This window comes from Thunnus thynnus, chromosome 8 (assembly GCF_963924715.1).
Source record: "Thunnus thynnus chromosome 8, fThuThy2.1, whole genome shotgun sequence".
In the NCBI taxonomy this organism is placed as follows: Eukaryota; Metazoa; Chordata; class Actinopteri; order Scombriformes; family Scombridae; genus Thunnus; species Thunnus thynnus.
In genome coordinates this window covers 18,936,888-19,046,098 of record NC_089524.1, presented here as the reverse complement: position 1 = coordinate 19,046,098, position 109,211 = coordinate 18,936,888, and the positions used below count along the sequence as shown (strand labels likewise).

The window sequence follows — 109,211 nt, the reverse complement described above, 5'->3', positions numbered from 1 at the left end:
TGTGAAACACTTGTACATAACAAGTTCATAAATATGTCTGTGTGTGTGTGTGTGTGTTCCCTCCCCCATGTCTTGCGTAGGCCTCTTTTCCCGGCACAGCACCATGCATGGCATCCCCATTGGCACCGTCTTCAGCCCACCCTGGAAAAGTCAAGACAGGCTGTCTGTCTGCCTCAGTCTGTCATCAGAATCACCTCTCGATCTTTCCGCTCTGCCAGTGTGTGTTTCAATATCAAATCACGAAGATGGTCAGAACGGGAGGAACATGAAGCAATAATGTTTACCCCAACAAGTGAATAAATCATTCTCTGAGTCTTGCAAATGTCATATTTCTTTAAACAAAAACATGTTTTGCTATTATGAACAAAAAAAAAATCACTTTCATTTCAGAAATGTTCCTAAATCAACCTTCTTAAAAAGTAGACACACTATTTCATGGTGTCATTTAATTCAAGACACAGTGGAAACAAGAAACCTACTTGGTAGAATGTTTGTGTCTAGATATACAGTAATATTGATTTAGATGAAAACATTAATATACAAGCATTTTAATTCTTTAAACAAGGCCACATCATACAAACTGTGTGTGACATTTGGTATATACTGTAACACAGTAAGTGCAACTCAGTGCACGCAGTGAAACCACTCTGCTTTGTGTTCTGGTGGATGTTTGGTTTTAGTCACTGAAAATGAGGTTATGATTGCAGTCGGTCACCCTGCCTCTTTGATTTATCCTGGCTGAGTCTGCTGGAAAGTCTGAATGCTTCAGACTAACTTAAACAAACAAATAATCCCATAGGGAAAATATGAGAAACACAGACAAACATCAGCACCTTGGCTTGAGTAATGAGCACCCATTGCTGCTTTAAAAGATGGCTGGTTTTGTGCTGAGACGGCATCATCTACATGATCTATAGTTAATGCTGTCATGCCATGTCTGTTTTCATCCCATGAAGCGTTTCTCTCATAAGTACTGATTAATTTTCAGCAATTTTCAGAGAGAGCTGTATTTTTTTGCAGCCAGGTTTATTGGCCTTGAGATTTCTGCTTTCACCCAAACACAATGGAGGTGAAAGGAATTGTGGCGCTCAAAGCCTTAAATTACATCTCTTTTCAGAAATCGTGTTCCGTTTTAGTCTGGAAATTCACAGAAAATGCTGCACACAGTTTTCATAGGGACCATCTCTTTTATCCTTATTCAAGATCCTGCAACTGCCCACGATGCAATTTTTTTTTTTGTTCATGTTTCAAATAAATCTGGTGTTGCACACACTGACAGCTGTTGTCCTGGTTGGAAAAATGGTGGAACCACTCAGAGTTTTGTGTGTGGGATTAAGTACGTGGTGACAGAAAAGTTGCCAGGAAAATGTTGACAAGTGCGTGACAGACCGCCACAGTTATACAGGTTGTTTTAAGTTTACTTGCTGAAATAACCAGTGAATAAATTAGTTTTTGGCCACTTTAGGGCAGTGCAACAAGCTGTAAACACAACACTGAAATGTAATCAACTTATAAAGTTCTTATGGTGAAAGTGTTAGCAACAGTTTCTCATTTTTCACAACATGAGCATTTTTGCTAATGCAGTTTTAGCAGTTTTGTTTCTGGTAGTTTGAAGAATATAAGTACAATATTCAGTCTTCTTTTAGCTCTGCTTTTGGTCTCAGAGCTTTTTCATTGAAAACAGCTGACTGACACTGCTGGAAATGACTCTAATGAGAGCAGGATGAACCAAACCCAACTAAAACCAAAACAATGAGCTGAAAGAAGCTAAAATGCTTCATAGAGTTGAGGGAAACTGCAGAGTTGGGTGATAATTACCTGTGAGTTTGTCACTATGAACAACCCCCTGTCACATTGCATATAGTTATTTATCCATAAGTTAGTACAAAAATATTGATTAGTGCAGCTTTAAGAATCACACACCATATTCCACTCACCTCCATTGTATTGTGGTGGTGGCATAAATCTCAGAGATGGGTATAACAAAACATGGACAATTAAAACCTAAACCATCTCCATTACAAGTAACCAAGAAAATACGTTGTTTTTTTAAAAAAAAATAATTTGGTTTGTCCTCAAGTGCACCACTCACACGCAGGTCATTTGTTGAGGAGAAACTGAATGATGCCTTCTTTGCTATTAGCTCAAAAATGGAGAAAAACAAGCCTGGAAAAAGACATTGAAGTCTAATTTTGTGCAGTGAAATGATAGATCGCAGTCGCACTGATAAAGTCGCTGTGAGTTATGAGACGGACAGACGGCTCCAAGAACATTGCAGGGGCTGCAGTTCTAGTCCTCCAAACTGCTTTTGTAAGATATTATCTAACCTCAAAGAGAACACAAAAGTTTAATTAATGAATGTTATGTCTGAACATGTAATACTCTTTGAAATACAGTCTCATCTTTGCTGCTGCCCTCTAATCATTTTAGATTTACAGCAGGGAACAGTCGGAGCCACCAGCGGCCATGTTTCTACCTCAGAGGGACATCATTAGGGTATCCCTGCTGAGTATTTTTTTACTGGCTGTTCACATATTCTTCTGTGCATTAATGACATTTAATTACACTTTTATCCAAGCTGACTTTTTGTGCAATGAGCAGATGAAGGTTTAAGCATAGTTTTTAAGGATGCTTCAGCAGGACAGAAAGCTGTTTTGGACACACTGTTTTGGGGATAAAATCGTGACTTTCTACTTACAGGACGCTTTCTCCACTGGGCCTCCTGTCACTCTCCAATGTCAGACTTAAAGGCCAAGTCCCAAACTGCTGCATCGTGCCTGCTGATGAAACACAGTCACCCGCCTTGGCTTTGTTGACAGAGTGATTTACTGGCTTGAACATATTGACGTGGATGTGAAGAATGGATGCGACTTTTGACATCTAGCATTTATTTTTCCATGTATTTTTAAGTGCTGCTAAATGTTTTTTTAACCCTGTTGTGAGGTAAATGACATCTGACGGATTACACAGCAAAATCTGCAACTGAGGTAATTTCAACACAAGTGTACAGAAAATTATTTGGGTAATTTGTGTTGTCTCCAGATTAACACTTTAAGGTTTAAATATAGTTACATACAATTAACTCACAAATTACATCTAATACAATAAACAGTGAATGTAGACTAAACCATGCTAGAAGAAAGAGAATACATATCATTTATATTATTATTATTATTTAAGATAATACATATTATAGGAAGAAATGCAGTACATGAATAATTTCACAATATGAAGTGATACTTGTTGCAGCATACAGACATTAAAATTCTATATTTCATGTTTATTAGTTTTCTGACATGACTGTTTCACATTAACAAAAACTCATAAAAAGGTTATAAGAGTAAATTTACAGGTGGTCATTTTTCTGATCGCAAAATGAAACCAAGAAATACAAAGTAAAAATGGTCAACATGAGCCAATATCATGTCTTTCTCACAGAAAATGACTTATCACCGTTGCAATGGAGGAAGCTAAATTTCTTTTGCCTCCGTATTTTTTAAGGAAACCTTGGTTAATAAATAGAAAAAAAGTTGGGAAGTTATTATTTTATATGATTGAGTGAGAGTTAATAGACTCTTTTTTATGCTGGCTGATTAAAAGATATACTGACAATATTGTGCTGTAAAAAAAGTTCTTGTACCTAGTTTTACTTAACAGTGAAATCAGAAAATTCAAAGTTTTACATTTGATTTACAATAAGATTGTTGTACTGGTAGATTCAGCTCTAAGCAGTCGGCTAGCAATAGAAGCTCACAGTGTGGCCAACCTCAAGTGAGTTACAGCAGATAATGAGGTCACATCACATCAAGCATGAGAAAGATGAACATCTGCATCAACAGAGTTCAATCAAACATATTTTCCTGAAGTTAAATTGACTCTACATAGAGTGAGATTTGCATAAAGGACTGTGGCTTACAATTCAAATTCACTTCGCAATGAAAATGTGAAGTTGAATACACTCTAATCCAAGGAACCTGATATTTGTTTGAGAACTAACATGCTCCAGTTGCAGACTCAAATTTCTATCATGATTCATTGTGATAATATACTTCTTGCTATCTTATCATGGCCATAAACTAAGTGCTTAAATGTGCTTTCTGCCTTTTGTTGTTTGATTGATTCTACATATCTCCTGCAGCGGCACAGTAGACCATTAGTTGCGTAATAGCGGGTAAACATTTGAGACAATCACAAGGCAAACAGAGAAACACAATCGATGCCTCTCAGCCTTCAGAAATGTGATCCCGCACCTGGACTCCTTCAAAGAAGTCCTGCACCTCTGTGAAAAAGCAAAAAAAAAAAGAGCGACAGTGTCCCTTTAAGGGATAACTCACAGAGGAAGAAGAAAAGCTGCAAAGAAGGAAGGAGAGGAGGTGTGTATGTGTACGTGTACATGTCAAACTGATAGACACTTGGGAGAGAGACAGACAGAGGAAAGAGAGATAAGGAGGAAGAGAGACAAAGACGGAGAGACACAACATTGCATTAGGCACTAAGAGCCATTCCTCACTCGGTAAAGGCTAATGCAATTGCCACAATAAGAGTGTCTCAGCGGAGGCTGTAAAAAAAAACTAGAGAGGGGAATGAAAGAGGAGAGGCAGGGAAGGAGGGAGGGTGGGAGGGAGGGATAGAGAGAGAGAGGAGGGAGGGAAGAAGGAGAACTGGCAGCTCTGCCTCCAGACTCTCATATGGACAGTGGATCTCTTGGGACAACTGGTTGAAAGTCTCTCTCTGTCTCTACTGTTACTCCTGGCTGTGTGTGAGTGGCTGAGTGGGTCAGTGCTCTGCTGTGTCTCCAGTGTGATTTATCAGGTTTGCAGGGAGGAGAGACAGGGGAGAGAGGGAGAGAGGGGGAGACAACTCCGGTAGCAGGCAGGCAGCAGTCACCAGCCAGCTGGCTGGGTGTGTTAACTCCACATCTGACCTCTATGGGAACAGAGCAGCCTCTCCTCTCCTCTGCTCTCCTCCTGGCAGGCTGTGGGAACAAGGGGACAGATTTTTATTCCCCCCCCCCCCTCCACTGGCTCTGCTCTTGTTGGGCTGTCGAGCTCTGGGCACCGGCCCTGGACAGAGCAGGACATGACAGGACAGGACAGCTTTGGCAGCGAGACCTCAGTGGGAGAACTCAGCTCTGAGGATCGCACTCTTGGATCTGAAATGGCACAGTTGGCACGGTCAGCGAGTCAGGCTGACAGTCAGACAGCCGTGCAGTTGTCTAGTCAGTCAGGCAGTCATTAGCCAGTCAGATGGTTAGTTAGTCAGCCAGTAAATTGGTCAGTGGGGTCCTTCCCATAGGGTCAACTCTTCCACTTTGTGCATATCCTCATCTGAACTCTGAGGTGACTCAGACTCACCGAGTAGCAAAAGCGGACCTGTGGGCATGGTGAGTGGCAAACACCCCTCTCTAACTCTCACATGCTTTTTCACACACATTTTTTTTTTCCTTTGACTCTTTTTCTCCTGATGGGTGTAGCATTCCATTTCCAAAGTTTATTAGTTTTGCTCTGATGTGCCTCTCCTTATGTGTTCATCTTTTTTTTCTCCCCTTTTGGCAGCTGACTTGTAACAAACACGACATAAGACAACAGATTTGATCAAAGCATCAGTGTGATGTTATGGAGTTTATGCAGTTGTCATAGTCATGCTTTGATCTGTTCATGATGGCACTTGGGAAGACAGTGCATCTGTTTGTATGACAAACAAGTAGTTGATTTTACAGCCACCATTGGCTTATCAAAAATATTTCACATGGGTGGTTTAATCCTGTTGTTTATGAGGGCCGGATGAAAAATTAGATCTTCATTCACACTCTAGAATTTAACATAGTGTATTTTGTAATGCCAAATCAATAAAGGCCTTATAAAAGTCGGATAAACCTATATTTGATTTTGACCTCTGTGAAGAGAAAAACAGATATGTCACACGCACACACACATACGCACACCTGCATGGTTCCCAGTCTCTCTTTGGCTGCAGCAACAGGAAACTTTTTCTTAGCAAGCTCATGACTGTGGGTGGGTTTTTTTTTTAGAACACCATAATCTCACCAGTGTTTGGAAAAGGAGCTTGATTTGATAAACTAACCCTAAAGTCAAGTGCAAAGAACATTTTTGGACAAATAGTTCAAATATTTGAGCGTGGTCCAAGGCTTTATCTGGGTCTGCTAAATCAGTGAGTTGTTCCCATGTGTACGAGCCATGTTACTCAAGGGCATGGCTAACGATTTTAGAGAGGTTTTATACTTCTGAATGTACAGTGTTTATATCAAATGTTGCAAATGATAAAAAATAAAAGCAGCACAAGGACGATTCTATACACCAACTTGAACATGCTTTAAATGGTATTTTTAATGTTAACATTGAATCAAATAGCTTTGTTGTGTGAAAGAGTTTAGCCAAACAGACCAAGAATTAACATCTAACTGTGCAGCTATGCAGCTTTTAGCCACTTTTAGCCCTTTTTAGCTCACTGTTTTGGGTTACAAATCATTTAGTATATGGTTATGTCTAACAGCTCTCACTAACCCTCCAATATACAACCTCAGGCAGCTTTGTACAGCAAGCAAGCTCAGACAAGATGATGCCAAATGCCAAACACGAAATGGCAGAGAGCCAAAACAAATAAGTGGTGAAAAAAGAACATCAAGTAAAATAACTTCCCAGATATTTTTTTTTCAGGGGGTTAGTAAATCAAACCAGAGATAACCACCAAGTGAGAGTTGGACTTACAATAAGACTCAAGGTACTCATGTTTTTCTGTGTCTGCTGGATTTGTTAAGAGGGAAAATTTTGCTATCACCCATTACAGCTAGGTACAACAACTTGATATGCATGGATGTATTATAGGCGCCTGTTCAATCAAATGAAAATTGCTCGCTTGGCACATAAGCCAAAAAAGTCCTCTAGCTTCCAGGTTTGCTTCTGCATTGTGCGGCCCACTGAATATGTGCAGTAATGTTTCTCTCACTCGGTCCATTGACTTTACATTGGGAGGATGTCACAAATTTTAAAATTGCTTTTCTAGGCTCGAGGAAAGTTTTACAAATATAAAACCTTCATACATTAAAAATTCATAACACAAAGAGTCATAATTAAACTTATTTGCAGTTTGAGGTGTCAACAGTTTTACAGACGTTTCTTTTATATAAGGGGGAAATGCTTTTTTGGGCCGCAGAGGACTTTTTTTTTATTGCAATACTGCTAGTAGTCACTGGGAAAAACTGGCAGGAAGGCTGAATGTCGTCACCATATCCAGCTCTCTTAAAGGACCAGTGCGTAGAATTTAGTGGCATCTAGCAGAAATGGAATATAATATTCATGAGTATGTTTTATTTAGCGTATAATCCCATAAAAATAAAGAATCGTTGTGATTTTGTTACCTTAGAATGAGGCCTTTATATCTACATAAGACATGGATCCATGGATGCCACCATGTTGCACCACCATGTTTCTACAGTAGCCCAGAACAGACAAACCAAATATTGGCTCCGGAGAGGGCTTTTCGCATTTTTTGCGAGTTTTGCAGCCACCGTAGGTCCCCCTACACACTTCAAAGGGGAGGGGGAGAGGAGGGGTATTCATTTGGATACAATGTGCAACCTCATTGCCAGATGCCAGTAAACCTTACACTCAGGTCCTTAAATACATATGTTAGCAACGTATTTTTGTTAGTTTGTTCTGGCATGTTTCTGCCCCCTACTGGTCAAAAACCACTGAATGCAGCTATAAATCTAAAGTCAACTTCAGAATAGGCCAAACACTGTGAACGCACTAACTGTGGCAGATGCTGACAAGGGCGTTGTCTCAAGAACAGTGAACAGATGTTTGTTATTTGGGTTCGGCTGCTGATGTCGCTGTCATCAATAGAGTTTATGTGCATCTGTGAGTGTGAGTGCACAGGTCTCTGTATGAGTGCATGCCTGTGAGTGTGTGTGTTCCCCTGCGAGTGCACCTGTGTGACTCTACAGTAGGTTGTTGTGTGTGTCGGTGGCAGCCACATGGCCTTCCCCTCTCTCATGGTTTGCCTGCACTTTGTGTGTTCGCTGGTTCCCCTCAGATCAACTGCAGAGGGTTTAAGTGTACAGGACAGCATGGTTTCCCTCAGCTCTTTCAGGCCAGCCATGCGTCTACCACAGAGAATTTCTGTCTGAGCCGAGGCACAGCACACATCCAAGGCTATCTTAGCCAGGAACCAAATGAAGGAGCCTTTGATAGGCCCCGACTGATGCATATTTACTTTTTACAACCAACCAAGTAGTAAACAGCTTGCCTTGTTGGCGCTGGAGCGAGACTTTAAATACAGGCCTGTTCACACACATACAAACACACCAACACACCACACACACGCACATGCATGCAGACATAGACAGACTTTCCAAAAATTCTGAAAAAATATACCGCCATTTTTTCTTCTGCCAGTTAACACCTCAGAAATATCCAAGACAAGTGACACTGCCAGCTCTATCTGTTTGCCAGTCACTGATTTCATAATCAGGTTTGTCGAGCTATGCCTGGCCCTTTTTTTTTTTTGTTTTTTTTTGTTTTGTTTTGTTTTTTTTCTCAGAGCTGCAGACACAGCAGCAGTAGCCTCCAATTGAAGCCATGTGTGGTGGAAAAACAGGCCTCAGTTTGTGGAGAGATTGCATGCTTGGAGTGGGAGGGAGCCTGCCGGTTACAGAGGTCACAATCCGAACACGCCAACTCTCTTGGCCTTCTCACACGCCATGCTGACGGATGTATCTCAATAGTCAGTCAGGAATCCCTCCCAAACCTCCTTCTGTCCCTCCTTAAATTAACCTCCTTACCTTAATCTGAATTAACTGGAAAAGTTTATCTACAGATTCTGCTGCAGATTTCACCTGCTGTATTTAGATTTTTACTTTACAATTTTTATGTGACTTTCGGAATAATAGAAGAACTCCTCACAGGCTTTTGTTCTTATAGGTGGTGTCTAAAATTGCAGGAACACTATGTACTGGGTGTGCCACAAATAAAGAAGTGGTTGGTTTAGTTGAGTCTGGTATGGGACTTTATTGCAGTTAGCTCTAGCAGCACTGATACATCCCAGTGTCCTCAGATGAACCTGGCAGTCTAATGTTGTTGTGTCTGAGTTTATTTCCTTCACGACAACGTCATGTGAGCACACCCTCACACGTTTCTTTTATCTCTTTTTATCTCTTTCCTGTTTTTACCATCTTTTGTGCGTCACTTTCTCAGCTTTATTCACCCTGTGCTACCTCCCTTTTTCTCAGCTCTTCTCAGGTTCTCTCTGAGAGTCAGAATGTTATCAGCGTAGCCACTGCTATTAGCTAATAGCTGAGATAGCTTCTACTATCAGATTCAGAGATAGCCTATGCCAGGCTTTAATGCAGTTGTGCCATTTCCCCTCATACATTATAATCGATCATGTTCCTGTCAGAGCAGCGGGCCATATCATTTTTTCATGTCTCCATTGTTCCTATAAGAGATGAGTCAGTGCCTCTGAAAGATGACCGGACATTCAAATAATTTAGCGTCAAGTACTTTTTCATATAAAATTCCTGAACCAACCAAATCAGTTTAGTCTCAAATGTCTTGTTCTGGTACATTTCTAAGAAAAGGCTGGTAATGATTGATTTTGCATGAAATTAAATCCCACCAAATTGCATTACCTCTATGCAAAGTGGATTATTGTTAATGGCATATGTGAAAAAGCTGCTGCTTGATGCCTGCTCCCTTCATCAGTCACATGTGAGGGCTGCGTTATCGAGACCGAGTGATCTAATGAGCTAAATAATGAAGCCCAATAAGCACTGGAAATGACTTTTTAATGTGCATGGGGTCCTTAGTTACCTACAGAGGTGTGATTGGTTCAGATCAGGGTCTCATGTAAATTCCAAAGAGGGATATATAATATATATGGGCTACTTCTTCTACTATCATTGAGTGTAATGGTGGGGATGTGCTTGAAACGAATACGTCAGTACAATATGTCGTCCAACCACACACTCAAAGGCAGTAAAAATGTGGAAAACAGCACACACTGAAGTTACACTCGTTTGTACACAGAAATAAGGGTGGACACAGCTGTGTGACAAATAAAAAAAAGAAAGCTTTAGAGGAGGCTCAGACCTTGCCAACTTTCTCACTTCCAAACACTGAATGAAGTTGGCAAAAATGTCAGATTGTAGGTTTCGGAAAGTTACAAAAATTGTCGGCCACAGCCCCTTTTGTTTCCAATATCGGCAAGGTGCCTCCGGAGGATCTGACAAGTAGTTTGTTTGAAGCATACTGATTGCTTGAAGGCGAATTCGTGTGGTCCGACCACATGTGATAGCAAAAGTGTTTATAGTTGTTCCAGACAGTGGAGTAAAATGCTGGCTGTTGTAGAGAAGGGTTAAAGGAAATAATCGTTTAAATATGGGGATACTACACACACTTTTAGAAGGGTTAAATGCGATAATCGTTTAAATATGGGGATTCTACACACACTTTCTGAAGGGTTAAATGCAATAATCGTTTAAATATGGGGATACTACACACACTTTTAGATAGTCTCCTATGTAGGATGTTTATAGTTTTGTACATGACGTGACAGAAATAGTTGAGTAAAGAGTGACACGCCAGGCACACCTGGCCAATTTCTGCGTGAAGTGGGCGTGAAAGTCAGATTGTCAATTTTGGAAAGTTACAGAGATTATTGGACGCAGACGTTGTTTGATCACCCAACAAACATTCCGATTGAAGCATAGTGGCGCCCTTAGAGCCTGCTTTGCCGAGTGTTCAAACTGTTCCCTCAAAAGGTTGTGAATCAAAAAGAGCTTCACATTTCAGAGGAGCTTTGCACACTTTACAGACCGGAACAGCATGATAGCATGGCATCCATAAACCAACGCTTTCCTAATGCAATTAGGCTGGATATTGCTCTCCCTTTTCTCACACGCACACATTCTCACATACTAACATTTCTTTCCATCTCTTGTTTCTCCTTCTCCCTCTCAACACTTTGTCTGTGTTTTGTGAGAGCAGGGTGACAAATCACAGTGCCACAGACGTGTGAGATGCAGGGTGACGTCAACGCTACACGGCCGGGTTCAGATGTGAATCTTTATGCCTGCGGTCACCAGCACATATATCACAACATCGCTTGTGTAAACACTGCCAACTGCCAAGAGTAGAGTTACAGGAGAAACTGCTTTTCAACAAATGGTGTGTGGTAATTGTCACCTCTGGAAGAAAATGCAGGGAGAGGCATTGCAACTATATATAGTATACTGTGCAAGTGAATTTTGTGGCTGCCTCTTTGCATTTTTAGGGTGCTAAAAGTAATTTAGATCCAATATTATATCCACACTGACTCTTCTCCAGCCTTTTGCCCGACAAGCAGTTCCTCCAGGCTGCGTGAATGAGGTCATTTTGTTGAGCTCAGAGTGCAAACCTTGCGTTTTCTAAATGTGGTGACTTGTTCACACATTCGGCCTTATGTACAATCACAAGTTCCATCAGGCTGTAAATTACGTCCATTTGGACTCACACAAGCTGGACACCTGACTATATGCTTTCCCCAAACCACAAGCAAATGATAACAACACTGGAGTTTAGTTGCTATGGATATATGGAAATCATGTCAACTGAACACTTAACTTCCAGTAATGCAAAATATTAGTCTTGTCCTGAGGCTGTAGATGTGATTTGAAAAAAAAAAAAAAAAATTACATTATTCTTCTTCATTCTGCAGTGGATTATTTATCTAAAGTAAAGCTAAAAAGATAAGTCGATTAGTCGGTCAACAGAAAATTAACAGGCAGCTATTTTGATAATTAAGGAATTGTTTCAGTTATTTTTGCAGCAAATAGGCCGAACATTTGCTGGTTGCAGCATCTCAAATGGGTTTTTTTTTCTGCTTTTCTTTGTTCAGACATGTTAGTAAACTGAACATCTTTGGGTTTTGGACTGTTAGTCACATATAATAAGACCTTTGAATATGTTACATTGGGCTTTGGGAAATTATGATAGACATATTTTACTATTCTCTGACATTTTATAGGCAAAATGTTTAATTTAACAAATCGAATCTACTGTACATTTCAAGTTTTACACCAACTTTGTTTTTGTATATATGTTTTTCTTGGATAAGCAATAATGATTTAGTTTGAAGGTCATTTTATTCTCATCATTACCACATTCATCCTCTATATGCCACCCTGTAATTTAGCCTGCTTGCCAAAAACATGTCACATATTCACACCATTCATGTAACCTGACAATAATGTCACTGATCAATTTCCCATACTAAGCCTTCACACCCAGCAAACAAACACTGACTCACAGACATGGCACCGGGCATGACCACTCCCTTCGATTCACTCATACTCTCACCCTTTTCCTCTTTCTTTCATACACAACACACATCATGTCATGCATGCAAATGAACAATATGCACACACCAACGTGAACACACACACAAACAGTAACACAGGCAATCCCTCATTCCACTTTCTACAACTGTTCAGTGAAGCACATCTGTATGTTCCACATCTCACAACCTAGACAAACATATTTATTCATGATTCCTGCACAGGGAGGGGCAGACTGTTAACACTGGTTGACAGGACAGACATATTTCTCTGTCAGGAAAGGGTTCTGCATGCCTTCGTTAGGTTGTACAGCGTGTACTGTGGCTGAGCAGACGCAAACACTGAGGAGGACGCCCAGTTCCTTCTAGATGCCATCGTGATCCTGTCAGCAGAAACTCAAGTGTTTTTATGTACCTGCAAGTGCAGACAAGTGTAGAGATGTGACTTTAAAAGACCATCTCCGTGAATTTGTGTAATTATCAAGATTTCAAAATGCACTGATGATAGTACTTTCAGATGGTATTTGTACCTGCAGCTTTGATTATAAATGGATCTCTGAAGTCTGTCATTCACACAAGTCTGTTAGTTAATCCTTTTCATATTTACTTTAAAAAGAAAACAACATTTAAATACATGGTTAGCATATGAAATTAACAATATACTCTCATATCTATCTGTTAGTTTTAAGTCTACAGCTAGCAGCTGGTTAGCATAGCTTAGCACAAAGACTGGAAAGAGGGGGAAACAGCTAGCCTGGCTCTGTCTGAAGTCCACCTACCAGCACCTCTACAGCTAACTTCAATTTGTACAAAAACTGACGTGTAAAAACAGCAATTCGCTGTTTTACAGGGAGTTATGTGCCAGACTATTTCCTGGCTCTAACTCTGCCCCAGAGAGTCAATAAACGTATTTCCCAAAATGTCAAACTAAGTCCACAAATTAAAGAAAACAATTACAAGTAGCTTGAGAACATCTTATCATAGTGTTTTGAAATCTTCAAATGGAAAGACAGATTCAAATGTTTATATAAGTTATTCCTTTCAAAAAAAAAAATGGAGATTTATCACTCGTGACTGAGGCGACTCCAGATGGCTCTCCTATCATTTTGACTCTCAAATTAAGGGAGACGCTGACGTATGTATGAAAAGCGATCAAGGAGAGACTGTTGAGACTCAGCCCTAACCTCCTCCTCACCGCTCAACAATCCTGTCATTATTCCTTCCCTACCAGGGTGGGCCTGGAATTTTCCTGCAAAACAGCATAAAAAACAACAACAAAAGATAATAATACACAGTGACGTTCTAATTTTGCAAGAAGGAAGTTGTATAAAGAGCTTGAGTTTGTTTTTCTATGTCTCCCCTCATGGACCCACCCAACAGCGTCAAGCCATCTACAATGGGAAAACAAATCAAACGGCCCTCTCTGACCTGAAAACCCCCCAGTTTAATAGGAGGCAGAAACAAAACAGAATCATGTACGTTAGTCATATTTTGCTCATTATTTGCTAAAACAAGACACAGATCTCTTTATGGTGCCTGTTCTCCTCGGCTGCCATTTTATAGTGAGAGTATTGATGTCCAGCAGCACCAGACAGTTTGCACTGCCCTCGCCATTTCAAACAAACTGTGTTTTCTTTTTGCTCCTGAGTTGCTTTAAACAAACTGACCAGGTAGCTGGCTCTGCATGTTCCAACTAGACTCCACATCTGCTGCATCTTGCTGATCCGTGCAACAGAAAAGTCTGCAGAGTCATTCCTCATGTCCCACAAATTTAATTTTTTTTGTTTTGTTGCAAAGGTCAGTTGTATCATCTTTCATCTCAGGGTTATATTATCAGATCAGTAATGTAACCCACATCCCCTCTCTCTCTCTCATTCTTTCTTTCTTTCTTTCTTTCAGGTCACAGGTGCTCCGCAGCTGCTGTGGACGAAGGCATCTGGAGCCCAGGAGGATGTTGGAGAAGATGCAAAGGGCAGAGAAGGGCAGATCTTCTGTCCCAGCTGTGGTGGGGAGGGTTCCTGGCACCGTGATTTGATGCACAAAGAGAAACAAAAATCACATTGCCAGGGATTTCCACTCCTTCACAGCTCAGCAGGTGACCCGTCGGTATTGGTATATTTCCAGTGTGGGATGGTTTTGCATTTGTTTTTATTGGCAGTTTTGTCCTTTGCAGTTGACATCTGATGCTGGATGTTGCCATAGAGTCAAAGGACTAAATATTGGAGGGTTTAGATGGATGTTGTGATCAGCTCTCTCAACAGACTTCAACAGGTTAACTTGCGGAATCCGTTTCTCACACAGAAAGCTGCTTAAGAACATGTGTCTCCTTTAAAAGTGTCTAAACGTATCGAAGGCCGCAGTTAAAAGTGCAGCTGTCTGAAATTTAAACTGTCCTCACTGTTCTCCCCTTTCAAATCAACCAGGAAGTTAATGTAAATGCATATGAGAGCTGCACAGCTTTACACGATAGAACACACTTTTGGAGGGATATCACATTTCAGCTTTTGGATTTTAGATTTATAAACAAGGAGACTATTTTGATGTTTAATATGAAGGCAAGGATCCTCCATTGGCAGCACACTAAACGAATGAGCCCCATTGAAGGCGAAGCAAACTTCAATATCATAAGAATTGCAGGCTTTGAAACCGCCAACTTTACCACTGAGCAGTCACGTAAAGGTCTGCGTGCGTCTCTGTTCCCTCAAAAGCCAGCCACCCACTTGCTAAAGGCACAGAGCTTAGCTAATTGGTGAGCACTGATCCCTGCTATGTGTTGTTCACAGTGGCTAAGTTCAGTGCCTGAGGTGAAATAGTTGATTCGTCGGAGGGGATTTGTTCCGGTGAATGGAAAGAACTTGATGATCTTGGATATGAAGAAAGGAGGAGGGAGGAGGAGAGGAGTGACGGGAGATTAGGTGGAGAGGGAGGGAGACTGGGAGGTGTGAACAGAGAAAGATCACGGTCCTATGTAGGAGCTACGTGGGGTTAAATGTGTTGCTGTGGACCAATGGCAGGTCCTGATTGTGAATTACAGTCCAGACATGTACTGTTTTGTTTTATTGTATTTGCCTGAAGCAACAACTGCCTCATCTCACCTTATACTGTACATCTGGCAAGAATCATCATGCATACCAAATATATTTGAAAGCGTTTCCGTGAGACAGTTTGACCTAGGTTTAATGTGGACTTAAAAATGCCACGGGTTCGTTTGCGATCTTAGGAATGTGGTGCTAAATGTCGGACCTGTCTGGGCATGCCCAGTTCATGTCCAACTGAGTTAGTTCAGGACTGCTGTGCCCGTATTTTGGTGCCACACAGCAGCCTGGACTTATGTGCTGGGGAAGAAACCTGCACACACCTAACTGACAGTTTGCTAAGTCCCTCCCCCAAACAGCGATTGTCCAATCATAGCTTAGCAACTGTAACTAGGCACAGCAGGCCTGTCAAGCTTTATGCATTGGGCTTTAGAAAGAGAAATACTCAAAATTTAAACAGATTGGAAGATTGAGTACTTTTTAGCCTTTACAAAACCCAAATACAAGAGCAAAAGTGGAAGGAATGCATTAAACAGTGCTTTTGTGTGCTCTAATCATCATGTAGTATGTCTCACTAACTAGTTTACTATCTAAACAGGTGTGTTATTAACTAACCATATGAGTTTGTGGGGTTACAGTTTATATTAAAACACCCCGTTCACAACTAGCTGTGTTGTATTTTCCTCCTGTGTGGAAGCTAGTCCTGGATATTATCAGTTTGGGCAATATTAGCAGCTCTGACATGCTCTTTATTGGATTTGGCGAACACGCTAACATTAGCGTAGACAGCGTTACATTTCCTCATCCTAAGTCTTTTGTCATGTAATGTTTAAACTGAAAACATAAGTATTTAAGCTAAACAGCTAAAAAGGAGCAAAATAATTGTCTGATTTTACATTTGTCCTAATCATATTTATAAATAGGCCTCTAGACTGCAATACAAGAACAATACTGTGTAGGATGTGTTGTTATGGTTGCTTATCGACGGGGAATTCTACATGGATCATAAAGGGCCTTACCCCGTGTCTAGACAGCAAGTGTGCTAGACACGTTTTTCATGCGCATGTCACACGCAACAGATACGCTCTCATGTTAATTTATGCAGCTGTCTGCATTGGCTCCGTGCAGGCTCGCATCTCAGTGTTCATTTACGCTTCAAGCCTGTTTTCCTCCGTTTTATGCGCATCCCTACAGTCATGTGTATTGGGCTCTGAGTGCTTCCACCACACGGGTGACCTACGCTCAACACTGCCCTTGAACACCTCCAGTATATACACAGACGGAGCACTCGCTGCTGCTGCTGCTGCTCCGCTGATGTGCTGCTCACGCTACGTTAGCTGTCTAGACATGGGGTTAAAGCAATGTAGTTTTAGCTTCAGTCTTTTAGCATGATGTATGTATATCTACATGTACTGTATATCAAAGACCTTTCTGTAAATGCAAGTTTCTCATTTTAAAACAACTCAGCTGGGAACATTAAAAAGTCAGCTGGAGACCAACTCAACCAACTCATGGAGTTAATGCTAGCTTAAAGGACTGGTTCACAATTTTTCAAGTCTGTCTTGAAACAAATGGTGCCCAAATGAGCATTGAAATAGGTTTTGCCATAATCATTCCTCCTGTTCATAGTGACCATTAGAAGATCCCTTCATAATTTACTTACAATGTAAGTTACGGGGGCAAAAATCCACAAGCCTCCTTCTGTGCAAAAATATATTTAAAGTTTATCTGAAGCTAATATGAAGCTTCAGCCGTCCAAATCTGTCAAATCAAGTAGATATCTTTCAATGTTACAGTCTTTTTAGTGACAAAGTCCCTCTTTTTGTTACTATACTTCCACCACAGCTCAACAGGGAAACACTGTCCGAGGAAACACAAAGAGGGAATTGTATGCTAAAAAGACTGTAAATGTGGCAGATATCCACTTGATATGACTAACTCAGACTGCTGAAGTCATGTAAGCTTCAGATAAACTTTTAAATGCATTTTCTGCAAAAAAATTACTGTGTGGACACACTGTTGGTTTTGGCCCTCATCACTTACATTGAAAGCACATTTGAAGGGAATCTTTTAATAGCCAATATGAACAGGAGGAAAAATTACAATGAGGAAAACTTCTTTCAGTGTTCATATGGGCACTTGACTGTTGTTTTAAGACAGACTTGAAAAATTGTGAAATTATCCTTTAATTAGCCAGCTAGCTATAGCTGATAACATTTTCCAGGCGACTTGTCATTCAGCTGGCAAAATTAATAGTCGCCGGCTAGAGAGGACAAACCTACTTTTGTCTTCCACAGAGATTTTTTGCTTTTTTGCTGTCACTGTTCTTACACCACATGCTGTATGTTACATTAGTATTTTTGTTCAGTATTAGCATGTGGACTGCACCCTGCATTGTCAAACAGAGTGCTGTGCGGGCTGTGCACTCCCGTGCCTACTGAACTGGTATCAGTGTTTTACCTGGAAACTGGCTCAGTTCAGCAGGAACAGGAGTGGAGCCCACTGACGAGCAGAATCTATGTCCTGTGTGTTGCCTCACCAACTTCCAATGATTGTGCAGCAAATCGGCCCAGCCCTGATTAGGCATTTTGGTCGATGTGCTCTGGTGTTCACACCGCACCCACTACCGCACCACAGGGCGGTGCGGGGCGTTAGCTTCAAGTCATTGGCCCTGCTGAAAATCAAACCAGAGGATTCCAACCTGTCAGACGACGGCACTGAACCCTGAAGTGTATGCAAGGCGGTGCAGCTCGACTTAGATGACAGTCCCTTTCTTTATGAATGTTTCATAAGCAGATTTACTATTCTTTGCTTGGTAGGTAGGCCCAGCCATTGTGTAAATACTGTTACATACTGATGTAGTCGATCCTGTTGCTCTGCTTTGCTTTCATGCATATTTCAGTGTTCCTCCCTTGACAAGGCTGCAAACACGTCTCTCACTCTTCGCCTGTGTCTCTCTAGACTGTCTCTCTTTTTTCTGTCTTTCTGAGCTGTCAAAGGCCAGACTGAGACTGGAGTTCATTGTGAGGTAATTCCAGTAAAATGTCTGCTATGTCTGTGTAATTGATGTCACCCAACAGTCCCCATTATCAGTGATTGGGAATGTGTGCAATGCAACTTCCTCCCCACTCTCGAGATAACTCAGAGCCACCAAAGGAAAGTGCTTCATCTTGAAGATTTCATACCAACAGGAAAGTGGAAGCTCATTAAGCGTGATGAATATGCTCTTATCCAGCAACTCCACCGATCGTGGTTGGCACCATAAAATTACATTTCTGTTACTTTGAATTTCATCAGATAAATGTTCTATTCAAACATTGAGATTACCCAAAGAAAGGTTAGAAAGTTGTTTTTCATCATGTCAGCGATATATTGACTTCAGGGCATTGTTCCAGCCAGGTGGTACCACTGACAGGTTAGCTATGATTTGTGTAAGCATTTAATCTAACTGAATGTGGAAGACAACGGTGCATGAAGTGCATTACTCTAAATGTCAGTAAGTTTCAAACTCCTTTCAACCATTTGAACCATGATTTAATTTTATGTTGGTGCAACCACTGCTTTATCACAATACTAATCCAGCCACGACTAAATGTAATAAAGTTGAAATGTCTTTAAAAAAGAATTCCATCATTGTTTTTTATTCAGGAAACATAAGATAAAATCATTCATCCCAGAGGGAAACTTGTTACAACAGGAAAGAAGAAAGGCGGGAGGCAAAGACAAATAGGGATGCAGTAACAAAAGATTGAAATAAAGATACATTACAATAAATGTGAGAGCAATTATGAAAAGTTGGGTTTAATTGCAGATAATTGCCACATTGTTGTGTTTTGAAGTTGCCATGTGTTTACTAGTCAGGGTCAAAGCTAACATCGAGGACACTGAGGTCATGCCTTTGATAGTTTTTCTGGAAAATGTGGGGGTTTAAGAACATAGGGGGTGTTTACAGTTGTCATTGGTTTATATTTTACAGCAGTATATTATTCCTGTATTTTCTAGACTCAATTTATTCAGTTTCGACCACTCTCAGGCCAATAAATAAAATAATAAAAGATTCATTGTTTCTCCAGCAGCATTTTATAGTGTGGAGACCATGTGAAAACCATATAATCCTAAATGTGGAGATTTTTCAGGTAATCTGAATGATTAAATGTTCCTTTATGTGTTGTTCCTTTAGGCTACATAAACCATTTTAATGTCCATTGGATTGTCTCAAAATACAAAGTTCTGGTGATACATGGTTTCACCAGACAGAGAATGTTGGAAAATTAAAATCATAATGTAACAGTGAACTGAATATATAAAAAGATTTCAAATGTACAAATCAATAAAAAATTGACACTGTTTATTATGGAATCTGGTTATTTTATTCTAGATCATCAGACGAGGGACCTGGACTCACGACTTCATTGTTTCTAAAATCCTTCCCGTGATGTCAGTGTTATAACAGAAGATTTCCATCTAACTGCAAAGGGTCAAAAGTTCAACTTTCTATTTGACTTACTCTGGTTACACCCAGTTGCAGACTGCCAGTTTCATACATCAAAATAAAGAACATGACAATACAGTTTTCACGAGAACAGACACACAGCCATGCAGCCAGACACCGGGTACCCAGACCAAAGCCGCCAGCTCTCATTTCAGTCTCCATAGCGATGTCAGTGTCTCTTTCATCTTCAGGCCTTAAAGGCTGACCAGATTTCACGATGTGGCTGCTTTATTGAGCTTGATCTGCTTTTGTTGCCCCCTCCACCGCTCAATCAGCATCCGTGCGGTTCTGGCCCGTGGCTGTGAGCTTGGCTGCGTAATTTGGTTTAGAGCTGAGCGGGAACATCTGTTCTACAAAGCTTCAACTCCTTCCGTTCCTCAGGCCTCGTGGAAAAAAAAAACGAAGCCAGCGGTGGGGCAACTGCTGCAGCTCAAGACCTTTCAAACCTGCGAGTCCCAACCTTGAGTCCAGATCCTCTCAAGAATAATCTCAGCGATGAGAGAAGAAGAGTGACAGCTCTTTGAAAGGCGAGGTTCAAATGTGTGAAGTCATGTAGGATTTACTGTTGGACTGACAATGATTAAGAATAGGCTTTATTGATTTCATATGTACAGTAGGAGGTCTAAACTTGAGAGACGAAGCGTTTTATGAAGCCAGTCTGCTCACATGGAGCAGATTTATTAAATAAAATCAGAGTATGCACAGTCATCACATTAATATTTGCAGTGATCTGTCAGTGTCCTGGACTGCATTATCATTTAAAAAAGCAGATACTGTCATGGAAAAGATACACTCTTATTAGTATATACTAATTAGTATTATTTATTCAGAAATGTGGGACCACAGTCACCAAGATTATGCACACATTTTGTGTCTTAAACTGGGATTTATAAAATACTGTATGGGGATGGTTTGCATTTATTTTCAATAAACTGTGATGTATGAACACTGTCAAACACTGACATAATTTAAAAGAATAGTTTGACATTTTGGAAAACATGCTTCTTCACTTTCTTGCCAAGAGTTACATGAAAAGATCGATACTGCTTTCATATCTGTGCATTAAATATGAGGCTGGAGCCAGGAGACGGTGTTGATAAGCAGATTTTGTTACCTTTCGACAGAGGCAGGCAAGCTGTTTCCAGTCTTTATGCTAAAATGAGCTAAGCTAACTGTCTCCTGGCTCCAGCTCTATATTTACCCTACAGACATGATGCTGCTCTGCAACTGACGCAAGCGCAGATAAATCGTGGGGTTCCCCCCCCCCCCTACATGAGGCCTAGGAAGAACTTCACATAACAACAGAGACCCTCTCTAAGAAAACCTGCGTCCTCACTTTGGAAACTTTTAGAAATCGAAGCCGAATCATCACCCTTGGAACATCTTTCACAACACAATTAGTTAAGTGGTCATGGTGCTCAGCCAAAGCACAGCAAGAATGAGAGAGGGGATTAAGAAAAGAGAGAAAACATGCTCACATAGCTACATTCCCAAGGATGAGAGCAAAGTCACTGCAGATGGCCGACATCCAGCCCTTAGAGAAAACTTGCGTTGTCTTTGGTAATTGTCTTCTACACTTAAAATGAAAGAGGAATGAAAAAAAAAACACTTTTGTGTGCTTGTGGCAATTTTTAATCTTGTTGGAACATGTCTTTTTTTATTATTATGATTTTAAAAAACAGTTAACAACAGAATTTGTGTTGACAGTATGTCTGCCTCCATCATTTTATATCTCATAACCCCTGGCCTGTTTTCCTTTGTATCCGCTGCACTGCTATCTGGAGGAATAATCTTTATTTATTCATTCATTTGATAAGGAGGCAGCAGCTGGAACCAGAGATGGTGCAGATTTTAAGAGCCCTGCCTCCTCCACATGTGCCCATACTGGCGCTGGAGTAAATCTCTCCAGAACATTTTCTCCTGTGTACCTCTAAGCAATTCCCCTCTGTTAAGATTCAAAGAAAAAAAAAAAAAAAAAAAAAGCAGAATGAAGACGACGTGGCAGCACATTCCCCTTTAATTAAGGAACAAGTGAACAAAATGTGTCTTGCCCTGCTCTCTCGTCCTTCCTTTTCTATTCTCCTCCTACTGTGTGTCTTCAGTTTAGAAACCCACTGTGTGTATGGAGAATAACAGACATGTTTGGTATGTGTTTATGCACAACTACAGAGACGTGCTTGACTTTAAACTGTGAATTCGAAGCACATAAATCCTAAATTGGGTTCAATGGCGCCACAGAAGGAATACGTTGTTCTCCAGCTCCTTCACATCCTGAGCCAGGTGCAGTCGACAAAAACAGACATGTGGGGAAGAAAAGGGTCTCATATGTAAATGTTTGATTTTTTCATGTAGACGCGCACAGAGTACGCCCTTCCTGTTCTTTTGTTCTCCTTGTTGGTAAGAGCATGATGTCAGCTGCCTAAAGGAAAATGGCAAACGCTTTGATTGATTGGGTATAATTGTAAACACAACATTGGATATTTGCACAGCCATTATTGATGTCTGAATGTGGGATGGGACGCAGTAAGGTAGCCAAATAAATGGGCTGTTTTCTTGAGGAGTTTTTCTCCCAAGAGCAAGTCTGCTGGATTAACTGAGGAGAGAGTTTCCTGATGCTGCCAGTTCTTCAAATCGTCCTCAGTGTGACTGAGAAAGACCAGATAACGACTGACTGACCCACAAGACACCTGGTTGTTAGGGTCTGCAATATATCATGTATGTGGGAACACATACATCTGTGAACATGTAAGGATGCATGAGCACATGCACGCATAAATATACAGGATGACATATGCGAATGTACACAGATGCCTGCACCTTGCACATATGTTCACTTACACACACACATACAAAGCTCTAGTGTTTTCCTCCGCCTTGTGTAAAATGTCAGTGAACAGGTGCTGTGTGCCAAATTATGACAAATGAATCATCATGAAATATATCAGATGTCTAATATCTAAATGTATTCTATTTTTATTACATTATACCCATTAAATGAAGTCATTCTGCGTAAAAACCTCAGTGTTCCAGTTGCAGAGATCCATAAATATTTATTTTGAATGGACTGCAATATAGCAGATCATGCAGATGTTTTCATGTAACAATAAAGTCAGACCATCTCCACATAGATGATCTTCAATATATACAAGATTTTTTTCTTCTCCTCTCCACGAACTACAGCTACAGGAGAAAAAAAATTCTGTTCCCGTGTGACCTGCATGTTTGTGTGACAACATGTCAGCACGCCAGGAATGATAATCTTTCCCTTGCTGAACATATCATTCATCTGAGTCACTACTTCCCTGTAATTTCAGGTGTTAACTGTATTGTCGGAGGGATTTTTCTTCACCCTAGCCAATTTATTTTTTTGGTATTTGTCAGTGTAGAGTTTTGTGTCATTCAACAACTCTTGCTGTTTAAGTGTAGTGTCATCACAGTTACTTTAGGGTGCTTATATACACTATGCTTACCTGCCTGTTTGAAGCTTTACTTTGGCTACTGCTCAGTAGAGAGTGACCTCCTGAACACTGCTCTTCCACTTCTGTAGACAGTAGTGAAGTCATGTCTGTTGCAACAGACATAGACACAATGCTGGAAACATTTGCATCCAAACAAATATCATACAGTTCGTTTTTTTTCAATCAAAAGTGTAACCGAGTTCAAGACTGATCGAGGATCATAGCCAATAGGCCTTAACTTTGTTTTGAGGTGGTTTTAAGTCCTGCTTTACTGTAAATTTGGAATACTGAGACAAAAAAGCTCAATTCTGTTGAACAGATATTACTTTTTTTTCAGGGTTGAGCTTATATCTGCGCTCTGTGGCACAATGTAGTAATAACGTTTGATGTATTTTTTCTTCTACATGAAACTGGGTCACATTGAAACTTCCATGAAAGCATGTTGACTGCCGTCCTTCTTGAAAGAATGAGCTACAAACCTTTTTAAAACCATCCTTCAAGTCTACGTGAGGTGTGCCTCATCTGCCAGAGATGCCATGTGGCGTCTTTTGTAAAGCATCATAACTGATATTGGAATGACGAACAAAAATAAAAAGAATGAAACCCAGGTTGTGAATAATTAATTTTCCTTCAACAGATGAAACGCTGACAAAACTGAATATTGTTTTTAAACGGGCTTAGAACAAAAACATAACTTATCCATGCTGATTCATTCAGAGCATTTTTAACATCTTTGACTTTTTTTTTTCCTTGGCAAGGCGACGTTGCATTTTGCAGCACATGTGCCACCAAGTTGTCGCAGTGCTGATGGCAACGTATCACACTTTCTCTCTCCGGTGTAGGTGTAGTGTCTCTGAGCCTCACCCGCTGCCTTCCCCTCTCCTTAGACAGTACATCATTAGCTGTCTGCTGAACACCTGGAGGCAAAGCCAGCAAGGTAATTATTGAGGGCATAGCCACGTCTGCACGCAACCATCATTAACCCATCTACCTCATTTAGAGCAGAGAAAAGGCCTAGTTGTTGTAAGGGGAGAAGGAGAAAGAGAGAGCAACGTAAATAGAGGAGAATTCCTTTATTGTCATTGCAGAGTACTTTTTTGCACAGTCACACGTAATAGAAAATCAAAAATAGAAAAGAGTTCAAACTAGCTAAATATATGAATAAAATATATACATTTGCTGTAATCTATAAAACAATAAGATAAACAACAATATGATAAAAAAGAACGATTGTTAGCAGCTGAGATATTGCACTTTTGCTGAATTGCAGTGGCCCTATATATAAATATGTCAGTTAGGGCTATATACATACAAAGGTGCAGCTGGCATGTAGACATCTGTGCAGTTTACTATAAATGTAACTGTATTGTAGTACTGATAGTCACACAGGTCCCAGACAGTCAGTGTCAGTGTTTGGCAGTGTTCAGTTCTCGTATGGCTCTGGGGTAGAAGCTGTTCTTAAGTCTATTTGTCCATAATTTGATGGACCTGAAGCGTCTACCAGTGAGCAGCAGGTCAAACACATGATGTCCAGGGTGGGATGGGTCTACTGAGGCAAGGAGATCTGAAAAAGTCCTCCATGGAGGGCAGTGAGCAGCTCATGATCTTCTGAGCGGTACTGATGACCCTCTGAAGGACTCTCCTGGCCGCCGCTCTCCTGCTCTGCCTACCACGCAGAGATACAGTATGTAAACACACTCTCGATGGAGCAGCAGTGGAAGAACACCAGCAGCTTCTCTTGCAGGTTTGGTTTCCTGAGGATTCTCAGGAAGTGGAGTCACTGCTTCTTGACTACTGCAGTGGTGTTGGTAGTCCAGGAGAGATATTTAGCAATGTGCGTACCAAGGAACCTGAAAACAGAGACCCAGACAGCGGAGTGGTGATCAGCTCATGACGTGTCAAATATGATACGACAAATGTCTCTGAGCCCAGAGCTAATAAAGCCTGGAATTTGCTGTTGCTTTTTCATCAGGCACCAGGCCTGGAGCCATGCCAGAACCAAGGATGAGGGAAGCTTATCCCCTACTCTTAACTGTAAAGATGCAGGAATTCATGCGAGGGGAAGAGAGAACTCACACTCACACACTCAAACACACAACCAGCATTGACTTGTTTGCTTCCTCAGCCACAAAAAAACAGGAAAAGATTTCGAGGGGAGCCGGCTGCAGAAATCCTTACTTCTGAGAAACCTCATAAATGACTGCAGAGAATGGATTTAGAGTATGTACGGTATGTTTATGGGCATGTTTGTGTACATAGGGCCTGTAGGTTATGCATATACATTTGCATTATGACATTAGAGTACATATTTACAGTACCAGTCAAAAGTTTGACACTTTCTCATTCAAGTAATGGGAGGGTGTGTCCAAACTTTTTACTGGTACTGTATATGTGCTCAGTTCCAAGTTGCTTCCCTGTTAAATGCACATAATGATTAATAAATGTGTGTGTGTGTGTGTGTGTGTGTGTGTGTGTGTGTGTGTGTGTGTGTGTGTGTGTGTGTCTGCATATTTCAATGTGTGATCTGCTGTTATGGCACAGCACAATCACCTCAACTGCTGTGTGGGCGGCAGTGTCAGGTAAAAGGATAAAAGCAGAATTCATACTTTCTCAGCTCAACGCCTCATTTCCTTCTTCCAGTCATCACCAACGAGCCTGTGCAGCTCACACACGTCATTAGAAAGAATGCTTTTCTTCTAGTGGCACCAGCAGGCCGACGTTTTCACTCTTTCGGTGAAATAACTCAACGTAAAAACTGAAAGAAAAAAAACAACAACCTGTAATCTAGTGCTATCATCAGGTACAAATATCTGTTTGCCCAATACACTGGTTTATGACCAAATACCTGCCAATCTAATGACATTCACATCAGTTTTACTTATTCTTTGTGTTTAGTGCTTGTTAGCAAATGTTAGCATTCTAACACGCTAAACTAAGATGGTAAAAATTATACCAGAAAAACATCAAAGTACACCGCTGCCAGTTCAACCTCACAGAGCTGCGAGCATGGCTGTGGACTCGTAGTCTTGATAATAACTGATGAACAAATAGATTTTTTAGTCCTTGCATGCATATATAGTATATTAAAGATCTTACTTCTGGATTAGATTCTTTTTCTCTTTCTTCTATTGCTCATGTGTAATTTTTTTCCCATTGTTCTTCCTGAAAAACCAAAACACAATATCAGGGTTTCCACATTTAATTTAACAAAGATAAGAGACTATTGTTTTGTCAGAATAAATCACATGAGAGCATGTTTGTCACTAAGACTTGTGGGATTTATTGTTTAACAAGATACTGACTGTTCTCTTTGTTAAAATGACAAAGTGCTGCAATAACAGTCTACCAGCTAGTGCATTAGTAAGTAAGTACTCATTAGACTATGGACAGAAAATCCCAGTATCATGACTGAGCTTTTTAAGATACACATCCTGGGGAGGCCAGTGGAACAGAGGCTAACTGGAAGAGAGGATGAGGCTTCAGCATTCAAGTCTACAGGGACACTTTGAGGCATTTAGAGCAATATTCTGCTAATTCTGGCTGAGAAAAGGGATTAAAGATATTCTTGCCACATTGCCATCTTCCTTAATCTCTTTTATTGTCAGCATGGGTTTGTGAACATGACTCATTCAGGCACACGTACATGTACACACACACAAACACACACACACATTAGTAGAATGATCTATGCACTGTCATTTGTAATAATCTATCTTCTTTCAGTTAGTCATTTTCAGAATGACTCACAATTGTTTTATTGTTTTAAACAGGTTTAAGTTTGGCCTGTCATGGATTAAGGACCTGAAAACCATTTTTTCCTCAATCAGCTTCTTACTCTAAGCAATGGTGTGCAACATGAAGACACATGTTTCTTCTAAAGTCTGAAAATGTTTTATTATTTTACATGACAGTTTTCTGTATTTCTTTTATTTTCTCTGTAATGTGGGCTGGAGTTAGTTGGAAAATGATGATGTCATGTACTTGTGAGGACCAATCAGGATTCTGCAACATTTGAATCCTATCTGATGACAATTGTGTGGTTGTTTGCTTGTGCTGCCCCTTTCACATCTGATTAAAACTGCACCACCCGATGAAGCAAATTAGCTGAGTTTGTGACTGCTAAACTCTTTAATTATTGCTTGTCTTATAATGAAACTTAATTTTATATTAAAAAATACTTATGTAACCAAGTTTTCAGAGCTTTCTCATCCAAATAAATGTAAAAGCTGTGCCACTACCCCTGTGTGAGAATAGATACTTAATTAACACATTACACTGAAAGTGGGAACTTTCAAATCTGGCTATAATCTATTGCAGTATCAACTGTTTCATGAAATAGAACAGTGAAACTACCAGACAAGCACAGTTTTCATACTCTGACACTGGAAACTAAAATCATTGGTTTTACTTTGTGAAAATACCCTCTAGAGTCAAGACAAAACAAGTTGATCCAGTATGCAGTATGCTGAAGTACAGTACAGTAGCCTGTATAACTTACGGGTGCATACTATCTGCTAAACCTTATCTATCTGCCCTGCCAGACAGTCATAATGAATTTATCAATTAGGCCTGGCTGTGTGTGCCCTTGGGGCTGCAGTCCCAGCCCTCACCTCCTCTGCACTGAACTTCAATCAGTCATCCTGTCAGAAAAGCAGAGAGGCGAGAGCAGCCTGAAGAAGGCATTTTGAGGAGTGTTTTAGGTCCAACAAAGAAGACGAACCTTCAAAAGTACAGTAAAAACTATATTTTGTACCATATGCACTTACATGAGTGTTTAACAAAGCCTCCTCTAAACTAATGAATGACTGGGGACCTTGTTTTTGGCAGAGATATTTAACACGGTGGGATATTTAAAATCAGATCAGATTAATTTATGAGGCTATTCAGCATTTGTGCAGAGATGACTGTAATGTTTATTTTCAGGCAGGGATAAAAACTAAAGCATTTTGAGTCATCTGATCCTTCTGCAGGAGTCAGTCAAGGCTTCGATGATGTGTCTCCCTCCAGAGGAAAGCAGGGGAAGTATACTTTACTTAATGAATACAACATACACTGATATGTAAAGCAAAATAAACTTTATTTATATTTCCATCAGTTGTCACACAGTACAACATCAACCTTAATACAAAATGTCACAACATAATGCAATACTCATATATATATATATCTTCAATTCTCTGCAGGTTATAGGCTACATTTCTGTGGCAATTGTTACATGTAATATAAACATACAATAAAAATATTTTTTGACTACATTTGGCTGTTTAATAGTTATAAGTACAGTGCAACAACAGAGCAATCCAGTGCATAAAAGGCATATAGAGGAGGAATGTCAAAAAAAAAAAATCTTGCAATTTGTGACAAAATGGAAAACTTAAAGATAAATTCATATCTTTGGGGTTTTCGGACAGTGTCTAATCATCAGTGCAAGTGTCTGATGGCAAGCCGTTGAACATTCAAAACAAAACTCAGAGGAAACGGTTAGATGTGTATCACTGCACACAGGTCCTGTTTACTTGGGTGGGGTGCAGGTTGTGGTCTAACCACTTGAAACTGACAGGCAGGTGGTGGTGGAGCTCAGCCTAGATTTTCTATTTGCTTTGTGCGTTTTGCCTGGGGTTGATGGCGGGGAGGCCACACTCAGATTCCTGACTTTGTTAAAACTGTTTCTTAGACTGTCGCGCCTGCTCTCGGAGGTGCTGTTGGTATCCTTCGATGTGAATATGTCTGGGTTACAGAGGCCGGCCTTCACGCAGCAGCAACACAGGAGCTCAGCGAAAGCCTTCCTCATATCACTGCTGCCCAGGGCGTAGATGATGGGGTTCAGGCCAGAGTTTAAGACAGCCAGGGTGATGAAAAAATCTGCGCTGAACAGCAGTCCACACTGGCGGGAGACGCAGAAAAAATCCACCAGTAGCAGCAGGAATAATGGCCCCCAGCAAAGCATAAAGACCCCAACAATGGTGATCACAGTTTTAAGCAGAGCCAAAGAGCGTTTACGACTGCGCTTGGGGGCCAGCTGTGCACTCTGGTGTACATGGCAGTAGATGGCACCATAGAGCACGGCGATAGCCAAGAGGATGAGGAAGAAGATGATAAGAGAGAAAAAGATGTAGGTTTTGGAGTAAAGAGGGAGGAGGGTGGAGCACCCATCCAAGCTGCACACACAGTTCCAGCCCAGCAATGGGAGGAAGCCAATCACCAGCGCAAAAACCCAGCAGAGTACCACCAAGCCATAGATCCTATAGTAGGACTTACTGGATGACTTCTGGTTCAGTGGCTTCATCATAGTGGTGTAACGCTCTACAGCAATTAGCAATAAACTGAATATGGATGCTGCCAGAGCTACAAACAGCAGGCCCTCTCTGAACAGCCAAAGTGCGGGGCTGAGGCGGAACGTCTGGTTGCCAGACATACAGATGTTGACCAGGTAGGCAGTGCCGGTTAGGAGGTCACTGAGTGTGATGTTGGCGATGCAGACGTAAACCCAGCGCCGGCTGTGGCAGATGCGGGAGATGACGGCCACCAACATCAGGAAATTCTCCAGGATGATGAAAACACTGAAGAAGAGGAAGACCGCCATGGTGACACTGATGTGGTTCTGGGTGTTTGAGATGGTCCTGTTCTGCAGGCGGCCAGTGTGGTTGTAATGGCGCAAGATCACATTGCTGATTCCAGTGGCTGTAGCGGTGGCATTTGAAATGGTGGCGTTGCTGGGGTAACTGGGTAAGTGGTACAATTGGGGGCAGGAGGAGGAGGAAGTGAAGGAGGAGAAGACATTCATAGCAACGGCTGGTCAAGATCAAGATCAAGGCTGTGGGTGGGAACAGGCTGAACCAAGCTGGTATGAGCTACGAGGGAATTAGTGTGAAACTCCTGCAATCAAACAGGCTATCACTACACTCTAACCACAGAAGCTCTGCCTGTGGACAATACACACCTGAAAAAAATAGAAAAATAAGAACAATTTCAAAATCAAACGATATAAATCAAACCAATAAAAGCAAACTCCACTCGCTCTCATAACTATAGCGTGTGCTTCCTTACTACGGTGCTTTAATCAGTTTAAAAGGCTTCATTTAAATGCCTCCCTTGTGTGTCACAACACCTAACCTTTCTGTGGTTTACACAGGATGAGAGAGCAGCTGCAGAGGGCATTTAAATCATGACATGAAGGAAATACACATATTGTTTCATAAAATGATGTTGGAAAATACTGTCCTAAAATTCCCAAACAGCAGTAGAAACTGAAATACTGTTCTATAATAGCAAATAGCACAAACATATAATCAGATTAGTATTTTTCTTTTTCCTCTGAAAATGTTTTCAGTGAGATTGAGAATCAAAATTAATTAATCCAAATTAATCTAAAACACTTTCAAAGTTTATATTGTTTTATATGAAATACAGTGGTAGCAAAAGCATTAATTATATATCAATTTGCCATATGAGAAGTCATATGGCATGCAGACATGAGACAAGAGTCATATTGCATAATCTGTATAATCTGTGAACCCGTTTTAAAAATCAAATAAATTATAATTTTATTCTAATTTTATCCTATAATAAGTGGATGAAATCCATCGCATTTAATTGTCAGAGCCGTAAAGTGAAGTGAATTCTGTGTAGTGGAGGGTACTTACTCTGCCTGCTGGCGGTGATGCTGAGTATGTGAGAAGATCTAGTCGCTGACTACTGATTTTTGCTGCACGTACTTGATGGGGAAGTAAGCCAAGGAAGGTTAGGTGGCACCACACCCAAAACACACACACATATATACGCACAAACACACACACTATGCAACAGATATTGACATCACTTCCATCTACTTGCAAACAGACAAAACAACTGTGAATTCTAAAATTTCACAGTCTAAGGGGTCAACAATTGTTGTAAAACAACCTACTGCTTATTTCAGGAGCTCAATTTTCATTTAATTGACAAACAATTTTCCATCACTTTTGTGGTGCATCAAGATCATGTTTTCCTGAGACATCACAAATTTTACTACTACTGCACATCATATGGTATTGCTCAAGCTACCCTATGACAACTTATGCGGGAAGGGTTCTTTCAAAACATGTGTCATACTAGGTCAGTTGTATATGTTTTCAAACTTAAAATGACTCAGTGTTTTCAAGGATATGTGGCAAGAACTCACTTGCACTTATAAGACCATGGAGCCAAGCCAATGGATTACTACAAAAGCCTCAAATTAGAATATATTTTTTCTCAATATTTCTCAGAAAGTAAAGACAAAAACAGGAACAGATGGAAAAGTGCCCCTCCCTGCAGATAGAGTTTCACACATCTCATCACACATCTGTGGTTGTTGATTTGGCTATAGGCCCCAGTCACATTATATTCACTCCACGCTCTTATTGACGCCATGCATGACACACTTAAGATAAGAGAGCCTTGCATCATGCACCAGCAGACCCTGACCATGTGCAATATGACAGGCAGTGGCACTGAGGTCTAGACCACTTTGAAGTTAACCATAACACATAACATACTGAGTACTAGCAAACAAGGCCCAAGCATCTTGCAAGCACCCAAAAATCATGAAACCACTTTACAAATATGAGTAAAGCCAGAACTGGTAGCTGGACACATTTGTACTTCAGTGTGGAGTTTTCAAGAAGCTATGATTATATATTTCAAGCTTTCAGCAAAGTGGGCTCTAATTGGATCATTGCACTATAATTATCATTTATCAAACGTTTTAACTGCACGCTGATGCGGTCTGAAATAAGGTCAAACAAAACCCTAAAAAAATCCCCAAAGGTTTCTCTAGAATATATTGTTTTTCATGCTAATAAAACATGCTGAAAAAAATGTGCAAGTGGGTATTACATGTCGTCTTCCATCTACAGTATGTTCATCATCACAATATTGTTTCTGTTTTCAACAGTTTGTACAGTGTCTCCATTCAAGAACAAGACAAGGTTGTGCATGTAAAGACAGAAAAAATGCAAAGGTGACAGAACTACTAGACGTTTGACCTACATTTTGTGTTAATGTAATGAGGCATGACAACAATAAGCCTCCCACATGAAACCAAAGTAGCTAATTTCTAACACCACTTCTCCTTTTCAGTGTTGAGATCTTGAGATATTAAAAAAAAAGCAGACATGCATTAATATAGCACAGGTTAAAAATGTTGATATAGGATAGATGTTATTCTATCTATGTAATCAAATGCTGAGGTGAGACTGTTGTGAAATCAGAAAAAAGGAAAGAAAAATACAAAACAAGTTGCTGCAACCTGAGGTGTTAAACAACACCCACAACTGTTGGAACGCCCTGACTGAAAATATAACTTCAAACATCACTAAAACCACAACGTGCGTATTTTAAACCATGGCTGGGTTTTTCTTTCACCAGTAAACTGAGCCAGCCCTGTAAACTGTTACTGTTAGTGACTTTAAACAAGGTTGCACTTGTGCCCTCAAGCCAGTCCATTGATATTATTGTTTGTCCTGTGATATCCAACAAAAGACTCTCATCACTATCTGTTACATCGGTTTATCCTGTTCAGTGCTGCAGGGGGCTGCAGTGGCAGTCACATGCACTGGGTCACTGGATTTAGTTTCCAATTAAACTGTCCTGCATTTCTGTATATGTGTAACAGGAAACACATGTCAACATGCACCACCGCACAGAGATGCCTTATTCTTTGCCCTCATGAGGAAATCAAAGAGGTTTTTGTGAAATCTCGAGGCATTTCTGTAGCTATAGTGCAAGTGCAAGGCTCATATTTGATATTCAGTTTAATAAAATGTTATTTTATGTTTACTGCTCCTTTTTCAGTATGTTACCATTAATGTGAGATCAAATCAGATGAAAGAATCAACATGATCGTGAACCTTTACAGAGTAAAGAACTACAGTAGACACCATCCTGCTACTCTATATACATGCATATATGCATGTATACATCTATATACATGGAAATGTGTTCTTGCCAGCTTCCTTTGTTGTTTTAATGATTTCTGACTTCCTCTGAATTATACAGCAAAGATGTCAGCATTTCAGACTTGAAAAAATGTGCATAAAGGACTCAGAAAACCTGCAAAAGAGACCTCATGGCTTGCTAAAGGTGCAGTGTGTAGAATTTAGTGGCATCTAGCGGATGCCAGACTTGGCAGAAATGGAATATACTATTAATAAGTATGTTTTCATTAATGTATAATCACCTGAAACTAAGAATCGTGTTTTCATTACCTTAGAATGAGCCCTTTATATCTACATAGGAAGCAGGTCCTCTTCCACAGAGCCCACCATGTTGCACCGCCATACTTCTACAGTAGCCCAGAACGGACAAACCAAACACTGGCTCTATAGAGGACCTTTCACGTTTTTCGCAAGTTTTGCGGATAGGGCCAAAGGTTGGAAGGGCAGAAAATAGCGTCATCTACTGTGGCACAGGTCAAAAAATATTCCTAAACCCTAATATCAAGCGTGCATTGCAGAAATTAAATCTCCAGGCACTTTGGTATTGGATACAGTATTCAGCTTTGGTGGAAGCAACTTAGGTACAAGCGCCTAGAGAAACTGTCTTTAAATTGAGTGAATGTAAGTGTGAGTCACTTGGGGGCATCTTTTAAACATGTAGACCTATGTGAAGTTTCACTGGTCCACCATTAAAATACAAAACTACACTTAATCACAAACAGGTCAAAAAAACTGCTGTACTGTTCTCTGTCAGTTTGAAACTTTGCTTTTTTTTTTTTTTTTTTAAATCACACACCCAAACAATGACATGACACTAGGGTGTCAGCCTTTTAACGAGAGACTGAAAACACCTGCCTTCACGTCACGTCGTATTAGGGTGCGGTCACACATTCAACGCTCTTAAAAGATTCAGCCTATGCATTGCAGCAGCTGGTAGCTGAGTATAATTCAGCCCTTTAAAGCTGCATTCATTTTTTTTCCATTTAAGGGCAGAACTTCACAACAAGCTGACAAACACACAGGAAGACACAGAGTAATGGTGTTCAGCTCAATATAACAGCAAGCAATCACCGACCTACACATGCAGCAGCAGTGCACTGCTACAACTTTCACATTGCCATACATGGCCATTTAATTCACTGTTGATATACAAAATATTGATAAGTGGAACTTTAAACATTGTGGGTAACTACCTCCCTTCCTGTTGTGGCCTTCTGACATCAACTCCCACTGTATGTTGTGGGCTCACAGTTATAAGTATTGATATTGTGTAATACAAGGATTATATCATTTAAATGTGCTGAGTAAAAAAAATAATCAGATGGAAGTTAAGGATAATTTATAAGAGAAATGGTTTAATTGTGGTACTATTGACCCATGAAGCCTGAACAAAAGAAACAAACAAAAACAAAAAATGTGGTTGCTCAAGTCTAGACTTACAGTGTTTGGAGTTGCCTAATTTACTTGGAGTGGAGCAGTCAACATCTGGTGGCCACAAAGCAGCATTACAGTAATTTTCCTGGAAATAAAGAAAACATGCAGCTTCACTGTGAGACCACTGGAAGGTGCTGTGGTGAAAAGCTCACTGAAATGATGAAATGTTTTGTTTTTTTTCTTTGGTGAGCTGTAATCATGTTGGCATACATAACATGATGCAATGTACATTTGAATAAACCTCAGTTAACAATTCTTTGTAAATTGAATTGTAGATCATAAATTTCACCTCTGTGTATTTTAGACTGCTGGTTTGCACACTAGACTTGATGAAATCTCTGTATCTTCATGTAGGGTGAATTAGTGCAATGTGAGACACTAAGCTCAAATGCATCTACCTATTTTTCAACCAAAAGCTAATGATTAGGACAGCTATCAAATTAAACCTGGAGTAATCAAAATCACATGACTCCACACATGTGATGCCATAGATTGGGGGCGATGCAACAGGAAGTACTTGCTGTGAAGTCCAGTCAAAGGTCAGACAAAGGATTATGAGTATTTAATGTTAATGATATAAAACTGTTGTAAATGAGGCAATGTTGCTGATTGTTATCAGATTGTGTTTATGATATATTCATGCCTCAAAATATGCCATAAAATGGTTAAAACATGTTTTAATTTTTTATTTCAGTCAGCATGGTACAATAAATGTGTAATACCAATAGTTATTTGGGGGTCTTGTCATGGAATTGCTACTAAAACACTGGACGCAAACAGAAATAAAAGCACAGACACAGGGTGATCTGAAGATTAATGGAATTATTATTGATCAATAAGGAGACAGAACTCACACAAAGGGGATTATTCCCCTGTCGCGCTATACAAAGCCAAACTGACCTTCTTATAGTCTTCAGAGACAAAAAAATGATCACCGATTGGTCAAATCATACAAACTTATGGATTACAGCCAATGGTAAACAGCCACAAGGTGTACATTTACATACCCACGTATACTAGATAAGAGCCACATCTCCCAAGGATACAGGAAGGCAAGAGCCCTAAACTATATGTGGCCTTTGACCCTTGAACCTGTGCTGTTTACTCCAAGACCCAAGATGTTACCTTATCTGAGCCTGAGCCAGAATGGAAAGAGAGGAGTGGTCCTCCTAAAACACATTCCTTCTCTCAAGGACAAGCACACATTAACAGAGCAAATGATCATCCTTGCACAACTCTGCACATTAAAATAAGACAATCCTTTGGTCTTTCATTACCTTTACAGTCTTAATCTTGTAATGCTTAATTTTAACTTATAGGCAGGTTGAAAATTATATTATTACTAATATTAATACATAATACATTACTATACTACCTGTAACAGCAAAAACATTGTAATTACTGACCAAATGTGGGCATGCACTTACTGACCAGAGGAGTTTTTATTGTATGAATTAAGGTGATTTAGACCTTTCAGCCTCCCAGTGAGTGTCCCGGATTTCAGCCTGAACTGTTCCACATTAGGGAATTCACATAATCTGGGACAATTTGTTACAAGGGTCAATTTAATATCTGTCATGTCTTCTCTGAGTGTGATATTTGTATTCTCTTTTCTGATACTATTAGAAAACACCATGGGGATTTCAGAATGGTATTGGGTGCAGATATAATGTATTGGCTTCAAAATCAAAATATATTGCTGAAGTGCCAAATGCGGAAATTGTCCCACATTAATGTAATTCACCCTAAAATTAATTTATTCCATTACCACAATTCACAATTACTTTGAATATTGAGGGAGGTCTTTACTCTTACAAAAACAAACCTATACAAGGAAACAAACTTTACAAAAGTTCAGACTGCTGTCAAATCACAAGTCCTTTTTACTAAGAGTAAAAATTAAATAGGCCAACAGCTAGCCCAAACGGTTAAAGCTACTTAGAAGATTGTATTAGCAACACATTAAGTTAGCCACTGACAACTAATTAGGTCAGTTTGCAGTAAACTGAATATAAGAATATAAGGTTTTTTCCCCTGGAAATTCGTCTGAAAAAAGTGAAGTTGTCTTATACTCGGGGTCTAGACTTTTAAATATCAATATACATTCACAACAACAGATGGTCCTAAAAATCTGTAAAACCAGCGCTCCCCTCCTGATTGAAGCGAGCCGACTAGCCTGCACATAAATTCGGTAAATAACACGAATGATCATAGTCTCTACTGCATTTTGCTGTCATTTATGGTTGCACTGAGACTCCTCCCCTTTGATTCATGGTGGGCGGAGCTGAGTGCTCCACACACACGGAGCTCAGCGTGGCAAAGGAGAGACAGTGAACCAGGTGAAGTACTCCAGTTGACAACTACACCCGTTACGTTACTGTAAGTGCAATAAAAGATTTTCAAGTAAAAGGCAAATAACAGTAATTTAATCCAAGTTGTAAATCGTTTTCCAAAAATGAGACTTGAAAAGGGGGGTCGTCTTACATTCAGGCCAATACAGTATTTTATATATATATATATACACACACATTTAATCATTACTGAATACTTGATGTTGAAATTTAAATACCACAGAATTTATTTCACTGAAATATTTGACCATCTTTTTGAATCTTCACTTTGTGAAATTCTCAATAGTCACTTTCAAGTTTATTTCCCGTACATATTTATTTTAGGGTCCTCATATTCAGATAGAGAATTCATGTGCCATCCGTCTCTGATGTTCAGATCTGAATTTTAGCATCTGAATTTCACCAAGTGTATTTGATCTAATCGAGCAACTTCAATAAAGCTTTTGAATATTAGGGAGGTGAATTTTGAATCTGAATTTCAGAACCCTAAAATATACACTGGAAATAAAGTTTTTCAAATTGAACAACTTGAAAGTAACTATTGAGAATTTCACAAAGTGAAATTCAGACCACATAAATTCAGAAAGGTGGTTTTCAAAGTGCAATAAATTCAGTGGTATTTAACAACATTAAAGTATTAAGTAGTGACACAATTTCAAAATGTAGTATTCAATTGCTGAATTAATTCAAATTATTACTGCAATTATTTGCTTCCATAGTTGTATATTAGCAGCACTTCAAAAGCCTGTGGTGGTATCTGTGGCTGGTATATCAGCTTTTGTACATCTGAGTACAGATTCAAAGCAGAAGACTGTGAAGCTGTCAAAGTTCCCTCACTGTGTGTGACACTGAAGTTACAGACTTTTAGTTGTTAAAATAAGCCCGAAATCATTCTTCTAACTTTAATATATCATATATTTATCATATATTAACGTTTCAATAAAAGAGAACTGTAAATCCATTGTCAAAGTATTTTTCCAGCATAACTAATGTTGAATCTTGCTATGTGACACTCCACTTCAATTACATTATTATTATTTGCTTTATTTTATTTCAATAAAAGTATGACATCAAAAAGCATCAATCTGCAACTGAAATAATAAAAAGGATGAGTGTCAAAAACTGTTAAATTTAACAACTGAACTGCAAAAAACACTGACAGAAGACATCGAGGGTTAATGAGATTACTGTTCTCATTTCTCTTAAGGATGATATTTTACTTGGTAGCTCACCTCTGTCTCTGTCCTCTCCTCCTTGCTGCGTCCTGTGACTACATGCTGATCCTCCTAAATTAATTACAGCAGCAGATGCATAACAGTGAGATAAAGAAAGCGGACTTTCCCGTACAATTATGTTCATCCTAGGACAGAGAAACGTGTGTACACTGGATATGGATATGTGACTCACATGATTAAAATAAACACAACTATCTTTACCACAGGCAATGTATCACTTAGGCACACATAGCCTAGATAAAGACACACGAAGTGAAAGTTCCGTTAGTTCATGTTGAGATTTCACATCTGTTTTCACTCACTTGTGCATCTACAGGCATCATCGGGTATGCACATGTTATATTGGACAGTTATTCATCATCTATTTCAGTTTTGTAATTAGGATGAATGAGGCTCAGAGTAACTGCAGACATTCTTTGCCAATGCTATGTGATAATGAAATCATCCTAAACAATTCTGAAAGTTTGTTGAACTCACTTGACTTTTAGGTTGTTTCATAAAGAAATGCCTTTACATCTGGCCCCCTTCCTTCCCTGAGTCGCCAGGGAAGGAAGGGGGCCAGATGTAGTTGCTGAGTTGTTCTGACTGTTAGACAAGCAGTGACAGAGGATCAAATCATTTATATACTGAAAAACAAGAACCATACACACAGGGCACAAAATTAGCACCAGCCAACTGCTAGTTAAATATGCAAGTGGCTGGTTGATTTGCTTCACTCACCAGCCAGAAATAAACCCAAAAAACAACGGTAATCTATTGAGTCGCTGGTAACATTTGAACATTCACTAGTCATTTGGCCAAACTAACATCATCACGTCTGCCTCTTAAAGATATAAAGAGATTGGCCATTTAACTTACTTAATAATACATACATCAAACACTGATAGGAGAAGCAATATTAGTGGGTTAAGAGACAAAGACCTCGGTCGTTGGCTGCAGGCCAAGTTCTACAAAGTTTTTTGTGTCGCCCCCGACAAATTAAAATAATTAACTTCAACACACCACGTGACATGCTGCCAACAATATTGTCGTGCCAGTGCTCACCTTGAACCCGCATCTTCTCAGTTTGCTGTCTTTCTGCCTCTTTGCCCCTGCTCTGCTCTGTTTTTACCGGAAGGTGTGCGCACACCTACACACACGCACGTACGTGCTAAACGTGACATTGTCTTCTTCTTTTGTTTCCTTTGTGGTACGCCACTGGATGCTTGTACAGTTCATGCTGCCTCCAGTTCAAGACCCGGTGTGGGGACCTCCCTCGTAAGGTAGTTTATTCATGAACACTTATTGTAACACTTTAATTTTCTAAAATTAAAAGCTTAAAAAAAAAAAAACAAACCCAAAACAAAACAGGATTTTTAAACCTCTGTCCACTTTTATTCAAAAACAGATACAAATATAAATAATTTTGCCGCCTCAACAAATACAGATGCAAATACAAATACTGGGCCCTCTGCACATCCCTACTGTGTATATCACCTGCGCTGGTAGACTATATAGTCTTTGATAACACAAACTGTAAAATCCAGTGGTTTAGTCTGCCTCCCTGTAGTACCACCGCTGTAATCCTACAGGGGTCGCTGCTCTTCAACAAATGCCTCCGAGCAACAGTGCGCCTTCATTGTATAGAATCTGGCTTCTGCCTTTTTCCTCAACTTTTTTTTTTTCCACCGCTCAGACTGCTGCTGTTATTTTGGTAAAAAGAAAGGAAGTAGCCACAGGCTAGGCTGGTTAGCCGGTCTGAAACCGCTCAGACTGGCTGGGGAACAATGGACTTTTGAGCCTCTTTCATCCAAAAGATGTAACTGAATACATATATAGATCCGATATGAACGCATAATGCTCTCTGTATGTGTGGGGGATTATAATTTTTATCAACAAAACATCATTTACTCACTGAACAGATGTCAAGCAGAAAACACTTTTTTGTCGGAGTTCAACCTGTTCTATCCTATAATCTCCTCACAGTGCTTTTTAATACTCAAGCAGTCCACAGAATGTACTTAAGTACTGAACTATAAATCCCAATACATTTCTTACATGCATGTGCCTTACTGTAAAATGCTACTTAAAGAATTCTTAATTAGTAATGTTGTTGTTGAAGCATTTGGACTAACATTTGGAGATCAGTTTTTACCTTCAGATTACATTGTTTGGATACAATGACAGGTGTACATGAGCATTGCTCTTGACTTTTATCCCTTGATAAAAGAAAGTGATGTTCGAAGTCTTTGGCATGTACATATGCACTTTAAAATAATAATAATAATAATAATATGTTACTTGTGAAAAAAGGCAGGTTTCCTGTTTATATGGTATTTCAGAAATGGGTGTAATGCTCGTATCACTATATCTCCTGTATCTTTCATGACGGAAAAGATAATATAATGGACATGATTTTGGTTCTTGTATTTTATCTATGGATATTTTTAAAACCTTAATTGCTTTTGCTTTTTTCCTTAATGCACTTTATACTCCTTACCTAGAATTATGATAAATACTATATTACACTATGTACTATATTCACCAAAATTATCTTACTGCTAACATGTCAAGTGTCATGTTTAACCTATAAGACTCAAATTTTAATGCTTTTGATTATTGATATTATAAGATTATCATCTGTCATGTAAAAACATCACTTTTTCATCACATCATCATTTGCATACAGTCTCAGACATAAAAACTGTGTACTCTGGTTATAGTAATTAGTAATAAAAGCAAAGCACACTGTGGATTGTCTCTCCTGAATGGTTGCTATCAGTGCTGGGCAGCAGTAGAGGAACCAGCGACAACAACTTGTACAAAAGTAGTTTAGCTGACTTCTCTAGCATTCAGCACCATAGCTGAAACCATCAGAGCAGCGAGTACAAACAAGGGAGAAACAGGGCTGGTATTGCTCCATCTCCCTCTGCTCTGCCTTTGCCCTCCTTTACCATCAACCTTCTCTATTTCAGTGACAGTTAAGTTTGCAGTTAGTTGATATTAAGACAAGACTAGGTTTGTAAAAGTTAGTCTTCCATGCTGTTATTCCCAATTTTTCAGTGTAAAATAATACAAGTTCTAAAAAAAATCCAATATTTCGACTGACAACATGAGGCACAATCGGGGCTCCTGAATTGATGATATGAATCATTGATGTTTAGGGGGGCAGCCCTTGTAATGACCCTGGGATGAGCAGACCATCTAGCTTGTAGGATGAGAGTGTCAGACTGATCTGATACATCATTGCAGTTTCATACCGAAGTGGAGACAGATCACAGATTAAATTTAAGTGTGTCATTCCCAAGTTTTATGTTTTATCTGTTTTCTGATTCATCATATAGTTAAAAATCTGTTAATTGTCGACCTGATCAACAAAAGAACCATAAATAACTTTCTTCATTTATTAGAAAGATTTTTTTTCATGATGTTATTTCTTCCATTAAGCTGTTTCTTGCTGACAGACAGACTCTTCCTGACTTTAATTTTATCCATAATAACAGTTAAACACATCTATATTTTACATAATTTCTCGTCATTTCCATTCAGTCACATGTGAGGCTGAAAATTCCTGAGCGTCGGGTTTGATATGAGTTACATCATTTCCATTTGCCCTGAAACATTTAGCCAAATACATATTTTCCAGTGTTCAGAAGACACCCTGATCATATTCTGGGTTATTGAATGATGAATTCACTATCAGGATTATCAAAAATACAGATGGAAATAATCAATAAATAATATAAACGGATTCCGCGAGTAAAATGCGTAAAACAGACTTGGGACGGCTGTCAAAATGACGCATCAGGAACAACTTCCGGTTCAGGCGAGGAGCGAGGAGACATAGATTAAGAGACTTGAGATGTACCCCTGATCCCAACCTTCACACTCTGCCAGATCATAGACTCAGTTACCTTGTCAGTCATGTTCCAGCTCCTTGAATATCTTTACCTGTTGAAGCTTTTTGTTAATTCTTGTTTCTATCTGCCTGCAGCATCCCTGGCCTGACTCCTGACTCTGATCTACCTGGGTCCTGCTCTGGATCTCCTCCGTTCCCCAAGCACTGCGGACTCTTCCTACCCTGCTTCATTCTGCCAGTTCCCCTGCTCTGCTCTGCCCTGCTCAGCCCCCTGCACTTTCCCCCACCTCAGATTCGGCTGCCAGCCTCTGCCTCCCCCTTGCCACTAAGACACTGCTGCTCCTTTTTTACCTCAACATCAGGTTGTAATAAAACCAATAATCTGATTCCAATTCCTCACCTCTGTTTCTATGTTTTGCACCCTAGGGCTCTCTGCACTAGCCTGTAATATAGAGAGAGAGATATGATGCTATCCAGAATTGTTGAAATGTATTTATTGGGATCATGTACAGTGTTCAACATAGTGTTAACATTTGAGTTAGCTAGTTAGTTAGTTAGTTTAAAGCTAATTTACAGCTGCAGTCCCTTACAATTAAAACATAAAACAAACAGTACAAAGCAAGAAACGCACAGGACACAATATACAAAATACAAAGCTACACTTGTCAAATTAAAAGCAAGATTGTTTCAGAAGACTGTGAGATGAAATTTAGATTCAATTGTTACAGAGCTGAGTAGTTTTTAGCAGATTTTTAAATTTGGTTTCAAACATACTGATAGAACTGCAGTTCCTCATATCATCAGGTGAGGCATTGAGGAGACGCAGAAAAAATCCACAATGGTGATCACATTGTTGGGGCCAGTTCCATGGAGTCCTTACGACTGCGAATGGGGGCCAGCTGTGCACTCTTGTGTACGTGGCAGTAGATGGCACCGTAGATCACGCTGATAGCCAGGAGGATGAGGAAGAAAATGATAAGAGAAAAAAAGATGTAGATTTTGCAGTAGAGGGGGAGGAGGGTGGAGCACCCGTCCAACACACACAGTTCTAGCCCAGCGATGGAAGGAAGCCAATCACCAGTGCAAAAACCCAGCAGAGTACCGCCAAGCCATAGATCCTATAGTTGGTCTTACTGGATGATTTCTGGTTCAGTGGCTTCATCATAGTAGTGTAACGCTCTACAGCAATTAGCAATAGACTGAATATGGATGCTGCCAGAGCTACAAACAGCAGGCCCTCTCTGAACAGCCAAAGTGTGGGGCTGAGGCGGAACGTCTGGCTGCCAGACATACAGATGTTGACCAGGTAGGCAGTGCCGGTTAGGAGGTCACTGGGTGTCATGTTGGCAATGCAGACGTAAACCCAGCGCCGGCTGTGGCAGATGTGGGAGATGACGGCCACCAACATCAGGAAATTCTGAAATTCAGGCTCAACCATGCTGGTATGAGCTGTGAGAGAATTAGTGTGAAACTCCTGCGATCAAACACTGTTGTCACACTCTAACCACTGGAGCTCTGCCTGTGGACAATACACACCTGAAAAAATTAGGGAAAATAAAAACAATTTGAAAATCAAACGATATAAATCAAACCACCAAAAGCAAACTCCACTCGCTCTCATTACTATAGTGTGTGCTTCCTTACTACGGTGTTTTAATCAGTTTAAAAGGCTTCATTTAAATGCCTCCCTCGTGTGTCACAACACCCAACCTTTCTGTGGTTAACACAGGATGAGTGAGCAGCTGCAGAGGGCATTTAAATCATGACATGAAGGAAATACACATATTGTTTCATAAAATGATGTTGGAAAATACTGTCTTAAATTCCCAAACAGCAGTAGAAACTGAAATACTGTTCTATAATAGCAAATAGCACAAACATATAATCAGATTAGTATTTTTCTTTTTCCTCTGAAAATGTTTTCAGTGAGATTGAGAATCAAAATTAATTAATCCAAATTAATCTAAAACACTTTCAAAGTTTATATTGTTTTATATGAAATACAGTGTGAGCAAAAGCATTAATTATATATCAATTTTCCATATGAGAAGTCATATGGCATGCAGACATGAGACAAGAGTCATATGGCATAATCTGTATAATCTGAAAATCTGTATTAAAAATCAAATAAATTATAATTTTATTCTAATTTTATCCTATAATAAGTGGATGAAATCCATCGCATTTAATTATCAGAACCGATTTAAGCAGCACATACTTGATGGGGAAGTAAGCCAAGGAAGGTTAGGTAGTTGCAATAATAAGCCTCCCTCATGACACCAAAGTAGCTAATTTCTAACACCACTTCTCCTTTTCAGTGTTGAGATCTTGAGATCTTAAAAAAAAAAAGCAGACATGCATTAATATAGCACAGGTTAAAAATGTTGATATAGGATAGATGTTATTCTATCTACGTAATCAAATGCTGAGGTGAGACTGTTTTGAAATCAGAAAAAAGGAAATAAAAATAAAAATAAGTTGCTGCAACCTGAGGTGTTAAACAACACCCACAACTGTTGTAACGCCCTGACTGAAAATATAACTTCAAACATCACTAAAACCACAATGTGCGTATTCTAAACCATGGCTGGGTTTTTCTTTCACCAGTAAGCTGAGCCAGCCCTGTAAACTGTTACTGTTAGTGACTTTAAACAAGGTTGCACTTGTGCCCTCAAGCCAGTCCATTGATATTATTGTTTGTCCTGTGATATCCAACAAAAGACTCTCATCACTATCTGTTACATCGGTTTATCCTGTTCAGTGCTGCAGGGGGCTGCAGTGGCAGTCACATGTACTGGGTCACTGGATTTAGTTTCCAATTAAACTGTCCTGCATTTCTGTATATGTGTAACAGGAAACACATGTCAACATGCACCACCGCACAGAGATGCCTTATTCTTTGCCTTCATGAGGAAATCAAACAGGTTTTTGTGAAATCTCGATATCTGGACAGAGGCATTTCTGTAGCTATAGTGCAAGTGCAAGGCTCATATTTGATATTCAGTTTAATAAAATGTTGTTTTATGTTTGCTGCTCCTTTTCCAGTATGTTACCATTAATGTGAGATCAAATCAGATGAAAGAATCAATATGATCATGAACCTTTACAGAGCAAAGAACTACAGTAGACACCATCCTGCTACTCTATATACATGCATACAGACAGGTGACATTAAAGGAAAAACTGGTAAAGGCCTGAATGCTTTACCCCTACAGTGAGGAGACCTGGTGACTCTGATATGCTGTGCTATGTACGTATCTATATATATGGAAACATGTTCTTGCCAGCTTCCTTTGTTGTTTTAATGATTTCAGGCTCCTCTGAATTATACAGCAAAGATGTCAGCATTTCAGACTTATGGAAAATGTGCATAAAAGACTCAGAAAACCTGCAAAAGAGACCTCACAGCTTGCTAAACATTTCCAAGAGTCGGTCTATGAGGGTAGACTTTAAAGGTGCAGTGTGTAGAATTTAGTGGCATCTATGGCAGAAATGGAATATACTATTCATAAGTATGTTTTCATTAGTGTATAATCACCTGAAACTAAGAGTCATGTTTTTGTTACCTTAGAATGAGCCCTTTATATCCACATAGGGAGCGGATCCTCTTCCACAGAGCCCACCATGTTGCACTGTCAGGTTTCTACAGTAGCTCAGAACGGACAAACTAAACACTGGCTCTAGAGAAGGGCTTTCACGTTTTTTGTGAATTTTAGATAGGGACAAGGGTTGGAAGGGCAGAAAATAGCACCATCTACTGTGCCATAGGTCAAAAAATATTCCTAAACCCTAATCTTAGTGGGCATTATTGAAATTACATTTCCAGGCACTTTGGTATTGGACACAGTGTTCAGCTTTGGTGGACGCAATTTAGGTACAAGCACTCAGAGAAACTCAACCTCTCTTTTATGACAAAGGGAACACAGCCTGGCCTCCATGAGTAGCCTGTTCTGCCTGTGATGGCCTGTGTCTATGTCCAGGCTGGGTCCACTCAGTCTGTAGCTGTATTGTTAGCCTTTTCCTTGGTTTTCAATCGGTCATGATGGTCATAGGGCTGGCCGATATGGACAAAATCAAATATAACAATATTTTTGACCAAATACCTCGATATCAATATTACGACAATATTGTAGGGATGATGATTGGTGCTTTCACAAAATATTTACACAATGAGATTTTTGATAAATAATCATCTGTAATGTGGATATAATGACTAAGTGGGTAAAAACAAATAATAGAACAGCTAGAACAGTCTGGTAAGGGGAATCACATCAACAAGGGGAATCACATCAACCTGCTACATGATGCACATTTCCTAATTTGGACATCACTCCCAGAGTTGTGGGTGTTTACCAGAGGGACTCTCCATAAGCTGTTGTTCTCCTTCTCTTTTCAACAAAGTTAGGTTGTAAAAAACAGGCAATAAATGAAAAGTGCAAAGCAGTAATTGCCCTCGAAGTTCTTCCCTACATGTTACATGGTGTGCTGTCTCTGTGTTATGGATGTATAAATAGGTAGAGGTCTGCCTGCAATGAGGCGATGAGTAAAGTTTTATCTCAGCAGTCAGCGCAGTTGTCTATGATCTTGGAGACTCCAGTTCAAGATCCGGTGTGGGGACCTCCTTTGTAAGGTAGTTTATTCATGAACACTTATTGTAACACTTTAATTTTCTAAAATTAAAAGCGTAAAAAAAAAACAACAACAAAAAAGAACAGGATTTTTAAGCCTCTGTCCACTTTTATTCAAATATAGATACAAATATAAAAAAAATTGCTGCCTCAACAAATACAGATACAAATACAAATACTTGGATCTCTGCAGATCCCAACTGCGTATATCACCTGCGCTGGTAGACTATATAGTCTTTAACCTCTTACGGAGGATAACAAAAGCTTTAAAATCCAGTGGTTTAGTCTGCCTCCCTGTAGTACCACCTCCTGTAATCCTACAGGAGTCGCTGCTCTTCAACAAATGCCTCCGAGCAACAGTGCGTCTTCATTGTATAGAATCTGGCTTCTGCCTTTTTCCTCAACTTTTTTTTTCCACCGCTCAGACTGCTGCTGTTATTTCGGCAAAGAGAAAGGAAGTAGCGACAGGCTAGCTGGTTAGCCGGTCTGAAACCGCTCAGGCTGGCTGGGGAAGAATGGACTTTTGAGCCTCTTCTTTTTTTATCCCGGAGGCTGCTCTTCTTTGTTAAGTCAACACGTATAAGTAAGCTACAGTTTTTTTCGTCGGTTGGTTTTTATTTTCTTTCAGCAACGGTTTCAAACCTTCAAAAAATGACTCAACTCTGAGCTTTTTGTCTGTTGAAGGGGGACTCCGACGCTTGTTAGCCTGCGTGATACAAAGTCAGTCTCATCAAAAAAAAAAAAAAAAAAAAGGAAAAAAAAAAGGAGCAATAGACGGAAAAGCTGCGAGCTGACTCTCTTTTATTAGTTTTATCCGTCGGTTGAATCGCGGGGAATGCAGTTAAGGATTACACCAAGACAATGAGAAAAACAGCCGGGAAAGGTACGTTAAATACTGCTGCTTGTGCCATTTTTTTGCTTTGTATGAGCTTCTTATTAAGAGCAAAAGTTGACAAGGAAACTTCATGAATTTTCTCAGATATGTTTGCCTATTGTTGTCGAAGGATAGCTCTCTTTTATGGCTACCAGGCACTGCATTGTCAGAGCTGTTAATAGGAAGTTGTTTTGAAGTAGCTAGTCTTTGAATATCAACGCCTCGTTAACCGTTTAAACGTTAGCATTAACACTGTTAAAAGTACTTTTTTTTGACGTCTGATTCCCAAAACTGGAGCTGCTAGCTAACTTCCACACCTGGCTGACTGTAATGATAATACTTGTAGGTGATAACAGCATGTCTGTTTGGACAGTGACACATAGTTGTATCCAGTGTGCCAATGAGCTGAGAATGTAGGCTGACTTGTTGCAGTGCAATTTGTCCCCAGGCCTGGCGCATAATGTGACTAACCTACATGTCAGTGGGCTGCTGATTTGTGTGAGTCAACAAGGCTTACTTAGATTTCAGGAAAAAAAGGAGAAAAAAAAAGCTCCACAGTGTTGAGTTTAGTGCAGACTGCTGAGTCCTTGATAGAAAACCAACCAGAATTGTCCAGATGGAGCGACTGAAGCTTTCCATAATTACCAGTGTATCATAACTGTTATTATGTGCATTGAAAGGGCCAAAATTTATGGCTGAGTTCAGCCATGATTGCCAGTGATAGCTGAGGGGATAAAACACAGTAAATAATATAGCAACATACCTATAGTGCTGGGAGTTATATTGGTACAGTTTTGTTATTGTGTGGTGAGGTAGGTGTTGTCTGGGACCTTTAAATGTCATAACTTTTTTTCTAGACTTGAAGGCTGCATTTCAATTAACTGACTACTACTGAACTTAATTGTCTGTCTGGCTGAGTAATATGAACAGTATCACTTCCTCTACCTACCTCTCCTGTCATTGCACACTCATATTAATACTGCCCTCCACTGATTTACATCAGCAATCATGTGAAAATACTGTCAACTTGTAAATTTATGGTGGTTAACTGTAACTAGTAGGTATGGGAGATATGGTTAAACTCTATTTGTAAGGATATTTTCCAGTGTCCATTTTGATTAGCAAGTATATGTTGTTCAACATAATGAACTGTGTTACACTACTGTGAATTACATCAGACCAAACTCTTCACATATGTAAAGCTAAAACCATAGTAACTAATTTTGTTAGTTTTTAATTTTGGCTAGCTTAGAAACATTGATTTTCACAACAGACATTTCTAGAGTGATGACATGAGATCATATTCTATCGGAAATTGATAAATGATATATTAAATGATAATATTATACCCCGTAGTTTCAATATATTCACACTATCAGTATCCTGCAGCTCCAGATCTACTGGTTGGACTTTACTGGGTCAGTAAAAGGGGTTTTTGTAGCTCTAATGTTGTGTGGGCTTTATAAATGCTTATGCTTAGCGTTAGCCAAAGTCTAGGTTTGAAGTGGCTTCTCCCATACAGGAGCACATCAGCCAAACCTTAACATAGTCTTCCACACAAGCTGCAGGACCAAGCTCTGATATCATGACTAACGTCTGGATGGTGGAAAAAGTAACCATACATAGGAACATTAAATTACGCACATATGTACTGCAATTGGAAGTCCCTCCCATACTCTGTTTCCCTCTTTCCATTTCTCTGATTTACTCTGGTTTGAACACTGTTGCTTTTCCAGTGGCCTAATTAACAAGCAATTTCCTCATGGTAAAATATGCACTTCCATCTGTGTGTTGTGACCTAAGCCTTCAGGAATGGCTTGAAATTAGCTTAAAGATTAAGGGCAGAAAATTATAAATATCAGCTGCTGAAGGGTTAAAGATGTCGGTAACACTGCAAAACAGAAGGCATCAACCTTCCTCTAGTGAGTGGAATCAACTTATCCCATTTAATTGTATTTTCAGTTTAGTTTAATTTAGTTTTCTGAGCAAATGGCTATTTTTAATTTGGATTTCATTTATTATATATTTTTTTATATTTTGATTTATTTAACTTTTACATGTGCTAGTTATTTCTTTACCACTCCATGAATAAATAATCATGCAAAAAACCATAACTAAACAGTCAGTGGCCACTTTTCATCAAATGTTTTTGGATTAAAAAAAGCACACCATGGTTCATAATTGAATTACAAAGCTTTCTGAGTAGAATGTAAATACAAGAGGCATCTTATTAATGAGACAACTCATTAAGAGATATCTCATTAAAAAGAGGATTGCAACAAGGCAGCATTTAAATTCAGCCTTTACGATCAAATTCTTAAAGTGAAATTGAACAGAATTTAGATTATATTTGTAATCTATGCCACATATATTTGACCTTGCATGTTTATTATTTATATCAAATAATGTATTGTCAGTTATAATGCTATTAAATATAATCTTTACAACTGTCGTAAAATAATTGTGTTGAAATACTGTATGTAATCAGTGACAGTAAAATTGACTATATACTCCAGTTGTAAAGGGAAGTTGAGCTTTGGTTGGTGTGTGTGTGTAAACTTGTGTTTAAGGTCTTTCAGCTACTCTGCGCTGTGGATCATCATCAGCACATTATGTCATATTAGGAATCTAATCAACATCCCGATCCCTCAGAGAAAGCTCCAGAGTCAACTACCATCAAGAAATTTAAAAAGAAAGAGAGGAGATGTAACTGATTACGTACATAAATCAGATATGAACACATAATGCTCTCTGATTGTGTGGAGAATTAGAATTTTTATTAACAAAATAATCCTTTTTTTACTCACTGAACAGATGTCAAGCAGAAAACACTTAAATTTATGTTGCAGTACAGCCTGTTCTGTACCATAACCTCCTCAAAGTGCTTCTTAACACTCAGGCAGTTCACAGAATGTCTCTGCCATTTTTGAAAGAAAAGGGGCCATATGGTCCCCTGCTAATGGTTGGTACTCAGCAAGCCCTGCTGCAGAGCTGACAGGGGTTGAGGACAAGAAGGGGGAGGGGGAAAGAAGACCAATTACATCTCCAGCTCAGCCTTGAGTTGTAATTGGTCTACACATCCTGGCGGATGCAATTGTGTGAAACTGTGGATGAAAAGATAATTGCCTCAATCATAGCTGTGCCAATATTTCTCAGATGTCTCTCAGGAGACTTGAGGAGCAGCTCAAGGTTTTCCTCTCACCAGGTTTTTATATTAAGCTTTTATTCTTTTTTTATTCGTTGATTTGTTCTTTATTTGTCATCTTTTAGGTGTCTTGTGGTTAGCCACATAGAAGCACTTTATTCTTAGCTGATGTCTGGAGAGGTGTGAAAGCTATTTTTGCATTGCAGATAGCAAAAGGCACTTTGTGGGAGTTGCAGTGTGTTGTGTCAACAACTCTGTCTATCTTATCTTATGTGTTCATGGTCAAATTTGAGGGTTTCTAGAATTACTTGACAACTATCTGGTTTTCACAAGTTTGGAAAATTAGGTCAATTGGTGGCTGTAGAATATGCTATATATTGGTATTGCAACCACATTAGCATTTTAGTGTGGTTTCAGCCTAGTGTGAGTTTGCAAAACCAGAAGTTTGTGCAGGTCGGCTGACTTTCCTCCATTTCAAATGATTATGAAAACACAAAAACAGGTGCAAAAACATGCTGTTGTCTGTTTGTTAACTCCGAGACTTAAAGTTGTAGAAGTTGTGACGGATTGGGGTTGTGTTGTGTTTTGTAAGCCTGCTCGTGTTAGTCCAGTATTAGGCTATTCTTAGGTAGGTGTGTGTGTGTGTTTTTTTTTGAATATTTTGCTTCAGAATCTGAGTAATGTAGGTCATTGACAGAACAAGGACAGAAGAACAGGTTGAGCTGTGCTCTGGCAGCACAGTGATTTCTAATTAGTCCCTTAGCAGCATGCGTTGTCTCTATGTGCAGCTGGTGTACTGGGCTAAGATGATGTAGGTTACCTGTGGCATGACTCAGACACTGCAGTGACACTGCATGGTCCTGCAAAACAGCCTTAGTAGGTAGGAAATTAGGTATGAATTAGGTTAACTCAAAACACATCTTATCAATGGTGTTTTATCCAAGTGAAAGACAAACTTAAATTAATATGAGAGGTTATTATTATTATTGTTGTTGTTGTTGTTATTGTTATTATTATTATATGGTAATAGTTTTTGTGTGTGGAGTAAAAGAAAGAGTTTACATATATAGTTCTGTAAATGTTGAAAAACAAATCTTAACCACGTGTCAGCTTGAGTTACATGGGGTATAGTGAAGGGCTCATTGCCAAGGGCTTGGCAAGAAAAGTCAGACATGTAGAGGCTTGCTTTTGTTTTTTTCTATTTACCAGTGTGCTCATCAGGAAGACGTCTGTATCACTGTTACTTACACTGCTGCTCAAGAACACTAGGATAGGCTGGGTTAGGTTTTATGCTGCTTTATGTAAACCGGCGGGTCGGATCAGCTGCTAGTATTATAATTTCAGGAGAGCAGAATCCAAGATCGCATATCACTCAGCCGTTAAAAGAGTTTCATCCCCATATCTCCTCATCACAGAAGTTGACAGCTGATTTGAATAGATTTCTGATGGGTCAAAATTGGATGATTCCCATCAGTGTTACACTCAGTAAAACAAGCTGGTTAGATGTATGAACACAGAGGAGGGGATGAATTGAAAGAAGGTCAGGGAGGACAAATGGGCCACCAGTATGTGTACATATATGTGTGTGTGTGTGTGCTTTTGTGTACATGTACAGTGCAGTAAGTGCTTAGTCCAATAATGTTACAGGAATGCTGCAGGGTCCACCTTTCTTTGGAGAAAAAGACAGAGAAAAATACCCTTGCACTCTGCGGAAAGCTGCTAACCGAGCTTTTCAGTGTGTAATTGCTATTGAGGTTGGGTGATGTCTAACAAATTGGCATATGACGATGTCCACAGTGAAACGTCGCAATGGACGATGACATTGTAGTTCAGTATGACTGTAATGGCAGTGGCTTTCAGTGGGTTCAGGAGGGGGTAGCAACTCAACCTTGGGGGAGGAATCGGAGGGTGGGCGTTATGATTCCGTAAAAAACGCCAACCCACCATCACTGGTCAGGACGGAGTTATTTACGGTTAATGCCATATGAGCAGCGCTGGGCTGGCCATACCAAATTGGTGTGTGTGTGGTAGTGTGTGTGTGTGTGTGTGGCAGGGTGCATGGCTTTTAAATCACGTTGTTATGAGGGTAGAGGGCTCAGTGGTCAATGACTGTCAGCCATCGGCGATGGCGGCCCAACCCTAATTGCTATGACCTGCTGTAGTGTTTTTTTACAGACCGGACCAGATGGAGAAATCAAGCAAAGGAAAGTGAATGAGCGAGCAAAGCAGTCTGTGTGAGTAGACACGGAGAGGCAAAGAGAGGGAGATTGGTATGGTTTTAAAGTCATCAATTCCACAAACTCCTTGGTAACTTGGCTCTTTGAATGTGGCAAGCTGAATTTATAGGCTTTATAAATAGTCGCAGCTGTAATGATAGGGTAAAAGTGAGGAAAAGGCAGACCGACTGTTTAGGGATGGCCTACTTTCAGTGCATTTGTTTGTTGTGCCTTCACTCATCCATCATTGCAGGCTTCAAACACATCAGGTCAAGATGATTGGGATCAAAGTTTGATTGTGATCATTATGATTATACCAAATCTGCAAGTTTAGATTGTGATTATAGGCACAGTTATAAACCAAGCAAAGGTTTTACAAAAATATACAAGTCAAGAATTTTCCACAGTGAAGTGCAAAGTGGTCTGTCAGCGTCATGGAAGACAAAACGTAACCACTTTTAGGCAGCCACAGCACTATGATTTTATTTGACATGTATGTTCAAATCTACATATTGAATCTTTTTGTGTCGTCACTCAGTGTTTTTGTCAGTAACCCTCACCAGTGTTTGCACTACCTGGCTTTCATTACGCTCAAATGTTTGAGTTGTAAATAATTGTGGGATACCAACAATAACCCAGTTTTTACTATCTGTTCTACATGTAGTCGCCAGCTCCGATTTTCAAAAATCCCCTACTTGTCTCCCCGTTGATTCTAGTGGCTGGTGAACTCATTATGGATTTAAGCTTTTCACCTCCTTGCCTGTTCATGTTACAAGGATACTTTCTTTTTCGACATTAGGTGGTATGAGTTATTGACTGATAGTGATAGTCATAAATGGGCTTCAGCTCAGGCAGTGACTCCTGTGGTTGGAGATCTCCCCGTGCGCCTGCAGCTTGTCGGCCAAAAATGAGCAGCAGCCTCACTGGGCCACCAAACAAAAACATTTTCAGCCACAATAACATACCAGGTTTTTTATTACCCTCCACAATAGAATATGACGTCTTTTGCATGTTTGTGTTTGATTTTCTTCTTAGGCCCATCTTAAAACTGCTTTGTTTGTTGAAATGTAGTTTTGTTCCACGCATCAATATCAGTACTGGTCAACAACTCATGCAAACTGTGCTTAAAGCTTGTATTTCAAGTCCGACAAATTGTGCTGGAATCTTTCTGTTACTCGCTACCAACCCCCTTTGCTGGAGCGTTCACCCTCAGGAAGATGTCTGTGTGTGTGTGTGTGTGTGTGTGTACAGATTGACTAGTTGATGGCTGCGGTGAGTGCTATAACCTCCCCCTCCATCCTCTCTGCGGTCACTGATCCTGTCCCTTGGCTCAGGATTATGGGCAGAGAGAGGGCAGACCCTGAGGCTCTGCTGGCTGTTAAGCCTCATTTATACTCCCAAGGGGACGCGTATGCGGACATCTGCGGACACCATGGACACATGGTAGTTCCGTTTTGCAGTACTTCCTGGAGTCCACTTGGAGGACACGGTCCACATATGCAAGAGATTGGCGACTATTGATTGTAGCGTAGTGGCCGTGCATTCGCAACAAATTAGAAGTACGTAGATGTCCACACAGAGCCTACATGTACACCCTCTGATGACGAAATTTACATCACGTGGACCCTAGCTGATGCAGAACACCGGCTTTACGCTGCACTGTAGTCCAACTCTGAGGGTGACTGTCAAAATCTAATCACCAGACATGTCTAACGAGGGCCAGACAGATATGCTGTATTAAGTCTATGTGTATTATTGTTTAACTAAGTCTATCATAATGACATCCCTGTCAGGTCGGAAACGGAAACTAGCCATGACAGCATTTTGTAAATATTTTGTCTATTTTCTAACATACTGCCTCCAAAAAGAAAATTCAAAACAACCCTCATCGACCTCCAGGATTTTCCCTCGTTTTTTTGAGACAAATGTGGCAGAGTTTGGAGAATGTGCGTGGTGCAGCTTACGCAGTTTGTGCGTGTCTTGCACTGTGAAAAGTGGGGGGAAAAAAATCACGATTTGACAGATGAAAGTGTCCAAAAACATGAAAAATAAAGATTGTGACAAAGGATGGTGTTTATTTTGCTTATCTCCCGATTTGACACTATCACGATACCTGGGTGCTGATCCAATTCAGAATCAACTCTCGATTCAAAACCGATTCTCGATTGAATGAATAGAAAAGGGGGCACAAATTTTCAGTGTCTCGCTCCAGTATACTGTGTGCCAAACCATTCGCTGGTGTCCTTAGTCCACTGAAATAAAATATTATACAATTATTAATGAATTAGTTAATTTGAAGGCATCTTATGGTCTCCTGCTTGCATGAGAATAACAAAATGAGGGTGAGGCGGAGTGCTCTGCTGTGTTGTTATTAACGTTATGTCTGCAGCAGTGGAGAGCAGCCTCTCTGCTGCATCGTTAGCTCCGGGGAAAGACATCACTGTCTAACACGCTGAGCGGCTGTGGGGTTTTTGAGGTGAAACAGACTGAGCACTGAGTTATTTTCTTCACCTCAGAGTCAGTTTAAGTTGTTTAATGTTGCAGTGTGTGTTGATCAGCTGGTCTCGTTTGTTGGAGTTTGCTGCTCCCCTCCGTTAACGTTAGTCTCTGAGTGATGGCGCAGAAAGTTCACACTATACTTCACGTTCGTCTCACTATTATTATTTAGTCATTAAATGAAGCTTGCAACTGCTGCCTTTTTTGAAGATGAATTACAAGATAACTCTAGCGTGTGTGCGCTGTAAAATGTCCGGGTGCTGCACTGCGCTGGCAGATGAGTTCCTCCTTTTTCGTTCCATAAACATCACATCCCGGAATTTTCAACAAAGGAGGCGGCCAGTAATATAAAGGCGGCCCTACTTTGAGTTAGATAGGCAGGGAAAACCCTGACCTCATCTCACCTTCTTTATCTGTCACTATAGCCAAACTACAGAAGTCACACAATGGCTGGCTGTTTGTTCCTCAGTTGGTATTTGTATTTTAGGTAGTCTCAGTACACACAAAAATATTCCAGTAGTTATGTACTTTCTGAAAAACATGAACTCCCTATGTTGGAAATAAAAATGCACAGAATATTTGTGCTTTCCGTGTAACGGCCAGGGAAATTTAGGTTCATGCTAATATCCCTTTTTGAGTATAACTATTAAAAGACTTTACATCTCACACATATTTTACAAATAGGAAGAGAGATTCAAAAATGAAACTGAAGTCCTGAAGAAATTGAGGTAGTGACTGTAGAAAAGGGTTGAAATGGAAAATGCTCCAAGTTGAAAGCTGTAAATATATTGGCATAAACTGGGTTGGACTTGTTTACATTACATCAACAGTATGAACAAGTCGGAACGCCCTGGTAACCAAAAGGTTGTGCATTCCACATAACCACAACATCCCTGTCTGCATCTCCACTATCAGCTCTCCATTAAAGGCAAAAAATGCCCCAAAACATATCTTTAAAAAAACAAAAAAAAAAACCCAGCATGAGCGAGTCTCAGGAAGGAGTCTTCAATGCCATTCTTGACTTTCTCCTCTTGAAAAGAGACTGGAGGACAGAACAAACAGTCTCACCCAGGCAAGGCGGTGGAGGTGACGAACCATTCCCATTACATGTGCCAGGATAGAAGCGAGCCAGTGTGTTGCAATGGACACTGGGTGGCACAATGTTGGACCAGTGCATATAAGCTTCACATGGCGCCACTTGAAAGCGCTGGATGTTTGTGCTTGTAATGACAAAAAAGGAAGAAATGGAATCAAGTGTCTCTGGCATACTTCATCAAACAGTCGGGTTGGCACGTATCGCAAAGTTTGGTAAAATGGTGTTAAACATTGTTCAAGGTGTGTGTCTGAGTTTAACTGTTTACTTGCCAAAATGCCCTCAAAACTTGAGCGTGAAAGTGGAGTATATCACATACGTCTACTGAATAAGAGTATGGCGTTTACAGGAGCTCCGCTAAAGTCCTCTCCATTAGGTTTGAACTCTGTGTCCCAGTCTGCCAACTGCAACTCATTCTCACCACTGGATGCCTGAAGGGCTGTGGAGAGTGACAAGAGAAAGAGAAAAAGAAAAGCACAGAGAAGTTCGGACAAGAGACCCACAGATGGGGAAAGAGATGGAAAGAGAGAGACAAGCTGAGGGTTGAAGGAGAGAGATGGAGCAGTAGACCTTGGCTTTGTGCTCTCAGTTGGCCGGCCTATGCTCTGTTCTGTTTATTTTTGCTCTATTTTTACCGGGTAGTCTGACTCTGGTCACTGATGAATAACTCCATATGAAAGTTACATTTGATCTGACAAATCATTCAGGATGTCTGGCCTAGGTTGGAGAGTTGGGGTGTTAAGAGACATGTTGTGATTCGTACAGAAGAAAAGACGGGACAGTAGTGGAAAAAATTGTATTCTTTTTTTTTCTTTGTGTGTGTTCATTTGACATTCCACAGCATACATTTTGTTTGTTTCCCCTGTTACTGGCCGGTCCATATATTTTAACATAGTGTGGATGGTTGGATTTAGAAAACAGGCCATCCAGATCTAGATGTTAGAACAAGATGATCTTTTCTAAGATGCTTATCATCCACATGTTGGTGTGTGTATCCGCCAGGCCACCCAAACATCATCCAGAAACACCACAGGGAAGATGTTTTCAATAGATTATACAAGATGCAGTCCATATAATCTATTGTGTGTTAGAATGTCTGAGATTATGCTTTTTCCCCTTTGACATGCTCCTTCATTACATATCCTTCATTACAAGCTCTTTATTGTTAGCCCCACTGCTGCTGTTTGTCCCATTTTTAAGTTCAAACAGAGGTCTAAATATGGCCAAAATGTAGGATGAGTCCATCACTGACATTGAAGAGTTTCCCCAGTTGGTGCATGGTGATGGAGCTACCTTGAATAACCCATACTACATCTTGATGTCATAGCAGAGAGAGAACAGGGGCTTCAGTTAAATCTCAGTTTCTTTCTGCCATCTACTTGAATTTGAATGGTTACCCGTGGGATCAGTTTGACCTGCCGTCTAGACTTTTTTTTTTTTTCCTGAGGAACAAAGAAAAGTGCGTGGCATGAGTGTAACCCACAGCTGGGGTAAAGGATTTTAACTATGAACTTGGTGCAGTGCAGTGACTATTCTGGTGCTACAATGGAGTCATGTGTTTGGGAAGTGTTTTTAGAGCAGGGTAGCCCACATGAGTGAGCGTGTACAATAATCCCCTCTGTCTGCCTCCTTCCCTTCGCTTCCTTTTCCCGTCTTCCTGATTTCTGCCTGCAGCTGCCCCACATCTTTAGACTGCATACTGTATTTGTGTGTGTGTGTGTGTGTTTGTGTATGCATAGGGTGTCCCACGCTGAGCAGGAAGGAAGTGTTTCCTTAACTGGAGACCATCCTGAGCAGCAGCTATTTACCTGATAACACGCACCTGAATCGAATTGTTGTGCAGATATTTTTATTAATTTAGAGGTCTTGATGGTACGAGCAAACATCTCTCTTTTTTGCAGTATTTCCAGTCACTGCCTATTTCCATATAAAATAATCAAACTCAGAATCGCTGTTACTCAGGTCAAAAAACACAACAAACGGCTTCCTTGTAAATGTTAACAATGCCAATACTCCATCAAATCAAGTTTCACCAAACCATTTCTAACTGTATTAACTAATCCATATCAAATCTAATACATGAAACGACATTTTGTTTATGGATGTTGTTGGTAGCTGTAAAAAATTGTGAATAAATACAACTTGGCAACAGGCATTCATTCAGCATCTGCCCAGACTAGTGGCTGTCGGCTGCTATTGAAAAAACATCTTAACTGCTAAATACTAAGGCGATGTCATCAAATTTTGACACTTCAAAACCAAAAAAAATAAAGTTTACCATCAAATAAGACAAAGAAAACTAATCAAATCAAAAGTAAGATGCTACAACTAGGGAATGGTTGGCATTTTTGCTTGAAAAATGACTTTAACATTAATGCGCTGTCGATCTTTTTAGACACAATCTAAGCAAGCACTAGATACAAAGAGCTTCAGTGATGTAAAATGTATTGCAGGGCTTTAATCTTATTACATTACATTGTGCCGGTGTTTATATTATTGCGTCTATCTCTGGTCTGAACTAGTCTATTAATCCAACATGTCTGAGATGACTGGTCCGGAAAACTCTCCGGAATCCCCTGTCACCACCGACCAGCGTGGAATCCCAAAACATCCAATCAGACTGAGCAGAGCCTTCTGGGTTGCATTAAGCCAGACATGCTATGGCCTCCCTGGTCTGGTGTATTTCATATGGACGATGCTGCTTTGAATCTAAAGTTTCAGCTCATCACACTGATTGAAAACATAAATTTCCCTGCACCAGCTTGCTTGCTACGCATCGTCATATAGCGGTATAAACCTCCTAGATGAAAAGACCTTGGGACTTGAGTTAGTGCGAGTCAGACGTTCAAGGCTGGGATGAAATTTTGCATGTGTATTTGCATGTGAGCTCCACATTGCTGCAACAGGTTCGGAGAAGTTTGATGAAATACAGTGTCCTTTTTAAAACGTTATCATTCAGAAATATTTTGTTGGCCTGTTATTTTCCGCTCAGTGGGGCTTGCCCCAGGCCTGATTGATTGCGTGACAGAATAGTAAAGGAGAATTATACGTAAATCAGAAACAGCAGAACATGGGGTTTCTATGGTAAGCAGAGTTCCTTCAAGACTGTGCTTCTCCTTCACTCCTCCTTTACTCAGTGCAACCTGGCATCTGGACTGAGTTAAAGCAGCAGTGCCAAATGTTAGGCGGTGGGGAGCAGAAGGGGGTGACCAGCGGGGGGTTGATAGGGAAGGCAATGGACAAGCAGGACGGCTTTCCAGGGTAGCATTGGGGGAGATTCTGTTAGAGACAATGATTTGACAGGAGAGATGAAGGGAGAGGGGCACGGTGAAGGAAGCAGTTAACAACACAGCGGCAAAGCGGAGGCAGACGGGTAGCGAGACAGGGGAGGGAGTAGTACAAGGCTGTACCCGGGCCTCTTAGATTACTGACCTGCTGTGAAATGTACATAAAGTAGGAGTTTGTTAAGCTGTGGCTAAAACTAATGTTGGATCGCCTCAAGCAACAACAGAACGGGTCGACACATGGGCGAGCTCGGAGGAGGAATATGGCCGCAATTTGAAGTTGTTTCAAATTAGTTCATCTAGTGTGTTTGCCGCCGGCCCCAGCTGTTCATATTTTCCCCTCTCGCTTGACTTGGAATGATCTGTGTGTGATGCAGGGTCATACCTGCCTCCAAGGGATGTCAGATGAACAGCAGCCCGCGTCAGTTTGTCAATACATGACTCAGACGCATGATATTGGGAGCGGCAGATCAATGCAGTGCACTCAGATGACCATGTTATGATTGATTAGCGTTGCCCATCATGGTTATGGTCATTTATTGTGGCAGGCAGTTAGCTAGCATGATGTTAGTTATGGTTTAGTTAACCAAGTTGTCACTGTGATTTGAGAGATATCAAATGGTTTTTGTATTTAACTCTTAAATACTCGCTACTGTACAGTTTGGCTTAAACGTATCATGTGTGATGTCTTTCTCTGCTCCTCATACTGATTTTCTAGCAGCTTATTGGTAGCAGGAAAGAGGATTTTGACCATGAGCTTGGGTTCCATATTGAATGAATAGGGTAATATCAACAAGTCAAAGACTGGATCCCCGCGGCTTCTCCCTCCTTTATCCTCTTCTTTAGATGCAGGCAGCAGATGCTCCTCAGCTCTGGTTTTATTGTTCGTGGCTGGCCGGCCTGGGAGCCGACTTAAAGACGGGGGGGGAGGAGATGAGCTTTTAGTGCCCCTTTTCTTCTTTTGCCTTCACTCTCTCTTCACAGTTCTCTCTCTATCTGCGCTTGTCTTATTGGTGCCTGCTGGTTAATTCTCTGATTGAGGTATTGGTCCGGTTAAACAAAAGACTGCATCTTTGAATAGACCACATGGCTCTGGTGGGAGGGCTCTGATCCATTCACAGCCATTTCGGGTGCATCTGCACTTCCTATAGAGCCTTAACCCTGAGGCTGATTTAGCACTACTCAGCAGCAACAAGAGCAATCTCTCTCTATCACACAAGTCCTGAGTGCGTTTATGAATCCCTAAGAGAACACACAAACACACATAGGCCAAATGCCACTGGGAGCGCACACACATTTACACACACATGTAGTGAATCTGTACTTCCCTTGCTTCTGTCTCATTGTGCCCAGAGGACAATGCAGCCTGCTTTGGCAAAAGACCAGCTCCTCTCATCTCCATTAGGTCATGCAGACAGAGTTGTAGTGCTGATGGATACTTCGGTGGCCCCAGCTCCACTTTCCCTGGGGAGAGGAAAGGAGCATGGTCTACAGTGTTGCAGCCAGGCACACAGATGTACCCTGGGAGGGGGTGTAGGTGGACCTGGGGATTTTGAAATGTTTGAAATTCAGCATAAAACAAAAATGGTTACATTAAACTTGAACACAGATGTTCAAACAGTTAACCTCCTCGGCCCCACAAAACCTTCAGCAGGCCCGTCATTACAAGCACATGTTGTCTGAACAAACACTGTTTAAACCCACACAGCTTAAATTCTAGTCAAGAGCCCAAGAATAGCAGAATATTAAAAAAAACATAGGGAGACTAGATTTGAACATTTCACTCATTACACAGAAATAGCTTCAGGAAAGTTACTGTATATAGGATACATACAGCATGACTGTGATATTGTCCAAAAGAGTAAAATGTTACTTTGAGAAAAAGTTGAGGAAAAACCCAAAGAGAATATTGAGAACATCTGTGCTCTTTATGAAGGTGTCACATGTGTGAAAGGTGTGATTTCCTTACATAGTTACAATCACTGGTCTCAACAATTACGCCTAACTTGCTCATCCTTAGTGAGTCACATCCAGAAATGTCTCCTTTACAACACTCATGGTCGGGAGTGTAGCCTTGAATTTACTCATCGGCCTTGTCAGTACAGGCTGGGTTCTCCAGGACAAGTAGAAGACATTCCAGATGTTGTTTTTTTTCATTCATGGTAATACATACAATTAAATTAAAAGTGCTTTTGGTGTTAATGTAGCCTTTCCAAGGGTGTCACATGCCTCCATAAACTGTTGAAACCTTGTGGAGTCAGTGTTGTTTGGTTTGTGAAACCCTGACTGACTTCTCTTTGGCCCGTTGCATATTTTCCCCCATTTTTCCTCAGTATGTTGTTTATTTTAGACTGTGACTCACATCATCTCTTTCACTCATAATGCAGGAAGCCTCCTGACTCTGGCTATATTTGCACCAATTATCCTTGATGCAGTACATACAGTATTCATGTTTTGTTTCTTGTTGTAAAAAAAAAAACCTCATTTTAACAGCTCAGCTGCATCTCAGGTGGTTTAGCATGTTGACCATTAATCATACGGTGGTTCAATCCGCGGCTCCTCTTGTCCACATATCAGAGTGACCTTGTGCACACTTAACCTGATGGGTGTATATGGAGGTTAAAAAAAGTAAGTTACTTGAGAAGTATCAAATTGATGTAGTGTAGTGACTATTGATTTCTATTAGAAAAAAATGTATCTAAAGTATATACTTGTATATGATTTCTAATAAGTTATCTACTACCTGTCCTCTGTCTGCCAAATCATCACATAATTTGGTCATTTTTAGATAATGTAGATTTTTTTTTAACATATTCATTTAAGGTTATTTATTAAGTATTCAGATTTCAAAACATTTTAAGTCAAATAAAGTAATTACATGTGCATGTTTAAAGGAATACTATGCAGGATTTTCCTAAAAAAAAAAACCCAAAAGTATAGACTCATGAGGTTGGGACTTGTAGCATAGTGACCAGGTTACATCACTGTCTCCGTCTCTCTCCTCTGCTCTCTGTCTCTGTGTCATGAATGTATAAAGAGAACAGGTCTCTGTGTCTATTTGATCAAGGGCAGGGCTGAACTCCACACACACACACACACACACACACACACACACACACACACACACACACACACAGCAGAGAGGTCACAGCGGACAGGATGAAGCTCTGTATTCACACCAAATGCAGCAATGTGGCACCTTCCTGCAGGGTTGTGCAGAGATGTGGGTGTGTTTTATTTGTGCTTTAGAACATAACCACCATGAAACAATAAGAAAATAACATTGTATTTATCTGATTCACTGCTTTGTTCTCACTACTGCTCCTCCCTCTATTCATTCGCTCTCTAGCTGGCTCGACCACTGCTACTCTCTCTCTCTCTCTCTCTCTCTCTCTCTCTTTCTTGCTCTGGTGTCGTAGAGGCTGGGAGGAGAGGCCAACTTTGAATGGTGTGTTTACAAACCGCAGCCAACAAATCCTGCATGCCTGTGTTATGCCTGGTGTACAGCAGCATTGGTGGAAATGTGAACAAACGGTGGAAGAATTGAAAGTTTAAATGAGCTTTACAGTTATTGAAATTAGGGGTGGGCGATATGACTCTAAAATAATATCATGATATTTCAGGGTATTTATGCAATAATGATGTTATCGACAATATGACAAAATACTCCTGCTCATACTCAAGTGGGTGCCTGAGGTGGTGAAATAAGTATGTTGTATATCCCCCTTTTGTTCTTACAGGCTTCCTGCGCTTCTTACATATTACTGCGGTTTGTTGTGCATCTGATCTTTTGTAACCAAACCACTTCCACACTAGTGAAGTCAATCCCCTTTTTGGAACTAACTCCTCCACAGTGGAGCCGGTAGCTATGTCACTCTCGCTTTCAGCCATGCTGGTTGTTGCTGTGCATAACCGAATGACGTCATTACATCAACGAGTCAGAATACTGCCATTATCACTGGCAATATTGTAATATCAATTTTTTTCATCATATTAAAAATTATACCAGTATTATCGTAAATTATACGATATGGCCCTCCCCCCCAGTTGAAATACTAACTGACTTCATAAGTTTTAATACCAGCATTTCTCGTTACTGCTGTCATTGTCATGTCATTGACTAGTCATGTCGACAGTGGAAGCTGCTTGGAGCCATGACTCATGAGATTTATCAGACATCCTCCTCCGATGCAGAGGCGGAATGCAGGGAGTGACCAAACTCTTTGGTCCAAACACGCTGCTGACATCATAACCGCTTCTTTTGGCTTCACCTCTGTGTTTATGATTGTTGTATTCGAGTGTGAGACATATGGTGGAGGAGAGATGGGAGGAGTGAAAAACCAAGTTAACACGAGTGAGAAAATGGAAAGATTGGGAATATTCCAGCTGAAGTTCATTGACCCTTTATGTGTCACTGGGTCATTCACTTCCTGCCACATCATAGAGTCAGCTGGTGGTGTCTCAGCACTGACTGGTTGCTCTGTTTATACAGTCTATAAATATGAGGATGTGTGTGTGTGAGAGTGAGTGTGCTGGTCTTGGGAGGTCCATTAGGGTTAAAATTTATTGTCTGTAGCACAAACTAAGAGCATAACACTCGAGGTTTTCACACATCTCTAAGTAAGATCATAAACAGTACAAAAACTGGCCATATAAAGGCAAACTATTTCTTTTCTTGCTCAACTAATTGGCACTCAAGACTTACAATTGCTCCTCCTCCTCCTCTTCCTCCTCCTCCTCCTCTTCCTCCTCCTCCTCCTTGTGGGTAGGGCTTTTCTCTACGTCTTTGAAGGTTGGTGAAGAAGACTGAGTGAGTAGGGGTTGTGAGGAAGGAAGAGTGAGTAAGACCTAGTTGGCTTATTTCACTTCTACTGAGTTTCAAACACATCTGTCTCACAGCCAACTTCAGCTTCAGTTATAAGGCAGTTAAAGGAGCGCTTGTTTTCTGCAGCTGTTTTCTTCTCTCTCCGTATCATTTTCCATTTAATTTACTGCTCGCTATTCTTCCTTTGTGTGTGTACATGTGACAGGCTTTTATTCAGAGATTGTGTAAAATATTGCTCTTTTAAAATCGTGCTTGTCAGAAACACAGCAAATGAAATGGGCCATAACTTTCAGTGTTAACAGGATGGCTCAGTGAAATATTGAGACACCCTTGTGGCAGAGAACTGAAAATCAGTGCAGGCATGAACATTTGTTGTCTAGGTAAATTAAATCTAACAGAAGCTTAATCTAAAACTTTAATAAGGAAAAAAAAAGTTCACAGTGTTTTTCAGTGAGAAGTTTTACAGACTGACATTTATTGTCCTCAATTCAGGTAATGTTCTGTCGCTAAATTAGCAGCTTAACGTATTTGTGTATAGACCAGTATTTTCTCAGTCTTATTGATGATTGAACAGTGGAATTAATTTACCGTAAGCTCATTCTCCTTGACCGGATAATGAGGGCTCAGGTTGGATGAGGTTAGTGAGTCTGACAAGGATGAGATGGACCCCCTTAAAAATGTCTGGTATAAGGAGCTTGTTAGTTGTTAAAGCCTCCTCCTGCCTACGTTAAGCAGCTGAAGAGTCGCTCTCTACTCTCAGCTGTAGTACTGTGCTCTGGTGTATTCCCTCCACCCCCAGTAAGCAGCTAAAGTGCCAGGCTAAGCCTACGCAAAGCAGACAACCCCGGGTCTTATCTGTGGAATGCTGGGCATCCTCACAGAGGATCTCCTCTGCAGGGAGGAAGCAGCATTATCTCAAAGCCTCCGTCTCCTTTGATTGTCCCCTGGGACCTCTCTCTCTTTTTGTCTCACTTTTAGATGTTTACCTTTCTCTGTCTGTCTTCCCCCGCAACTTTTCATTGTCAAGTCTTCTGTCACTACCTCTTTTTTTTTTTTCAGCTTTCCTCTCTCTCTTTCTCTCTCTCACTGTGCACACACAAAGACGTGTACACATGACGCACAAGCTGAGACGAAATACTTTCTTCCTCACACACACACACACATACACACACATACACACATACTGTAGCTTTATGTTTGCTCTTTTGAAACTAGTTGAGAGAGCAGCTCAGGACTGAACGTGACAGATTTAAACCAGATAGAGCCCATGATGGAGGATAATGATTATGGTGTCTTTTGTGGTCTCTGCAGTTTTGCATGCCTTGGCATTTTACAGGCTCGCATGCTTTTGGGACTGTGGTCAGCTAGCCTGGCAAAGTCACAAGCTCATGACTCTAAAGTTGCTCTATTTTTCCTCTAATTCTCAACTGTGACCTAAATGATTCCAGAGTTGGCCCTGTTAAGACATCTTTGTCGCTACATTTTTGTATTTGGTATAGTATCTATGTCTGTTTGTGTTCTGTGTCTCATTTGCTTATGCATCATAAAACAGCATCTGAAACAAGCTTGGATAATGCCAAAGGATCAATTTGGTTTGTTTTTTCATGGAGATAAACATAGATAAAGAGATATGAAGATAACATAGTATAGCCTAGATAGGAGTGTAGGTGTAGGATGAAGCTGTGTTTGATCCACAAAACTTCCCATACTTATTATCTTTGCCACCATTACACAACTAGATATTCTTGTGCATGATTGAAATGCGGTGTCCTCTTATCTGAGCTAAACAACTCTCTGTGTATTAATTCAAAATAACTACACAAACACATGAGCACAATTCATTGTATCAATCATCTGAAAACTTTCAGTGAAAAGGAACCTTAAAATGGAGAAATGGAGAACTTGATTTCATAATACTTGCAAAAGTCTGTGAGAGCCTCTTTTCCCTCTGCCTGCTTATTTTGGGCATATCTCAGACTATAACATTTCTTATTTTTCAGGTTGTGAAAATAAACTGTCTCTGCTTGAATGATAAAAATGATAAACTGTAGGCCACACTGCTTACAGGACTCAACCCTGGATCAGGTTACCAAAGCAGTGCAGTCTGCCTGCCATACAGTGATTTAAAACAGGTTCCTGTTTCCCCGAGGGGGGGCTTACAGTTTACAGAGCATGCATTACTGATGCATAGCCACGCTACATGATCCATCATTAGACCAAACTTTACCCAGCTGCTGTCTGTGCGAGTCACACTCAACTATAGATCACTATTCTGCCTTAAAATTGTCACACACAGCATTAACACGAACCGTATTCCTTTTGCTGTGGTCAAGTCAGCCCTGAAATACCTCAGCACTACTTCAAAGAGCTGACTTTAAATTAATCAGTAATGTTGGCCAGGCTCTCTGTTCACCCGGTGATGATGTAAAGCTGTCGTCATGCCAGTCCGGCAAAGTTACCGCACCATCTGACTGACACTGTCATTTAATTTCGGTGTGCGGTGAATGTTCAGTCGCACAAAGAAGTACAATTGTGCAATGATTCTTGAGCGTTAATTACAGAGCAGCCTGACGTGATTGTGTACTGAGTTAACACTAGCTACTGTACACAGTACGCTGTGGTGTGGAAAACTTTTTCAAGGATGGGACACAACTGCACTCTTTCCTTTTATGTGTAGGTTGCAGATAGGCATGTGTTCATGGCGGAGTTATAGATCTATATTTAAGGTTTGGTTTTCTTTCAGTCGAGAAACCACGTAGCACTAACGTGTAATGTAAGAGGTTCAGCATGCTGTGAACTCTTGCTCGTCCTCTACAGAACAGCACGGAAATGTTGTGGTAGAACTTTTTCTCTTTTATTAATGCCTGTGTAATAAAACCTTGTTAATGCTTGTAGGGTAATGACTGTTCATACCTTACAGTAGAAGTAGTCATATGCTATGGAGGCCTGAGAATGAGCACATATCTAATAAAAACCTGCATTAGACTACATTAGCTGAATCTCTTACGTTACTGTAAACAATTACATGAAAGGGGACTCAAAGAATTAGCATTTGACCTTGTTGACTTCAGTGAGTCATGTGATTCATCAGAAAGAGGTTTGTCCTACCCTCTTTCTTTATTATAGTGGTTTAGTTCATTCAAGTAGCCCGGTACATCTTTAAGGCAGCTTCACTTCAGTCAGGAAGTCAGGGATATCCATAATAAGGACTGAACAAACCTCTACTTTGTTCTCAGTTAATGGCCTGCTCAGGGTTCTGTGATGTTGTAAGAACTTTTGTGTTGCGACCTTGCCAGGCAGAGCATATTGAGTTATCCATAGATGGAGAGATGGGCTGTGTTGTGGCAAAGGGTTGCATAATTCTTTGCCCTGCATTCTACATCATACCTCACTGTACGTGTCTTGACTGTGAGAGTGAAGAGCGTGTATTCATTACACTATTTGTGGTTTACCCACAGTGTTTTGTGTTTTTGTGATCTTGGTTGCTATCATTGAGCGGAAGGGTTCGATTTCTTTGCTGCATCTGCAGCTGCAACTTACGGTAAAGTTTCAGTGGTAAAAGATATTTACTAGTACTGTGATAGTTATGCACTGCAGTGCTATTAAATACAAGTCATCACCACCACTAATGCACACGTCTGAGCTCAGCATTGAAACTCATGAACACTCTACAGCAATAGGTTACACTTCTTTTTTTTGTTGGAGTTGAAGCACTTTTTGATTTCCTTTGAACTACTCTCATGTCAGAAGTGTGTTTTTAACATACAAGAAAAATCACTCCATTTAACCATAGGCTTTCTTTCAATCAAATATAGAATGAAAATATCATGGAGTTTGCCTTTATCTAACTTTTTCAGTCAAGAAAATTTTATTGTGTTGCTATGTTTTCTCTTTTGAGTGCTAGTAACATGAGCAAACATTTTCTTTTGTGGAATTAGGTGAGAAATAACATATTTTCCCCCTTAACTTAATATGGGGCAGTATCACTAAACATTTTGTGGATAAGAGGCTTGACTGCAGACTGAAGACCTATGCCCTATATCAGGTGTCTTCTGCGCTTCCTGGCTGTTATTGTTCAGATTATGTTAATGTTCCCTCTATGTGGTCTTGTCCACATTATAATTTCATGGATTGGTCAGCCACAGGGATGAGCACCTCTTGCACCACAACTATTAAAATGATCCACAGTGTACCATTGTTTTGTAACCTTAAAACACCGCTGACTGACACTGTTAATCTCCTCAAGTAACATATTGTAAGTAGTGTTTGGAGCCATTTGATTATGAAATGCTTACATTTGGCACATCAACACAGGACTATTTTGTGTAATCAAAGTAGGCATGTGGGCAGATATTACTTGATGCATGAAGATTTTCAAGAATGAAGTGACTGATTAGGACCATTCTGTCTTCCTCTACATTAAAACAATAATAGGCAGATTGAGCTGTTGACTGGTTACAGTATGTGTTTATAGTCTAGCATGGTGGCATTTTTATTGTAGCAGTAAGCACTTCACACTTGTCTTACAACTTGAGGGGCATCCGATGTGATTTCTCACCTTACATTGTGTGACTCATCACTTGATCTCTCTTCAGATATTTATGAATAATTTCATTAGTGACTGGTTAGGGAATAGTATCTTGCTTGTGGTGGATTGCTCACAGAGTTCTAACTTTTTTTATGATAAACCATTGATTACAAAGAAAGAGGCCTTGGCAAGTGAATAGCTTAATAGGATGCAGGCCTCAAAGCTAATTTGTTGCTAACTTATATGGCCTGTGTCCTATAAAACTGTAACATTTACTTGTATAGGCCTGTTTTATAGGCTATTCCAAGGCACAAGTCTGTAGGAGAGTTGCATACATGTTCAGAATATGAAACTCCAGGGATCTAATACCAAGGATGAGCTTCCCATGTGGTTTTAGACTTACTTTGAAAATCAACTACTTTGTTTGCATTTTAAAATGCTTGCTCAGAGCTGCAATGATGCATCGTTTAGGCTTTTAGAAAGTTGTAATGTTTTATATTGGAATCTGTTCACTGTTTCTACTGACTTACACCTGTTTATTAAGACAGGATAGCTAATTGTTGGTGTTAGAGTCGTCTTCTCTCTTTCATCCTTATTGTTTAACTATAAACTGACTTTTGTCTCCCCTCTTTATCATGGTCCAGTGTCAATATGGAAAACTATCAGGCACCCTTATCAGTTTGGATGCATAAATGTGAAAAGAATCATCACTGATCAATCAATCTGTCACTTTCAGGTGCTGTGTGGTGAGAGGGAGGCAGTGGGTGCGGCATGCTGAGGCCACTCCCCCGGGCTCAGGATGAGTGTCAGAGATGGCGCTGCCACCAAGGCAACGAACGCATGTGGAGGAGGGGGGGGAGGTGGGCCAGCTAGCCCAAACGATCACGATGGCCGCTCATACCTGCTCCAGATCTACCCACGGCTGGCTACCCAGTCTGCCACCTGCTGCAATCTTAAGTGAGTGTGCCAGAGTGTTACAGCTGCAGATCTTTCTCTCATCAATGTTGAAATAAAAACAAAAGTTTATGTTTACTTATAATATTGTTATTTCATGAAATAATCTTTTTGTACTGTTTCATATGTAAAGGGACTCAGCACTGATCAGATTAATTTTTTCTACTCCTCAGAGTGCAGAAGGATGCAACAGCAGCCTCAGTGATCTCAGATGCTGCCTCTCATCTGAGGCTGGACCCTGGCCGCCTGTATGTGCTGGCAGAGGTGAAGGAATGTGGCGGGGAAGAGTGGGTGCTGGAGGCCGGAGACCTGCCAGTCCAGAGGTTTCTGCTTTGGCCTCGAAAAGCACAGGAGCAACACCCTCAGAGCCTTGGCTTTTACTTCTTACTACAGGTGGGGTTGACAACACACAGTTCAAAGTGTAGTCTAACACAGTGCATGTGGGCTGCTGAGAAAAATCCTCCCACTGTCTGACTATTGCGTTCTACTTCCTTCTGCTCTCTCTTCCTCTTTGTTGCCATTTTCAGTGAGAGACAAAAACAAGTAGTCAACTTGGCTAACAAGTTGCATACTAATGAGATAAAATATAACACAAAAGGCAGGTAAATTAGCCACATGCAAAATGTTCTCCAACATCATTTGATTGTAACTGGTTTTAAGAAACAACCCAGGACATTTTTTAACTGTTTCAAACACAGTGTGTCAGTTTCAGCAGTAACCAGTTGAGCTAATTTAAGCTTTTTTCTTTTTTCTTTGTCTTCCCCTGATCCAGGAGAGGAATCATGACGGCTCTATCCATTATGTCCACCTCCCACCCCTGTCCAAGGAACAGGAGGCACAGCGGCTAGCCCAGAGGGGCTTCCTTCCCCCTCCGCAGGATGACTTTGCAGACCTCTGCAACCTCCCCGTCCTCAACGAGGACAGCATATTAAACAACCTGCGCACACGCTTCTACAAGAAAAAGATCTACACATATGCAGGCAGCATCCTCATCGCCATCAACCCCTTCAAGTTCCTGCCCATCTACAACCCTAAGTATGTCAAGATGTACGAGAACCACCAGCTGGGCAAACTGGAGCCTCATATCTTTGCTATCGCAGATGTGGCATACTATGCCATGCTCAGGAAGAGGGTCAACCAGTGCATTGTCATCTCTGGAGAGAGTGGCTCAGGCAAGACGCAGAGTACTAACTTCCTGATCCACTGTTTGACTGCACTCAGCCAGAAGGGCTATGCCAGCGGCGTGGAGAGGACCATACTGGGGGCTGGACCAGTCCTGGAGGTAAGACATGACTGACATGAATGACAGCACCATTGGAAATTATTGCCAAATGCTTTGTATTTTTGCTTGTGTCTATTCCCACTGTGTCATTCAACATCTGCAGCTGTTAGTAACCTGCTCTAGTTGGAAACAGGGTTTAATGTGTGTGAAGAGAGTGTCATGGTGTGCTTTGTAGATCGGTTAAAGCTCTGTGGTACAAAATAAAGTGTATGGAAAGAAAAGAATGAGAAATGGATTAAATGAAACTGTTAGTGCCCCCATCAGAGCTGAGCAGCTTGTCTGTTTGTCTCATCAGTCACATGGAAATCCTCACGTATGTGTTAAGGCTATTCATGCTCATTACCACTAAGTCATGTTTGCTATCTTTTCTGCACTGGCTTCAATCAGGTGTGAAATGCATTGCTCTCATTAATTTATATCCATAGATGATAACACTTTGTCAAAAACCTTAAAAGAGACTCATCATGTTGTTATGGTATGCAAAAGCACACACACACATAGTCAGAGGATGCCTCTGTTATGTTTTGAGATTATTTTATGGGACAATAGTTGTGTCTAGTCCTGTGGTTATGAATGATAAAAAAATCCCATGAAGGTATCAGATCCCATGCAATACTGAGCAAATGTCTTTCCAGGCTGCAACTCCATTGCTCTTGTGTGCGTGGGCTGAGTTAATGGAGCATATGGTAGTCTGTGTGCAGTGTTAAACACTTTAACATAAAGACTATGGTCTACACAGAAAGAAGAAATGAAAAAGAGGATGGGAAGTTCCCCTATCAACCCTTAACATGGCCCCTTGCCTTTGAGAAATGTGGGAAGACAAGATGGACAAGATTGGGTTGTTTGTTGATTTCTCTATCTCTGTCCACTTTTGTGCAAACTCAAATATTTCTATTTGCAATGCAAGTGCTAATCTTGTTGTCTTTGGGTCGTTGATTATGTGACGTAATTTCTAGATTTTCTTTTTGACTGTAGAAATATGAACATGAGTTTCATTCAGAGCCGTTGCTGACCACAAGCTGGTATTTTTTGTTGCTGTTTCAGTCAGGTGACTGCTTCTCTTCCTGCTTTTTGCTGGCTGAGAAATTAGATACTTGTACTGACTTGTTCTCTGCAACCAATGACAGGACAGAATGAACCAAAACTACTGCCGAACAGAAACAGGAAACTTTTCTAAGCTGTTCATTTTGAAACCTTGTGTGAAAAAGCTTTTAATAAATAAGAAAAACTCAAATTATTTTTCAATTATATTATTTGATTAATCAGTGTATTGTTGAATATTTGGTTAAGGCCAGCTGGTTGATAGCAATGGAGTATGTTTTAGGCCTGACCCTGGACAAGCAGATCATATGTCATATGCACAGTGTCTCTGTTGCTTAGACTCTGTTATCTGTTTAATTAGAGCAAGCAGCTGATTTACTGATACACAGAAAAAGGCATCGCAGATCAGACAAAACACACCAGCATCATTTCTCACTCATGTATCCACATTAGAAATACATATTTTCAGATTGTTTCTCAGTCAAATGTAAGACATTAAGAATGAATAACTTCGTAATAGTAACAGGAACTTAGAGACAGATACCATAGGCGGTGTCTCCAACGAATGAAGCTCTGCCTGTACGGCCGCTGAGGGGTATCTTTATGCTGCAGACAGTTAAACAACCAGGGCTCATTGTAAAGTACAGCTCTCTGTGTTTAGAGACATAAGAGGCACAATCAAATCCATGCAGACAAGCAGGCATCTGTTAGCTTTTGCCTGGTTTTCACTAAAAAATGGGTGCATCATGAAAGGTAAGTCATTACACAGTGTGGTTTTTACTTGAGTTTAATCCCTGAGCTACGTGGCTAAGAGCAGAGTTGACTTGATTTAGTTTATTTTTCATCCCTGTAATAAGAAACGGGGTCTCCTCCACTTTCACATATGGAAGAATTTACCTCCGGTCAGACCTCAAGCGGGGTTATTATTGTGAAGTCATTTTCGGCATTCACATCACTCCCACACTCATACTCTCTTATAAGCAATATTTCATTGTGAGTGTTGTCTCGCATTGTGTTCTGCAGCGTAGGACTCCATCACTGGAAGTTTAACTGCACTTGTAAATGTCTGTTTCAACAACTGTTTCAATTATTAGACTGTCCTGTGTGGTGTACTGTGTGACCTCGGGTCAAATAATGTGTTAAGAGTGCTTCCTGTCAGCGATGTAATCTGGATGCGTGTTTGTGATTTGAGAGATACGGAAAGACCAGAGACTAAAAAAAGATAAATTAAGTTCTGCTTTACACGGCACAGTACACAGACTGGGACGACCCCTATCTCGGCACAGTCACCTGAATACCACATTGACAAAAAGCGGAAATCCCAGCACTTGGTTTTCAGTTTAATAGCCTTCCTTGGTGTGGGGAACTAATTGCTCTCACTCGTGATCTGGAAGTAAATCTTTTCTGTTTTATTTCTCAGTAATGGCTAAAAATACACCGTAAGCCAGAAAAGCCATATGTGGAATGTGGTTTATTCAAAGTACAAAACGGTGCTGAAAAGTAAAAATCCCTAATCTGTGAAACTTCATTGGAATTCACCACAGTACTAAAGAAAAGAACCAAATTAAACAGAAGTTTGATTGGAATTGGGAACAAGCTGTTGGCTTGAACATTAATGGCAGGAATACAGAGTGTGCAGCTATAGTAACTTGCAAGCACAGTGTATCCATCCATCATTTGTCAGGTCGCTTTTGTCTCCAGACTCTCTGACTCAGCCGTCACCCACAGAACTGCTGCTACTTTCAGATGTAGTGAAGTACGTGCAACTTTGGTCCCTTGATGTGTGTCAGTCTGTCAGAGTCTTTGGTTCCGGGTGGCTGACGGAGAGAAGGAGGGGAAGGCGATGGAGAGATTTTCCCCTCCATCAGCAGACTTCTGGTCCCTTTGGCACACTCGTGGCCACTCTGCCGTTCACTCCCAGAATGCAGCATGCGTGTTAGCCCAGTCCAGAGCTGTGGTTGCAGGGGCAGACAGGGAGACGGGTGTGGTCTTTGCTGGCCTGGTCATTGCAGGAAACGGAGATTGGATATCAGCGAGGACCAGTCAGTCAATCATCTTGGCTATTGAACACAACTATACCTTTACCGCTGGCAGCATTAATGCATCTAAATTTGCATTTCATCCAGAACAGTTATAGCATAAGTGGAGACTATTCCTTTAAACAATTTTCCACACTACTATGTGCTAAAGAGACCTTCCTGGTTAAGTTTATGAGAAAAGATTCTGTTTTGACAACACCCACCAGCTTTTTTGCAGCACCCTCATAAGATGGCTGACATGAAACAAGTCGCTTTACAGAGGAAGCAATAACTCCCCTGAAATTATGTTCCCTGCAGTTTCTCTCCACACAAATAGTCCACCTCTTGTGGTTCCTTCCTGTGACAAGTTCCAGTGAAGGTTTTATAAACGGGGAGATGAATGTTATTTTTAGATATGGTTACTAAAATGAAGGAATTTTTACATCGACAGAAGGATTTTATTTGGTTCTTTATTTGGCCTGGAAAGCTGATCATGTTACAGTGGTGGAAAATGTAAAGTGTATGCGCATTCTGTGTGCGTATCCTCAAGCTATAGGGGAGGTCGCCTGGTCCGGGTCACATTTTGAGGAGATGAGATCATCGTTTGTGGTGTTCGACTGCGTGCGCTGTGTTACTGGCAGATTGAATGGCCCCAACCTGAAACCACTTGTCCTCGCTGTCCTACTTTAGTGCATTGTAGTGTTTTCTTTTCTACTCTACTCTATTTTATGCACTTCTATTGTGTACATTTAAATCATGTTGGTAAAGAAGATGCCCTCAATACCTTCTACCATCTGAACAAATGGGATTTTTCTACCTGCTTAACAGCTTACCTGCTCTAAATGAGTATTTCTTTTGTGAACTGGTCCAACTGGTTGATCCTCTGTTATGTGGTTCTTTTGGTGTCTCTATTTTCGTTTGCCAGGCTTTGAAGTGCATTTATTCATGTCAGCAGGGCCCTCCTTTGTTGCAGAGAATTGGCTGATACATAGCAGGCAGTATATTAGATTTATGTGTCAATAGTAGGGACGTCCAGATCAAGTTTTTCTTGCCCAAGCACAAGACTGTTGAACTACTATTCCCTTTATATGTTATAATAAATAGGCTTGAATTATAATAGATTGAGATAATCCCTGTGGACCACCATCAGTGCTCTTTAAGCTAAAACTACTAAAAACTTGAAATATGATAAGGTCAAAGCTGTTTTGCTCACAGATCTTTTTATTCTCACATTCAGTCAGTAATTATTATTGTTATCGAGAAAATGATCTGTTATAACAGCAGTAGTTGGGTGTACACTTCCTGTCATGTAGGATTCACCATGTACATGAAGTAAGGCCAATGTTAAGATTTTGCCTTGAAAATGTGACACAAAATCAAGAAAATTTCCCTAGCTGTGTTTTAGGCTGGCCTGAAACAAGACAAGCTGTAACGACATTAGTCCAAAGTCTCCTCCATGCCACTTTGTTTCATAACTTCAGACAGGAAGTCCTATCATCCGGAACCCTCTTTTAACAGGAAGCAGCTACGACACAGCAGTAGTTCTCTCTGCTGTTAGCTCAGAGCCTTGAGGGGTGTGGATCGACCGGAGTATTGTATTGTACTGTTCAGGAAGTGCAGAGGAGTAGTTGGCCATTCTGTCTGCAGACCCATTGTTTATCTCCTAGTTATGGGTTGCACCTTTTTTAATCCTCAGCTATATTTGGTCAGGCTGGGTGGTATTGTGTATGACTATGAGAAAAGCTGGCATTTTATGTCGCTGCATCATGCACACGAATCATTCACCACACACACACACACACACTCACACACACACACTCACACTTACACATATACAAAGGGGCCTTACTGTAATGATACCATTCAGAAACCTATTGAAGAGTCAAAAATGCTGTTCCTTATAGGCCGAATACAACTTACATGTAGCAGCATGCTGCAGGCCACTTCAGGGTCTATTCATGGTACTGTGACCACACCACAAGCTGGGGTTTGATGTGGTACCCATCTAGACATGGGTGGAGCTGCTTGAAATGGCTCCAATCTGGTAAAACACCAGACCACAAGTGGAGCAAAACTGGTACTCGGAAACTTTATCCTAACTATTCCAACCCTTACCTCTGACATATGTCTAGTCTCTCTACTTATGTTACTCAGACATCTAAAATGTAGGAGCACAGGAAGTAGAAAACAGCAAAGATAATTAAAGACCATGCACACTGTAAAGATAAATACAAACTTACAGGTAAGAAAATTGGGCAAGTTGTGTGAGGTACTGAAAATGTATCTCATAAACCCAAATCTTAAAGGGTAATTCCAGTATTTTTCAACCTGGACCCTATTTTCCCATCATTTTGGGTCTAAGTGACTAATGGTGACAAAATCTTTTGGAAGTGGTTCAGTATTGAGAAAGATCTCTTCAGCCAGCAGCCACTAAATGGGCTGCAATGTAATCCTTGGGGGCAATTGCGCCTATCAAAATATGTCCACTAAAAGTGATTGTTTTTTCCACTGACAGGCTCAGATTGTTATTGTTAGTGTCTGACAATGAAAGTAAACACAGGAACTAGCCGCTTGTAGCAGCATTATGGTTAACTGCATGGTGAGAAAATAGGGTACAGATTGAAAAATACCAGAATTACCCTTTAAGTACTCCACCAAGTAAGCATTGCACTCCTGTAACTTTGTTGGACTCACATGATTTTTTTTTCTTTTTAAAGCATCAAAAGCAATGCAGCAGAACCAGAGACATTGTTTTTATTTATTCCAATAATTATTTTTCCTTGTCAAATCCTTGCACCTACATTATCCACAATTTAACTCCTCTTGAGTGACTCGACTGATTCAGGTCCGTTAAGTCTGTGTTAAGTCCTCGCTTATTTCTAACTCCACACACCCAGATCAACGTTGGTCACATGAAGCAATATATCAGACTTTGCACACCTCCCTCTGGAGGCTTTATAAAACGTTTTTCATATTTGCAGTAGTACTCCCTGAGACTTGTACACAGACTCAAATAGACATAAAGTAGGTGGAGTTCCCCTATAATAGAGTTGAGAGAATGGATCCAGTAGGCCTCGCTGCAAGAGTTTGCTTGCCAGATTGTCTTCTTCAGGGAATTTTGAAGGGTGAATTTTTCTATTGTCAAAGATTTTAACACTGTGGAAAATTTAGAATTGTACTGACTGTATTTGTCTACAGCTACATAGTCAATAGAGCATTTGCAAATTGCAGCCTTATGTTCAGCAGTGAAGTTGGTTATCGATTGTGACACTTCTTATGATGTTGAAATATATGTGTGGTCTGATGTTCAGCCTAAACACGTTGTAAAAACCAGGATTGCCAGAGGACAATTTTTGCACTAGATGAATAAATAACAAGAAGAAGCTTTGTGTGCTGGTTTCCTCTGCGCTCAGCGTGGATTGTGGTCTGTACTGTACAGGATGAGTCTCATAACCTTGTTGGCTTGTGCAGCTTATGACATCTGTTCCTGTTTGTCAGTGCAGTTTGTGTGTATGTCTCAGTATTTTTAGACGTTCTTCCTGAATAAACAGTAAATAAGTTTGCAGTTTATTATAAAACTGAAATATGTGATTTGCCTGTAAGATTTGCCTTCTAAAGGGGTCTCTTTGTGTAATTGAGATGAAGCTCATGTACTTGAGTTGTTCCCTTTTCATGAGGTGTTTACATCATTATGTTTACCCCCTGTGCAGTTGGACAAATCATAGCACACTTCACCTCTAAGTCAGTGCATGGAAGTGCCGTATGTAGCAGTGAAAGCATAGTTCACTGACTGATCTACTTTCCAGCCGTTGCTAATAATAGCCATCATCTATTACAATCAAAAGTTTCATACTGAAGCAATTACAGGTTTTTTTTTTCCCCAACCACCACTACCACCACTTTGTTTCCACTATGCTGTCATCCAACACAACTTGGTTTGTTTTCCTCTGTAGATGATTTACTGCTGTGTTACTGTCATGTGATAACTGACCTAGTACTTTTTCATACAAGCTTCGCTGTGTCTGATTATATGGCATTGTACTTACTTACTGTTTGATCTATGTAAATATTTATAAAGTACATAAATCAATGGATTGTACCAATCGATGATTGTTTGATCACTAAAATCCTCATATGTGAATCCTCTGAAAATTGAAATTGTGATCTAACACATCTGCATCTCTCATATTTTTAGTGAACTGCAAGTCACTTCCCCTCAAAGAGAAAGTCCCGCCATGTCATTTTGTTCAGAATACGGAGTTTAGAAATATTTGTTTCCGACCTTCATGCAGTAATTCATCAAGTGCCACATTCAAATGAACATTCACCATTATTGAATTGAAGCACCAGCCCCTTAGAGCGCTATTGATGCCATTATTGTACCTCAAAGAATCAATTCTTTGTTAACAATCCAGTTGAGTTAAGCTCAAGGGGTTTAAGTGTAGTTGGTGGGATATAGTGCTGGCTTGAAGCAAGGCCAAGTATAGAGGAGGAACTGTGTAGAGACGTGGTTGCGTTCAATCACTGCCAACATCATGTGATCTCACCAAAGTATTTTTCACATTTCGAAGAACAAACAGTGATTATTTTGTCACTAAGTACTATTGGTGTTTTGCTTCAACATTGCAGCTACCAGTGATTATATAGTTGATTACCCTTCTGCTTGGTTCTCCAGTTTAACCTGTAATTGGAGAGCGTATAAATTTAAACTGGGCTTAAAGAACATTGTTGTGGGTGTAAATAGTGTGATCCTGAATGAGTGACCATGTCCACCTAGAGGTTTGATGAGTTTTTGCATGAGCGCCTGCCGTTGTCCTCTGTGAATGTGGGAACTGTCTTTGTGGCGGTTGGACTATTTAGAGTCCTTTTGTGAGTGTGTCCAAGCTGTAGTGAGGTGTCAGTGTCAGGGCCTTGGCAGCACTCGTGGAAATGTTTAACTGAAGCTCTGTTGCGCAGCTAGACTTTAAAAGATGCAGCAGTGCCTCATTGTCATATCAAAAAAAAAAGGCCTAGTACACAAGCACCAGCTGCAAGTTTTTGCTGATGAAGAGTTTTTCTCTTTTCTTTCATTTTTTTGTTGTCAGTGTGCTCATTGAAATTAACAATGAAAAGAGGCGCTAAAAACTTTTATGTTATCAGATCATTACAGAAGTGAGTGATCAAAGCTACACTAAGCTGTTTGTTTCAGAGGAGTCTGTTTCCATGAATATTAAATATTTGATACCACTTCAGATCAGACCACTTCCTTTTACAGATTTTGTTTATTCATGTTTGTGCAAGTTTATAGGAGACCTAACATTGAATCCGTTTTAAAGTATATAATTTACACTTTCCTGAATCTGCCCCAGTTTTTTGTTGAGACAAACAACTCCTAAACTGCACTGTTTTGGAGAAATTCCCCTAGTTTGGTTTGTAAGGAGAAGTTAGTGTGTATGTGAGGGGGGTTGAATGGGGATGTGAGACTTCATTCTGGCTCGGCTAAAGTGGAAATGTACAGGGGAGCGGACTGCCAGAGAAGCTGGCTCACCACAGAAAGGATTCAGCTTAGACAGAAATGAAATGTTCACTGGATATAGACACTGCAGATTGCTAACCCCCCCTCTGCTCTGTCTGTCTGTTTCTCACTCTCTCTCCCCTCGTTTTCTTCCATAAACTCCTTGAGTGCAACCGCTATTTTGTAAGAATGCAGATTAGACCACGTCTTTCCACCGACACGGTTTGGCAAGCCGTAGGTCTGCTTCCTCATACCTACTGAACCTTCCAGCCAATCAGATCATCTCTTGATGGGCATGTTTGAATACGAATGATGCTGTGACATGTTTAGCATTCCCTCCATGGCGCAGCGGCCTGGGCTTTGCAGAGATTTCCCAGGGTTTTGTGCTCTTGGCTGCAAGGTTATTGGAGGGAGGTGATCAGAACAGCACTGGGCACAGCGGGCAGGACTTTGGAACGTCAGAGCCAAAGTACACTTACTGACCCCCAAACCTGGAACAGAAGTGATGGCAATGAACTTTGGAAAAACAAGCAACACCTGAAAAAATAAATGTTCAATTTTACACGTAAGAATTTATTAACATACATAAAAATAGCTGAACATGGAGCATATAAAAATACCAGTGTGTCAGAGAGATTGTGTGTGGCATACACACACATGCAAAAAAAATAAAGAGAGAAAGTCTATATGAGAAGATATAAGATAAGCTAACCTAGTGAGTGGGTGGGCTTGTCTTAGCAAGTCCAACTTAGAGATAGATGATTTTGGTCAGAGATGAGAAACAGCGAGAATCTTTCTCATCCATCAACAAGCAGCAGCTCTTGCCTCATACCTCCCTCAGGTCTCACATCGTAGTGTTCTCACAAATGAAAGTTAGTTCAAAATATATTGGTATAAAAGCAAAATGTGTTTAAAAAATTAAAAAAAGGAGAGAGAAATAGCAGAAATGGAAATAGGTCATCGATTCATTCTAAGGATTCTTAATAAGACCCTGTAGGTGTCTGTGCATGTGTTTGTTTTTGTGCCCCCCTAACTCTAATCAGCCTGGTCACCACTGTATCAAATTCACCGTGCAACTGCTTTAGAAGATACAATGTGGCTCCTATTTAACATGCACTGAGTCAACTTCCCCTGCGGTGGCCTTTTGTTGTGTTTCTGTTTGTATCTGTCTATCTGTAACCATGTGAGCATGTGCATCATGAAGAAAGAAAAAAAAGAGAGAGTGCTTCTGTTACCGTATCAATGCAATAAGTGGGGCCTCTCAGCGAGGCCTGGTGGCTGGGTTCTATGTGCCCCTGGCTGGGTTAGCAATAGCCTGAGACCTGCAGAGAAACCCTGGTCCTCTCTGATTCTGTTTGGTCTGACACTGCTATACAGAGCGGCTGTCCCAGTCTCATTTATCATCACTGACCTATGCTCTCTCGCTCTTTTTTTACTCTCTCACACACACACACACTTACAACTACAGACTGAATAAGAGAAGGAGGGAGAAGGTCTTGCAGGAAGAAAGAACAGAAAGAGAGATGGATGGGTAGAGAGTGAGAGGAGGGCAAGAGGGGAGAACGAGTTGCAGATGCTTGCCTTCTCCTAGGACCCCCAATTTACACACAAACACCTAAGCATACATACACACACACACACACACACACACACACACACACACACACACACACACACACACACTCATGAGCACAATCCCGCCCCCTTCTGCGGTCTCAGCTGCTGTTTAAAAACAAGATTTAACCCCTGGATTATAGATTTGCTTTGTTGTCATGGTCATTTGTTGTTGTTAACTTCAGTTAGGGTACATGTGCTGTGTTGAAGGTAGACTCACTGATTTTGTTTTTGCACCCAATCGCACCTCATCAAAACAGTTTAGAATTGAGTAATTGAGTTTCAGAACATCAACAATGAGCTAACAGTCAAGCTTTCATTCTGTCTCTCTCTCTGTTTTTGATCTTTTGTTATCTGACATCTAAATCAATTACCTCTTTGATCTATTGGCAAAAAGTTAGACACTTGTATTGCGTAATTTCGGTTTCCCCACCCTGATTATCCACTGATGATGATGATGGAAATGATGATATCTATGGATCTACTTTCATAAATGTTACTTGGTAGTTTTTCCAAAGACGCATTAACGTTGCATTAATGTTTTTGACTAATTTCCCTTAAACTTATCCTCGTATTTTTCCCCCTCCCTCCTCTTTTGTCTCTGCCAGGCTTTTGGGAACGCCAAGACGGCCCACAACAACAACTCCAGCCGCTTTGGTAAATTCATCCAGGTTAATTACCTGGAGAGTGGAGTGGTCAGAGGGTGAGTAATTAACACCAGATGCATGTTTTTATACAATCTTTGCCACCAACCTCTCTCAATAAGGCCTCACACAAAGCCAAGTCAAGCTACGTTGTCTTCATCCTCAGGACAAGACCATACAGGGACATATAAATGATTGTTGTTGTGTTCTGTATCCTCTTCCTGTAGCTTGTCAATGGAGTATTCTACCTCTCTTTAGTCTACCTTCCTCTTTGCTTGTTTATGGCTGGTCATGTAGTTCCTCCTCTTCGTGTGTGTGTGTGTGTGTAGTTGTGTGCGTGTGTGTGTGTCTGTGGACTGAAACTTTCAACCGCTAGCATGTCCTTCCTTTTTCTCAGCAGTCAGACTCTGGTTAGAAGCTGCATCAAAGTCTGGTCAGCTGTGTCACTTCCTCATTTCCTCATGAGGAGAGGGGAACAGCTGCTTGATACAGTGTCTTATAAAAGATATCATGTCATGTTGTGGAAGAGTCAAAAGCCGCAGGGCTGCAGAGAACATTCAGTATAATATTCAGACAGGATGAGAACTGAACATGAACGCTGGTGTATGTATTAAGTGTTCTGTGCCGAAAATAAAATTTGATTTGAAACCTGTAGATGCCTGTGGCGACAGCTGCTGAATTCACAGTAAGTGAGCATCCCCAACCTGATTATCCCCTAATGGCACCAGGTCTCATCATGCTCTATTGAATTGCTTACCCTGAGAAGAGCCTGTCATCCAATCAGGAGAGTTGGTTTTTAGTTGGCCGAGGCTTTTTTCTGTGGAAAAAAAGGAACCCTCTTAGACAAGGAAATGCTGAAAACTGTAATATACTCACCTACCACCACCATAAGCGCTAGTGTAGCCTTCTGCTTCCCTTCAGCAATGTACTGGACTCAGAGGACCATCACAGCTCTGCTCTGTAAACTTAACAAAGGCTGCCTGTCTATCTCTCCATCTCCAGTGGCAGCCATTCAGACAGTCAATAGAGGAGATTAACAAAGAGAGGGCTGCTGTTCCGCTCCGCTCTGCTTTCTGAGCGGACTGACTAACTGACAGACGGGATCTTTTTATGCTCTCTCTCTCACTGTGGCTCTCTGTTGCACTAATCCTTCCTCACTGGGATCTGAGCGATGAAAAGGAACACACACTTTAGCGGAGGTGTGAAAAGGAGATGTGTGTGTGAGCGAAAGAGCACAAACATGTACAGTATGTACATGTATGTATGTGTTGTAATCATGGAACAGTGCATTTGTCTGTTTGTGTGTGCGTGTGTGTGTGTGTGTTGTTAGACATCTCATACCTCTTTAGTACACGGTGACAGATATGTAGGCAGTATGTTGGTCAGCTCCTCTGTATTTTGCTTTCCACATTCCTTCTGATGGGGATTGTTCTCAATTAGATTTGCCCTTACAGGCACACGCAAACTTTCTCACTTCTAGGGGAGCCATTACATTCACTTTGTGTCCTGTGGTGGCCCTTCATATTCATTTATCATCCATCCTCATGGCAGACATTGTCCAAGTGCACCATTTTTAGAAACTGCTCCTGAAATGTGCTGGACTCGTTTACAAGAAGTTCAGTGGGAGACCTCTGCTTAAGGCCATTTCAGACCAAATCAGGCAGTGCGGCGAAAACGTCAGTCCTCCTGTTCATTTGAATGGGGGTAGTGCATTTTGGCTGTGGGCGTTTTGGCCGCTGCGGCACGGCACCAGACTGCATCCGGAAAGTTGAGCCAGAGTCAACTTTTGAAGAAATGCAACCCGATGTCACTGCAGCTCAAGGCTGCGGTGGCCAATCACAGCCTGAGATCAGAGTTGTAAACTCTGCCATGAGATAAAAAGACATTACTAGGAGGAGGGGAGGACATTTCTCTTCATTTGATAATGTTAAAAGTAAAGTTTGCTGTTGGCTTCCTGACTCATTTTAAAAAAGACGAGAGAAAAAGAGAGGGAGAGCAGCTGTGGTCAAGTGAGCTACACAGTGAATGAAGAGAGGTTGTGCTGGTAGTGAGAAAACCGGTGAATCAGATCAATAAACGTTATTTTCTGATTGTTTCACAGCGGTTACGTTCTTTGGCACGAATAAACACACTCACACCCCCACACACCTCCACTTAACCCTGCGGTTGCGGGCCACATCGCCTGACTTGGTCTGAATACAGCCTAAGTTTTTAAAGAAGATGCAGCATCAAGCCGTACAAAGCAGTAGTATTCATAGACGTATCAAAAGCCTTTGATACGGCTGACGCCTGTAAGAGATGCCTTTAACTGGTTCTAGAGTTGTTTTTCAGATAGACATCAGTGTGTGTGTGTGTGTGTTTGTGAGGGTAGATACGGGCTAATCTGAATTCCTGTCAGTTTCTCAGGGTGTGCCAGAGGAATCCGTTTTGGATTCTGTGCAATCAAACCATCATATACATCTTTACACATCTACAACTTATACTTAAGATTAACTTCATCCTGTTTAAATTGTGGCCATGACAACTAACAAACATTGCCCTAACATTTTTTAAATATCCATACTAGACAACTTTTTGCCTTTGCCTAGAAGTTGCAGTGCTTCAATATTTCACTATTATCTTGCACAGACTTCTCTGAGAAACAAAAAAATAGAATATTTAGTATGTGATATATTCAGTAGATTTATTTGCTTTGTCTCAGGGTCTGTAGCGGTCGCAGCAGTTTTAGCAGATGGACACAACTATGTTTCTCCCAGCACAGCTCTATTCTTAGTGTGTCATGAGGATTGGCGTCAGTGTTGTTTTTGCCTGACTATAGAAAAAACAACACTGACTTATAAAATCTGATTTAGACAACTTTACGGCCTTGGCTTTGAGTGGTGTGTAAATACCACTACTGTTTAAATTGCATATCTCATGACTGCAGTGGTCTGAAAGCATACCTCTACTTTTTCTGCAGCCCCTGCAGTCGCCTTCCTAATATCTTCTTTTACACTCTCACTATACAAAAATAGATTTTAAAAAAAAAATGTCTGTGCTTGTTGTCCGTGTGTGTGTTCTGTGATGCGCTACGCCATCCATTTGACCGTATCTGAACGCTTTGTTCACTCTTTGATTGTTCCGACCATCTGCCCTCACTGCTTCTCCCCTCTTTTTATTAGTCCACTTTCACATATGACCTGAAAACACACACACACACACACACACACTTGTACGCGCACACACTCAGCTGAGTGACCTTTAGTGTTAAGTGATTCATGCTCATTGTTTTTCTTCTTCCCTTTTTTTGTTTTCTTTTGCTCCTCCCCTCTCTTTCTCTCCTGTTTTTAGGGCCGTGGTGGAGAAGTATCTCCTGGAGAAGTCTCGTCTGGTCTCCAGGGAGAAGAACGAGAGGTGAGGAGGGACAGGCAGGGTCTTGACCCTTCACCCCTTATGACCTTCATGGGGCCCTCTGTACAAACATGAGGAGTTTCCCCCAGGAGCCTCTGATGGTTGGATATGAAGTCCAACTGTAGGCTTCAGCCTTTAGCCTTTGACTTTATATGTTCATCTGCCTGAACACTCACACACTCAAATGTTAATCATGTTAAAGGCTGTTTATCTACATGTCTCATTACTAGTAGCATTTTAAACGTGTCCGTTGTCAGATGAGAATTGTTACCCACTGATTTATTGTGGACATACAGTAGATAGAAGTCACTCTTTGACACCTCGAATGTAGCAGCAAAGGATCATATTAAAACCAAAGAAATATGTTTTATTTGTAAAGCCATGTACATGGTTTGGTTTTGCCTAATTTGATGTGACCTGAAATCTTGTTTGTGTGAGTTAAAGATTAACTATTGCTATACAAACAAATGATAAAGAAGAAAATCAGTTTCCCGTCTGTTAGTTCTGAGAGAGACAGCCTCACACTGTGTCATCGTTCACTCTAGCGTCATGTCGTGCAAGCCTTTGTTACTCACTGAGACATTCGCCACACACCAGACTACCGATCTGTTGCGACTTGTGTGACTAATATGCAAACAAATATTTGGGCTTTGGTAATTGATAAACACAGTCAGAGTGCTCAGGGAGTTAGCAAATCTTCCACTGCTGTTTGATTTGCAGTGTGATATGTATTACTGATGAAGTGAGTCAAAGAGGAGCCAGACAGATTACCGGTTTAATCGGTTATGAGTGAAACCAACAAAAAAACAGACTTTTATGAATAGACTTTTGATTGTAGATACAGCAAAGCCTTAGCCACGAGGTGGTGATGATCTGTAATTTACACAGAAAGGCTTTCTCATGTTCTTCTTTTTAGATTCATGCGGATACAGATACACACAAGCAGTCATGGGCGTTAGTCTGTAAAACCACAATCTACCTCCAAGCAGCTCAGCTGAAGTGGTTGATGCCTTGTATGAAAACATACTTTTTTTTAGGGGGAAGAGCGTTACTCATTCAGGTTTCCTGTCCAAATTTTCACAGCTAGTGTTGGAAAATAGTCACTTTCCGCTCTGTAACCTTCAGGCTACTTCCAGCCTGCACAGTGTACTGTTGATCATCCAGCCTACAAATGCACATCTTGGCTATCTAGTCTGGACGTGAGTCTACTACATGATGTCATTGTTTCTTAGTGATAAAAGTGGAAACTCATTACTCCTGTGTACTTTTACAACAAAGCTCTGCGCCTATCAGCTACCTGCCCACCGATAGCACAAGTGGAAAACTGATATCAACATCAATGAGCTCCAGACATTTTATTCTTGACTCTTGTTTTATCACCAAATGACCCCTCACTTGTTACCATAAACATGAACAAGCTCATGTCTACATAAGATAATGAAAAAACGAAATGATGGATGCAAATAAGAAATAATTAATCGGTCAGTGAACTTTGTTCAGTCAATCTGAAGGAAACTTTTATGCAATAATAACTTCATGAGAGTGCGTTATGTAAACAATGCATGCCATGAACAATGTGGGTTGTTGTTGTTCCAGGAATTACCACGTGTTTTACTATCTGTTGTTGGGAGCTTCAGATGAGGAAAGGAAGGAGTTTAAGTTGCTGCCGCCTGAAGAATACTTCTACCTCAAGCAGGTACAGTACTGCTCCCCTGTCCCATCACGTCCAACAGTTTACAGTGTGTCAATCTGTTTGATCTAAACTGAACAAAAATCTTTACACTTGGCTTGTTGTTCTGTCTTCTTCAGTCTGTTCTACACACTAGAGAATAACTTTGCAACCCTGTTAATGAACTTTAACCTGTTAGTGTGTATGTGATTTGACTTTTAAGATAACACTGTAATTCACTATGTGTGAACCTGGTATTCATGAAGACCGTCAAGCTGTTGAATCCGTGTACTTTCATCTTAATTGATTTCCTATTCTAAAACAGAGATCAGAAAATGAAAAATGGGGCTTTTTTTTGGTTTCCATTTTGGCAGATATGTCTGACGAGATTTGATAAACTATGATCATAAAGCAATTAGGCTATTGCAGGCAATTATTGGCTGTCAATAGGATCTATGGCCATGTGAGGACATTTATTATTTTCAGTTAACATTTCCTAAACCATAGCCTATGTTCTGTTAACATGTAGGTTAGCCTACAAGGTTTTTATTTCTTGCGAACAGGACATTTTTCCACCTGAGAGGATAAATTGTTGGCAACTTTTATCAGTAGGAATATTTTCAACCAAATAATCAATAACAAACTGTGCATTACCAGACCTATTCCACACTTCTGTTAGTATAACAGCGCCACCATCAACTTTTACAGTAGATAGGTGGAGTCCTCTATGTGCTGTTGTAGATCTAACTGCTGTATAGCTTTGATTATTTATTTGGCCACAGGATGAGGCTGCTGCTGACAGATTAGTGGATGTGATATATTAACAGAGGATGTCTGATCATTTTGCAGCCAATTCATGTTGAAGTTGGAAAAGTTTAGAGTTTGAGAAATTACATGGGTGTGGATAAGCTATTAACTTTGATAAAATAGTCTGGAGATTAGCCCACATATTATTGGCAGACTACTGTTGTGTTGCGCTTATTCTGTGTGGGCTATTCTGTGCTCATTTATAGACGGGACACAGCCTACTTATAACTGAACTATCAATGATTTAGCTGCTGTTCATGATGTTGAAGGGTTAGATTTAGTATTAACCTTTAATAGGGGGTTCCTTACCAAGAAAAATGAAACTTGCAAATGAATAAATGGAATTTCATGTCATTTTCTACAAATACTATTTCGTATCAGAAAATGCTTTGATATCCTTTTTTTTTCAAATTGAGTGACAAAATAATTTTTTAAAAAAACCTTCGCTTTTCATTTTCTGATTTTTGTTTCAGAATAAGGAATCGATTGAGACAAAGGTACACGGGTTCTGCTGAATAGGCTTCTGTATACACCCAGCTTCCAGCCGCACATGTGTACTGCATATTAATGAAGCATTCTTTGTTCTCTCCCTCATTTTTTATTCCGCTCTTTTCATCCATCTCTTTTCTTCACTTTTTTTTTTTTTTTTGGTCAATTTTTGCTCTTTTTCTCTCATTTTCACATTTTCATAAACACCTACTAACTATCTCTCTTTCTTTGTAGCAAAACTTTAAGATAGAAGACGAGGAGGATCTGCATCATGACTTCGAAAGGCTGCAGCAGGCAATGGAGATGGTTGGCTTCCTTCCAGCCACCAAGAAACAGTGAGTGGATCAGCGATCACTTCTTGTGTAGAGTGTATGATGTAAAAAGAAACCTAATATTCTTCCAGACATGTTGAAGGAATTGTTGTATTGTTGTTGAAAGGAAATACAAACAGAAATGCATCCCTAAGCAATTTTCCACTCTGTTCTGGAAGTCTTTTGGTCTGAGGATTGAGTCACATTACCTACAATATAAATTACAACAAAGAGACTTTTATGAGCAAAAAAAAGCACAACAATAGCTGCATGTAATTCGCTAATGTAGCAGTTTATCAGAGACAGCGTATAGATACAATGCTTCTTTTCAGTTTCGCAGTCACCAAACATAAACAGATGATAAGATTGAAGAGCAGCATGTGTAGCATTGTTCCTGCATGTGTCATATGACTGTGTTGCAGGATCTTTTCTGTGCTTTCGGCCATCCTGTATCTGGGCAACGTGACCTACAGGAGGAAGTCAACAGGCCGAGATGAAGGGTTGGATGTGGGGCCGCCAGAGGTCCTAGCTACTCTCTCTGACCTGCTAAAGGTAACAAATGTGTTTATGCATGTTTGATGCTGTTTGGGTAACTGTACTTCACACTGAATACACACCAGACAGACCCTTGAGATCATCAGATAAAGGTCTCCTCACTATACCAAGAATAAACTATAAATCAGCTCATGGTGCCTTCAGTCATTATGGTCTTTGGAATTCTCTACCACATGAACTCAGGCCTGTTACAACAGTGACTTCCTTTAAAAACAGACTAAAAACATATCTTTTTTTGCAAACTTTTAGTTAGGTTAATGGGTAAAACAGTATTATTATTGTTATTTCTTTTAATAATAATAATTATAATACCTTCTTACCCTACTCTCTTATTGTAATACCTTCTCACCTACTAATTTTATATGTTGTCTTATATGTTTTTATATATGTAACATACCTTATTTTATGTTTTATCTTATTTGTTTTATACATGTAATAGTAATGTAATGTTATATGTTTTTGACATGATCTTTACTTGTTTTAAGCACATTGAGTTTACGCCTGTCATATGAAATGTGCTATATAAATGAATTTGACTTGACTTGACTTCACTGTGTGAGGCTCATTATGTGTGACTGTCAGTATTAATGTGTGTGTGTGTGTGTGTTCTCTCTCAGGTCAAAGAGGAGTTGCTGGTTGAAGCGCTGACCAAGAGGAAAACAGTGACAGTCAATGACAAGCTGATCCTCCCCTACAGCCAATCTGAGGTAGGCACAAGCCACGAAACCTTCTCTGCAACCTGTCATTACTATAGAAGTGTCCAACTGCACATTAATTGGTGGCCTTGTGTTCCTGCTTCTGTATCTACATCTACACCAAGTCTTTTGCTGTCCTCAGTTTTTCCCTGTTTATCTGTGTAAATGATACATACATGTGTCTGTATTTTTTTTTGCAGTTTATTGTAGTGTAGTCTAATTTAAAAGTACACCATTAAACCACCTCTCATCATGCCCCTCTCTACCTCCTTCTTCCTCTCACATCAGGCTATCACAGCCAGAGACTCCATGGCTAAATCTCTGTACAGCGCCTTGTTCGACTGGATCGTCCTACGCATCAATCACGCACTGCTTAACAAGAAAGACATGGAGGAATCTGTCCCAGTGAGACACAAACACTCGCTCGCACCCACCCAAAAATATTTACAAACATACACAACTTTGGTTGATTATCGTCATGCATTCCCCTTCCTGCTCCTCACTAGTGCTCAGCTGGTGTTTTCGGTCTTGTTTTCCAGTGTTTGTCCATCGGTGTCCTGGACATTTTTGGTTTTGAGGACTTTGAGACCAACAGCTTTGAACAGTTCTGCATCAACTACGCAAACGAGCAGCTGCAGTATTACTTCAACCATCACATCTTCAATCTGGAGCAGGTGAGCAGTGCTGTTTTGTTTGTCTTCCCCCAAATTATTTCACATGACATGGAATAACATCACCAGAAGATTTCCTGATCACTAAAGGGAGAAGAAACAATAGCAATATATATATAAATTAAATTAATTTGCTTATTTAGTCAAACTTAACTTTGAAAACTGTGTACTATTGCTTTTTTTGGCATACACATTTGTCATTTTTCCAGTAGGTTAAATGATTCAGGTAAAAAGATCAACAGTGTGATTGTTGAACTTTCTTGTTTGATTTCATTTTTAATGAGCTGGTTCACTGACATGCTCTGTCCTGCCACATGCAGGAGGAGTACCAAGCAGAGGGAATCACCTGGCACAACATCGACTACACAGACAATGTGGGCTGTATCCATCTCATCAGCAAGAAGCCCACCGGCCTGCTCTACCTGCTGGATGAGGAGAGCAGGTAAGAACAGCAACAGACAATTTATTGCGTTTCATTCATGCCTTCGGATAGGAATGAAACTTGTGTTGATTCAGTTGAAGCTGTTTACTAATCTGTAACATATTTTCTTTCATGCTCCAGCTTTCCCCATGCCACAGATGAGACATTATTGGCCAAATTCAAGCAGCAACACCGGGGAAACAAATACTTTGTTCCCACACCAGTCATGGAGCCTGCCTTCGTCATTCGACACTTTGCTGGGAAAGTCAAATATCAAATCAAGGTAAGAGGGAGGGTTCACAGAGAAGACAGCCGGTAACGTGATAATAACTCCATCAAATGTTAACAAAAGAATTACACTTAGTTACACTCAAACATGTCCTTGACCTCTTGTTTGTGTGTTTGTGGTGCCGTTTGTAATCTCAATGATCTGTTTAACCTCTCCAGGATTTCCGAGAGAAAAACACAGACCACATGCGTCCAGACATTGTGGCGTTGTTGCGGAGCAGCGACCGCGCTTATGTTCGGCAGCTCATTGGCATGGACCCCGTGGCCATGTTTCGCTGGGGCATCCTGCGCGCTACCATCAGAGGCATCGCTGCTTTCAACGAGGCTGGTCGCTCTTGGGCCGCCAAGAGTTCAGGTACATTATCAGTGTAATGCGGTCAGTCCATTCTGAGTAAAATGATCCTTGAAAACATATTTTATCATGCAGAGCATGTATATGTATCTGAATTGGGCTGAATTAGTTTTTTTTGCACATCAGTTGTAGAGATTTACTGTCTAGTGCTACAGAGAAGTGTTATGCCATAACTGCCTCTTAGAGCTCTTGTGCAGTGTATACCACAACTTCAGAGTACTGTTTCTCTGTTCTGTAATTAGCCTCTCAGGTTAGTGCATAGAGAAATATGGAGGTCAGAAACGTGACACTTTAGGAGATTTTGACATTCTCCCTGCAATTCTCAATCCTCCCGGCTATTTTGGTGCTCTCAGACGTAGAACATTGACGTAGGAGCCTTTTTATGTGGATTAACAAGATTAATAAAGTTTAGACAAATACCAAAACAACAAAAACTGCTGCAGTCATGTGACTCTGACCAGTCTCTATTCTACTAGAAAGCATTTTTATGATTCATGCATTGTTTCACTTGTTAATAATGTGTATTAAATGTGTTTTTATGCTTTAGGTGTTGTCCGTCCGGTCTCCAGGACTCCTTTAGGAGAGCTTCAACGGTCCAATGCCCCTTTAGAAAGAATGTACAAGTAAGAACATTTATATTTGATATGAAACCATGAAACTTGTCTCACTTTGTCCTTGTTGTTTTTTCTAACCGTCAGATCTTATTCCTCTGGAGGTCTTGATCTTGTCTGCCAAAGCACTTTTGGACGTGGAGGCAGAGTGTCGGTGCTGTTTACTTTGTGGTTAATAACTGTGTTACATTGCACTTTCGTGAAACACAGACTGATTATTTTAAATCGGATCAATATAATATTCAGCCTTCATGGAGCTGCAACCTTTCCTCCACTTATAAACTACACAGGAACAACTGTTTGATATTCCTTGTTGAAGGAAGTGTTTGAAATGGTTTTTGAACTGTGCACCTCCACATTTTACCCTGTGGCACTGGATGAGATGAGGAGGGACAATGTCAGACACCTAAACACTGTTCAGAGTTACTGTAGCTCATTTGATCTGAATTCATAAACACCCTGACAGATGAATCCTCCTTCACCTCATCTCAGTCACACACATTTTCTGTCCCTCCCTACACCTCTTGGTGACCCCAGTGTGTGCGGTTCTCTCCTCTCCCTCTGCCCTCCACAGACGAGCCTCTATGCTCGATTTCTACTTTGATCACTCAGAGGAGCGCCCTCTAGAGGCCTTTGAAGACATCTTTGCTAGCTATGAGAGTAAGAAGTAAGTGAATTGGTGGACAGGAGAAAGGAATGAAGACATGAGGCCAAGCAGGAAGGAAATGTGTTTGGTTTTGGGTAGTAGATAGACTGGTTTGCTCCCTTCTCTGAGTTTACTCCCATCTAACAAAAAAAGCTGATCTTTTTTTAGCTATGTGATACAGTTGAATTCAAATCAACGTGATAAGTGTACTTTTTCAAGCTTCTCAAATGTTGTAATGCCTGCTTCTCCAAATATGAAAATAGCAAGTGATGTGTTTCCTAAGAGGAAGTTCGATACACCACAGTACAGCAAAGTTGCCCTTTACCTTGCATTCCCTCTCTTCCCTCACTGTAATCTCCATCGTTTTCTGTAGCTGTGATAAACTCTCTCCCTCCTCACGTTTATTATTCTTGTGATAGAGCACAGGAAGGTGTTTGTACTGGCCTACTCTGATTAGCCACCCGGATTACTTACATCAGCCGTGTAGCACTGGAAGCACACATGTATTAATACACATACAGCGGCCCCTAGTCAAATAGACAAAGAGAAGTGGGTGAGATTTCTCAGAATGGAACCAAACCATGAGAGTATTTTTGGATCATTGCGCCCTCTGAACCATGACCTTCTACCTCCTGCTTTCAGATCTGAAATTACTGGGTTTCTATTTTTGTTTGTTTTTTTTTAAACACAAAGTACTTGAACTGAGTTGAATGATTAAATTGTCCAGTCCCTTCCAGATCTGCAATCACAGAGATTTAGAGGTTGGTTTCAGTGTGACTCATTTACCCATTCCTTCACTGCCTCACCTCTGTTTTCATGGTCAGTCGTGGTAAGTATAGAAAAGTATTGCATGGACTAGTTCTGAGACACAGAAAAGTCTCTTTATTAACTCACCACACCCGGTCTCTAGTGTAAAACCAGCCCCAATTAAAGGAACCATGAATCCAACAGCCTCACCAGTAACAACTTACAGTCACACAACCAGTAACAGCCCCAGCATGGAAACAGATGGCCAGCCAAACTGAACGCCAGCTCAGCTCTGCATGTTAACTATCACACTGGCAGGGAAATACTCCACCAAGTCCCAATCTGTGTGTGTGTGTGTGTCTTTGCGTCTCTTTTTTCTGTCACAAGGGATATGGCAGCATGGTTGGGTGGTCTAGTGTGTCTTGTGGTTTCCATGTATATAAACATGAACAGTGGGAGAATACATTTTGTGTGTTATTCTTCACGGATGAGGAGAATACGAAGGCTGAAGTTCCTCTTGATATCAGACCCCCAACTATCCTGCAGTATGTGTTTCTGTCTGAGGTGACTTTGGCAGTGTGTTTTCTTCTAAGGTGTCCTAACAGTGGTGTTCTATCACACCCTGCTTTATGTTTTGTTTTGGGTTTTTTTTTCTATCCTTCCTTCCCTCCTCCTTGTGTCGTTTTTTTTCCAATCTTTCTGATGTGTTTTCCCTCCCTTCTCCTGCTCCCAAACTCCCCCTCTCCTTCCCTCTCTGCACTGGGTTTGTATGTGTGTGTGTGTGTGGTGTGATCAGAGACATGCATGCACAGATCATCAGCTCCATTAAGAACTTGCAGCTGGATGGTGAGGACCCTCGCAAGCTGCTGCAGTCCTGGGGTCGCCTCCGTTTCCCTCGACACGTCCTCCAGTGAGTCTGCAGACAGACCTGGTGTCAGTCCTGCTCCAGTCGGCTCAGACAGATCATGCTCTTCTTAAAGCTTTACTTTTCTCGAGCACAATGTAGACTACGATCAGCTCATTTTAGAAAATGTAACCAGTTCACCATAAACTGCCAGGGATAGTTACAACTGTCACAGTTACAGCCGTTTTTTCTCAATGGATCATGTGATCTAATCCAATAAAAACATCAGACACACTCCTGCTTCATCAGCAGACGTTACATTATTAGATCTGTTTGTAGAAGCTATCTAGATTTCCTGAAGGCTAAAGCTGAAATGCCTTGAATACTTTCATTAACTGCAGCATGAACATCATCTAAAGGCTGTGCAGGCATGTGAGGTCTTCTGGAGCATCTTCTGAAAATATGCCCAGTGGCCTTGCAGCATGTTAGACATTATAGCAGTCCGACACTGACCATGAATATACATTTTAGGTCCTTTTTATGTAGCGATGGTAGCAAGCGAGCATGTCTGTCTGCGTATGGTGAGTCTCTGCTCTGCTGATGGTTTAGATTTTACGTCCCATCTCCTGCAGTGAACTCCCTCCTCCTCCTCCTCCTCCTGCTCGTCATCCTTCCCCTCTCATTCATTCCATTCTTGCCTCTGCCTGTCATTCATCCTGTCGTCCAGGTGCAACCCTTGATTTCATCACTGACTGACAGCGCATGAAGAAGTCACCCGTCCGTACTAACCCAGCTTCAGACACTCCATCCACTACTCCATTCATCCTCCTCCCTCATTACTCTTAACGCTTCGGTCCTCTTACTCACCCTGCATCTTATTTCTCCTTTTTCCACAGGAAAAACAAGAGCATCAAACAGAGGCAGATCATCCCCAAGGTAAACCTGAGTATAAAAACCTTAACATACATATATAAGTAAGCCCTATTATGTTGTTAAAGCCTCTTGTAATTTAATTATCATATCAAAATGAATTCTGCAATTGCTGCCGAATAAGTTTTGCTATATTTTAGCAATCCTGGTTAATGTGCCTGCATTACTTTGTCATAATTTCATTAGTGTTTCAATGATACTAATGAAAGCAAGTGGTATTAATTGGTGGTGTTAACTGCACTGTTACTGTGCAGAGTTTGTTAGACTCTCGGTCTCTGAAGTTCATTGTGAGCCTGACACTGCACGATCGCACTACCAAGTCTCTGCTCCATCTGCACAAGAAGAAGAAACCCCCCAGCATCAGTGCCCAGTTCCAGGTAACATCACCTATGAACAGTATGCACACTACACACAAAAACAGGCCATTTTAAGCCAAACACACCCTCGAGCAACAACCCCAAACATTCAGAAAACCCATCTCCTTGTTTTCTTTAGACCTCTCTGACCAAACTCTTGGAAACTCTGAACAGAGCAGAGCCTTTCTTTATTCGGTGTATCCGCTCCAATGCTGAGAAGGTAAGACTTTGTCATGCTGAGTCATTTGTTCTTTAACATCTACAGTTTGAGTCATCGGTCAAACTGTCATTGGTCAAGCTCAAATGTTATGACCCTGAAAACACAATTCCCTTGTATAACCAGATATGCTTCTCGTATCTTTGTATATGAGCAGAAAGAGATGCATCTGGATGAGGCCTTGGTGGTTCAGCAGCTGTGTTACACAGGAATGCTGGAAACCGTTCGCATCAGGAGGTCAGGCTACGGAGCCAAGTACACATTCCAGGTACTGCAAAGTTACTCCTCATTTAGGAAAATCCATGTCATATTCACACAATAATATAATGTCACACCTATTACACCAGGTGCCAAACATATTGCTTCTGGCCAGATAATATTTTGGTGTTGAATAGATGGTGATGTAATGGGCCTGCAACAATACTACAAAAATTCATGGAGTCAGTTTTAAATTTTAATCCAAGGCAACGTCCTTAGTCACTCATAAATGCTGTCTGCATCCATTTTTAGAATCTGCTCAGAAATATATCCTTGAAACACAAACCTGTTGAAATTTTTACTATGCCATAATGATAAAATATTGAGATGAGATCACTGTATGTGAAGTTCTTACTGTTTTATACCTGGCATTAGGTTTTGACATTCTCAACCTCATAAGTCCTCTCTTGAACAGTCCATTCATTTCCTATTTTTATTGCCTTTCTTGTCTCTCCAGGAGTTTTTAGAGCATTTCAGGGTTTTGCTGCCAAAGAACTCCTCTGCCTCCAGGGAGGACATCTCAGCACTGCTTGAGAAGAAGATGGGCCTGGACCCAACCACGTACCAGATAGGCAAAACTAAGGTACACCATTAAGCTCCTGTCAGTGCTAAGTGCTTCTTACAAACCTAAGTCTTGTCTGCATTTGTGCCTGTTCCCTTTGTAAGATTTAAACTGCTCCTGCATGTAAAATCTGCTTTGTTCTCTCTGTTCAGGTGTTCTTGAAAGAGCTGGAGCGACAGCAGCTGCAGGACTCACTGCACAAAGATGTAATGCGTAAGATCATCTTCCTTCAGCGCTGGTTCAGAGCTCGCCTGCAGAGGAAAGAGTTTCTGGACATGAGACAGGCTGCCACCTTGATCCAGGTAAACACAGATGAAACATCTTTTTTTTGGCAGTCATGTCAGTATATACATTTGATTTGCCGTGTTCTTTTTTAATATTTAAAAGAATTGTACAATAATCTTGATATGTCCTTCCTCTTAGCGTTCATGGCACAGGTACTGCAAAGAGCGAAGGCAACGGGCCGCCACTTTAATCCAGGCTGTTTGGAGAGGGCACAGACAGAGATCAGAGTTCCACCGCCAAAGACAGGGTGCCACCAAAATACAAGCCCTGGTCAGAGGCCACTCAGCACGCAGGAGGTAACAACACAGCAACAGTCTCAGCAAGACTGTTTGTGTCTGTATAGTTGGTTTTCTAAGACAATATATCAAAAGTTGAGAATAAGTGAGCTTGGACACTGGTGGATTTCTTTAATTTTAAAAAATGTACTTCCATCATAGGTAGTTGATATGTGGGAATAATATTTTGAACACCTTATTACATGAAGGTGAATGACGGGTAAGTTTAAATTGTACAATCATATTTTTATTTTGTATATTTCAGGGTCCACTCCATACGTGAGGAGAGACAGAAAAAGGAGGAAGAGGAAAAAGAAGCTCAGAGGAGGGCTGAAGAAGAGGAAAGAAGGAGGAGGGAAGAGGAGGAGGAGGAAGCAAGGAGGAGGATAGAAGAGGAAGAAGTAAGAAGAAAGGCAGAAGAGGAGGAAGCAAGGAGGAGAGCGGAGGAGGAGGAGGAGGCAGCCAGGAAAGCACAGGAAGCTAAGGCTGAAGCAGCAGCAGCACAGAAACAGAGAGAGGAAGAAGAGAAAAGACAAGGAATAGAGCCTCAAACACGAGAGGATCCAGATATAGAGCTGGTCACAGAGGAGACGCTGGATGACAACCTTCCTGTCCAGGACACAGAGGAGGAGAGAGGAGAGGAGGATGGCGAGGTTACAGGTAGCCCACTTCCAGAGGAGGAAAAGGGCAATTATGACGAGGAGGACGACGAATGGCTGGAAGCAGAGGAAGACTACGGTGAACCTCTATCTCCCACGTCTGATTTAGAAACCAACGGTACCCTGGCTGGGGCTGGACCTCAGCTGCATGAGAAAGAAGAGGAGGAGGATTTGGAGAACCAAACACTAGGACAGTCAAATGAAAAACCTGATCTGCCCTCTGATGGGGACGCCTCAGACGCACTTACAACCACATCTCCAGGTCAGCAGTTGGATAAACAGGCTGCGGGCACTACCTCCACACCTTCCCGTGCTGACCAAAAGAGAGCACGACCTCAAGCTAAGGGCCAGACATCCAGGAGTCAGGAGAAGAGAGAGCAGAGGAGACGAAGAGGGCTGGAGCACAATCAGAGAGAGAGTGAACGAGCTGCCTCGAACACCTCCTCCTCCTCCTCCTCAGCCGTTAGCAAGGATCAAACATCCCCACCGAAGAGCAAAAGCCAGGAGCCCACAAAGCTAAAAGAGCGGGCGGAAAGCAAGGAGCTTGACCAGTACACCTTTGTGGCCTGGAAAGTGAAGGATGAGAAAGGAGGGAAGAAGGAGGCTAAAACTTCCCCTCCCTCCACTGGTCCTGTTCGTCCATCCACGTTACCCTTGCAGCCTGCTGATTCTGGGCCTGAGAGAAACGGCGTAGGGGAGGGTGCCGGAGTGGTAAGCCTGCAGCGCCGTACTGGGGCGATAAAGGAGAAGCCAGAGAAGTGGAGAGGCAGGAAGAGTGATGGAGACCACTCTGAAAACAGCCCTCCTCCACCTCACAACAGAGAAGAAAGGAGGAAAAAACAACCACTGTACGTCTCCTGTTCTGTTCATATTCTCAACTCTACCCCCATATTAAACTGCAAAACCTGTCATATCTCTAACAAATTGCAGTTTTGAGTGACACACACATATCTTTGCAGAAATTAATTTGTTGTCATCTATATTTCTCATGTCTGTTCATCTGCAGGAGTGAAACACCCTCCTCATCAGTTGACGGTTTGTCTCCAGGCTCTGAGGGCGCTGGTGCTTTTTCACCCAAAGAGGTATTTTAAATCTCCAATTTTTTTATCCGTTATAGTTTCATATGTATAGTTTCAGATATCAGCTTGGACAGTTAAAAATCTACATCACAAAATTATTTTCTAACTGGCAAATTGTTTCTCAAACACAGGGAGTGTAAATCTGAATTCTCTAATTACCTTTTTTTTTGCTGTTCTGCAGATGTCCCACCCAGAAAGTCATGCTGAGGCCTCCAAGGCAAGCTCCATCCGAAGAAGACACCAAGATGGCTCCGGTCACCAAGACTCCCACGCCATCCCATCCACACCAGACAAGTACTGCACTGCACTGATCTAGAGACACATGATCCTAGTGATGTGATACAGCAGGGTTGTTATTACCATGAAGAAAAAAAAAAAGATCAAATGTCAACATGTATCAACATATTGGCCAACACATTTGTCAAAAAGGACATGGAAATTTGCATTCACTGTGAATCCCTCCGTTTCATTTTAATCCATTACAATGTCTGCTTAAGTCAGACTGTTCATGGGAAAACTCCTTGCCTTGCGTAATAAAACGATCACCAGCTCCTTATGAGGCCTTGGCGCATTCGCAGCCGGAAATTCCTCACAACCATACTAATAAATTTAACTAACTAATACATTTACTCCAAATGGATTTATAGGTCAGAACTGGATGTTTATCTGGAGTTTTATCAGACAGAGGCATTGGCTGGGCCGCTTTGTTTTTAATTTGTATCGTTGCTATGGTGACAGTGCTGGAACAGAGCTTGAATATGTGGCACTTTAAAAAAACAGACTCCCTCTGAATAATTCGGTCTTGATAGTTACAAACAGGATTTTATTAAGAACATGAAACATGTCAGAAACAGAAAACTGACTGTGATCTGCTTTTAGAAATGAATGACTTCTCTTTGAACACAACACTTACACTTGGCAAGGCTTGTGAATATTCTTTAGAGCTTCTTCTGTTTCTCAACCCTGTAGGTCAGGTGGTTTCTTCAGCAAGATTTTGAAAAAACGACCGCACAAGGAGGCCCAGACTCCAGACAACGGCGAGCTGACATTTGCTCAGATTCCCAATGAAAAGTCAACAGGAGGGGAAGGTAAATAATACACTTATGTCATCTCAAGAAGAGGAGATTAACTTTATTCCTTTATTTTGATTGGGTCTTTTGGGGTTGCCACTTGCCCAAAGCTGGTAAAGACACCATTTTTAATAGATTTATTTGATTATATTTTATCTCTAAGAAATATAGTCTTAATTTTGACATGTTAATGTTTTATTGCCCAACTCTAACTGCACTACAACTGCTGGACAGTTGCAGCTCACTTCAGTCACACCTCATGAAGTGAGACGTGGAAAGAAAACACAGGTGTATTATCACTATTATTCACAGGCCTTAACTAATCCTACCGCTTGCTTTTTGAGAAAATACTGACCCCGTGCAGGATCATGCTGTAGATTCTGCGTCAGAGGTTTGAGTTCACTTTAAGAAAGGAAGCAGAGAAGAAGTTTATCTATCATTCATTCCCCTCTTCCTCCCTTTCAGCCCCAACGTCCGGACACCCGTCCCGACCTCTCTCCCAGCCCCATGGGGAACGTGCTGGAAAAGGCTTAAGCCGCAACCCCACCATAAAAATCAGTCGCGCCACACGGGTCTCCGAGCAGTGGAATGCCTCGCTGGATCGGGAGATCACCAACGCCAATGAGCTGCGGCACCTCGATGAGTTTCTGGGCAACCAGGTAAATAAAAGGAGTCAAGATGTTTACTTATTTTAGGAAATAACTTTACCTGATTTATACAAACGGACATGTCTACAGGAAAATATTGTTTTGTCTGCATTCTTCTATAGGTCAATGATTTCCGCTCGAGGGGGAAGTCACTGTCAGATGCAGAGGGCATCTTTGTATCAGCCACCATGCAGTTCAGAGACACTATCAAAGCCATGTATTCTCTACCAGTAAGTCTGTCTGTAGGCACATAAACCATCATAATACATACTTATCAAAGTGATTCCTCACATCCTGTCCTCTTATTCATTTTCTCTCCTGTCCTCTTTATTTTTTTCCCCAGAAACCCATGATTGGCTACAAAGGTCTGATGACAGGCTACCAGAACCAGGTGATCCACTTAGCGGGAGACAAACAGAAAGGAGAAGTCCAACTGGTGGTCAACCTGTTCCAGTCGGTGCTGGATGGCTTCATCAGAGGAGAGATGAAGAAGGCGGAGGCTGAGCCTGCAAAGGTAAAACAGCATAAGGATGCTCTCACTGGGATTTATTGTCATTCACTAGTTACTCCATACATGAAAAAAATCATGCATGTCTGTCTCAATTTCAGCCTGCTAAAGCAAGAAAGAAGAGGCGGAAAAAAGATAAAAGTGTAAGTATACAGGGTGATTTTATATAGGGTTTGTTTAATGTAAATTATGATTTCTAACTGAGTCACTGACTGTCTCGTTAGATGGAGAGCCCCCTGGATCATGTTTTCGTCAACTATCAGGTCAACATTATGCAGTCATGTGACCAGTGTATGTCTTACATCTGGGGCATGGAGAAGGCCTACATGTGCAGCTGTGAGTTAACACTTCTTTTATTTACATTCAAATACTTTGAATAAACATTATTTCTTGCACTAACTCACGTTTTTAAATCTTGTCTTAAAGATTGTAAAATGGTGTGCCACAAGAAGTGCCTCAGCAAGATAGTGACTGACTGCTCCACCTTCTGTGCCAAAAAGGTATGTTTTTATTTATAGAAAACGCAGACCTTGATTAGTGATGGGTTTATGATATATGAGGGTTTGGAGTGAGGCTAAGCTTTATACAATACAGAGAGCTGAAATCTACTTTAAGTTAGCATCTGACCAGACAATGTGTGTGTTTTTTGTAGAAGTGGTTTCTATTATCTGTCTTCCTAAAAAGCTCCAACATGATACTTGGAGTTTTCTGTTTATATTGGATAAATACATGTGTAACTTATAATAAGATTTCATTTAATTCACAGCCCATGGCAGCTGTAGCTGATGAATTCTAAGAAAAAACTACCTTAGTTATTAGATACCAGTTTAGAGTATGAGGAGAAAAAATTAGCACCATGATTAAGCTTTTCAGAAAGACCGACTAAAGAAACCCACTAGAAATGATATTGAGTAATGAAAGCTAGAGGAAGGAAAGGGATTTTATCAAGAACATCTTAACATAATATGAATTGTAACACAATATAACCTGCTTAACCGTGTCTTGCCTGTCAAAACATGTAAACCGAAAGCTTCCTTTATCTAGGTTATAAGGACCTAAATATATTTCAACATCACATAGCCAACTTTATGGAGTATTTGTGATTTGCGTGGATGTAATAGATTGATTGTGATGTGTGGACCAGATTAGATGAGTTCTCACTGACTGCTGTTGTCCACAGAGTGATGAGGAGTCTGGCGGTCAGCACTTCGGGGTGCGTTTGTGTCACCTGGTCAGCGAAAAGAATCCAGTACCCATGGTGCTGGAGATGATGCTGGAGCACGTGGAGATGCATGGCCTCTACACCGAGGGCATCTACCGCAAGTCTGGCTCAGCCAACCGCATGAAAGAGCTGCACCAGCGACTAGAGACCGGTTAGCCCCCCTACTGTTTGACATTTACAGCTAACTGACGATGAACTGGAGAGCTGTTATCTTTTTATCAGCCTTTTTTCAGTCACAGCACCTTCATTGATTTTTTATATTGATGTTCCGTTGTTGATGTGTTTAGACCCACACCTCGTCTGCCTTGAAGACTATCCCATCCACACAGTGACGGGCCTGGTTAAACAGTGGTTGAGGGAGCTGCCAGATCCGCTCATGACCTTCACACATTACAATGATTTCCTGCATGCAGTGGGTAAGGAGGGCTCTTCCCACCAGGGGGCAGCATTTCCCAACATACAATCTGTTTTCTGGACTTATGTTTTTCAGGGCTCCCTTCATCTGCTGCTGTGTTGTGAACTGTTCATGTTGTTTATGACACTGTTTGGGGTTTTTTTTGGACTAGTAGTTACTAAATGAAGCTAAAATTTGATATCTCTGTGGGGAAAGGTTTATTAATCATGATTTAAAGTGAAATGGACTTTTTTCAAAAATATAATGGACTATCGTTGTTTTTAATAAATGATGAGGTTTGATTCATTATGTGTTTTCTGTTCTCGGTAGAACTGCCGGAGAAGCTGGAGCAGCTTCAAGCCATCTACAAAGTGCTGGAGGAACTTCCAACAGCAAACTTCAACACGTTGGAGAGACTCGTCTTCCACCTCGTCAGGTAGGAATTCTCTCATCATGGTTTACTTAGAGGACAGGTTAAAACAACAGTCAGGTGCCCAAATGAACATTTAAATAGGTTTTTCTTGCTGTAATTATTCCTCCTGTTCATACTGACCATTAGAAGATCCCTCCATAATGCACTCACAATGTAAGTGATTGGGGGGCAAAATCCACAGTCCTCCTTCAGTGCAGAATTGCATTTAAAAGTTCAAATTAGTCAAATCAAGTAGATATCTTTTAACATTACAGTCTTTTTAGTGCCAAAGTCCCTCTTTTTGTTATTATACTTCCACTACAGCTCAACAGGGAAACACAAAGAGGGAATTTGATGCTAAAAAGACTGTAAATGTGGCAGATATTCACTTGATATGACTAACTCAGACTGCTGAAGCCTCATATAAGCTTCTTGACTTTTAAATGCATTTTTGCACAAAATGACTGTGTGGACACTATGGCTGCTGCCTAATAGTCAACCAAGTTTTCATTGGTCGGTTAGTCGCAGGAAGAAAAAAAAAAACCTCAAACTACTATAATAAACTTTATAAATGGTGATCATGATGTAAATCCCTCAAGGCCACTTGTTCTCCATATGTATGTACTGGCGCACAGTGTATTGGAATTTAATGTCTTATTACATACTTACATACTATTACATCAATTTACCTCAGCAAATAACTTATTACTTGGATCATTGAGAGAGTCATTGCCCTCTAATCCAATTCAAAATGGATTATCTTGGAACAGTAAAATCTCCTTTGATGTAAGGCATAGAAAAAACAAACTCACAACTCTGGTGAAACTAAACCACATGCTAATATCTGATAAATTCTCTTGCAGGGTGTGTAAAAACGAGAGTGACAACCGCATGTCTTCTAACTCGTTGGCCATAGTGTTTGCCCCGTGTATCCTACGCTGCCCAGACAGCGCAGACCCCCTGCTCAGCATGAAGGATGTCGCCAAGACCACCACGTAAGACTGCAATGAAATCAAAAAACAAACTGGTTTTCCACTCTATAGATTTGCTCTGTTCATACCACATACACAACACACGAACAGCTCTGTAAATACGCACAATACTGTCGGACATCCCCCTGCAGGTGTGTGGAGATGCTCATCAATGAGCAGATCAGACGCTACAATGAGAAGATGGAGGAGATCGAGCAGCTGGAGTACGCAGAGGCTCTGGCTGTAAACCAGCTCAAGCTCAAGAGACAGAACACGGTGAGAAACGAAACTCTGCCACGCCCTAGATCACCGTTTTTTGATTTAATGTGATCTGAACGCCATGGCAGCAGTTAGATTACTGCTCAGCCTCATCCCTGGATGTAAAGAAAAATAATCTAAACGTTTAAAAAAATGACTTCTGAATAATTAGTTTTTAATTTAGCTCGACTGGTCAGTAACATTTTTCTGCATCATTTAAATCATGAAGAGTAGTACCAGTATCAGATGCTGTTGTTCTTAGGTTACATGGGTAACATGGCCAATGTTCCTTGTCTCTCTTTAGCACTGCTGGCATTTACCTCTCAGGTTCTCAGCTCCTTACAAAGGAGTGGTGGTATGTATCATCCAGTTCTCCTGGTACAGTAGATCTAGTAGACGTAGTGGTGCCATGCAGAAGAAGAAGAAGCCTGTGCATGGCATGTTAGATTTGGGTGACGCTCTGGCTGTTTTGTTTTTTGTTTGTTTTTTTTTTGGTTGTTGTTTTTTTTTTTTTTCATCCTCTTCCCCGTAATCCCCTTTACTCTTCTGTACTAACTGGTAGTAGTTTGCATGTTGCTGTTAGTTTGACTTAGATCCTGCTTGTGACGTGACGGATTTGCTGTTCGCCAACATTCTTGTTCTCTTTGTGAGAGGACAAAATGGTTCTGGGTTGTTGTTGTGGAAATGCTTTTGTTGTTGAATGACAACGATCTGACAATAGTGTGACTTGCAAAGCTTGATGGCAATCATGCATATTTTTCTTTGTACTATTCCGATGTAGTCTTATCTTAATCTCTTTGTTATTGAGAGACGACCTCAGAGCTCTGAAAGTCATGCTATTTGTTTGAGTGGTTAGACGTTTCCGGATTGTGGTGATGCGTCTTCTAACTTGTATCATCGCTGTGAACAGTTTGGCCTTTTCACCAACACTGTTTTCATAGGGTGAATGTTTTTGTTTTCATTGGCTTATTTTTTTTTTAGTCACTACATTTGTTTTCGTCTCTTTAAAATGTTCCTTTTCACAGAAGTGCTGTAAGAATGATGTGCAGATGCATGAACGCCACAGGCACCATCCGCCCCGCTCTTCTCTTTCTCCTAACTAACAAAATTTGGTGTCAGTTTCAGATTTGGGTCAAAGTCGTGTATATTGTGGTCAATTTTAACGTTTCTGGCTTAATTATTATATAAATTATTATATTTATATAATAATTACATAACAGAGGTTTTTAGGCTGAGTTGATGGAGACGTAAGTGTCTGATGTTCTGTCTTCTTCTGCAGGTGCACGAGAAGGTCAGCTCTGATCTCAGCGTGGTCCCTGAGAACGAGCCTCTGGACTCAGACACAGAGGCGGAGAAGAACCTGGTGGAACGCATCAAGTCCATCAAACAGGAGAAGTAAAGAGGCTTTTCTATAATGTCTTTCTGTTCGCCCCCAGTGCACCAGTCTTCACCAGTCTCTCATTTCTCTCGATGTTCATGTCTTCTTTCCTCCAGAGAGGATCTTGCCTGTCGACTGCCAGAGATGGAGCAGCCTGGTTCAGACCAGGAAAACTTGGACTCCGAAGCCTCGCTGAGCTCTGAGAGTCTCTTGGACGAGCAGCTGCGCTCCTCTGCACACAGCTCAGAGCCTGAAGGTCAGTATTGAGGTACAGTCCAGCCTTTCCTTCCTTCTGCCTGTTTACTCACCTGTGGGTTTCTGACCAGACCACGGGGCCGCTGGGTTGGGCCCTTCCTGTCTTTTGTGGTGCAGGTCTGGACCAGTGATGGTGATGGGGGCGGTGCCGTCTGCTCTCTAACAAAGAAGGTTGGAGGAACAGCGACCGTGTTTTTGTGTGTGTGTGATTGTGTGTGTTTGTGTGCATGTGTCTGCACACCCATTTATGCATGTATAAATGCATGTGTGACACAGAAGCATGCTCAAACTTCATCCAAAGTGAAGTAATTAAACATTTGGCACCATATCAGATCGAATCTTTGCCTAATGGTGCCTCCTCGATCGTAATGTTTGATAGATAACATGATTGCATGATCTTCCATTAGTCTCCACTCTCTTAGGATTGCTGTGTGAATCTAACAAGCAGCTTTGAGGAAAACACGTTTATCTTCATTCTTCCCTCAACTCTTCCTCTTTCCTCCCTCTCCTCCAGGACGAGGTGGCCCTCAGATGAGGAGATACAGGCCAGTTTGCCCACCCAAACCATCAGACCTGGCTCAGCGACCTAAAGTCCCCGGTGGACGCGTCTCTCTGCCAAACCTCACCCCTGCTAGCTCCACCTCTTCTTTGTCCAGCTGTGCTTCTTCGACCTCCGAATCCTCCTACAGGCATCCACTGCAGCGTCGCAACCCTGTCATCCCAAGCACAGTTAAACTCCCCCCAGGCATCCTCTCAAAGCCTGTAGCCTTGGGTCCAGCTCAGGCTTACACCCCTCCTGGAAATCGAGCCTTTAAATCCTTGATCAGGAGAAGAGAGCAGCCCGGCCGCCGCAAAGACAGCACCCAGTCCCTGTACATCGACAGCTCCGAGTGCGACCTGCTGTTGCGTTTTTCCTCCTGCCCTCCCTCCGCTTCCTCGTCCACTTCCTCCATCTCCATGGTTACACCCCCCCCTCAGCACCAGCGCCACATGACACAAGCCCCGAAGGGCCAGAGACGTTTTTCTGACCCAGACATACCTTATATAGACGATGACGCCTGACGGGAACAGAACAGAAAACATGGAGAAGAGAAAAGGATTATGGGCAACAACATGTGAGCAGACAGATGGAAAAAAAAGTATAAATGGCATACAGAGTTGCCAAGAAAGACAATTATTGACCTTTTGAAAGCCAGAACAGGATAAAAAATCAAGAATGACTGAGTGGAAATAAGAGAACGTGAGAGGAGCCACAGTGGATCTACAGAGTTGAACGTGGTTGTTGCCGTTGCCAGTGGAAACTAATCAAGGAACTGCAAATGTTTCTTAAGTTGTTGTTGTCTTGTGTGACAGTAAAGATAAGTGGACAAGATGTTGCCAAGCACCTTTTCTATCATTTTAATATATTGAGGTCATTGTTGATAATTCCAGTCACGACAAAGGCTGTATTTTCTGTAGCCTCATAATAATGGACCAGCAAATTTGTTTTCTTTCTCCTGTTTTTTTTTTTTTTAAACCACATTTGTGCTAATTCAAGGAAATATTGCAGGTTCCAGTCGCACTTTTCCATTTCTTAGTTGTCCTAATGAATAAATGAAACCCACATGCTCACTGAAATGAATTAGCTCGTGCCTTGATAATGTACAGAAAGTTGAAAGAAACTCATTTTTTATGTCATTGTTTGATGCTTACAGGGAGGGGTGGTTTTTCAGGATGAAAGGGGGGGAGGGGGAGGGACCTTTTGTGTCTCACACTTGTGTGTTAAATTGTACTGAACCGACACAAGACATGTTTGAAACAAGGCCCTAACATGCATGTCGTGACTGTTAAGTGTACAGGTGTTCGGTCACATCCGCTACAACGGACAACAGGCTCTTTCCCACGTTCACCTTTTGACCTGCCGCACAAACAAACATCAGATAGGAAGTCGTCGCCTTCACGCAGCAAAGGGAAACGGGAGCAGCACACGCCACTTTTTCCCTTTTCAAACAACAAGAACACAAAAACCCAGCCACCATGCAAGAACCGTGCCACGATGTGTTTAAAGCTCAAAGTCCTTGACCTCACTTTTCCTTTTTTTCTGAAATGAACATTGCTTCACGCGGACGGTCTCATAACCAGCAGGTTCTGCTGAAGCATGGCTTTGGCCAACTTTGAAATGTAATACTAATGTTCCTCTCTTGACTGCTGTTGAATGATGTTTGTCTGGATTATGAGGAAGATGTGTAATGTATAACAGAGAGTGTATGGTTGGGACTGAATGACGTGAACTGTAATGGTTATTAGTATTAACATGACAATACAGAACGTGATGCTTGTAACATCTGCTGCTGTGTGTTTTCATCAGTTACAGTCGAAAAGCTTCTAAGTGTTGATTTGGGCACAATAACTCCTGCTTATAATGATGATGATGATGATGATGATGATGATATCCTAAGCTCAATTAATACTTTAATTGAGTAATTAAAATTTTTTTTAACTCTTCATGATTTAGATCTTCCAAAAAGGGTTAACAGATGGACTGAGGCCCTTAACACCAATATTTTGACAACTAATCTGATGCACATTGACAAATTAATTCACAATATATTTATATTTTTACATTTAGACAGAAGAGTAGTGTCTGAAGTTTAAGTCTTGCAGTTTTTGATACATTGCTCTGTTGCACAAAAAATCATTTTTGCATTATAATAACACAAATGATGTGTGTT

At 40.8% G+C, this 109,211-nt stretch overlaps 2 protein-coding genes across 11 annotated transcripts; one reads left to right on the top strand and one right to left on the bottom strand.

Moving 5' to 3' along the window:
* Nucleotides 1-28,376: 28,376 nt before the first annotated feature.
* On the bottom strand, nucleotides 28,377-39,479 carry s1pr4 (sphingosine-1-phosphate receptor 4). 3 transcript variants are annotated; one of them, XM_067596938.1, is made up of 5 exons: nucleotides 39,339-39,479; nucleotides 38,292-38,345; nucleotides 34,715-34,793; nucleotides 30,962-31,032; nucleotides 28,377-30,258 (listed from the first exon to the last, which is right to left on the bottom strand). In XM_067596938.1, the coding sequence occupies exon 5, from the start codon at nucleotides 30,100-30,102 to the stop codon at nucleotides 28,858-28,860; it is 1,245 nt and encodes a 414-aa protein (XP_067453039.1). In that variant the 5' UTR covers nucleotides 30,103-30,258; nucleotides 30,962-31,032; nucleotides 34,715-34,793; nucleotides 38,292-38,345; nucleotides 39,339-39,479; the 3' UTR covers nucleotides 28,377-28,857. The 3 variants fall into 3 exon arrangements, with proteins under 3 accessions (XP_067453039.1, XP_067453041.1, XP_067453040.1); XM_067596940.1 differs by lacking the exon at nucleotides 34,715-34,793; XM_067596939.1 differs by lacking the exon at nucleotides 39,339-39,479 and having other exon boundaries at nucleotides 38,292-38,746.
* Nucleotides 39,480-47,170: 7,691 nt separating this feature from the next.
* Nucleotides 47,171-108,821, top strand: si:zfos-588f8.1. 8 transcript variants are annotated; one of them, XM_067596935.1, is made up of 45 exons: nucleotides 47,172-47,643; nucleotides 69,958-70,178; nucleotides 70,349-70,568; nucleotides 70,948-71,457; nucleotides 82,233-82,327; nucleotides 85,599-85,661; nucleotides 87,255-87,354; nucleotides 88,858-88,958; nucleotides 89,357-89,486; nucleotides 90,107-90,196; nucleotides 90,473-90,589; nucleotides 90,724-90,858; nucleotides 91,176-91,297; nucleotides 91,418-91,559; nucleotides 91,724-91,919; nucleotides 92,464-92,539; nucleotides 93,102-93,194; nucleotides 94,717-94,830; nucleotides 95,661-95,700; nucleotides 95,949-96,071; nucleotides 96,190-96,270; nucleotides 96,425-96,535; nucleotides 96,983-97,108; nucleotides 97,240-97,389; nucleotides 97,511-97,668; nucleotides 97,913-99,154; nucleotides 99,313-99,388; nucleotides 99,567-99,679; nucleotides 100,355-100,473; nucleotides 100,921-101,114; nucleotides 101,225-101,332; nucleotides 101,446-101,616; nucleotides 101,712-101,753; nucleotides 101,835-101,946; nucleotides 102,037-102,110; nucleotides 102,791-102,983; nucleotides 103,120-103,248; nucleotides 103,557-103,662; nucleotides 104,502-104,633; nucleotides 104,762-104,885; nucleotides 105,172-105,222; nucleotides 106,147-106,262; nucleotides 106,362-106,501; nucleotides 106,618-106,671; nucleotides 107,015-107,153. In XM_067596935.1, the coding sequence occupies exons 2-44, from the start codon at nucleotides 70,021-70,023 to the stop codon at nucleotides 106,629-106,631; spliced, it is 6,507 nt and encodes a 2,168-aa protein (XP_067453036.1). In that variant the 5' UTR covers nucleotides 47,172-47,643; nucleotides 69,958-70,020; the 3' UTR covers nucleotides 106,632-106,671; nucleotides 107,015-107,153. The 8 variants fall into 8 exon arrangements, with proteins under 8 accessions (XP_067453037.1, XP_067453036.1, XP_067453038.1 ...); XM_067596936.1 differs by lacking the exon at nucleotides 106,618-106,671 and having other exon boundaries at nucleotides 47,171-47,643; nucleotides 106,362-106,513; XM_067596929.1 differs by lacking the exon at nucleotides 106,618-106,671 and having other exon boundaries at nucleotides 47,174-47,643; nucleotides 107,015-108,821.
* The last annotated feature ends 390 nt before the right edge of the window (nucleotides 108,822-109,211 follow it).

Bases quoted from the DNA above. Each gene is read 5' to 3' on its own strand.
- s1pr4 (XM_067596938.1), bottom strand. From the start codon at position 30,102: ATGAATGTCTTCTCCTCCTTCACTTCCTCCTCCTCCTGCCCCCAATTG.
- si:zfos-588f8.1 (XM_067596929.1), top strand. From the start codon at position 70,021: ATGAGTGTCAGAGATGGCGCTGCCACCAAGGCAACGAACGCATGTGGA. The intron at 102,111-102,790 runs GTATGTTTTTAT...TGTTGTCCACAG, and splicing joins CCACCTTCTGTGCCAAAAAG to AGTGATGAGGAGTCTGGCGG. The intron at 103,249-103,556 runs GTAAGGAGGGCT...TGTTCTCGGTAG, and splicing joins TGATTTCCTGCATGCAGTGG to AACTGCCGGAGAAGCTGGAG.